The sequence below is a fragment of the Rhinolophus hipposideros genome (assembly GCF_964194185.1).
Source record: "Rhinolophus hipposideros genome assembly, chromosome: 13".
In the NCBI taxonomy this organism is placed as follows: Eukaryota; Metazoa; Chordata; class Mammalia; order Chiroptera; family Rhinolophidae; genus Rhinolophus; species Rhinolophus hipposideros.
In genome coordinates, this window is record NC_138059.1 from 67173890 (window position 1) to 67318068 (window position 144179).

At 42.8% G+C, this 144179-nt stretch overlaps 2 protein-coding genes across 6 annotated transcripts; one reads left to right on the plus strand and one right to left on the minus strand.

The window, feature by feature from the left end:
- Positions 1-7758: 7758 nt before the first annotated feature.
- On the minus strand, positions 7759-89251 carry JPH1 (junctophilin 1). Of its 4 annotated transcripts, none has more exons than XM_081070838.1 (6): positions 88581-89251; positions 82287-83046; positions 30327-30445; positions 21474-22114; positions 14793-14888; positions 7759-14206 (listed from the first exon to the last, which is right to left on the minus strand). In XM_081070838.1, the coding sequence occupies exons 1-5, from the start codon at positions 88957-88959 to the stop codon at positions 14808-14810; spliced, it is 1980 nt and encodes a 659-aa protein (XP_080926964.1). In that variant the 5' UTR covers positions 88960-89251; the 3' UTR covers positions 7759-14206; positions 14793-14807. The 4 variants fall into 4 exon arrangements, with proteins under 4 accessions (XP_080926964.1, XP_080926966.1, XP_080926965.1 ...); XM_081070840.1 differs by having other exon boundaries at positions 7759-14348; positions 88581-89243; XM_081070839.1 differs by having other exon boundaries at positions 7759-14626; positions 88581-89243.
- A 27158-nt stretch (positions 89252-116409) lies between these two features.
- On the plus strand, positions 116410-133467 carry GDAP1 (ganglioside induced differentiation associated protein 1). Of its 2 annotated transcripts, none has more exons than XM_081071131.1 (6): positions 116410-116654; positions 117897-118089; positions 126781-126954; positions 128200-128294; positions 129144-129258; positions 130271-133467. In XM_081071131.1, the coding sequence occupies exons 1-6, from the start codon at positions 116496-116498 to the stop codon at positions 130651-130653; spliced, it is 1119 nt and encodes a 372-aa protein (XP_080927257.1). In that variant the 5' UTR covers positions 116410-116495; the 3' UTR covers positions 130654-133467. The 2 variants fall into 2 exon arrangements, with proteins under 2 accessions (XP_080927257.1, XP_080927258.1); XM_081071132.1 differs by having other exon boundaries at positions 116447-116654; positions 117897-117944.
- The last annotated feature ends 10712 nt before the right edge of the window (positions 133468-144179 follow it).

Genomic DNA, 144179 nt, shown 5'->3' on the forward strand with positions numbered 1-144179 from the left:
AATGTGTGAGGTTGGGTTGGGGCCATAGATCGGCCTGCAGAGGAGAGTGACCGGTTCTGGTGGAGCTGCTCAGGGGAGGCCCGTGGACAAGTCATGACTTTGTGCTGGGGTCTCTTCAGGTCTTTGATGTTTTAGAAGTCCAACTCGCCCAAGCACAGAAATGAATTGATTTATAAAACAGTCTTTTTCAGGGTAGCTATGAATGACAAGCATGAGTACTGTTGATCATTTTTCTCATACTTAGATAATGTGGAAATTCTTTTCTTTTAATAACAGATGAATATTTTTTAAAAAGGGGTATTAAACCACAATGACATGTACTGTTTGTTTAACAAGAGAAGTTCAACGATGTTATGAAGGCTCCTAGCGTTTTCTAACTTTCTGCGTCCCCCTTCCTGTTGGGTTTTCTTATGCTTGCTGTCTCATGGTTGCAAGGTGGCTGCCATAGCACAGGGCATCACATCTACATTCAAGCCAGGAAAAAAAGAGGAAGGTGCAGCACCACTGAGTTTTTATCAGGAAAGCCAAAAGTTTCCCAGAAGACTCAGTACTTTCATTGGCCTGAATCAGGTCACATGGTTATCCCCAAGGATTAAAAAAAGGCCAAGAAAGTAAATATCTGGCAAAGAGAAAGGGGATTGCCTGACAGTGGGACCCTGCCTGAAGGGGAGATTTTTAAGCAGCTGAGATTTTTGGCATACAATTTTGGCAATTGAGAGTTCTGGTTTATCTGGTGACTTATCACGTAACCGCAGGTCAGTGGACATTTTCAAGTCTGAATGGGCAGCTTGTTTTCTAGGGGTAAGAGAACTAAAAGTCCATTTTTAGAAGAAGAGATAGTTTTGCCTTTTTGGTTTTCCAGGGCAAACACTTTAATTGCTTTTTCCTTTTCCAGAAGCTTTAATTCCCCCTTTCTTTTAATTTCAATAAATAAATAGTGGGTCTCTCCAACTAGATCATTAATGAAAAACATTGGTGGATTTAAGATTCAACTTGATGGTTGCTTTTAAAATTAATCTATGAGTTCGGCAGTAGGCTCAAATTTCCACAGGAAACTAAACAATAGGAAAAGAGGACTAGGAAGCCCATTCCACCTCGAGCATGAGGGGGCTTGTGCACCGCGATTAGCAGCTGCTCATATTCAGCACTCAGGCCTGGCCTCTTTCTTATAAAGAAGAAGTTCCTGACCCTTCACCATTAAGCTGAAGATAGATATTTACAGTCACTTAATCATCAAATCCTGGTTCTAACATGAATCAGAAAAATTGTATATTGGATGTGCCATTCAGTGACCTGAGAGATGGTGATAAAGCAAGTTATTGCAATAACTTCAAACACCTTTGCAAAAAAAAAAAAAAAAAAAAAAAAAAAAAAGCCTCAGTTACTGAAATGACGAAATACCAGTAGTTATTTTTTTGAAAAAGGGCAATTTTTAAGATGGATAGTGCTGATGGTTGCACAGTAATGGGACTGAACATAATATCACTGAACTGCACACTTACAAATGGTTAGAATGGGATGGTTGTGTCATGGGTATTTCACCACAACGAAAAGAAATCTCCTGAATGGAGTCCGTTGGAGGGACCCCCTCTCATAAATGGAGAGACTAATTTGTAAAGAGAAGAGCAAACAATTGCATATAAGTGGGTGTGTTTTACCTTCCCTCTGCACTGGGTCCCTATCCTGAGCACATGGAGTGTTCTCTTCCGCGTTGGACCTGTACACCCAATGGCATCCTGTCCACTTGGCCATCTCACCAACACCTCTGGTCCACGACGCCTCATACTACCTACATCCAGTGTCTTCAGCTCACCTGTGCACGCCTCTGCCCACCATCCCCTCTTAGTGAAGGACCCTAGCTGGCACCCAACTGCTCATGCCTGAAACCTGGACGTCATTCTTGAATCCCATTTCCCCCTCTTCTCTACACCCAATCATTCACCTCCTTGGGTTAATTCCATCTCCTCCTCGCTCCAAGGTATGTTCCTTTCACCCCCACAGTTGCCACTCTAAAATAAGGAATCTCCGCATGAGATCCTAGCATCCATTCTGCCATCCACTCCTCTTAAATGCCTGAACAAATTTCAAGGTGCTAAGAAATAATTCAAAATAAAAATGTATTTTGTGATAAGAACACTTAACGTGTGATTTTTCCCTCTTGGCATTATTTTTAAGTGCTTACTGCAGTATTGCTATCTACAGACACAATTTTGTACAGTGGCTCTCTAGAACTTACCTTGCTAAGCTAAAATGTTAGATACCTGTTAATTAGAAAGTATTTTCTTGATCACCATTGATGATCTGCTGGCCTTCTTGGATATATTACCAAATTATTTAGCACACCAGTTTTACAAAGGAGCTCAGCCATAATTTTTGCCAAATATGTAGGATTTCTACATAGGCTTAAAACTTCTCCTACAAAGTATTAGTCCCCCCCTCCCCCACACTCCATTTAGCATAGGAATATTAACACTGTAAGACAAAAGAATTTGGTGGTGGTGGGGGGTCATGTCCTCAGGGCGTGAAAGATGGCTGTCTTACTCTAGTGTGTGAGCTGTCCAAGGGCAAGGTTATTTCCGTTTTATTGATCCACACATTGGTCTTCTTGGACATATGTATTATTGGGGTAGAGAGATGGGACATCATCCCCACTTGCAAGGAACACACAGCCTAGTGGTGGAGACAGACTTGAAAGATGTGATTTACGTAGAAAAGTGCTAATAATCAAGCAAGGTGGTCTGGGGTCACTGAGCAGGGACATTGTCAAACTAAATTCCCAGAGCTGGAGAGTGACGACAGTCTGGAGTTGAGATCGGGGGCTGATTCCGAATCAAGCCCCTTCTCCATTACAGCTAAGAATGTAATCAGTGTGCCAGGTGCTAGATTTTGAAAATCGCATTTTAATTTGCGTTTCCCTCGCCACCAGTCAGGTTGAGCGTCTTTTCCTGTTTATTTTTCTGCGTGTATCTTCAGTTGTGTATTGTCTGTTCTTCTCTGCCATTTGTGGAAAAATCTCAAGGTTGAAAATAGACTCTCTGAGGCAGATAGGGAACTTGTCTGATGTTCGTGGAAGGCATTGTTTTCCTAAATCCTACACACAGCTCCTGAGAAACAGAAGGGTCAGGATGTTTTCCTAGAAGCCCCCGTGCTTCCTGCCAATCACTCTCTGGCTTCTCTCTGATTATCAGGCTTCCTCTTCCAGCCTGCAGGTCACTGAAGAGCAGAGGGGACGTGATGGAATCTGTATGTACGGACACTGTCGTCACCTTTGACTGCTTAGTTGTTTTTTTCCTGTCAAAACTAGGACAGAAATCTACATAGATGGACAGAGGGAGTTGTGTGTGGACTTGCAAATGTGAGCACCGGCTGATAAGAAGGAAGTATTTGAGTGTACACATCTTAAACAATGCAGTCCAGTTTCCTATCTGATTGGAGAGAAACGTGTAGATAAACTGCTGGATGGTTGTGGGAATGACTCTTGTTCATGCAATAGGCAGCGCATTGCCTTCAACCTCAGGTATCAATGTTTTGTCCCCATTCCCTCTGAGGACACAAAGCTTCGTGCTATCTGGCCTGATGGTAGCCAGAAGGACTCTCCACCTATGCCCTATGCTCTAAGCTCTCGGTGGTCAGAGGACACAGTCCGAGCTGCTGAGACATAGGGAAGGCACACCCAGGTCTTGGAGCCAGAGACCCTGGGTGGAAGTCATGGCTCTGCTACCTATCGGCTGTGTTCTGTGAGACAGTCACCTCCCCCTCTCTGGGCCTTGGTTTTCTCACATGCAAAATGGGAGACATGCTTCCTAGCGCTCACTGAGTTATGAGAAGGACCAAATAACGTGATTGCTGGACAGACGTGAGGAACGAGGCTATGTATTCTTTTTCACCCTTCTTTCTTCTTTACCGGACCAGGCACGCAGCCAAGCAAAGGGCCTTCCTGGAATGTAGTTGGTGCTTGATACTTGTGTGTTGCTTGATTACACAGAGCAGCGGTTCTCAAAGTGGGGTTCCCCGGCCAGCAGGGGCAGCATCACCTGGGAACATGTTAGAAATGCAAATTCCCAGACCTACTCAACCGGAAATGCCCCCGGTGGGGCTGATTCTAGTGCTTGTTACAGTGTGGAGACCTCTGCAATGGTCTCTTTCCTGTGTGGCCGATATAGAATGAGACTTGTGAGGAGGGGAAAACAAAAAAAAGAAGTGTGTATGTTTTAATGACGTAAAAACTAGTTAATGTCCCAGGAGGTGATTTTCATCTCAGGTTGGGTTTTCCTTCACATGGTGACATATGTCTCAAGCAGGAGAATTGTTTCCTGTTACCCACTGCGGAAAAGCACCTGAGTTTGACTTCGTGTGGGATTTGAGCTAAGCAGTCCGGATGTCTACGGTGCACTGGAACAATTAACTTCTTCTTTTCTGTTCTTTCTCTGTAAACTATGGGTGCCACACTGATTCCTCAGCTCTGGAAGAGCTGACATTAGGACGTTTGGCCATTATTTCTGATTAAATACACTTTAATTTTATGCAAAGCCAGAGCCATTTGCCACAGTGATGAAACATAATAGCTGGGCCCTTGAACACATTTCTGCATATTGATGAATACGTCAGGAGGTTTGTTCCTACAACACAGAGCAGGGTCACTGCACCAAGCCTTTGTCAGGCTGGTTTCTCATGCACCTCACTTGTGTCTTTTCCTTATGCGGGTTTTGTGACTAACAGACATTAGTGAATAGCTGTACGCAGTGTACATAATGAGTGTTCTGTGTTATTAAATATTCCTAAGCCTCTTATGAGAATGCCTCAGTGCTTGCCAGTGTGCCTTCTGATGGCCATTAGAAGCTCCGAATTTTAATCATCTGCCTTTTGCTTTTGAGAAGGAACCGATTTAATTGTATAAAGTACAGTGGATTCTACGTGCAGACTACATTTCTTAGGGCAGGACGTGAGGCTTAATGACCAAAGGCTGATAGAATTTCCTTTCAGTGAATTTCAAGAACCATCTATTTTGCGTAATGAATGTTTGATGAAGGAGTAAGAATTGCTAATAAGGTGAGACCATTAAGTGTAATACTACTACCTACTGTAGGTTGAGAGTTTACCACACGCCAGAGAGTTGACTGAAGTTACCTGCTTTGATTCTTATAAAAACACCACGAGGCAGATATTATTGTCCCTATTTCACAGACATCAAAACTACCTTTAATATGTACCAAAATGGACATGTGACGTTCGATGCAGGCATATCCAGTGGATACGGGGACAACTCCAAAGGAAGTGTGTGGCTGGTTCCATAAAAATGGCATCTGAGAAAGTGGCATGCCTGAATTTAGGCCACCTTCTGCTTCTCTAGTTGAATTAACATCCACAACTAAGCTGGGATGCTTGTCAAGCGGCAAGGGTGAATTGTGTGTGTCCGAGCATGTAGCTGGTGTGGGGAGGCTGACACGGAGCTATGATTAGAGGCCATGCGGAGCTGAGGCTTTGCAGGACACTGAGGCAGTACGTGTATTCTGAACACACAAGCAGTGAAATTCCTGCAAGCTTGGAGCTGGGTAGCAAATAGGTTTTGAGGGCTTCCTTTGTAATTTTCTCAGGTAGTCTTTAGAATGTCAACACAAATACAGATAAATTGTTAATACTTTGAATGAAGCAATGGAAACCCCCAAACCCAGTCTGTCAGGATCTTTAAATGTCCACAGTCTGTTAGATCTTTGAGATTTTTCTTTTTGTGAAGAAAAAAAAAAGGACGTGATTATTAGAAAAAAATGGAGAGATGTTGCTACACAGAAATTCTAATGGAAGAAAACCAAATTGTAAAGTAAGGAACTACAGGGAAATAACAAAGTGGATACTGAAAAATGACAAATCATGCTGCATTTCTCACATTACTTGTATTATGGCAAACAAATCAGGTGGCTAACAACAAACCTTATTTTGAGCACAAATATGTTTCATCCTTTGGCGCTTTCTGGTGTTGAGATTACTTCCCAAATTTTTGCTTGGTTTCAAAGGAGTGATGAGTACCAACAGACAAGTGACTGCCTTACGGATTTGCGTGTTTCTGACTGCTGCTAACTTTTTATTTGGTCCAAGTATCTGATATAAAACTGCTTTCAGAATGCCATCTCCAGTTCTTAGGTGAGGGATGCCATCACTGGTTAGCTCTACAACAACACTATGTGTGCACATATTTTTGGGCTTTACCTATTTCAGAAGTAGCGAGCTATCTGACATCTAGGTACCTGCCCAACAGTTGTGAAAACATGCCCAGAACATGAGAAAATCAGACGGCCTGGGCTTCTCACTTTTGCTTCTGCTTTTACTGCACAGTGGGTGTGTATTTATCAACCAGATTCTTTTCTTCCAAATATGGGCCCTAAACGGCAGGAATGTGACATATACAGCGTTGAAACCAAAGACCTGTATTGCTTTCCCTTAAGCAAATATCATCTTGAATTCCACTGAATGTTCGATATTCTTGATATTTCACAACTGAGTTTGCATGAAGGAAACACTGCAACATTATAATCACCTTTATCGAATTTATTCTGCCTGCAAATCCTCCTAAATTCTTTTCAAAGATTGACATACTGTACTCTTTTTAAAAACCTTAAAAATTTTTCAATTACAGTTGGCATACAATATTATACTAGTTTCAGGTGTACAACAAAGTGATTAGACATTTATATACCTTATGATCCGTCTGGTACCCATCTGATCCCATACACAGTTATTACAATATTATTGACTGAACTCCTTATGCTGCACCTTACATCCCTGTAGCTGTTTTTATATCTGGTAATTTGTATATCTTAATCCCTTCCCCTCTTTTACCCAGCCTCCTAACACCCCTCCCAGCTGACAACCATCATCCATCATTTTTTCCCTCCATATCTATGAGTTTCTGTTTTGTTTGCTCACTTGTTTGTTTGTTTTTTTCCAGAATCTGTACATAAGTGAAATCATTTAGTATTTGTCTTTCTCTGACTTATTTCACTTAGCATAATACCCTCTAGGTCTATCTGTGTTGTTGCCAAAGGCAAAAATTTCATTCTTTTTATATTATGGATGAGTAACATTCCATTGTCTACATGTACCACATCTTTATTCATTCATCTATTGATAAAACACCTAGGTTGCTTCCATATCTTGGCTATTGTAAATAATGCTGCAGTGAACATAGGGGTGCATGTGTCTTTTCAACTTACTGTTTTGGATTTCTTCAGATTTCACCCAGATGTAGAATTGCTAGGTCATATAATAGTTGTTTTTAATTTTTTGAGGAACCTCCGTACTGTTTTCCATAGCGGCTGTACCAATCTGCAATTCCACTAACAGTGCACGAGGGTTCCCTTTTCCCCACATCCTCACCAACACTTGTAGTAGCTTGTTGATTTATTTCTGATAGCCATTCTGACAGGTGTGAGGTAATCGCTCATTGTGGTTTTAATTTGCATTTCCCTGATGATTAGTGATGTTGAGAATCTTTTCATACGTCTACTGCCATATGTATGTCCTTTATGGAGAAATGTCTATTCAGGTCCTCTGTCCATTTTTAAAATTGGAATGCTTGTTTTTTTGGTGTTAAATGATATGAGTTCTTTATGTAGTTTGGATATTAACCCATCAGATATATCCTTGGCGAATATCTTCTGTTCAGTAGGTTGTCTTTTCATTTTGTTGATGGTTGGTTTCCTTTACTGTGCAAAACTCTTTTGTTTGATATAGTCCCGTTTATTTTTTCTTTTGTTTCACTTGCCTGAGGAGACATATCCAAAAAAAGATTCCTAAGAGTGACGTCCAAGAGTTTATTGCCTATGTTTTCTCCTAGGAGTTTTATGGTTTCAGGTCTTACATTTCAGTCTTTAATCCATTTTGAACTTATTCTTGTATGTGGTGTAGGACAGTGATCCATTTTTATTCTTTTGCATATGTCCAGTTTTCCTAACACCATTTACAGAAGAAACTATCTTTACTCCATTGTATACTCTTGCTTCTTTTGCCATAGATTAATTGACCATATAGGCGTGAGTTTATTTCTGGGCTCTCTATTCTGTTCCATTGATCTATGTGTCGGATTACGATAGCCTTGTAGTATAGTTTGACATCAGGTCAAACCATATCCAACTTTGTTCTTTTTTCTCAAGATTGCTCTGGCTATTTGGGATCTTTTGTGGTTCCATACAAATTTTAGGATTCTTTGTTCTAGTTCTGTGAAAAATGCCATTGGTATTTTGATAGGGATTGCATTGAATCTGTTATATTGTTTTGGGTAGTAAGGACATTTTAACGATATTAATTCTTCCTATCCATGAGCATGATATATCCTGCCATTTGTTTGTATCTTCAATTTCTTATAGTTTTCCAAGTACAGGTCTTTTACTTCCTTAAATTTATTCCTAGGTATTTTATTCTTTTTTGATACAATTGTAGAAGATGCAATTGTAAATGGGATCATTTTCTTAATTTATCTTTCTGATAGTTTGTTATTAGTGTGTAAAAATACAACCAAATTCTGAACGTTAATTTTGTATCCTGCTAGGTTACTGAATTTATTTATTAGTTTTGGTGGACTTTTTAGGATTTTTAACATATAATATCATGTCATCCACAAACAATGACAGTTTTACTTCTTTCTTTCCAATTTGTATGCTTTTTATTTGTTTCTTGTCTGATTACTGTGGCTAGAACTTCCAATATTATGTTGAATAAAAGTGCTAATAATGGACATCCTTGTCTTTTTCCTGATTTTAAAGAAAACACTTTCAGCTTTTCACCACTGAGTATGATGTCAGCTGTGCATTTGTCATATGTGATCTTTTTTATTTTGAGGCATGTTCCCTCTATTCCCATTTTGCTGAGAGGTTTAGCATAGATGGATATTGGATTTTGTCAAATACCTTTTTCTGCATCTGTTGATACGACCATATGATTTTTGGCCTTCATTTTATGTGATGTATGACGTTAATAGATTTGTGGATATTGAACCAAACTTGCTTCTCGGGAATAAATCCCACTTGATCATGGTGTATGATCTTTTAAATGTATTGCTGGATTTAGTTTGGTAATAGTATGTTGAGGATTTTTGTATTACATGTTTGACAGGGATAATGGCCTCTAATTTTTTTGGTAGCGTCTTTGTCTGGTTTTGGTATCCCAGTAATGCTGGCCTTGAAAAATGAGTTTGGCAGCCTTCCGTCCTCCATAATAGCTTGAGAAGGATAGGTATGAATTCTTCTTTGAATGTTTGCTAAGCACTTTGAAGATTATTTTGCTGGTTTTCATAGCCAGATTTCTAGGGACCCCTCTTCCCGGTACTGGAGATTTGGGCTGAGGAGACTGGTATGGGGTTGGGACACCTTGCTCCTTCCTCCTCCTGGGGTGACCTCTCCAGCTGAGATATCCCTCCTGAATTTTTTTTCCATAAATCAAGGTGTTTTTTTCTTTAAAATATAATTAATTAATTTTTTTAAGGAGGGCACACCTCACAATGGCCCATGTTGGGATCGAACCGGCAACCTTAGTGTTACCAGCCTCACGCTCTAACCAACTGAGCTAACTGGCGGCCCCTCCCTCCTGATTCTTCATTGCCACACATGCCCGTTCTACGTCTCTACCCCTCCTACCAGTCTCCACATGGCTTCTTTATATCAGTTATAGGAATTCTGTTCAGCTAGTCAAGTAGTTAATAACGACTGTCTGATAACGTAGTTGTAATTTTGATGTGGTCATGGGAAAGCTTTACCTACTCTGCCTTCTTGACCAGAAGTCGATATACTGTATTATTGACCACAGGAACTGAACAGCTCTATCAATCACTAGCTGAACAGTGATTTTTTCAGGCCCGAACTTTTGCGTTAGTTCTAATAGTTTCTATCAGACTTGGGATTCAAGAGAATACCAAAGAAATTTTGTTGAACACTAAGATAAACTGTCAAAAGACCACCACGATATTTGTCTAAATCTTTTAGGCCTTCTAGGCACTACGTCTAATTTCTGGGTTAATCCTAGAGATCAAGTTCAAACCCACACATGCACGCATGCACACACACACACACCACAAATTCATTTATAACGTACCTCTTAGTTCAAAATACCAAGCTATCATTTAAATGTTAAACTATTGTTAATATTTAGTATTTCGTAAGGTTCAAAAATAAATATCATAAATACCCCACTAAAAGTTATAAAACAGTAGGATACTAAATACATTATTCAGAACTTTTAATAGACTTCACTATTGTTACATCAAGTGAGTGGCATAAAGGAACTTATGACAATGGGCTCATTCAACCCACACTGTTACCTTGAATTTCATATTTTCTACCTTTTCATGGCCAATGAGTGTGACAGTGTGAAATAATGCTAGCCAACGCATGCGAATGAAAAAGCACAACCTTTAGAGTCAGATCTGGGACTCCAATACAAACTTTTATAACGTTTTGGCTACATGTTCTTGGGTAAGTCATTTAACGGCAGGCAACCTTTCATAGGAATCTTGTAAGAATTTCATGAGACACTGACCTGAAAGTTCTTTGTAAGGCAAATGTCTCATCTTCTACTATCATGAAAAGCACATTCTGAGCAGAGAAGGAACTCTAAGTGTGGTTTTTCATTTTCACAATGAGAAAGACTCACTGATCACCCCTGAAGAAAGAACATCGTATGACCTGTGGCATAATTAACGTTTCAAAAGAGGCCTTTAGTGGATCTCACTGTAGTTTTTAATGCGTTTAAAAGTTTTTTCCTAGTTACAACAATTAGTAAAAGCTAACAAAGCAGTTACTATGTGCCAGGCTCTGTACTAAACACTTAACATAAATGTGCTCATTTCATCCTTAGAACCATCATGAGACCAGTGCCATAGTTACACCCCCTTTACCAAGCAGAAACCAAGGGCACAGATTAGAGAAGGAACCATAGTCCATCATGACTACAGCTAGAATTTCATCCATTCACAGCATTCATCAGTATTCATTATGTTCTCTATATTTTGTTATTTTCTCCTACTCCCATAAATCAGAACTCTACAGAGGGTGTTATAGAATACTAAAGTACTTTTCAGTACTTTCGGGGTGAGAATGAGATGTCAGACATAGTTCACAAAGCTGGGATAACCAAACACAGCCTGATAAATTGTTCTCCTGCACTGGCAGAATGTGCCACGTCTACAGCGACACAGGAAGTTGGAAAGACGAGGCTACATAACTTTCCAAAGCATGAAAGGAAAGCTGCAAGTAGCACAGTGTATGGCTGGGAAGCCTGCTCACCACGAGTCTTGAAATAGTTATTGCATTAAAAGGATATGCGGAATATTTTCCAGATTCCCCAACCACACAGTCTTCACGGTAGCTTTGGCTGCAACCATTAATACGTGTGGTTTGGACATGAATCTGGAATTAATAATCTTCCTAGCACCCTGCGCTTTTCCTGCCGGCTCCAGGATAGTCTGTTCTGTGTTACGTTCCTTTGGGATTTGCTAGGAGATTAATTGTGTAAGTTGGTAAACGTGACAGTACCTGGAAGTGATAACTTTGTGCATTATTGATATGGGGGGCTACAATATGTTTGCCCTCCTCAACAGAAGTGACGAATCTGGGAATCTAAAAGCACCCTGGCAGCTCCCTGGGAAGCTGTTTTGGAGAAGGTCCTTTTATTATACCTCAGAGATACCTTGCCTAGGCCAGCACCAAGGATGGCTTCAAGGGGAGCCCAGTGGCTGGAAGTTCTAGTGGCAGCAGGAAGCCTAAGTTTCCAGAAGTGTGCTTATATAGTATGTGCCGTAGCAAAATACTTATTTATTTGGGGCACGATGGTCAAGAAACTTTAACTGACAAGTACTGGGCCAGCCCCGTGGCACAGGTGGTTGGAGCACCGTGCTCCTAACACTGAGGTCGCTGGTTCGATTCCCCAAGGCTCATAACACCAGCATGGGCCAGAGGGCTGTGTCCTACACAACTAGACTGAGAACCAACGGCTTGAAACGGAGTGTGGGGAAAGAGGTGGGAGAAAGCGGGGGGAAAAAGTACCCACGTAGGAGGGAGACGTACTACAACTTCAAATTTTCCTTAGAAACAGGAGCAGATTTAAAACCCTGGATAAGGCACGAATCCAATTAATGAAAACAAGAACCAGAGCAATGAATCTTATTTTACAAAATTATTTGGAAGGCCCAGGATGAAACCTAAGAAGGAAAGAATGGTGCAGTGTCACCGCCTTGTGCCACCTGGCCCCTTTGAGCCCCCCCACGCCCCGCCGTTTCTATTGTTTATTTCTCAGCAGCTCTTTCTTTCAACACCACCACCACCAAAAATTCCACATAACTCATGACAGTAATTTACTCACAAAGAAAACACACCTGCAACTTTTTAAATAACCAACTTTTTATTATTAGAGCAGATACAGTTGTGGAAACTGTACATTATACATTTTGGTTTCAAGGATTATAAATAAAGGAACTCATGGGTAGGGAGTTCTTTTTCACAGCAAGAAACTTTAAATAAAGTCATGTTTTATTAAGGACATCGGCAGACCTCATGTGCTGTCCAAAATGTAGAGTACAGTATAACAACCCATTAGAAAGAGCCTTTCATGTAAAATACAGCTGTGCACATTTTAGAAAAATACCAACAATTTGAGCTTTGTTTTAAAAAAGCTTATAAATCATACATATATTTATAAATGGAACCAACATGCTCACTGTATAAACATATCCTTTAGTTATCTGTTACCCATTATTCCAAAGCATTACACATTTTAAATAAACACTTAAGATTAAATATTTAAAAAAAAAATCAGCTTTCCAGCATCAAGAGCTATGGGGTCAGGAAGGAGAAATGAGTATTGAGACTGACACAGGAACTTCAACGTTTCTTGGGTAAAAACGTACTTCCTAAATTTAAAAGTCAAAGCAAAATGTAAAAAATAAATAAATATACAAGTTGTAATTTTCATGTGCTCTCTTTCTGCTTTCTTCTTTATTCCACATTGGTCACACCCAGGAGTCTTAACGTAATGTACTTCTGCAGAAAATGCCACCGGGCTCCGACATTCAGCCCACACCTGTGCTAACACCTGACCATCTCTTCTGCAGTGAAAAGGTAGCAAGTAAGGTAAAAAGAATCTGATTAAATCGTGTAGGTCATGAAAGTATTTAGGAATAGCTCCCTCTCCGCAATGTAATGTTTCATAGAGATTTAACTGAAACCTTTCCTCCCCTGATTTCTTTTTAAATAATTACTTTTAGAAAGACCATGTAGTTTCTCGAAGTAAGCATGCTTCTGACTAATAAAGGATACATTAGAAAACAGGGGAAAAAAAAATCAGAGTATGTCAGAATAACAAAGGACTGCCAAAGACAAGTATTTAAACAAAAATGTCTAAGCCTTTAAAACGTGAAATAAAATTACAAAAGGACTTTGAAAAAACACAAAGCAGTCATTTCACAAAGCTCTACCTGAATGTATTCAACGAAAATTTTAAGTTGGGAAAAAAAAGAAAGAGAAGAGCAGTTATTAATAGCATCTTGCTTAACTTTCAGGGGAATTAACATAGCACTGACAAGATTTTATTTGGTTGTAAAGTACGTCAGCAATGAAACTGAATCCGTTGGACACCGATTACTGCAATCCATGCAACATTTTGACTCTACTTCATAGAATTCGGTTGTCTTTCAGCTTTTCAAATTTAGCACCTCCTAAGTGCATAAATAATTCATCTCAGTAATGTTAAAAATATTTAAAATGAAATGATTTCTTAGGACGGTATAATGCTTTCAAATTGCTCAATTTTAAAGATAAATAGCCGGTTACAAAATGTTTCGGAAGACTAAACGACATGAAAAATGATGTATTGCTCTCAAAATCAACACATTTTTTTTCTCTAGAATTTTGTTGTTTCTTTTCCTTGAGATGCGACACGTGTGTCTCCTCCGGGCCCGGAACGCACAGTCGAACGAAGGTGACTATACATCGCATTTCAATAAACGGCAAAAAAGGAACACAGTCGTGCACAAGCAAACAAAAGGTTCTCTCCCAGAACATTCCGGGAGACGTTAAAGCAGCAGGTCATGGCATAAGACTGGTGAGTGAGTGATGCTGAACCTATTTCTTCTAATGAGACAGAAGTGAATGCTGGAAGCACGGCCGCAGCAACGCATTCCTCCGGCTGCATTCCTCAGGCCGTCGTTTGTTTCCCCAGCTCCCTACTAAAAACGTCAGATGGTAAAATAGTAAGGCAGCTGTTGACTTCCATCAAAAAAAAAAAATGCAGCTCCATACATTTCCAGTTTAGTCACACTCTGCTAGGACAGATGGAGTAACCAATACCAAGGACTTCGGCGGATGGGGCTGCTTCAGCAGATTTTAAAAGAGAATGATTATTAAGTTTTGCGCTCCATCATGGCTGCTTGCTTCAGCTCCCAGAGGACCCCAATGCCACCACGCACTCCCAGGGGAACCGAACAGGTCCTCTGGCTGTATTTTCCAAGTTTCATCTCTCTTGCGATCCCATCCTAATTCCAAGCCTCCTTCCCTGTGTCTGAGTCTGACTGGGGTGTGCCATTTAAAGGGCTGATGACACCACTGCAGAGAACTGTGGGCTAACACCAGTAGTTGTCATGACTTCACTGAAGGGTCAAAACAGTTATATCATTAAGTAACTATGTTGAACCACATTCAGGCACAGCCAACATTAAAAAATGAAGGACAATATGTAGTTGTTAAAAAAATTAAATCTGAATATGGGAAATGTTATATTTTGGGATTTTATACAGAAACGAAGGCTATTCTTACCTTGCCTAATTCCAATCAAGTTAGAAAGTGAACAAAAAGGATGGCCAACCCGATATTCAACAGCATGACAAGGACAATCATGACTGAATTAGGGCCCTGGAAATGAAACAACAGAATAACCATAACTTTTCCATGTTAATATCAGTATATAAACTAGCTCACAAAGCCAATTACCAAAAATATTAAAAAACCCAACAGTTGCAGTAAATAAAGCATGATTAATAACAGCAGTTACAAAAGGCAGAAACTAAAAATAGCAATGCCGTATTTAGATGGAGCCATCTCGAAACTTTCCCTTAAAAATGAACATAGTCTTGATTAAATCTAAAAATGCCTTAAAAACAATCTGTTTTATTCACCTCAAAACATTGGGCAGCAGTCTGGGGGAGACACAGTTCACCATCACGGGGTTAGGGACTGATGGGAATGAATTACGCATTTTTTTTGTAATCCGGACGAGGAAGAATTATTTCCTCATAAAGATGGTCAGAATGTGGGAGTAAAATCTGTAGGACAGTGAGGCCTCCTAGGAGAAATTTAGGGAAAACACACAATGAGGTTCTCTGCCTCTTGCTTTTTTTCCTGGTCGTCTTTTTGGATTCTGCCCCTTCCTTAAAATAAAACTTGCAAGTGGGAAGCTGAACACTTTCAGAAATTATTTTATAGGTCTAGCTTTCTGCTTCTTGCTCATAACCACATTTCAGAAATTGTTATCTTTAGTCGCAGAATCCTATTTCGATTAATACCGCTGTAAGAAAAACCCCACAGTCTGAGGTATCCAAACTTTACTTGTTTAAAAACACAAAGCAGCCTGAGATGACCCATCTTTTTAGATCTGCCCAAGTTTGGCTATCTTCATGACGAAGACACAATCTTCGCGTTTATTACTAAAATGGTGTCTGATTCTTAAATAGCATTGAAAGTGTTCTAAGGCTGGTGTCATGACGTCGATGGGGAGGTAGCATGGTTTTATTTCAAAGATGAGGAAACAGTTGTACTGTGTTTGACTATCCAGGGAGACTGCACTGGATATCTGTTATCATCCTCAGGAGTTGGGTTGATGTTATTTTGGGGAAGGGTGGGGTTGAGGAAGGGAGGCTGGAACTGTCACGGGTCCAATGCTCATCTCCCAGGGTCTACGGCGTGGGTTCCAGAACCTTCCAACGAGGCCAAAGCCTCCACGGTAGAGGTCAGAGTGTGTGCGCCGTTATTTCTCTATCCTAACACTTCACGCTTTATTGTCATTTCTTGTTAATTGCTATTGTCCTCCTTAAACTGAGTTCCACAGTGGCAGAGGCCCTGCCCTGTTCACCACTGGGCACCCATACAAGGGGTTCCCCAATTCAGTCAGACAACCAATGTTTAATGGAACAGTGGGCTGTGACTCCTGTGTAGATTATTTTTGAAAATTCTTTACAAATGATCATTAATTCTGTTTTACAGAGCTCTGAGAGGGGGTGTTGCCCAAGGTTACTCAGCCAGTTTGCATGAATTAGAACTAGAATTAAACTTCTGTGTTCTTTTCTCTACATCCCTATTAAAACCACAGGCTTTAGTCTAAAAATAATAATTTCCCATCAACTTCTTTAAAATGGCACGTTCATCTGTACCCTAGGATTCCACAGTACCAGAAAAACATCAAATTTTTGATAGCGACTGGTGTTTTTTTTTTTAAAAATAGGTGTGTTCTAAAGGAATTGGGGAGTACTAGCCGAGGCAAGGTCTCAATGATGATTACCTCTGAACAGATGAATAATGGAGGAAACTCTTATAACTCAGAAAATAATTGTGATGATCTTTCAACATCAAAACTCGGCGTAAAGATTAAGGAAATGCTACAAACAATACCAACTTGGACTAATCCAATTTTGCTCATGAATGTGTTAACAATTTTGGGATTGTTTCCAGTCTTTCGGGGCAGTGGATTGAATTCGTAATTCCCAAAGGCAGCGAGCGATATGAAAGATGAGGAAGAGCATCCAGGGATGGACCACTGCGATGAGGGGTTCAGAGTGTTACAGTGGACCCAGGGAGAGGAGAATCAGAAGCAGTGCCCTCAGGAAACCCCAGTTCAAAAGCTGAAGGTGTGCCTGGACCTTTGCTTCCTATTTCGTATGTCCTCACAAGGCTCCATGAGTTGGTGTAACCTTTTTGAATTGGTTCGTATTTGGGGCTTGAGTCCTCTTTTCTGTTGAACACATACCTAGAGTTATCCTGTATGTACTCTACCAAGCACGCCCATTTACCCTATCAGTAGAGCTCCATTTTATCAAGTGATCTTTAAAGATGACTCAGTGAAGGTGAGAGTCAACCAGCGATAAAGGGTTCAGATGGCAACCAGGTGCAAAGTAAGTTCTGGGACGCTGTGTTTCATGGGCAGATACCGAGACGCAACCTCTGTGTACTTCAGATGCCTCGGCTGGGTACAGGGTGGAAGGCTTTAAGGTGAAGTTTCACAAATGTGACTGGTGGCCAGTTGTAGCTTAAAATAGCAAAATGAAAAAAAAAATCAGTCTTGCTTTTCAAGACTGACTGGGACAGGTGTAATGAAAGAAGCTGTGGCATGACCAAGTGCAAGTCCTGATGGGACGAAAACCTCAGGCGGTTAAAGTGCAGGAAGTCAGAATATGGAAAGGAGTTGTGACTCATGATATCTTTTTTTGTTTCCCGCCAAGAGACCATCTACTCATTTGAAATTATCAGGACTCTTCTGCTAAAGAGTGTAGTTTATGTTACATCGAAAACTTCTCCCCAAACAGGAAAGAACAAAGCTTAACTTAGTATTCATGGCAACATTTAATATGTATTGACTGTTGCAGTGTGTGTACGTGTGTGGTGCAAACCTGACCTGACAGAAAGGCCTTAAGTGTCACAAGGGTTCAAACGAAGTAACAGGTACATCTCAAAATAAACTTGGAAGCTGATCAGAGTGATTGCTAAGAAAGCGCAGGCAGTTTTCAGAAGGGGCTGAGATTCCTGAGTAGAAGACCCCTCACCAGTCCAGGTGACAAGGCAGACGCCTGTCCTGGCTCCTACCCAAGTCGGCAGGTTGCAAAATCCCCTCCAAACTGTGTACTCACATAGGATGTGCTGTCCTGAGTCATGGGACCCCTGGCAACCCACCCATAGGAGTCACAGAGTTTTGGAGGAGGGCTGTGGAGTCGTCCTGCCCTAGCTTCCTTCTCCTCCCTCTCAGAGTTACGTAATTACTCTGCTCTAAGTGTCAGTCTGTGTCCCAGATCTTTTGTATTTCTAAGAGAGGAAGAGCCAGCAGGTCCTCGAATAATGTTATTGTTTCAACATGGTTTTGTGATAACATTGAGGAGAGGGGGGTAAAAAAAAAGTAATTTCCAGCTGGGGCCACTGTGTGTGTGTTTTCCTGTTCTCCCCACATCTGTGGGTTTTCTCTGGGACTTGGGGTTCCTCCCACACCCCAAACATGCGCACGTGAGGCGAATGGACTTGTCTCCATTGTCCCTGACTGTGGGTGTGGGTGGCCCTGTGATGGAAGTGTGTCCTGTCCAGGGTGGGTCCCACGTTGTGCCCTGAGTTGGGGTAAGTGGGGGTGGAAAACAGTTATCGTACTTGCTTTATTCTTCTTCCTTAAACATACACAGCTCACGTTTATGTCAAAATTTAGATTAGAATTGTTTGGGTGTTTATTTAGAAGTTGGGTGATGTTTCTGTGACTAGAAATGTGCTGTAGGAACTTAACTCGTTTTCGTCCATTAGCCTGTGGTCAAATTGGTCTCGTTACCATCGTTTCACGTAAAGTCACAGTTTCCAAGAACTTGTCTCAAACTTACTGCGTTTATGAACTTTTTATGCTTCAGCTGGTACAGTGTTGAAGCAAAGCTGATAATAGCCAATGTTTTCTGAGTACTTACTATGTGCTGGGCACCATGCTAAGAACTTGGGAAGTATACACTCATTTAATCTTTACAACAATTCTGTGACATAGTCACTCACGAGGAAACCAAAGGAAACCAACTCGCGGTGCAGTTAGGAAACTCGCCGCAGGTCACACAGCAGGGAAGCCACACAGCTGGGGCTGGGACCCAGGCAGTTTGGTACCACCGTTCACACCCTCAGACATGAGCTTATTCTGCCTCAATCGGCGGGCTGACTGGAATTCCAGACTCAGTTCGGGGAGCCACCCTACAAATGGTGATTCTGCCTCCAAGAGCACCGACTGGTTCAGTCTGGTTTTCCCTCAAATGTCTGCTTTACTGTGCCGGTTTCTATGAATTTTCAAGTTGTTACTGATAAACCTCTAACTCATATAGCCTCTTAATCTCAGAATTGTTTGTAGTACTCCTTTGTTTGAAAGGCTGTCCGACTACCTTCATGATGACTTTGTGACTTCTTAACTCTGGGAAGAAAACATTATTAGGGCGTGCAAGGCAGCTCTCTGTTATTCTTAGGAAGAGAAGGTTCATTGTTAAAATCTTCCCTCCAAGGTGCCACGTCAGTCTTGACTTCCAGTTCCATCCTGTGCAGGTGGGAGCTGCCCAGCCTCCTCTCCCCGTGGGGTGTGGAAGGGAACCCGAGAGACCAACGGATTCGGCTGGAGGGAGCCTGACAACTTCCAAGAATCCCACAACTCTGCACATACGTAAAACAGAGGCTTTTTCTATACAAGGAGACTGTGAAGTTTATAGAAAGACTGGGACAGGTAAGAGCTAGGCAACTCACCTAATGTGTAGGACCCGGGGGCAGAGGCTGCCCCTTGGAAGTCAACTGAACCCCACTATGGAACCCAAAGGTAGAAACTACAGGCCCTGCGTTGTTTGAACTTCCCCCTTGGAAGTCAGGCAGACTCACGCTGACACATATGTGAGGCTTATGAATCTGTGGCTATAAATGCTGAAAGCCCAATGAGAAGTGAACTGTTACATTTAACAAATTTAATAGTGACGTTATTATGTATATTAGGTTGGTGCAAAAGTAATTGCGGTTTAAAAGTTTAAAAATAATTGCAAAAACCACAATTACTTTTGCACCAACCTAATAGTGATAATATCAGGATACTGAAATGTCAAAGCTAAAAGTGAAAAACAAAAAAAGTGCTTTCTGAATAGTCCCAGTCTGTTTTGAAAACCATGTATTACCGGGGAGGTTGACTTTCAGAAAGTTAACCCAGTTAATCTGATTAATTTATACTTACATAATTACAAAGATGAGAATTTGAAAAAAGGGTGGGGACCAGTGTTTACAGATATTAGCAAAATAAACAAATGCAAGAAATGTCAAACATAAGTGAATTAAAAAGATGAATTTCAATTGTTTAACCCTAAGAGTAGACTAAACAGACAAGAGAAAGAAACCAATGATTGTATTATATTTTTCCTGGCCAAGATATTACACACCTTTATGCAAACGTGTCTGTGAAATTACCTGTAAATATTGGGTTGGCTGTGGCTTCTTCCCTAAGCTACGATTAAGCTACGATTCGCAACACCGCTATTCCAAAGGCATATGAACAGGTCAGTCAACTGTTTATCAAAAATGACTTAGCTTCAGATTATATAAATTCTACAGAATTTGATAAAACACTAATTCCATATATCACCGGGAAATAAATCTCACTGGAATGAGGATATGACACTTATCAATAACTGAAAGCTTCCAGGTTGAATAAGAAAAACCTTGAATGCTCAACACATAAGAAAACTAGCATCTACCAGAAAACTGAATTTTTAGGAGCACTTGCAGTCTGAGGGGTTAGAAGATGAAAGCAATTTTCTTAAACAGTTGAAAAATTTCAGTTCTCATATGGGAAAGAAAAAAGTTCTAGCTGCAAAGCCTGGTTAATTAAGTAAAAGCCAAACTATGTATTTATGAGACTAATTCGCAATAGTGAGAAAAGATGGTCTTTCGTCTAAAGGTGCAGACTCTTTTGGGGGGACCAAAGGTCGGCTAAGCATCAGCAAATGGCAGAGGAGCCCTCGTCTTAGCTGGAGCTTTGGGAGTGGCCAGCCCTTGGCAGGGCCCGCGACTCCTTTGTGGCCACCAGAGAGTTAGCTATTGCTATGGGCTGCATGTCTGTGACCTTCCAGGATTCGTGTGTTGAAACCCTAATCCCCAGTGTGACGGTACCTGGAGATGGGGCCTGTGGGAGGTGACGGCGTGATGAGGGTGGGGCCCTCATGATCGGATCAGTGCCCTTACGAGAAGGAATACGAGAGTTTGCTTCCTCTCTCTCAGCTATGTGAGGACACAGAGAGATGATGGGCTATGACCCGGGAAGTGGGCTCTCAGCAGACATCACATCTGCTGGTGCCTTGATGCTGGGAACCCCCCGCCCCCCCTGGCCTCCAGAACTGTGAGAAATAAATGTGTGTCATTTAGGCTCCCCGAATTGATGGTGTTTCTGTGATAGAGGTCCAACAGCTACCGTGAAGCTTAACCAGGAAGTGCTGGTAAAGACTGGCTAAGAGGTGACACTATAACCAGCTGGCCCTTATTTAGCCCCGTTTCTAGTGGTCTGAGGCAGGTGGGTGGCTGGCTGAGTCACTACGCAGAGCTCTTTCCTGTCTCTTTCCTGTCTATGAATGTGCTCAGACCTGCTCTGACAACCCTGTGCGCTGGCCTTGTGCCACCAAGGTGCCAACCACCCCTTGCTGCTCCCCAGAGAGCCAGGGGAGGAAAGGAGGAGAAAACCCATCTTGCCCAACTTACTGAATTGGCTTCTTTTTCCAAAGAAGGGCACGAATCGTGGCTTGCTGGATTCTTTGGTATAGCAAGTTCGGACTTCTTAGCTTTTGGCTCAGCTTTGCTTTCTTTGGCAACTGGTTTTGTCCCAGATTTAGGGGCACTCCACTTGTTGGGTGACGGCTTGTGCACCAGTGCTGAGGAGGAGTGGCTGGAGCCTTCGTCTTCCTCCCTGTCTTCCGGACGGTGCTTGGAGGCATTCAGTTTCACATAGTAGCCGTGGTACTGCGAGTGCAGCTCCCCGTTACTGGGGTTGGGGACGTGGTGGCGGCCAGAGTACTTGGACTGGGGTGCTCCCATCTCCTTCGAGGGAGCTTTGGACAGCAAGGGCTTGTTGACGGTGGCTGTCACCTGCTCATCAGCCACACTCCTTTTGTCTCGGTTGAGTCTGGCCCCTGAGCTGGGGTTCTGCTTCCTCAGGGGCTTTGGGGAAGGCTCGGGAGAGTGGCTTTGTTTGGGACTTGCCTCAGGAGACCCTGGGGGTGTGGTGCCTTTGCGGTAAAAATGAGGAGATTCCTTTGGCGTAGGAGGCTTCTCTGGTACCTTTTCTTCCGGATTTTCTTTAGCATCTACACCTTCCTGAAATCTCTGTTTGATATAATCTGGGCCTGGAGAAAAATGACAACGGAAAGGAAGGTGATAAAAATAAGGCATAAAGGCTTGTGCCTTGTGATATGTATATATAGCAGGTCCTCCAACAACGTTTTGTTCAGCGTCATTTTGTGGTAACGTTGATGAGGTGCCATAGGAACTTAGCTCTTGTTTCTATCAATTAGTAGTAGTAAGGTTTTGTCATGCGTCATTCCAGTTAAAGTCACAGAACCAACCTATGGAAGGTGTTAAGTGAGGACTTAGCAAAAAGATACAGTAAGTCAGCTTAGCCTTTCCTCTTTTTCTTTCAAGTATGTTTATGAGGCTTTGACTAAGCACATGTCATTCCCCAGGGGAAAAGATGATTGCTGAAAAAAATGTTTCTACGTTAATATATACCATTTTTCATCCGATTTCGATAGCCATAGTGCAACAGTTGTGACTTCCCTAAGAATTGCGCTGCTCCTGCCGGCATATAGAAAGAACACTGAGGCAAACAAAATTCCCACTGATGAGCAAGGCTCACAGCACCAGTTAATCTGCATATTCAAATTACATGGGACGACTACAACACACCTTACACACTCATCCATAAAGCTGACTTGCGTGTTTCACACTTAATCTGAAAACAATTTTAATAAATTAACTCCACGATAGGAGGAGAACCGGCAGATACCATGTTTTTAATGATCTTCCACTAAACGATCGTTCAAATGTCCCAGTTAGCAACGACGTCTGTGGTTCCGGCTGCACTTTACCAAGTGACTTACCAGGAGCCCTTCCCAGCACACACACCGGCACCAACGGCAAGACAGGGCAGTCATCTCTGGCTCTCTAGTGTCAGCCTTTTTTATTTCCTGAATATCTTAGGATTGTTTACAACAATCACACTAATTTTTATAAATGGAAAACCTGTCATTTTTTTAAAAAGGGACCCTGCTGCACTGTTATTTTATGGGGAGATCTGAGTTCATGTACACAAGGGAGGAATCACCCCACCAACGTGCTTGCAGGACTGGACCAGATCTTGTCAACTCCACAGCTTCTGCTCACTTTTCTGCCAGCCTCGCCCCCACCCTCACCCTCACTCCCTAAAGGGCTGAAGAGCCATTATTACCCTTAATTGTTAAAAATACATACTGCCTTCTTACACTTTTAATTGCTCTTCCCGTGGGGGAGGAGGTGTGTCTGAGCAATAATTTATTGTAGGAGACTGATATTTATTATACAAGGTATTTCTCCAAATTCAAAGCCTCACCAAAATCTTAGGAAGCAGGCATTATCCTGATTTTACTGATGTGGAAACAGCTGTAGCAGCTGAAAAACCAAAAGTCACATAGTGCCTATATATCCTTAAGAGAAAACAGAATGCAACATATACGTAATGTAATATAATACTTTAAGCCCACAAATGAGAATGCCTAAGGACCCACAATTATAGGTTGTGGTCAAGGACAAAAACATTAAGAGCATTGTCCCACTTTGCTCTTCATTGTCCCACTTTGCATATCTTCTATCCTCCAGAAGATATGTCCACCCCTGAGGGCTCAGATTTCCCCAACAGGTCAACACTGCACGTCAAGAATGGAGATTTCCTTTCGAAACTCAGTATAAGCAATTTTCTTTTTAGCCCACCGTCAAGAATGGCAGTATGAATGGCAGACACAGAGAAAGACCTCTCACTTGAGTGAAGAAAAGGGGGCAACTGCAATTATTCAAAAGGTGCTGTCTTTCCCCAAATTCGTTCTCTGTGCTGTGACCGGGAAATAGGACCGAGAAAGTAGCAGCCATCAGCAGTGATGTGCTTCTCCTGCAGGCCTGGCCCTACTTTCTAGAACCCATTTAGGCCATCTGTATGGGACTTTCAGGAAGCGGACCCTTTTTATACCAGTGCACAACTGTTTTCGCAGAACCCCTCTTCTGTCAAAGCAACTCTTGAGAAAAATGACAGCTGCCAGCCAGGGTGAGACTGATGAAACACTAACAGCTACAAGAGATCGATTATTTGGGGGGAAACTCAGGTAATTTAGTAATCGTGGGTCCAAGGAAAATTATTTTTTAAAGTCAGCACTTTACGTAATATGCTTTAGCTATCTGGAAAAAGAGGACAAATCTGGAATACCTGAACATAAAGCACATTTTCAAATGCTTTCTGTAAATTGTATAAATGAAGAGTAGGCGGAGTTCTATTTATTATCAATAGTAGGCCAAGTTAGGCATAATTTGGCCATTGGAGGAATTTGTATTGATGGATTTATGAAGCGACATTTTGGATTCCATTGAATGTATTTATCATATTTATTAACTCATATACTGGTCTAATTAAACACTCCTTTAGCTATCTGACGTGTTACTTCTTTGGACACAGTTTTTCTGTCCTACGTAAATTAGGAAAGGCATTTCTTACACGATTACTTGTGTCTGTGTCTCCTACGATGCAGTTTTCAGGCATATTCATTCCGGCTTAATCTACAGGGCTTCTAATCATATTCAAAATCTGTTAGGCTGAAAGAATTTACTGGAATGGTGGAAGTACATTCTAGCACCAACTTTTCAGATTAAAAAAAAAAAATCCTAGCTTTATATTATGCATTAAAAACAGCTGATAGAGGACTAAATGTATTCCAAACCAGTGGCCCCAGATCTGCTGCCGGTAAGAGGCTCCCGCGGTATGCTTCCCAGAGACTTTGAGTTCATGAGTTATGAATTGAAGCCTAGAAATCTTGATGTTTAACAAATGCTCCAGGCGCCTCTATGGTACCCAGTGATAGGCGTTTGAAAGCACGCAAAAAAAAAAAAAAAGAAATACGTTGACTAGTGGTGACCTAATTCCAGGCTTACGTTGACTACAGCCAGTTGGAAATGGTTCTGATATGGCACAGTTGTATGGGGGCTGGGCAGCTAAATGAGGACATACAGTTACAATTTCCAAAATAAGATGAAATGCTTTTTAAACAAGACATTTAATATAATGCAAAGGACAGACGTTTTTCCTGGACTATTTTCTTGGAAGGCACACATTGTGCCTGCTACTTGCTCAGCATCGTGACATGTGGGAGCTCCGCCCATGCCAGCAGCAGCATGGAGTTGACGAGATACAGCAGTTCTTTAAAAAGGCCGGTCGGAATATTGCCAGGGAGGAAAAGGATGGCAAGTGTGAAGAGTTGCTGCAGTCAGCACTTTCTCATCTGTTTTTATAGACAGTATCTACGGGTCCTCAGGGATTTATTACCTAAGGATTCATACTGGGTTATAGGTCATATACCACTGCTGTGCCACACAGTGTGCAACGAGAACATTCGGCAAACGTCATCTACCCACACTGAAAGGTGACTTGTTATCGTCGGCGTGAAAGCTCTGAATAGATATGGCAGATGGTCACAGCAGGGTACCCAGCTCGTTCTTACAGGTGAGCCTCGGTGGGCTGCCTAGGGCAGGAGCTGCTCCGTGAAGATTTCCCAAATGTCTACAAAGGCGGTGCTGATAACCAATGCTTCATGGCAACATCAGAGTCGTTAAATGGAAATTAGATCTCTTTGATGGAGACGGCCTATACTGAAAGAGTCTAAAAAGATTATGTAAGTGGGAGGAGAATCTTTTATGTGCCGTGTGGAAAGAACACCTCACTGTCCCACCTGTGACAGCTCTGCCACTTCTGTGAGCCCAGCCGGAGTGCAGGACGTCTGTTCCTGTGCCTTGCATATGGCTGGCCCTCATGTTGTGGAACCGGATGAGTAAGTGGTGAAGAATAACCAGCAAAATCATGAACGGTTCATTTCCTGATCAAGGAGTAGATTATTCCAGTTCCCATTTTCTATGAAAAAAATTTGTTCGGAATTTTGGGTTTTGGAAAGGGAGTTGAGACGTTGTCTATTCCAGGATGTTTCCCTTGTTTTCACCAAAAAATATAGGAATGATAGCCATTTCTAAAGACTTCTAATTGACACCAGAAATGTGAGCTCAGTTAAACACAACCCATAATAACCTATGCCACACAATTCACTTTTGACTGTAATTTACAGTGTGTGAAGACAAACATGCTATTATGGACTAAATGTGAAGCCTCGCCTCAACTTGCTGGTATTTGGAGGTGAGTCCTTTGGGAGGTAAGTAGGTTTAGATTAATTAGATCAGGAGAGTGGGACCCTTAGGATGGAAAGAATGATCTTGTACCAAGAGGACGAGGCAGCAGAGTCCTGACTCTCCACTTGAGTTGCACCCAGGGAAGGCCAGGAGGGTACACGAAGAAGACAGTTCATGCGGCATCCTGACCCTGGACGTCAGAGAAGGAGCTCACACCTTCCTCTTTCCTTTCCACCCACGTACCCACCTCCCGCTCCTGGGGGAGAAGGCACCCCCACTTCCCCCCTGTCTCTTTTTAACCTACCTCTTTCTCCTGGGCTTGTTGTCTCCGAACAATGGCTCTCCGTAATACATCTGCCACATTCTGGGGCGGTGTTTCTAACCCATGCCCTGTCACTCCCCCAAAGGGTAATATAAACATTTACACTCTCCTCAATAGTAAAAACAAAATAAGTATCTTGACAAAAAGGAAACTGAAACAGTGGAACGAAGAACCGTACATATATATTTTTCCCCTCACATTCCCACCAGGTCCCACTCCCCCCAGGTTCGAGGGACCACCCAAAGTCTCACCTTACCTTGCCCAGCGTACAAGCTCGATTTCACCAGCACTCGAAGCAGAGCCACCCCTTGGGGCAGACTCACATGGCCACCAAAACTCAGAAGATTGATGTGTAACAACGCCAGAAGGCCAATTCATTCTTTTACAACCACCAACGTCAATGTCACATAGGCCAGGGTCAGGCTACCACCAATGCGTGCTCTGCTTGCTGGTAGACCTCGACCAGAAGCTCAACCCAAATGAGAAAGTTCCAGGGGAACATGGACTCCGGACAAGGAGCATCACTGAATCCAACATTTCACAGCAGAAGGTGCAGCCTTTTCCTCAGCGGGTGCTCTACGCCAATCAAGTGATACGCCATTGGCAATAGTTGCCCACCTCCTTCCTCAGAATAGAAATGTCCTTGCCAAGGCAACTGTCCAAGTCTAATGTTTTGGCCAAGGCTCCTGTGTCCTCTGCATAGTGTTTGGATGTGCACTGCCACTTTTTGCCCATGTGACTCTTTTGTCCCCCTATATTTCATTGGGTGACCAATTTTTCCCCCCCAGATGTTTTAATAGGCTCAACCAGGTTACAAGGAAATCTGGCAGTACTAAAACCCAGGCTGTCACTTTATGTACCTCTGGGCAGTCTCAGGGGCTCCCTTTAAAATTAAACTCTCAGAGGGCAACCTTATTCTCAGTTCTTGGTGGAGGACTCACCGTGTTACTCACACTCATGTCAGTTTAGGTTTCTGTGTGTGTATGCGGTTATCTACACACACATTCACAAACATCCCATTTGTATGCTTTTTCTTATTTATTAGAATTTATCCCTTCCCTCAAAGTCATCCTACAGGGCTACCTTTTTTCCTTAGTTTTTAACTGGCCTGTAGAATAATACAGTTTTGAACTAAAAACATTAAGATTTAATGGAGATGGTAGATAACCTCCCACAAAAGTGATCAAAATGTAAGCTACGCCATCCTTTTTCCCAGGGTTAACAACTTCTCTGCATGGCACCTGCACACCCAACAATGTGTAAATTCTATCCGAGATATGTAAATTAAATAAGCAGCCTGACTTAGAAAAAGGACTTGAAAGCCTAGCTGAGGCCATAACAAAGAACAAAATCTTACCATTTGTGATGACATGGCTTGACCTAGAGGGCATTATACTTAGTGAATAAGTCAGACAGAGACAGACAAATGTCATACGATCTCCCTTATATGTGGAATCTAAAGAACAAAATAAACGAACACACAAAACAGACTCAAAGATACAGAGAACATTTTGATGGTTACCAGATGGGAGGGGGGTTGGGTGAAAAAGGGGAAAGGATTAAGAGGTACAAACTGCCAGTTATAAAAACAATCACGGGGATGTAAAGTACAGCATAGGGGATATAGTCAATAACAGTGTAATAACTGTGTAGGGTGCCAGCTGGGTACTAGACTTACCGGGGTGATCATGTCGTAAGTTATATAAATGTCTAATCACTATGCTGTCCACCTGACACTAACATTGTATGTCAACTGTAATTGAAAAATAAAAGTGATGAGAAATGAAAAAAAGAAATGTCTATCTGATTTGCTCGCCCTGTGAATGCAGAGGGGAAAATGCCTGAGTTACGCTCCCTTGAGAAGATAATAATACTCAGCAGAGAGAAAACTTTCTAGAGAGCTGCCAAAGGAAGGGCTGACTGCAGCCCTCACCCCCACCCCCCTCAGCTCTTGTCTCAAACAGACCCGTTGTCATCTCCTGCTACTGGGATGTATTCATTACTGGCTGACAACTTGCTTCTATGATGCCGTTTTCACTCAGAAAGGGTGGAATTACATTTTCCCACAATATTTTTTTTCCCCTCAAATGCTTTTACACCAAGAAAGGCTTTTAAAACCATTTAGTCTGGGAAACTGAGATGACCTTCCGTATCATTTACCTCTTGGTAACACCTAATACAAATCTACAGGGACCCCATTCCCCAACAGAATTAACAACAGATTCTAGAAATTACCATCTGCAGACAACAATAGTAAGTTTGTTTGCTTTCAAAGCCGCTCAAGCCCAGTGCTGACGGTGAAGCAAAATGGTCTCCTGACAACGGCTGCATGATGGAGGAGGGGGGGATGTGACAGTCCCCCTAGGGTGGCTGAACCCCCAGCTCTCACACCCTACAACAGGTGGTCCTCCAGCGTACTTAGGTACCAGGGAAGTGAGTTCATTTCACACCAGGAAACAGCTGTCTCACCAGATGTCACCATAAAAATCAGCAAGTTTCCCTTTCCCAACAAAATATACATACCTACATATTAAACGATTTCAACTCATCCGGAGGGTTGAAAAGCAACGCGAAGGAAAACACCCATTACCACTGGCTGCGTCCGTTGAGAATGATCACAGACACCCCTCTGTGACAATTCCATCACGCAACAGGACTGGGCCTTGCCTCAGCCTCTCACTTAAAAAACAGTCTTCTTAACCAGCTTTCTACTGTCTTCATTCTTTACACACACACACACACAAAATCACCATGATATTTCCTTCTCCGTCCTCCACCCTTTATCATAGCCAAGGATCTTGCCATTTTGTTTATTTTGACTTCTCTGGTTCATGTAGCCACGGTAATGGGCAGTGGGGTCCAGTTTTCTGTCACCCTCACTGGAACCAAACGTGTACTGGAACCACGTGTACACATACACGTGTTCAGGGTGCTAGTCACCCAGCTGGATTTAACAGAAACCAACGCGGAGAAATTCTTTACCAAGAATATATAAATTTTGACATTTAGAAATTTAGAAGATTTTTGGTCTTTTCCCCTAGAAATCTGGTGATCCCTCAATCAGCAGAATGCTGCTGTTTGTAAAACGCAAAACATACATAAAAGAAACATACATAAAAATGGCTACTGCCATTTTATTAACATCAGTGTATTATAGAAAAGGATGGACACAGTCTCCTAGGAAACCACTGGGAAGCGACTGAAATAGTTAAACCTACTGCAAATATCTGTCTGCTGATTTTGTAACACTTGAGAGGCAGATAATCAGGGTTGATTTTCATTTTTTGAGGCTGTCACTTTCACGTGTCCATCGTGACACGCAGTGCCATCTTAACCTGGTTAACCATCTTAACCAGGCTGATCTCTCTTTAAGGGGATACTTCTTTACCTCCTAACCACATTCCTTTGAACTTTAGTTCAAGTACATTAAAAAAAGTCAGTTTTTACTGGCTCTTCTCTTACTGCTAATGTTACAGGTGCCTCTGATTTGGGGCTATTTGTTACAGCACCTGTAACGGTCACTGAACTGTGACACACTTTCTTAGAATCAGATACTCCTTTTAAACCCTGTGGCCTTTCCCTCCATCAGCTGTTTGTTGATGGGGGAGGGGAAGCAGGACGGGAGATGATACCCTGGGGACAATCTGAGTCTCCAGTGCTAATACTCAGGCTTCCGGAATTATTTGTAACTCTCCGCTGTCGCTTGTTCTCTAGTTATTTCTGGGGTTCATGAAGCACACAGCTTTCAGTGAAACGGAAAAGGACCCAACCAGGAAGCCGGACGCCACGCTCTTACCTGTTCCATCACAGGCCAAGGTGCTTACCTGGTTGGTAGAAGTCCGGTGACAGCTCCCTGGCCACAGCCCTCGCGATGTCGCTCTCCTGGCGGGCGGCCAGCGCGGCCTGGTCGGCAGCGTCCGCTTTGGCTCTGGAGTGCGCGGTCCTGCGGGGAGGACAACGGGCTGGTCAGCAGGGCGGCACGGGGTTCATCAAGCCCGGACAAGCTGCCCGCCATGGAAAGGAAATGCTAATTGTGATCCTGCAGCACCTGTGACCCCCACTTGTACAGTCCTGTTGCTGTGACATTTCAATGGAGACAACAGGCACAAAACCACCCATAAATTGCCTCAACCCCTTTTCAGGGCAAATGAAAGATGAGCATGTCTATACAGCCAGACGCAAACCCTGGTTTTCAGAACTCACCACATCAAATCGCCTAGTGACTTGGCTTGGTGTTCCTCTCCCAAACCGTGGAGAGTAGAATTACAGCACATAAATTAGCATAGCATCCATGGATTTCATTCCCGAGGTGGACTTTGATTAAGAAGGGTCTTTCCAGTGATATGCTGGTATAGTAGCTGGGGGGCTGGGGGCGGGCAAGTAAAGCTCTGATTTGTAGCACTGACCCATTTCCGTGGTGTAAACACTCCCCCCATGGCCGGTTTCAGGCGACCAGCGTCATGTCACTGAACGTGTAGTTGGGAAGAGGGGTGCACAATAGGCTCTCCCCAGCCTCCGGGGCAGACCTCAGGGCCTGCTCTAAGGGTGCCCTCAGCAGGGTTCCAAGGCAACCCTGTAGTTGTTCCTGAAGCACATTTATTGTGTAAAACAGAAGGAGACAGGTCTCTTTCATCTTTCTCCCCTCACCCAGGGCCACCCTCACTCAGAGACCTTCAATGTTTCTAGAGGGCTGGGACTCAGGAGAAGGCAGCAGAGACAAAAATGGGATTTGCTCTGGCAACAACAGGGGATCCGATGTCTGCCTGCCTGAGAAGAGGGCATTTGGAGGGGTCTGGCCGAGAACTTTGGGCCACCTACTTCCACAGGAGACCTTGTCCAGTTAGCATTTAGATGATGATCAGAGCACCTACTTCTTACAGTAAACATTCTACATAGTCTATTTTATTAGAACAGGCAGGGCTGCAGATAATTAGTTAAAAACTTGAAATCAAGTCTAAAAAAGGTGCTTGGACTTATGTCAGAGATGAGAACAGGAGAGAGAAGCTGGGAAATGGCACCGTGCCCTCACTGGTCTTCGGAGAGAAGACAGAGGCTAGCGGATGGTTTGTGGGACTAGACTGTAGGAAGAAAAAACAGGACGATGAGGTCTGACCTGAGACCGTGGAGCTGACTGGTAGGGGCCCCACTCTCAAATTACTTTTTCCAACTATCCCCTCTCATCCTCTGCGCTCACAGGGCCGTTTCACTCCTACTTAGGACCCAGCTGAGCCTGGGGGCTTGATGGACCAGATGTAAGCTTCGCGATGACTGGGACTTAAAGTTTTGGTCCTTTGTGGTATGCCCCGTGCATAGAGCACTGCCTGGCACACAGTGTTATTGAGGGCTCACTTTATAAAGAAAGGAATGAATGATGTTTCCTTAGAAATAGCTGAGTAGTTACTTAAAAATGAATGGACTCACAAGACTACAGAGGGAGTAAAAAGACCAGTGGTTGCCAAGGATTCAGGTGAAAGTGGGCGAGGGATGGATGGGTAGATCACGGGCTATTTAGGGCAGTGAAACTATTCTGTGTGATACTGTAACGGGGAACACACGACCTTATGCATTTGTCAAAGCCTACTGAACTGTACAAAGAGTGAACCCTAAAGTAATTCACCGACTTTAGTGACCGTGTTTCCCCGAAAATAAGATCAGTGGGACCATTAGCTCTAATGCGTCTTTTGGAGCAAATGTTACCATAAGAACCTGTCTTATGTTATATAAGACCTGGATTTATAATATATTAAAATAAGACTGGTCTTATATTAATGTTTGCTGCAAAAGATGCATTAGAGCTGATGGTCTGGCTTGATCTTATTTTCGGGGAAACATGGTAATACTACTGTATCAACATTGGGTCATCAATTGTACTGAATGTCCCCTCTAATGCAACGTGTTAATAGGGGACACTCTGGGTCTATGGAGAGGAGATGTGTGGGAACTCCCTGTACTCTGCTCAATTTTTCTGTAAAGTTAAAACTGCTCTAAAAAAGTCTATTAAAAAAGAGTGGATCAACGTCCATTCATCAAAACTGTTACCTCTGAATCCTGGAGAGTGTTTTAGATGATCTCTGTCTACAGGGTATCATGAAATGGAGAAAAAATCAGGAGTGTCCAAACGGATTCCTAAACAACCGGCTTCGTAACCCCGGCAGGGCAGCCATCACCAATGACAGGTGATGCTTCAGTCCCATGCGTCGTGCCTGATAATCAGCGGTGCCCTCTGGTATGTTCTTTCAGTTTCCCAGAATCTCAACTCCTTTCTCCCAGAATTATTTTTCCTTTTGCCTGCTATTCTTAGCCAGAACCTCATTATGTCTGGTATCATAATTAATGAAACTGTGAGAGTACAGTTGCGGTGCCTTGTAATAAAATCTCCTAGCCCTTCAATGATCAATTTACGAAACTCAAGTACAAACACCTTATTTGGATACAATCACGATCCACCACCACACAGTCAAATAAAATGGTAGGATTATTTTTGCCACCTTTCACAATGTGCCGAACTAGAGAACAGACGAGTACAGCTTAGCCTTTCTGCAAATATATTTGGGAAGCACAGCAGCAGTGAAGCCTTGACCCTTGACAGTTTTATCTGCTCTTTCATGTAAGACCAAACGGGGAGTGGAGACCTTTCTATCTAGTGCCCGTCCCTGGGTCAAGGTTCCCTGCACAGCTGGCCAGATGAGTCAAAACCATGTGCAAAGCTGAAACCAGAGGTCCGCCTGGAGCTTTTGGTAGCCCTGCATCTGATCACAAGAAGCCGAAGAGAACAGAAACTTACTCTTGAGTTTGGTGTCACCACCAGCTTTGTGTGGCCAGGCCACTGCTATGTCCAGATTTTGCCTGGGGCGGGAGGTAACTCTGGCTCATCTTAGTGAATTCATGGGTTTCAACTCCAGGCTCAGTTCCAGAGCAACACACGACCCTTTCAATCAGCCAGCCTGTAGGACGTGCCACCGTTCATGGGTTGGGGGCATGGGGGTTCAGGGTGGTCAGTCAGGGGTGATCAGTCCTGCTGCTGTAGCTGGTCACATGGAAAACATATACACGCAGAAGGGGCAAGCGTCCCCACATGCCTTTCATTCACTCAAAAGACTGCTGCCATCACGATGTCTGGACTCTCCTCAGCCTCCAAATACCATCATCACATCCACTTTCTCCAGAAAATGCAGCAAGAAGTAAGTGAAAAGCAACCTCTCTTGGGCGTTTGCCACTGACTTTCTTGCAGGGTCATATTTTTATAAGTAAACCAAAGCTTTAACATGTAGAGAGTTACTATGTATGAGTGAAGAGAGGCAGACACCTCAGCAGCTGGCTAAGCTCACACAGCAGGTAAGTGACTCCCTCCTGGACATGAGCCCTGCAAAGGTCGCCTGTGAACAGCCGAAACAGTCAATGTTGGCGTCACCTGCATTAAGAACTCGACTACAACTTATTTCTCCCATCAGTGATTTAGAGTATCTGAGTGTTTTTTCCCCCTTTAATGTTCGAAACAGTGTTTTATGAACTCTTAAGCCATCTTTCTCAGAACAAAGTAGTCTGGCTTCCCCAATATTTATTAAACATAATAATAGTTATGCCAAAAAACGCATATAAACAATACATGCCCAGCTAAGGTAACATGTGGGTCCCCACATGCCTTTCCTAACTTCTAACTTTCTACCATAGCTGATAACGATTTTCATCTACAATGTACAATTCCGCTACAGACAAAATGTATACGGTATTTACAAATTTTGCTAGTTCTACTTTTCATACATTTTCTCCCCAACAATAAACTGCTTCAAAAGATATGTTGATTTTGGTGTCTTTTGAAATTTGTTACCTATTCAATCAAAGTTTACTGGTCTGACTCTGCTGGCTGAGGCCATAATCTATTTGGTTCAGGGGTTGTACAGGTGATTTGCTCTGGCGTCCAAATAGTTAAAGAAAATTAGCACAATTTAAAAGTAAGAGTGATTGTTCGTAAGAGCCTGCGCCTCAGTTGATGTAACACTGTTCTCCGAGTGGCTCGAGCCAAAACCCCTTGAGTCACCCTGATGCCTCCCTTTCTCTCACACGCCACACATCCACGGGCAGCAAATCCAGTTGGCACTACCTCCAATATACGTCCCCAATCCAGCTATTCCTCGTCCTCGCCACTACTCCTGCCCTGCCTGCCCACATCACTGCCATCTCTTGCCAGGCTTCCTGCAAAGGCCGATCTGACCGCCCTGCTTCCTATCCTCGCAGCCGACCCTTCTGTGCCCCTTTCCGGTTCTCTCGAAAATGCCTGACAATAATCAAAATTCTTTCCTGGGTGATGGCATTACGCGAAGAAAAAAAAGTATGACCCATTAGCCTTTTTTTTTTTTGGATGGTGACATTCATGTATGAGAGACCTAGATTTGCGAAAACCAGTGATCTTGTGCACACATTTGCAGCCCTTTTAAAGAAGAAATCAGTCTGGTAAGTAAGGAATGGTCTCCATCGGAACAAGACCGGGTGGCTCCACAGAGCTCAGTTTAAAGCAGGGGCCCGATTGCTAAGTCTCTGCACCTGTAAGGAAATGGTCTTTCAATTTGGATTTGGTTCTCTGATAAAACCGACTGGGAAAGGCTCAGCACGTACTTCTCCAGCTAAGGGACATGGGGTCCCTTGGATGTCTGTCCCAACTTCTACCTTTCAGTCTTTTTATACATCTATTCACTGACATAGCTGACGATGATTTCAATCTAGAAAGGACAATGATTCTTGTCCATGAGATCAAAAATTAAAGCCACATGAGTTTTTAACTATCATAGGACTGTCTTCAGAGAATCATAATCGTATCACACCCTCGGCTTTTCATCGAGGGCAGACCAAGGTTCGTATGAAGAATGGTTCCATACCTTTTGTAAAATGCTGTCCATTGTTTGAACATGTATCATTGTCATGTTCATAAAGATCTAGGTGGTACATTCCTCATCAAGGTCACTGCCAGGAACAATTTGAACTCTGACAATAAACTGGTATGCTTCCTGGTGCCATAGACGAGAACTACGTAAGTGCTGTTTCTCTTCTTGTGAAGGCCACGGGGAAGCTTGGAGCAAACTTACCCTCAATGTACGTGTATGGTTACCTTCCCTAACCTTCCTTTAACATTCCCCAGTGCCAGGAATGCTCCTATATATGCAACTCATCATTATGCCCTTGCAAATCGTTTTTGGAAACTGGAAAGATAGTAGAAAAAGTTACTGGCTCCATAAGGTCTTGTACTGTTTTCTGGACCCAGCCCCTCATGGTATGCTGATGCTCGGTGATGTGTCGAGAAACTTGGGGACAGTACAACCTACGAGTCAACTTCCTGTATAGGATTTTCTTCTATACCCAGAATATTGTCAAGCTTGGAAAATTCGTCCTCATTCTTAAGTACTTTGCAGACTTCACGCCCTAACATTTGACCGAACTTAATAAGCTTAAGGGTTGTGCTCTCTGGATAAGTCAGGTCCAAATGCACCTTTCTAATCCTTAGTTGAAATATACCAAAGAATTATCTCTCTTCTACTTTACTGGTTTATAAAATTTATCTGGAATTTACTTTCCCGTGCAATTTATGCATTGAGGAAAACTGGATGTAAAAAAAAACCAAAACAAAAAACCCCAAAACGTAAGGGATGTTTTAGTCTTAAAATAATTTTTAGAAAAAAAAGTCCTTTTTAATGAGGGTTATTTTGAAGTTCAGAAACAATACCACTAAATAAGATTAAAACTTCACTTTGAAATAGAATCACCTGCAACCCAATGAATGGGAGAAAATATTTGCTGACCATGTATCTGATAATAGGTTAGGATCCAGAAAAATCTAATAAAAACCTCCCACATCTTAACAACAATTAAAAATTGGCAAAGGACTTGAAAAGACATTTCTGTAATGACGACATATAAGTAGCCAATAAACACATGAAAAAATGTTCAACGTCATTAATTATAATGCACATGCAAATCGAAATCACAATGAGATCCACCTCACAGTCATTAGGACGGTTACTATAAAAAACAACAAAAAACAACCCAGAAAACAACAAGTGCTGGCGAGGATGTGGAGAAATTGGAACCCTTGTACACTGCTGGTGGACGTGTAAAATGTTGCAGTTGCTGTAGAAAACAGTGTGGTGGTCCCCCCAAATTAAAAACAGAATTACCATACGATCCCTCAATTCTATTCCTGGCTATGTACCCAAGAACTGACAGCAGAGTCTCAAAGAGGTATCTGTACTCCCATGTTCACAGAAGCGTATTCACAAGTCAAAAGGGGGAAACAACCCAGTGTCCACCAGCAAATGAACGGATAAACAAAATGTGGTCGATACGGCCATGCATTGCATAACGACGTTTTGGTCGATGACAGACCCCAGAGATGGCGGTGGTCCCATAAGATTATATAATGGAGCTAAAAAATTCCCCTCCTCGTGAGCTCGTAACTGTCGTAACATTGTAGCGTGAGGCATTCCTCACACATCTGTGGTGATGCTGGTGAGAACAAACGTGAATGTGCTGCCAGGGGCATAAAAGCTTAGCACATACGATTACAGTAGGAAGCTAGACCATGGAGGTTCATGTGAGTACGTACGCTCTGATGTTCGCACAATGACACGACCACCCGACGATGCATTTCTCAGAACATACCCCCTCCGTAAGCTGTGCATGACTGTGCGTACATGGAATAATAGTCAACCTTAACAGGAAGGAAATTCTGACACCTGCTACAACGTAGCTGGACCTTGAGGACACTATGCTAAGGGAAATAAGCACGAAGATTGCACGACTCCATTCCTATGGTACCTAGAAGAGTCAAGTTCATAGAGACAGAAGAGCCAGAGGCCGGCGGGACGCAGAACGAGGAGTTAGGGCTTAAGGGGCGTAGAGGTTTAGTTCTGCAAGATGAAAAAGTTTTGCAGATCTGCTGCTTGACAAGGTGAATGCAGTTCACACTACTGAACTGTACACTTACAAATGGTTCAGAGGCTCAATTTTTGGTTCTAGTTTTAAAAATAAAGAAAACATAGCCACTGATGTACAAGTATTTCTAGAGCGTCGTATGTGTCCAGAGGAAGTGAGGTGGAAAGGCCAAAGGCTGGGCTCAGCTGAGTGGTCGGTCGCACTAACCCCAGCCAGGGCATGTGGCGGGATGAGGGCACTGGCTGTAAGACCAGGAGTAGCCGAAGGCCATTTTAAGGGAAGAACGCTCAGAACTTTGAAACATGAGGGCAGCCTCCCTGTCTGTGTTGCCCGCTCTTAACCTAAAGCCTGGCACAGAGGTGGTCCTCAGCAAATACTGGTGGAACGGAGAAATGAGGAAGGAGGAGAGAAACATAACAGATAACCCCAGGAATTCTAACTTGGTTCCCCAGGTGAATGACTTTACTACAGAAATTGTGCAGGTGGGATGGGGACACAAACGGAAAGTGATGACAAGTCCACTTTCGGACGAGCAGGATGTGACGTGACACAGGCATTCATGGCTGGAAATCCAGGGCTGCCAGGCTAAGCAAAGGCCCAGGTCAGAAACAGGAAGGTGGGCATATGATCTCAAAAGATGAGTTCACCAAAGGTGGACGAACCCATCGAGTGAGTCCAGAAAGCAAAGGTCTCAGGCCAGAGACAAGAGTGTCCAGGGCACATGGTGAAGGAAATGGGTAAAATGGGAGGCAGTGGTATACAGGTGGAAAGTGAACTTCCCATAGAACCACCCAAAGTTCTTCTTGGAGAAATCTGTGTTCCTCTTAGGAGTTAAGTGGGCCAGATGGGAATCTGTCCATCCCTGGGGCAGCAGCACTGACTGAGTTATGTGGAGTCGCTGTGACAGTTATGTGGACAGTTATGTGGCTGAGCTACGTGGAGTCGCTGTGACAGTGCGGTTAAAATCGGAGGGAGGGATAGTTTGCCAATCCTGCCATGTGCTGGAGAAAGCTGAAGGCTGTAAAGAGGCCACCAAATGCGCTAAGAACCTTTGAGAGGGCAGTTTGAACCAGAAGGCCACTGCACAAAACGAGAGCTGATCCTGCCATAAAGCGGGAAGAAAGATGCTCAGAGAACAGGACGAAGAAGCTTGGACAAGATGACAATTGTTGGAGTCAGGTCTGAGATAAAGCAAAAGAAGGGGAGAAATATAAGAACAGTGATGGGTTGATGCAGTGTTTTAAAGTGATTTGAAAGATCCTAGCTTGAAAGAGACAGGGAGAGCTGTGGGCTTTGGAACAGACCTGGGTCCAATCCCCAGTTTAAGCCTGAGGAGATGGGGAGAGCTGTGGGCTCTGGAACCAGACAGACTTGGGTGCAATCCCCAGTTTATCACATACTGGCTGTGTCACTTTAGCCTCCATTTCCTTACCTGTAAAATGGGGATGATGTTATCTTGCAGAGTTGTTCTGGATCAGAACGGATTTATATGAAGTACTTAGTGCTAACGTAGAGAGGATAGTGAGTCCATACGTGGCCATTAGTCTTCTGCTGAAATTTAGGGTTGGTGGGAAGAATGTGGGGGCTTAAAGAAGTGAAAATTTGGAATCGATACTGCATGAAAGTTCTACGGAAGGAAGGAGGATTAGAATTGCTGAATGGGATCAGAAACACCTGACTTTAGGTCTAAGCAGAAAAAGTAGAAGGTGGTCTTGATGCAGGTAGAGACCTAAGCAAGAAGGATAGGGGGCACCACCACACAGCTCTGGGTAGGCAGCAGGGCAGGGTGGAGTCTGGACCAGAGGAAACATCAAGAGTCAAGTTAGGATGAAGTGAAAAACGGGGAGGTAACTTGATAATTGTCAAGTCATATGAATGCAGCCTATTATTACAGTTGTAGGTGCTTTTAAATAGAGTGAAATAAGGCTCTATCCTCCCTTTGGCAAATTCTACAGAAACTGCCTTATTCTGACTAAATCTGGCTTACTACTAAAGGGTACATCTTTAGTTCAAATTAGCAGCTAGTAGGTTTTTGGTAACAAAAGTTAGGTCAACGTATTTTAAAACGGAGGCATATTCCGTAACGAGAAACCAGATGTAATCATGATGACGCTTTCCTTTGAGTGCCATCACAGAAACATCTGCAACTTTCAGTACCTGAGAAGACCTTCTGGGCAGCGGCGACGAGAATTATCAGGTCAGTGCTGTTTTCGTTTGCACACCAGTGTGGTTCTGCTTCTTGTTCTTTACCCCTGGTCCTTTATGGGTACAAATTAAAGTATGACTAAGAATTCGAGCAATGTAAGACTATCTACTTGGTCAACACACATCATGGCAGTGAGATGTGTTTGGCTGAGGTGGGCCCAAACTCCACTTACTACTTCAAAGGCCCATTAAATACATGCTCCGTGGTGCTCAAACCCTTCCATTTTATAAATCCTTATACATTTTTAGAACATTAAGCAAACAGCGCTCACACCTTCAAAATGACAGGTATCCTTTAGAATGGCCTCCTTCAACTCACAACTGAAACAAACACATTCTCTCAGGTAATAAAATACCCATTTTCGATCTTTATATTACCGGAAATGGCTCTCTAAATCCTGTAACTAGGTGTAGCGACGACTGTTAACTAGACTCCTTGTGGTGATTATTTCACAGTATACACAAATATTGAACCACTATTCTGTACAGCTGAAATCAATATGTGTCAATTATACCTCAATAAAAAATGAATTGTATAAATTATAAATAAAATTAAGAGAATAAAACTAATATCAGTATCACACACATAAAAAAAAGTCTGTCTAAAAACCTAGAATCCACCAGTTTACCACTTCCCTTTGTTCTGTCTAGCTATGCCTAAATAATGAACAAGAAAAGGACCTGATCCTCTATTGGGCATTTGATGCTGCATATTCTGAACAAGAATTTGCTTGGAGCTGGCTACTCAAAACCATCCAGCATTTTAAGCTCCATCGCACTCAACGTACATGGCTTGAAGTTGAGTTTATGAGAGAACTGCTTTGCGAGGAATGCCAAAATCATAAGGATTTAGTTATGTTTCTCAGCAAACTAGTTTTATTCACTTCGTGTTTCCTTGTAGGAATTGCAATTCAGCTATAATTTCCATTTACTTCATGCTTGGTCTGTGACAAGGAAATCACTCAATAGTTCAGCTAAGAAGTCCTTGACTATTTTCACTTTAAATCTTCAGTTCTTTGCTGCAACAGACATGGGGACAACAATCTAACGAGCATCAAGGATTTCCTCTGATTTATGTTAAGCTTCTAGTTACAAGGAAGTGACTCCTGAAAGTTCTGCTTTCCTAAATTGAAAAACACAATTGGAACTGGAAAGGCCTCTGAGAGCCCACATGGTCCCTCTCCTTGGGTCAATTACTCTGCTCTTCTGCAGGGGTTCGAGACTCAGAGAGGCTGAGGGACATATTCAAAGTCACACAGCAATTCAGTTGGATGAACGGGCAGAACCCAGGTCTCCCAACCTGGGTGGCCATGTTGTGAAGAGATTTCTGTGCTACTGTCTTCCAGATTTTGCTTTAGCAAACATTCTATTTAATCATTTCATCTTCTAGTTATATTTTTTCTGCTATAAAAATTCATTTATATCCATAGTTCTATCTTCCTATATTCATGCTTTCTCTTTGAGTCTGTTGCCTTCTTTATTCCTCTGTTCAATACTTTAATTTTAATAGAATTATGATTCCCATAGAAAAATGCAAATTTTGAGCTTTTTCTCTTACATAGTTTTTAAAACCAGTTTTGGCTGGCTTTCAAATGAAATAACACAGCTTAAAAACCATCTTGCTGGAAACTATAGGAAAGATTTGGTTTTCATCAAGGTTATTCTTTAGCAGGAACATTTTTAGGAGGCGTTAAAAATACTGCAGATTCATCCAACTCAGAGTTGCCTTCCCCAGATCACCAAATTAGTAATTAGTGCCTCCAAATTTAAAAGGAAATATCAAGAGATCATCCAATTCTTCCTGAAGTCTTAGAAAGTTTTCTTCTCTTTTCCTCACGAGAATCTAAAACGATTTGTTGTGATTTTTACCTGTTTTCAGCCTTTGCGTGTTAAACTGAGAACAGAAATTTTTCATCCCAATACTCAACAGATAAAATGATCATCCAAAAGACACAGAGGAAAATGGAGGCAGAAACAAATATATAAACCAGGCAACTGGTTTCCTGTTTAGCGCTTTTACGTAAAAGTAACACTTGGTACAATTTGGGGGTGGGGTAGGGCAAAGGCAGTTTTGAAGATGAATACACGTACATTGAGATCAAAATGTATACGTCTCCTTCATCAGAGATAACGGTAGACACGCAAGGCAGGACTCAAAGTAAGTAAAATAATGTTGAAATCTGGCTCAAATAATAGGAATATTTTCCTTCTGTCAGTGATCTGCTTCGATACTACGTCCTAATGGTGCTTATAATACTTGGATTTTTCTGGACCAGGAGCCTGCTGTCTGCCTAGACACATTTTGATGAACTTTTAACCTTTATTTTCCTTCATGATGGAATTAATTGACTCTCGAGCCTGGGATTCATGCCTGTCGGGAGGATGGAAAGACGCCTGCTGCAGCCACTGGGGAATGCGGGTCTCCTTCCGCCGACTCCATTCCTTAGTGACAGATGCATGAACTGGAATGGAACGACTCCTCACTAGTCCGAGATCCACACTGAGCCCCAAGAATCTCCAGAGGAATTCGAGGCAGAGAGGGAATGCTGTACACCCCCCAAACCAGGGCGGAATTCAGGCTGTGATTGGCATTTAGGTAAGAATGTCTTCTGAGGTCCAAGAATGCAAAATCTACTGCCTGCTGTCTTGGAGCTGGGGGGAAAGGCGGGTAGAACTCGGGAGGGGCAGGGAGTGACCTGCCAAACCACAAGGCGTGCCCACCCCAGTCGGGCATTTGTTGGGAGCTGTCAGCATCAAGGTCCACGGCCTTACCTGCTTCTCTCAGCTGTGCCAGAGGCCCCAGGTCCACCTCAGTGCAGCGGGCTATGCTTCCCAAGTTAGATAATAACATTTACAGCTACCGAACTAATTTCATTTTAAGCACTAATGTGCTAAATTTTAGCCAGTGTCAGGAGTATTGCAAATAGTTCTGCTTCCTTTTCAATACCATCATAGCATCTACTGAAAGGACAACAGTCTTGGTGACAAAAGTGTGGGTCCTTGCCTTATGGTTGCTCTGTGCTATCTCAAGTGGAAACGTGAAAAATCCTCTTGCATGTAAGGTAGAGAACCCTGGAGCCACGCGAGGGTCTGTAGGATTCTGGTAGAAACCTGTACAATGCATTTATACACAATTTTGGACCCAAATAACGCTGCACTGGACACAACGGAATATGATACTTCATATACTTCACTGTGTTCCGGCATGGATGAAATGGGGCACAGAAAACCGTTTTACGGCTTTATGTGGAATCCCTTTGGGTCAACCTGTTACCACACAAACGTAAGGGCCATTAAGGAAAGGCGAGGCCTGTAAGAGTGAATCATGATGTCCAGAACAAGCCCATCCTTTCCTCTTAAACTATTTCAAAAAAACTGAAGAGGAAGGAATGCTTCCAAAGTCATTCTGCAAAGCCAGTATTACTGTGATACCAAAACCAGACACAAAGGCATTCCAGAAAAAGCAAATTACAGGCCAATATCCTTGATGAACACAGATATAAACATTCTCAACAAAATATTAGCAAACTGGATTTAACAATACATTGTACACCATGACCAAGTGGGATTTACCTGTTATTCAAGGACAGTTCAATGTCTATAAATCAATATGAATAACATATCAACAAAATGAAGGTTAAGGTCAGTCGCTTTAATAGGTGGTGTTGGGAAAACTGCACAGATATATATATAAAAAAAAATGAAATTGGACTACTTTCTTATATCATATATAAAAATAAACTCAAAATGGATTAAAGACTTAAATGTAAGATCTGAAACCATAAAACTAGAAGGAAATATAGGCAGTAAACTCTGACATGGGTTTTAGCAATATATTTTTGAATGTATCTCCTCCAGCAAGGGAAACAAAGAAAAAAATAAATGGGACTACATCAAACTAAAGAGTTTTTGCACAGTGAAGGAAACCATCAGCAAAACAAAAAGACAACCTACTAAACAGAGAAGATATTCACCAAAGATGCATCTGATAAGAGGTTAATATCCAAAATATAGAAGGAACTCTTACAACTTAACACTAACCCCCCACCCCCACAAACAATCCAATTAAAAAACAGACATTTTTCCCAAGAGGATATACAGATGGCCAATAGACATACGAAAAGATGCTCAACGTCACTAATCATCAGAGAAATGCAAATTAACACCACAATGAGATATCACCTCATATCTGTCAAAATGACTATCACCAAAAAATAAACAAGTGTTGGCGAAGATGTGGAGAAAAGGGACCCCTCATGCACTGTTCGTGGGATTGCAAATTGGTGCAGCCACTATGGAAAATATTATGGAGATTTCTCAAAAAAAAATTAAAAACAGAACTAGAGCTGCCATATGAGCCAGCAATTCCACGCTGGGTATTCATTCAAAGAAAACAAAAACACTAAATTTGAAAAGATACACGCACCCCTATGTTCACTGCAGCATTACTCACAGTAGGCAGCATACGGACGCAACCTACATGTCCTTCCACAGATGGCTGGATAAAGAAGAGGTGGTACATATATACACAATGGAATATCACGCAGCAATATACAAAGAATAAAATCTTGCCATTTGCGACAACATGGATAGAGCCAGAGGGTATTATGCTAAATGAAATAAGCCAAAGACAAATTCCGTAGGATATGATTTATAGGTAGAATCTAAAAAACAAAACAAACTATCCAAAACTCCAATTCAAAAATTGTATGCACTCCTATGTTCATTGCAGCACTATACGCAATAGCCAAGACATGGAAACAACCGAAATGCCCATCGGTAGATGACTGGATTAAGAAACTGTGGTACATTTATAAAATGGAGTATTATGCAGCCATAAAGAAGAAAGACATCTTATCATTTGCAACAACATGGATGGATCTAGAGAACATTATGTTAAGTGAAATAAGTCAGAAAGAGAAAGACAAGTACCATATGATCTCACTTATATGCGGAATCTAAAGAAAAGAATATGTGAATGAACTAATCAGAAACAGTTTTGGGGACACAAAGAAAAAACTGAGAGTTGTTAGATGGGCGGGGGGGAGGATGGGGATAAGGAGGAAGGTGAAGGGATTAGGAAGCAGCTGGTAACCACGAGATGGCCTCAGGGTTTTTGAAAATTAACTTGGGGAACGTAATCAATGTTGTAAAGATTTTGTTGGGTATCCGATGGACACGTGTCCCATTTGGGAGACCACCTCAGGGATACTGTAGATGCCTGATCATGACACTGTACACCTGAAGCTAAACATTAATGAATGCCAACTATAATTTTATATACATAATGTGATGGCTCGGTGTGAGGTCGGAGGGATAGTGGATGGGGGGAGGGGGGTTCACAGTGTGAGGGATATAAATGATGAACGTCTAAGTATTACCTTGTTGTGTACACCTGAAACTAATAAATTAAAAAAAAAAAGAGACAGAACTTGATTTCCTGAAAAAAACAAAACAAACAAACAAAAAAAAACACACGAATAAACAAAACAGAAACAGATGCAGACATAGAGAACAAACGGATGGTTGCCAAAGGGGGAGGGGGTTGGGGAGATGGGTACAACCAAAACCATATAAATAAAGCTCACTTCCACATAAAAAAAGATCTCTAGGTCTCCTTTTATAAATAGATCTGGGGGTAGGGTGGGGGTGGGGGGAACAAGGCCATCTCGAAGAGGCCTCCATTCCCTGAGGAGGGTGTGTGGTCTCCACTGCCACGCAGATAGGGCTTCTTCCCGGGAGGAAGTGGAATGCCCTGGACAATGGCACCCGTTCCAGAGTAAGGAGCGTGAAGAAGCCCCTGTGCACGGCAGACAAGGAGCACGAGAGAGCACACGGGAGCTTCTGGCTGGCGAGTGGCTTGGTGCCGGCATGCATGCTGTTCGCAGCTCTTACGGATGTCCCCCATGCCCCACTCTCCCTGTCTTCCGATGGATTCTTCTCCAGGTTTCAGATCACTTTTGCAATTGGTTCCCTAAAATAATCACCGTTGGCCTGTCTCTCCTGACATCTTTTCACTGCTATCCAAATCCTTCTTTCATGATCCACTCCTGTTTTCTACCCGAAATAAAACCTCAACCTACTTCATGATTCACCAATGTCTAGACATGCTTTTAAATTAGTTGCTACTCTGGACATACACAATTCCACTTAATTCTAGATACCATGCTCATTTTTCTTTCCCTACTTATAATTTATATTATACATATCGCCACCTGTTCTGAGCCCTCTGCAATTCTGGTGGTGAAATGAAAGCTTGTTTTCTCTTAAAGTTCTTCCTGGCAGATGGGCACTGCTGGCAAGAGTCAATTGTCAGTATGAAACTGCTCTGCAATGCTTTTCTGAGCTCTCCCAGCACCCACAGCTCAAAGAGTGACCATGCGTGGTCAAGTGAAATGCAGAAGGTTCCAATGCTGCTCTGAGAGAGAGGCCTGTCATGCCCCGGGTTCTGAGACACTGCAATAAGTCACCACAAGTGTCACATTTTAGCGTGACGCATTACTTCTTGCAATTTACTTGTTACAATTTCTTTTCCATGGTGCCAGCTGAACTGCAGAAAACAGCTTATCTACCTTGGTTCTAAAAGTCTGAAACTAATTTTTGAAGCAGACCTTTTTCACTTTAAATATAATGAAAAGACCTAGGATTATGATTTTTAAAATCTGCTCTGTCATCGTAGAAGCAACTATCAATTGTGACTATCAATTTAAATGCTATGAGAAGGTGAAAATTCCTATCGTGAACATTTCTAATGCAGTACGAAATGTCTGCTTGGTAGATTCAGTATGATAGTGAATTTTGGAAGAACACATAAATATATAATATATACATTTTAATATGTATATTTGATTGAAATACATATTTGCACCACCAAATGTTAAACACTATTATATGCGTCTGAGGTTTTTGTTTGTTTGTTCTCATTTGGGGCAAATACTTAACTATACTTATTATCTAATGATTTTTTTTTTGTTTTTGGTGAATCTCAGGGACCATGAGAGTTGGAATCAAGAAAAAGTTAAAAAACGAACCAAACAAAAAATTTCAAGAATGAATAAGTGAAGTGAAATATTAGCTAAAACTCTTGTACTCACTACCACTGCCCTGGCAACTAGTTACATCAGGACTGCTCATACTTTTAAATTAGTTTCATTATGTACAGTACCAGGCTTCTTTGTCAAATAAGGCTTTGGTACAGGGTTATTACGTAATTCAATTTATGGGCTCAAAAGGTCTCTTGTGCCTGGCAAACCTAATTGCAGCGGTATTGTGCTCGAGTTTTGATGAGAAATCATTAAACTGGGATTCAGTAACCAGATATTCACTTAAAAACAAGAATACAGCACATTTGCATTCAGTTTTTGGAATAGCCTCCCAAGCTTCTGACTGCCGTACCCAGTCTTGTCTTTTGCGGGACGTAGTGAGAACTGACATGACCTGAAACGTAGGTTCTGAAGCAGGATTACGGGGGGCCTACCTGCTGTTGTTCTCTGAGCCTGCACAACCCGTCTTCCCCGTCCCTTAGCCATCTCTTGGCAAAGAGCCCCCCTCCCTGCCATTTGCCATTTGTCCTGGGCTATTTTAATTCTGGACAGACTGCGATAGTAGCTATATTTAAATCAGCCTGCTTGGTGAAGAAACACGGCAAATGCCTGTGGCACCCTTTTCCCTTTTTGACATAATCCAATCGTGCTCTGGCTTTGAGTCAAGCTGTGTGAGATTCTGTGCCGTACACACTGGCTGAGCTCCTGCTCCCTGAGCCCAGGTGTTCACCGCCTGTGAGGTGGCCTGGGCTGGTTTTCTGGGCAGGATGAGCCCAGGCAGGGACGCTGGAGAGGTCACCAAAAACTAAAGAGTAAGAGGAGAAACAGGAACTAAAACGGAAGGAAGAGGAAAGGTACCTCTAGCTCCTGGCTGAGTGCTACTGGAATATGTGCAGAGCAGTTTTTCAAAGGCCACCTCCCAGTATGAATTTTGTAAAATGTACTGTGTTTCCCCGAAAATAAGACATAGCCGGACAATCAGCTCTACTGCGTCTTTTGGAGCAAAAATTAATATAAGACCAGGTATTGTATTACATTATATTATTATATTACATTATATATTACATTACATTATATTACATTATTATATTACATTAATAATAAGACCTGGTTTTATAGTAAAATAAGACTGGGTCTTACTAATTTTTGCTTCAAAAGATCCATTAGAGCTGATTGTCTGGCTAGGTCTTATTTTGGGGGAAACATGGTAATGCATCTATTGAGAGCCTTAAGAGAAACTGCGTGCACACGAAAAGTCAGCTTTCTCAAGTTCCTGAGCTTGGAGAAGAATCACCTGGTTTTTACCTGCCCTCCCCACAGATCCCACCCTGTTCCACTGCCAGCAGTTTAGACCCTTCTGTGCTGGACAGAAAGTATAGGTTCTCATCTGTTCCTCCAGAGAAGAAAAACAGGTCGGAAATACCACCCCCCTAATCATTCATTCAAAGTTAAACACAATGTAAAGAACACTTTTCTAGCGACCCGCTGCTGAGGCCTTACAAATGTTCACGGCTCCAAGCTACCTGAAAGCTAGAACATATCATGAAGAATCAGAAGACAGTCAACTTTTAAGGAAATATTTTACAAATCCAGGAGTTTTACTGCAAGACCTTAACGTACAAGTACTGGTATTGACATGCTCATTTGCTGGCAGTGGAATTAAAATGCAGACGTGTCATTTTCATCTAGCAGGTAGGTCTACAGGGGCTGAAGCATGGAAACCAGGATTTCTGCCTAAATAGGCCTTTTCAGGTATTTATTTTGACTGCTTGGCTATGAGAATTTACCTCCTGTTAGCCAAGATTCGACCTGATTTTTTTTTTGCTGACTAAACTTTACTACCCAGGCAGGTGCATTTGTTTTCTGCAATGAGCAAAAATAAAAAATAAATCTTAGAAATGTTACTACAAAAGTATTCACCCAATAGACTGGTCAATTCATAGGAAACCACTTTTCAGTGTCCCTAACAAAGGAGGGCCCATTAGTAGACTATTTGGTTACATGTAGTCAGGGCTATAGGCTTTCAAGTTTATCTACATGGTAGCAACACAGAGATGAAGAGAATGGATGGAAACAGGGATGCCGGTTTTTACGAAAAGGCAGACAAGTGGTACTGAATATCATTATTCTCTGAGTATCATGAAAACACAACTCGACATAAATTCCGTAGTATTATCTATCTATCCTTACTGCTCACAGCTTTCAGAGAGCTAAATCCCAATTTTAAGAAATAAAATGCCATCTTCTCTCCCAAATGTTTTCCCAGACTCGCTGGTATTCTTGAAGGTAAGAAAATTACCTTCCTACTATGTGTTTTCCGTTCCCATGATGTCGTCCAAGCTCATTCTCCAAGGCAGCACGACAGGGAAAAGTGTGAGGGCTGTTCCACGGCTCTGCGTTTACTCAGGGAGTAAATCATGCGTTTACAAGTGTGGGTCAAGACCCAGCCACGGAAATGCTGCCAGCAGGAGGACCACAAGACAACAGATCACAGAAGCATCACGTCCCCAAAGGCATTTCAAGTCCTTTCACGGAACTGCTGACAGCCGCCAGGATCTTCCTACAGAACAAGGGTTTGAGGTGGGCTCTTCCCCACGCCCGGCTCTGAGAACCAAGGGACAGAAAGCTCCTGTGAGTTGTCTTCTTAGGTGGGAAAGAATCAAGGCAGGAAAGGGACCAATTGTGGCCTTTGAAAAATAATTTAAAGGATGATTAGCCCTTTTAAAGACATATTTCTAATAACGTCCACATTAGTTCAACTTTCATGACACTGAGTGCTTCTCTGGTTATTACTCACTAACACACACATACCGATACCACATATGCCAAGATTGCAGTAAACAAAGGGCTGATGTGTCATGATTTCTAGGAATGACGGGGTGAAGGAGAACTTAAGGGACATTGTATCACATTTGTTAAGGAGCCCAGGACAGGGCCATTACAAAGACAAACAAAACCATAGGTGGTAGGAGCTGAGACAAAAGGGACACAGGCCAAATTTCTGGGCTTGGGGGGCAAAGAGGGGTGAATGGATGGGACAGGTCCCAGGCGATGACACCACCCACAGCCTGGGGTTCATGAAGCCTGGACAGGCTAAACCCAGGCCGGGAAGGACTGAGTGGGGAGCTGACCGATGTCTCTGCTCTCTGTGGCCTGGCGGGCCGCCCCCGCCTCTGGTCATCATGTGGCGTTGCCAGGGTAAGAGACAAGGAGGGGGACACACGCTCGTCAGTTCAGTGACTTGCAATCTACACAGTACAGTAAGTCCTCACTTAATGTCATCATAGCAAAAGGACGCAAAAGGAAACCAGTTTTTCCCATGGGCTAATTGACAGAAATAGGAATTAAGTTCCTACGCCGCCTCATCAACGTTACAGTGAAAAAGCATTATCCGAGGACCTGCTGCTGTATCCCCGCTGGGAAAATAGAAAAACCTGGCATATTTACCGTGTGAAGTCAATCAAACACCTTTGGGGATGACAATTACTGTTAACATCTATTGAGTGCTTGTTATACGCCGGGTGTAGCTTGCATTATGTTTTAAGAACTCTACCTGTCCTATCTCCTGTGATTCCCCCCTGGGTCACAAACTAGGACTAATCTGATTTGAAGGTAAGAATTGTGCATGCACCCCTCTCCGTCCCCCATCCCCCGCCCAATTCCTTCTCAAGCTATAGACTTTCCTACAGTGGTCTTTCTTTTCAGGCTGGCCATAAACACTTGCTTTTCCTTATCACCTGAATGACTAAAAGATGGACATTTTTTTTCCAGCTATGATTTTTAACATTTTTTTCTTAAATTAACATATTGCATTTCTCCTTTTTGCGTGAGTTGATTCTTGTATATGATAATACACTGTTAGGGACAAAAACTTTTACTTTAAAGCAAAGTATGATTGATGCTAGCATGTAACAAGTGACTATTTGTTGTACTAGGTTTTCAAATGATTTTTATTCTAACATAAGAGACTTTTTTTATTTTGTTTTTTTCCAGGTTGCAACATCTCTCTCCGACTTTTGTAAGAAGTTGAGGTATTCCCGTCTTTCATTGGGGTTTTCAGTGGTGACACACACCAAACCCTCCAAGTGGGCCCTTCACGCCTGTGGGGGTGGCAGTTGAAGCCTTGTGCCTGCCGGGCCACCCTAAGGCCACCCTGCCATCCATCCTGGTCCTTGCTGTCTCTGCCATCTGGACTGTTCTCTCCCCACCCACTGCCCCTGGCATATCTTTAGGCGTCTCAGCATTTATAATATTTGGCACAGAAAACCTGATACCTCAATCTACGGCATATTATTCCAGCCACAGCACAAATGTAATCCTTGGATTAGATTATCATAAAGGAAATTTCACTGTCTCCCTGGACTTGCACTGTAGATGTAGACCCACGTTATTGAGGGTTTACAGAATTCAAAACTGCCAAACTGAAAATATTTCTGACATCATACTGAAACACACTCAAAGTTGACGTTCTTGGTGTTTGTTTAATTCCTTCCTATAGTGGTTATGAGCATGAGTCCGAGAAGCAGACTGGATGCCGAATTCTCTCTTAGCCTGCACTAGCCTGCAGCCCAGGGAAATTACCTAGCCTCGCCGTGCCTTTGTTTCTTCATCTGCAAGTAGAGAACAGTGGTAGAACACACCTTGTGGGGTTATTATGAGAATTACAGATAATACATGTAGAGTCCTAAGAATGGATAAGGCACATAAAGCCGGGCACAGAATACTCAACATCATAACAGATAATATTTATCCATTTAATGAATTCAATAACTTAAAATACATTGTTTCTAAGTAACATATGCAAATGATTCAATAAAAAATAGAAAATTATCAGAAAAGTTTCCCTCTTACCTTGTCCCTAACTTACCCTGGTACGAACCCAGACATAGCTAACCAGCGTTGCTGTTCTTTTTAATTAAAAAGATTTTTCCAGAGTTCCTTTAAATATATAGGAGAGAGGACTGTAAGTTCCTCATATATACAATGTTTCTGTACCTTTGTGAAATGTAACCAGAAAGCAGGGACTAAATAGAGCATAAGGCTAATCAGAGCATTATATTCCAGCAAACTATCGTATCCCTTTGTCAGATAGGACCAGGGTCTCCAGGTCTGGGGAGCTTTTACTAACCGCTATTCTTGCTAAACGTTAAAATGTAGTACAGTACTTTGCAGACACAATGTTGCACAGTATTTTGCAGACATGCGACAGAAACTCAAGTGCACAGGTAGAGCCAACTGCGAAGAAGAAATCAACGTGAAATTAACCAAATACTGTAGCTAGGCAATGGCTATGCCACCCTTCTCCCTGCGGGAAGCCAGAGCTCTGGATGTGAATCCCCTATCGCCATTACTTGCTGCAAGCAAAAAAAACTAACGACAACCAAGTCTTGTTCTCGAATAGAACACCCTCAGCAGCGACAACCTTGCTCTTCGTGAGGGGGAACAGTGACTGTAACCGCCCAGGTGAAGCTGGGGCAGCAGAGGTGGGGGTGGAGGGCTAGTCAGAAGACCTCCATTTAGGTCCCGGGCAGGCCCGACATTTGTAAGATGAGCAACCCCGGGCAGATTAAAAGTCTTGAGGTGCAGAATTGGTCATCAACGTGGTTGTTGTGGGGATATAATGCGGTTTGCGTGCAAGCGTTTTGTAAATGTGAAGACATACACATTGAGAGTTCATACCAGTTAGAAGCTACCACAACCCGTAAGGCCACCCTTTCTACTCTGCAAACACCAGTATGGGGACGGTGAGAACAAAAGTATGTATTTCTGACCTGCTGTGTGGCCGGCCAGGTGACAGTCCCTGTAGGGTCACAAGAGCTGCTGTGGGGTGTGCTCTAGGCATCACATCTCATAGGCATCACATCTCTAGGCCTCATTCAACGTTTCCAACATGGACCCAGCTCTCTGAGAGCGGACCTACCATTGTGTCCACACGATTTTTACCTGACACTAGGCTTAAGGTCTGAAAATAAACGAGAGGTAAATTGGGAAAGAGTAGAAGATGACACAGATGACTCTAGTGGTTTCACTGTCACAAGCAGCCCAACGTGTTCGGTCCTCCAAAAGCATGGCTGACAGGCCTGAACTGTTTGCTGTGGGCCTGTCGCTCCTTCAGGGGTCTGGGCACTGGCCGAGGAGAAGCTCTGTGTGAGTGTAAGAGATTTGGGTTCTTTTCCTGATTCCTTACTATTTACAACCAGAGGTGTCTCACCTCCCAGTGATATATTAGCTTCCTCATCTAGAATACGAGGGGTTCGAACGAGAACTCTAATTCATTCTTATAACAAAATTTAAAATACTTTCCCCCACCCCATGTAAAATCACGTGTCTGGCTTGCAGGGACCCGTCTCCATCCTCCCAACTTTTCCCACCCTCCTCCCAACAGCCCTTCCATAAAACCTGAGAACGTCAAGGTTTGAAATGACAGTTTGAAGATTCCTGGAAAAGTAAAGAGTTCTAAAGTTCTCTTCAACTTGAATATTCCTTAACTCTGGCTACTACACTTTTTATTTCTAGGGAAATTTGCTTATTATGTATAAATAAAAACTAGACCTCTATTATTTGTTTAAAGTGGTAATAGTCTGTTTACTAAAGATGAATTATTGTGCGTTAGTAAATACAGTTTACAGGTGTCAGGTTCCAGGAAGAGAGGTGGTTATATCATCTCGCTAAAACTTTCCTAAAACTTGAATGATAAGGAACCCTAAATAATGGCCTGTACACAGCAATCATATCATCGGTGGAAAGTAAAACGTGAAGTTGTATGTTTGATACATTTTAATAACATGTTGTATGTTTGATTTGATAACAACGCAGATCTAAAAGTCTAGCAAAAGATGTTTACACATATGCGCACAGAGCCCAAGCCTCCATCCTTAAGGATTCATGGCGGATTATTTGTGTAAGTGGATCTCTACTGCTAACCTCAGTCTTTACACATCCTGTAAACTGCTAATGAAATGTGGAGTTCTTAATCATTGTAGCTATGTGTTTCACAAAACCTGGAAACTGAGGAAGACCTCTGAGATCACGGAGTTCCGACTCACTCACGTGGATGAGGAAGTGCAGGCCAGGAGTGCTTACGGTTACGTGACACACACACGCACAGGAATGTCTCCATCACAGGACCCTGCCCTGTCCGGAGCCAGCGCCCGCGGTGCCAGCATGGTGGAGGCACCACAGCAGAACCACACAGGATACAAAGTACTAACAGTCCTACAGGTCGGGCAAGAGGCATGCTTCACCAGCCACGAGGTGATGAAATGTGGGGGACCCGCCACCCTCGTGTTGTTCATGTGCAGGAATGGCTGTTTTAAACTTGACTGCCGTTCACTGGGCTACTCTTCAGCAAAACAGACGTTTTCCAAATATTTGTGTTTCAATTGATTGTGCTACTAATGTATTCACCTTTCTTATCGGTGGGGAAACTTATGGGAGAAAGGTGGGGGGGAGAGGGAAGACCCAGAGAAAGGTGGGTGTGGGGAAAACGAGAGGAGGTGGAAAGACAGGGACGCACGTGCTAGCACTGTGGGTTCACCACAGCCAAGGGTAACTGACCAGTAAATATGCCAGCGTTAACACTGAGAAGCTAAGTCCCTGAGGGAAACGTGAAAATTAAAATGTTAATATTTAGACACTCCCATAACACGTGTATAGATACACACAAACGCACACTCTGGAGATACACAGTTCACACAGCACTGCCCTGCCATTACTGAGCAGCCGTGTTCCAGAAGCTCTGCTGAACACGTATGAGCAAGGTCGTTAGGCTGGACGCCCCCAGCACTCCTTGGAGGTCACCGCTCTCCGTTATGAGGAAGGACGCACGCGCTGATGGCGGTTTGTGCAGAGCCCCCAGCAGAATCAGGACTGACCCCGGGGCCCATCCTCTTTCCTCCACATTTTGCTGCCCATCAGCTGGAAAAAATTAAAATGTTATGGGGGGGGGCAGGATGGGAATCTGCCAAGTTGGGATAATTGTTTGCTTGCTATACTGGTTTTTGTATTTAAGTCAAACATAATCCTGATAAAACTTTTACAGAAGTTGATCATTCAGATAAAGTCTTATCACTCCTGTGAGCTACGGATAAAACTAATGATCGGCTGGAAAGGAGGTGGCATCGCTGCCCAGCTCCGCTTACCCCTGTGCTGCCCGCTCCGCACGTTGTCCCCAGGGGCCCCGCGGGCCTGCAAAGCTGGCCTGCAGGTGGGCGGAGCGAAAGCCCGACGGATCCCACAGCCAGCCAATCGGCTGACGGGAGGGAGCCCCCCACACTAAATGGACAGATGTGTTTACCCAATTATTTCAGGCGAACAGGCTCAGCCCGCCCTGGAGTCCCACACACTGAAATGACCCCAGGCTTCGTTGGAAGCAAGTGTCTCGGGACAAGTTTCGACCTGAAGTTTGATGAGAACGTTCTGGATTCACGTGCGTGTGTGAGAAATGCTCAGTGTGGTTCCGGCTGCCAACGCCACGTGGGGTCCCACGCGGGGCGCACCGCGAGCGCTGCAGATGCGCTCAGCTGTCCTCTCAGGGCAGAGGGGGCTACCCCAACCCGCAGCCCACAGCTATCCCCCCTCACATTCATACGTCACGGGCTTCGCTCAGGGGATACAACCCTGGGGGGACCCCCTCCTACGCCCTGCCCTCTTCTCATAACCACTGCTGCCCACCGCCCTCCTCGCCCCTCCCAGGGGAGCCGAGCAGCCACGGCCTCTGACCTGGTAACAGGCCGGAAGATGGTGAGACACTCCACAGACAGGCCCAATGGCTCTCAGAAACCCTCGGACACACGTGTGCAAAGATGTCGCATCAAACCTGAGCTGAGGAGACTTTCTCACTCATGTCCCACCGTTAACCCTTCAAGGGGAAGGCTCACTAGGCGTCAGGCATCGGGCAAGACCCACCTGACAGGTGACCTTTCAGTGTCGCTATGGGGCAGCTCTATCCTCATCCTAATTCTATTGGTGAAGAAACCAAGGCTGACAGAGGTTCAATAACTTGCCTAAGGAGGAGTCAAGACTTTGCCTCCTTCCTGAGCGTGTGTGTTTCCCTCGCTCATGACCTTATGGTGCAGACTGTGAGGTAAGACAATCCCCCCCTTACTAGTCTAGAATCTTCCTCCAAGTTTCCCCCGTCAAAGACCTGAACGATTATTGGGAAGATGTGTGACTGTTTTATTCTACGCCGGAAGGCTCAGAGGCTGTTCACCCAACCACAGAAGGCCTCCCGGACCTGCTCAGTAAGTTTTAATTTTGTCCTGTGCCACAGGACAGGGATGCCGAGAAACTCATGCTGTGGTGGGTGAGAACAAGTATTCTAAGCTGGAAACCATTTTAAGCTAAGAACTTCAGAATGCACACATTGGATTGTAAGCAGGGACTACAAGATTTTATGGGAGGGACTTGAATGAACTCATCTTGGTTTTTAAAATCTAGCTGAACACAATGTTTATTATAGCACCGTTTGTGACAGTCGGGTGTTAGGGCCACCTAAGTGTCCATCACTATGGGACGTCAATTAATGGGGTGTGTGCATAGTCTGGAACACTATATGGCAGCGTGCATAAATCTTCTTTTTTTTTTTTTTGGATAAATCTTAAAACACAGTCTCGAGTGGCCCAAAACCCTCAAATTGAAAACAAACAATATAAAAACTGTAAAATGTCATCAACATATTAAATATGATTGTAAATAAAATGAGGTGTGTGACATAGTGCCAATCATGTAAAGTAAAAAACATACAGACAATAAGACTACGTGTTTCCATTTATATAGAATAAATGACATAGAATCAATGTTTGTTGCTGAATCCTTATGGAGGGGAAGGGAATGGGCCTGGGACAATGGAGGAAGGGGAAAGAGAAAAGAAGAGAGGGGCCTTCCGTTGATGGCTGCACACAGAAGGATCGGACCTGAGGAATGTGAGGGGTTAAGAAAAAGGAAGGAAGGAGACAGGGAGGGAGGGAACACAGAGGAGTAGGTAGAGGATGGACTCAAGCCATGAATCCAGCTCAGAACTCAGTCTCCACACACTCATTGTTCTCTTTTTGTTCTATTTCATAGTATCATAATACAATCGTCACTTTTGGGAACTTCCGTGACGTATGCATGTGTGCACAGTCACCTGGCACCCCCAAATCCTGCATGACCAGCCTGGATTAGAAACCCAGTTTGCAGGCGTGAAGACTAACATAAACCGACAATGGTACTTGTGGGCATTAGAATCGAACCCTTGGTTCTCCGTTTTCTTTTCATAAATCCAGACACTGCCAGAATAAACCACCACAAAATACGGTGACCAGGGAAATGAAAAGATGAGAGGTGAGCCAATGAGTGGATGTAATGGAAAGTTCAACTTTTCCTCCTTCTCCCCCTCCACCTGTTGCATCGGAGGGGTGGCCGGTGTCCGTGATGGCACTTCTTCCTTGGACCCAGCCTCCGAGAGGCCTGTCTCTGAGCCTCAGGCCAGCAGGGGAGGCACTGGGCTGGTTCGAGAAAAAACTGTCGGGAGCCAGGGGTGGTGAATGGATTCCGAAACCAACTCTCCACTGACACATTACTAAAAATAAGTGTGCTTACAGGCACAACACATTTTTGGAACGGTAAACTGAACGCTCTCCTTTATCCTCTCTAGAGACTTAGCGTTCTCTCTACTCAGCTTTAGTGAACGTAAAATGCAGGTGCAACAGCTCCGAGCAGGGTGGGCAGTAGCTGTGGATGTGTGTGTTCACTGCACATCTGCCCGAGGGTCAGGACTTGCAGAGAGTGCACTGCCCGGCTGTCAGCCCAGCTGTAGTCCAGCAAAAGCTGATAAGGCTCAGTGGGGCATTGCCTTATTTAGTCAGGCTTCTCTGCCCGAACGCTGGTGCAGGGTGACAACTGCGGTGACAACTGCGCACGCTACAACCCGTCTTTCTCCTTCGGCCACTGGTGCTGACACACCAATTACAAAAAGTCTCCCTGGTATTTAGAGAGCCTCTTGCCTTTCCGAGTAGCAACTTTTCTACAAAGAATAATATTACAAATGAACCCGCATATGTTGACTTGCCAAAGAATTCTCATAAGGAATACTGAAAATTAAATTCTAGTTCTTAAGGCTTCCCTCCCCGCAACCCCCAATACTGAACAAATTATAATGTTGTATATGGTGGCTCTATTGGTTTGGCTAAACAGCATGTTTTTTTTGCCCATAAACTAGTATTACTACTATTCCTAACTATATTATTTTTAAAAAACAGGCATTACAGTATTGGAGACAGCCTTATACGTCAATAATTGACCTAGATCAGAAAGTGCTTTCAACTGCACAAATATATAAGCACCGGTATTTCTACCTCCACATATACATACATATACGTGCATATCTATGTGTACAGAAACCGCTCTATGTATTTAAATTATTTTTTACAAGAAGGCTGGCAGATGAGTCAGTTTTAATTGCTTATAGAATGAGGAAGTTCTTAATGTACTGAAATGGAATGAATTCTAATATATTTTGTTAATTTTTTTTGAAATAGGGGTACAGAAACAGTGTATCTTCCAGGCTCCAATTCTTTACCTGCAATTTCAACATCTAAAAAACTTTAAGAACCAAAATTTTCTTTTTATGAGCTTAGTGACAAAACTTATCTGACAGTAACACCTGAAGGTAACCGACATGAGGCTATTTATATGGTTCTTATTTACCCCACTTGGTGTGAATATTCAGTTTCCCTGGAGAATTAAATGATTCTTTGGCGCTGCTCAGACCCCTGGGGGTATTGTGCAATCTATGCTATGTGCACTGTACTACTGGTTTAAAATCCAACGAATTCTGAATTGTGAAATATATCTGGACCCAAAAGGTTTTGGAAAGCAATTACGGACTTGTGGTATGTAACCATCTTCATTAAAGGGGACGAAATGGGTATGTATAGGTATAAATAGCAGAAAAAATGTATGAAGATACTCATAACATGGCCTGTCTTCAGGGAAAGGAACTGATTGGCTGGAGCCAGGAGTGGGAGGGAGATGTATCACTCACTCAGTCCATGCCACTTTGTAATACACCATTTAAAAATTGTGAGCCATCAACATGTATCGTCTATTAAGGAAATGAAGAAAATAAAAAATCACCAATTGCACGTACACGACAAGAGCCTAAGCCATTTATTAGACTGGTGCAAAAGTAACTGAGGTTTAAAAGGTTAAAAGTAATTGCAAAAACCATAATTACTTTTGCACCAACCTAAGAACACGCATCCTGCTAAAAAGTCTTCAGCAGGCAACGCTTCCTGCCCTGTTAGTGGAGCCGATCCCTTTGACCAACCGTCCTTAGTGAGTCAGCTAACTCCACGTTTCTCTTGACTCTCATTTTAAGCAAGTCCAGGTCTGTCCAGGGCTGCTATCTTTTTCTTCAAAATGCAGTCAGTACTCGCTTAACATTGTCCACAGGTGCTGTGGCTTTCAGTAAAATGGTATACAAAGAAACTGATTTTTACCGTAGGTTAGTTCCTACCGCATCAGATCAAGGTAATAATGAAACGACGCTGGTTGAACCCAACCATGTTATTCGAGGATCTGCTGTACTGTTCACAGTTCGTTTCTTAAATAAAGCTTTGTCTCCCTAACCCACCTGTGGTTACTGCAATCATGTCTGTCATTCTATACAACTCTTGTAATTGGCTGGACACATGCTCACTTATCTGTCCTATCTTTTCGATTACACTGGAATTTCAGGAAAGTACAGATAAAATAATCTGGCTTTACAATTTTACTTGGTACAGTTTTTTTTTTTGTTTGTTTGTCTTTTTTTTTTTACATTGATAGTCAATTAAACTGCGTGAGTATTTGGTCTTCCTACGGGGCTCCCAGGGCCTGCCCAAAGAGTAAGTGACAAATATAAGCTAAATTGAATTAAGCCTACAAAACAAAAATCATTTCCCAAGAAGGCTTTATAATGAAAAGGAAATGGAAAATGAGTCAAGGTAGGTTTTTCAAGACTCAAATACCACCTGTAATGGCAACGAGGAGTAGAACCCTGGGCTGACGGGAGCTATTCTGAATTTACCGTCTCCAAGCATTGATACATGCTTGACGGTAGGAAAAGCCCGAATACATTCTGGTGCTATTGCATTCATAAGAAATGGCCCACTAAGAATTCCTGTGAGTTAAAATTGCATTTGTTCCCTGTAATATTAAAGAAACAAGTTATCTACTGACTGCGATGGGTCCCGAGGACCTAAACTAAGAGTCAAAATCTTTAAAAATCATGGGTTACTAAATTTCGAAAGAACCTAATCCTCATCTTTCTTAGAATCCTTGAAACCACTTCGACATGATTTTTGAAAAGGTCACACATTCGATTTACCAATAGTCCAATTTCTCTTTTTTTAAGACAGAAAGCAGAGACTTTTGAAGAAGAGCGAAATTCCATTCAGTGAAGTACAAATTCTCTCTGACTATATTCACTTCCACTCTCCTGGCAGTGGTGACAAATCTTTGCATTCAAAACCATAAAAACAAAACAAAAAACAACAAACACCAAAAATAAAAACGACAGTTTCTCTGCTTTATACCCTTGGAAATTAATCCTACTAAGGAAATTTACTTATAAACCATGTCTGTATAATCACGGAATGTCAGCACAGAATTCTTGCCAAGATTTTTGTGGCTTAAAAAAACTCCCTGTGATTATCAGCTGAAACAAGTACATATTTGTATTGAAAATGTAGTCACTCTTCTCACTTAGCAGATGAAAAGAGAAAACCAAGTCCAGGGAAGTCAGCTTATTGGATGTATTCTATCCACTATGCACTGGGGGTGTGCAATTATTTGTAAAAACCGGCAGGACTTACTTAAAGGAAGAAGGGCATCTATGCAGCATAACACGTATGGAAACTGGTCTGTACCCAATGCCATGGGAGCAGAGAGGAAGATGGAGGAGGCAGCCCGGAGAGGGGTTTTGGCAGGGATGGGTTTCAAGTTCCGGCTTCCTCCCTCACAGGTCCCTAAGCCTCCCGAACTTGCTCCAGCAGAATTTTAGCTACACCAGCACTTCTGCCTTGACATCGGCTGTTTACTTGTTTGTCTCATCCAAAGGGCGAGCGCTGCATTTGAAAACCCACTTCTTGAACATGTGTAGCGCCATGTTAATACCCATTAGATGAACTTTAGGGTACGAACGGGCCCAGCAGAGCTGGACATCCAGGAGAGTGGATGGTAAGTCTAGAAGCGGGAAGAATAGACAAGGGGGTGAAGGGAGGTAAGCAGAAAGGCAAGAAAAAGCAAGAGGCAGAGGGCAAAAGATGGTGAAGGAGCAGTGAGCATTCAAGAATATGCCTTATGAGAAAGGTGAAAAAAAAAGAAAGCTAGGCCCGTGGACAATTTCTCAAGACAGATCAGTGTGTGTCTCCTCTGTAGTCAATACAAAATAAATAGAGGTCATGAGATGACAGACTTACATAATTGTAATAACAAGTCTTAGGTTATTTGAATAATCTTTGGCCCACACATTTCCAGGAAGAGTTAGTAAATAGTTTAATTGTGCAAAGCTGACTTGGCCTTAAAAATGTCTTTCCAACTATATACTTCTTTGGGCAGAGAGTGACAGTATCAGCTAAGAGCTCGTTGCTTGGCAAACTAGGACTCACCTGTAATGTGAAGGGAGCAGATGAGCTACCGGAAAGGAGCCTGCTGTGTAAACTCTGAAAGGTGCCAACAGACCAGTCCAAAGAAATACACCTACACTACATCACAGGACCCATTAAACCAAGTTACCTTCAATGAGGAGAAAGATGTTTCTATGGAAACCTTACTGGAGAAGATGGTGCAACAGCTGAGGTAGAGCTGGTGTTCATTTCTTTACAGGATTAAACGGCAATAAATGACCACCATGGTTTAACAATGTAGGTGCATTCCCGGCAACGAGCATCTGTGTCCATGACAAATAGGCCATCAGGTACCATATGGGTCTCTTTAGAGAAAGATGACAACACCAACCTGCTTCGCAAGAACAAGATGGTCTAAGAGATGTGTAATGGTTAGCTTTTATTTTTATAAGAGGAGATAACCTCAAAGGCATTTACCTGAAAAAAAAAAAGTGCACTTATCACAAACCTCAGCAGTGCTCCTGGATGTGCGTGTGTTCCAAGATGGTGGTCTGTGTGCGATGGCAGCCCCCACAGCTGCTTTGGGCCCTTTTCTCATGCTCTGTTTAGAACACCTTTCCCTCCGCATTTTCGCCTGCTCCAATCCTTCTCGTGGTTCAAGATCCAACACTAACTCCCTCCCCATGAGACCTTTCCTGATTCAGCTCCCACAGGGATAAAACCCTTTGCTTTTTAAAACTTGATCCAGACCTAAAAAGATTCTGCAAAACACAATAGAGTCTGTCATGGCACTGGCGCTCCAGCTGTACCCCACTGACGCGCGCACGCAGCTGGGAGTGGTGCCTTCCAGTCACCTGGGAAGCCCTCGCAGTGTCCACTCACAAAGCATCGAGGATTCGTTGCGACAAAGGACAGTGGTCGAGGACTTGTGCCAATTGTCACGATACCCACGGCACGGTGGGGCTGTGAGCATTGAGGTCTGCCTGTGTGTGACTCTATTCTTCTGATACCATTTTGCAAATGGCAAGTTTACCAAACTGCGTATGGGGAAAAGGCTGGCTTCACTCATTTCCCTAAAGCCTGCACAGACACACTTAGAGAAGGATACAGTGAAGACGTATTAATCACGTCATGGTAGACACGTCACACTTTTCTTCTTTAATTACACAGGAAAGTTGGATAAGGAGACTGTCCTAACTTTAACAGTATTTTCTCAGACCTTCAAGCCTGGTGATTTGCTCTGACCACGCTGACTGAAGCCATGAGGTACTCAAAAGAGAAGTTCAATCAAATCCTGCTTGTACGGCAAGGCCCAGGACAAAAGCCCAGGTGTTCAGCTCAAAGCTGTTTCAACTTGTACAGCGGATGCCACACAGGCTGGTCTGAGAAAGGAAGCCTGCAGCACACAGGTCTGTCTGTCCAGTGTGCTCATACCCCGAGGCGGCCTCAGGCACTTCAAACAGAGGTGGGGCCGTGTAATCGCAGGTGGGACTTTGCTCCCGTCTGTGTGTGATGTGTTAGGAGAAAATCACTCGCCCTCGTACAGAATTCGGCAGAGAATCTCTACAGCTCTCTTTCTCTGAGAACTCTGAGTGACGATGAACTTAATTACACCCAATAACTGAACATGTATCTGACTTGAAAAGGGCCTCAAAGACATTATCACATCCTCTGAGATATGTCCAATGAGGCAGCGGGAGAACGACCTCACCAAAACCCTCTCTATGGTCAGAGCACCCACCTGCACAGCTTACTGGTGTCATGTGCTGTTCCAAACACTTCACTCATGTCAACTCATGGGAGCTTTCATTCCAGCCCTGTGAGGAGGCACTATGAACTGTCATGCCCATTTCACAGGTAAGGAAACTAAGGCTTGGAGAGGTCAAGTTGTCTGCTTGAGGCCACTAGGCTAAAACGTGACAGAGCCAAGACTTGAAATTGCGCTTACTGTGCTCTTAACTGTAACATTACATTATAGAACGATTCCAAAATCATTCCCTAAGCCTCTCTGGCCAAAAATCAGGCTGTCATGTTAAAGATTTATTTGAAGTTTTCCCCTCTTTTCTCCCTGAAATTCTTTGCAACGCTACCAGCTCACGCTCATTTCTTCCTTGATTGTCCTACAGTGACACTGCATGAGAGCTGACCTACAAGCCTCTTTGCCCAGGACCAGACTGACCAAAGAGATGGGGCAGCAGTCTGTCACTGAGCTCAAACTGTGGGCAGAGCCAGCACACACCACTGCCCGGGAGGTATTTCTGCCAGAAATAGGGTAGTTCAGACGTCGGACTCGACTGTTTGAAGACACTGGGGGCCCAGCAACAGCCATCTCCAGCCTGTGAGCTGGTCGCCTGGGGACGCAGAGACCTCAGCAGGGCGCAGGGTGGGCACTGCCGGGCAGGGGCCACACTCACCCTTTGCTTTCTCAGGTCCGGCTCCCAAAACACAACGTGGGCCTCCCTCTGGTCTGTACTGGGGGAGCAACAGGGGTGCGACCTGCAAATCTGAGGGAGCTCCCTTGAACGTAGGGGTCGGTGAAGCTACTGGAACCAAGAGCAGCAGAATGTCTGAAGGGGAGGTATGTGAATGGGCCCCGAAGCCCAGGCCTGGGGACTTATCTGTAACCTGACATCCCTGCTCTTGCTCTTCCTGCACCTTTGTCAGGCTGATACCAGACACCTACCTTATTCACCCCTCCAGCTTCAGTTCTAAGGGGAACCTGCGAATGCTGTCCAGGTAGATGCGAGAGGAGCCAAGACCAAGTCAGCCACAGAGAATGAAACAGCCAACGGTGGCCTGGATGGACCTGCCCGATTCACACACGAGGGAGCCAACGTAATCCACGAGCGCGGGGCCAAGCTCACCAATGCCTCCTCTCCCGGGAATTCCTCCTGGGCCCTGGAACGAACCTCTTTTCTGGGGGTGCTCCCACACACGGCCTCCACTTCTATGCAGCTCTCCTTGTTTCCGGCTGCACTGTAGTGGTTTCTGTCTCCATCTCTGTCACTCGGTGACACATTTCCTGGAGGACAGGGGACAGACTCTCTCGTCTCCCAAGGCACCAACTCCATATGCTGTACACAGAGCGGGCACTCGGGAAGTGGTGGAAATGATTAGAAAACTTACCCTACCATACAACAGCATCTACTTCCCACTTCAAATGTATTCACTCATTGAACAATCGTCCTGAATGAGCTATTCTTGTTCTTTCCCCCGTGTGCAGGCGAAGGAGCATGAGACGTGGACAGGCCATTTGCCTGCGTCACATGACCGCAGCACCAGGAGCTGGACCCAGCTGAGGGCTGCCGTGTACCGCAGTCCCCCCTTCTCCAAGGGGGATAGGCCCCAAGACCCCCAGTGCATGTCTCAAACTGTGGGGGACACCGAACCCTACATATACTGTGTGTTTCCTACCTACATACCTTGCCGGCTTCTCTCTGGCATATCTCAATGCCGGCGTCGCTGCTCTTCGCTTTGGGACCATTATGAAGTAAAATAAGGGTACTCTGAACACAAGCTCTGTGGTAACCCAGTAGCCTGCCATCCTGACTGATGGGCAGGGAGTGTCTACAGGGAGGACACGCTGGTCAACGTGATGAGTCACGACTTAAGCGGGGCTGAGTGGGACGGCGCAAGATTGCATCATGCTACTCAGAATGGCAAGGCATTTAAAACGTATGAATTATTTACTTATGGAATTTTCCATGTAATACTTTCAGACCTTGGCTGACCGCAGGTGACAGAAACCATGGAAAGCGGATAAGGAGGGAACGCTGTATGCTCTTAACCACTACTTCTCGGAGCCCCGGAACTCCACGGATATGAATGACACTGGCGTTTAGCAGCGTAGAAACAAACAAGAGCTTTTAACCCCCCATGCTTTGCCCTTCCAGTTCCTCTGCTTGGAGAGCCCTCCTTCCCTTTTCTATTCCTGGAAACAACTACTTGTCTCCTCAAGACTGCTTAAGAGTCACCCCTTGAAGTCTCCCACGGTTCTTCCAGGTGTTTGGGGACCCTCTGGGCTCTTGTACACACCATCCTTTGCTAGATGACATCATATAAGGCCTGCTGGTTTTCTCCTCAATCTCCTGGCCCAAGAGCTGTCTTTTCACAATATTCAGCACTGAAGCATTCAATAACGGGGGCCTGTGTCAGTTTATTTAGCACTTATTACGTGCTACTTCTTCTGTTAGGGGCATTCACATATTCTAATCTCATTTAATTCTGCCAACTTCCTGTGAGCTGCCAGGTGCCAAACCGTGTCTCATTTTTTGGATGAAAAATCTGAGGCTTAAACAATATTTCATTAGACAACATTTGAATAAAATTTCACAGCTCAGTCTAGTAAGTTCCCAGAGTCTTCCTAGCGTCCTTGGCCCCAAACACAGGATGATCTCCCTCAGGTCAGTGGCACATGGGTCTCTGGGGTTCTGATCTAAGCCTGTTGAGGAAACGGGGACAGTTTCCAGGTCACGAGCCACTCGGACCTCTCAAACTGCAACTCATTCGTCTGCTTGCCTTCCATCACTTAGGTTTCTTGTGTACGTTTTAGCTGAGTGCTAGGAAATCAGTGTCACGAACCATAAAGGACGTGCGGTAACGAATGATCATTTCCATTAAACTGCATAAGTCTTAGGCGGTGATCTCCGTATAGAGCTTTTTAAAACAGATGTCACATATGAAGTACTGAGCTGACATATACGTGACCTGTCAGAAACCTGACTGGATCTTAGCCTGGAATGCAGATTCTAAATCTCTAAGAAAGAACACCGACTCAAATATGACAAATCAATCAGAACCAAGTATTTAGGGTACCTATGTCTAGACACCTATGCTAGTTTCCATGGAAAGTATAAAAATGGAGTTGTTTTTATTAGCTATATATTAGTACATATTAGTAAGCACGAAGTAGGCTGCTGAAGTCTAAAAAGGACCTAATTCATGAGTTATTTTTTTCCCCCAGGTATAGTACAAGTAAACATTTTATTTTGGGTACAACCCTCAGAGTTCTGACTAAAAATGACTCCGCTAGCTTTAGATTTATGCTTAACTGTTAAGAGAAACTTTTAATAATTCTGTAGGGCTTTACAACACATTTGTTTAGTACTTATGCATTCAGAGTTTTAAACGTTATTTAGAATTTAAGTACGCAGAACCTCATACCAACCACAGAAATGCGATGGAAATGGGGGAAGGAAGAAAAACGGAGGAAAAACTTCCTGGAAATGTCATGAGAAAATCCAGGTATGCCCAGCTTACGGTAAGCTCCTAAAGATCTTTATACCTACTTGGTACATGAACTCTAAGTATATAAATTTGCCTAAAAATTTCATTTGTTTTTCCTACAAAGAAATCTCTTCTTAATCTCCATGGCTTGAGAACGTAAGCTTCTACATCTCTGGCTATTCCAGCGTCCTCGTATAGACAAAGCTATATAGCATGATGCAATGTGACCCACGATTTTGAAAGAGCAATTTATACCTGAAGAGTGTATGATAGAAATAATTTTATATTTTGACTCGTTTCAGAGGTGTGCATCATTTAGTAAAAATGGTGCTTTTCCCATTTTCCTGTTCTATGATCAAAACTGTTAATGAACTAGAACAGGACATACATGTAACCACTTTCTTCTGAACAGAAACATCAGACTGCTCAACAGAGACCCCTCCGCCTCCCCAACCTCCCCCACACGTGCCTGTTTCCTAGCAGGAGAGGTGATTTCTCAGGTGGCTGCTCAGACCCAGCTGAACAGGGGGTCCTTTCAAGCAGGGACTTGCCACTGCTAAGGATTTGCAGGAAAGCTGGACACGCCAGCTCTGGGAAGCTAGGCGGATTCTCTATTACACACCTGAGAGGAGGTCCAACCAAATCAACAAGTTAGAGCAGGGAGCAGCGAAAGAACGGACAGACCATACATGCTGTTGTGGAACGTGATAAACACAAAACAGGCCCCTGGCAGCCCCTTGGTTTTGACCCTAAGCTGATCCCAAGTCCTGGTGGAAGGCCTCCTAACTCACTGCTCTCCGGCTTACCTACTCCACGTAGGTAAATGCCCATGACCCCTGGAGCGTGAGGCATGGGGCCTGAAATCAGCCCCTGCCAAGTTGTCACTCTTTGTTTCACTAGTAAGACAGGTATCTTCGTGCAAGCCACGTGTTTATTGTCTCGATCCAGTCTGCACACACAGTAATACAAAAATGAAAAGATGCCTTTTCTAAGGCAAAGAAAGTCACAGACGTTCTTAGTCAGACACGACAGGGAACATGAAGATTGAATGGAAGCTCTGAGGACTGTATGGCTCACCAGATAGATATTGCGATAGTTATTCTCTTCATAGAGTAAAATAAAAGAGAGATATTTGTTAATTTGATTTGATTTTTAGATCATGGAATTAGGCAACTAGAGATGTCAGTTATAACTGAAATAAACCTTGCTCAGGACCTTGTCTTATCTTAGCATAAAACAATTCCCTGCTTTCTTCCACACATGGAGCACTACCTCGGACGGTTCCTTCTACATTTCCATACCCCAGCCCTCTCCACTCACTTTCCTAACAACTCTTTATTATAGATGATAATGTAAATCTTTGATTTTGATGTTTTCTTCCTTTCTTTTTTCTTTTTTTTTTTGGAAGCTCTTACATGCACAAGCGTTCGGAGCACCATTTTTACGGAAACCTCATCTTTGTTTTGTTCGTCCTTGAATGTCCAGGAATCAAGAAACATTATTCTACACCCCCACTGCCCCATGTCTCCAGCATTATTCGTCATAGTCCACTGGTGTTCTTCGTGAGCCATGCTCAGATTTTTAGCATTTTAACTCCCTCATACACAACCAGGTGTTTACCAGATGAATTCTCCTGTGTCAATTTCCAGGGTCCAGTTCTTTATGCTTGGCTTGATTTATTTGCGTCCTAGATGATTCTGTCCCAACTTCTGCTGCTAGCAATCCACCTTGCGCATGGCAGCGACGCTGTTCTGCTCACGTTGCTAACTTCCTCGGAACGCTGCAACCGTTTCCACTTGTGTGTTGCATAACACTTGATTAGTGCTTTCCAGATCCTTTCATAGTCAGCACCCCTTATCTAATTGTCCTCTTCTCCACCCATGACTCAGCTGAGCTCTCCACCACTGCGAAATGGAACGGTTTGAGTCTTAGGTGGCACAAGCGAGTGGGGCGGGTGGGGGGAGTGCAGGCCTGAGAAGGGGTTCGAGTGCATGTCTGTACATACACTTGTAAGATGAAGCTCTGGAGTCTAAATCTGACAGAAAGGCTCTATCCAGCACCTCTTGCCTCCTACTTCTCTATGATTTTCATTCCTTTTTTTTTTTTCTTTACACACCAATGGTAATAATTTTCAGGAATTTCAGGCTGACAGCACGACTGCTCTCCACAAATTTACCACCTTTCTGGGTCATCTTTCTGGGTGCTGGAATGAGGGTGAGAGGGAAGTATGTATATGAAAGATCCTTGTTTTCCGGTTTAATTGGCAGTGGGAGTCACGAGGGCACATGGACACAGAACACTAAGGGGAAGGTTAATGAGACTGTGAAGCTAAAAGTAAGGTCCACTCTAGCAAGCCAGGACAATGGCGCCCACAGATAATAAGCCCAGGTGAGCTTCCCTGCCTTTGTGTTTCATCTCCTTCAGGCTGTGAGTCACCAGATACACGATTCTTCCCCCACCTGGCAAAATCTCTGCCTCTTGACAAATCATGCCGTAGCTCCCCTTCAAAATATTGCTCACGGCTCAAATTCTTTATGAAATCATTCCAGACCAATTCCATCTGGCACCAGACACGCCAATTATACCAGGAACCCCTTTATTCATGCCATCTCTCTGGTTTTCCTCCCTTTTCTGATTATCTGGCATTTCTTGACGACGAGCATTCGGAGACACACACGTTGCATAGACCCATCTATACATGTTCACACAGACATTGTGTATGGGAGATGCTTGTTTGAGACTTTCTTTTCTTTCCTCTGTTGGCTGACACCTTCTATTTTACTTGAAATATCTTTAAAATCTCACTGGGCACCAAATACAGTGGAGGCTCTGTAACTGTTACAAATATAGCAACGCTAAAGAAAACTTTTCAACAATAAAGTTTACTAACTGAACTTTGACGTCACAAAATTAACACATCACTGAAGATTCTGGAAGAAAAAAAAGAAAACCCCTAATATGCTCTTCTTTCTCTCATTTTCACTTATGGGATTAAACATTAGTGGCTGACTGCTTGCTCTATAATCCGAGTTTCACCATTCCAACAACAGGTGGAAAGTTACTCTAATTTAGGAACAGTACGAAGAATAACAATTTTGAAAATGCATTTACTGTCAAGTTTGTACCATAACATGAAAGAAAAAAGCCCCCTTCTCCCCAAATATTATTGGGCTCTGCAGCCATGTAAAAAGGAACTGCTTCATGAACAAGCCAGCCTATTCCTTTTGAATTTCTATAAGACAACTGACCATGTAGACACTTACGGAATGAGCCAGAGCACTCATAAGCAAAGAGCTGACTGAATGAATTGGTCTGTTACTATGGAACAACTTCTTATAAGTTACCACCAACCAACTGAGGCTGTGGAGAGTCAGGCCTCTGCTTCCCCTCCCCCCCTCCCTCAGGTCTAGCACAGTCGTAGGTGTGTAAGTACTTACCAATAACTCAGTCCTAGGTGTGTAAGTACTTAGCAGTAACTCAGTCCTAGGTGTGTAAGTACTTAGCAGTAACTCAGTTCCAGTTGTATAAGTACTTAGCAGTAACTCAGTCCTAGTTGTGTAAGTACTTAGCAGTAACTCAGTCCTAGTTGTGTAAGTACTTAGCAGTATCTCGGTCGGAGACGATCAGGAGTGATTGGTGTGTGAACTGTGTTCCTTACGAGTCCTTCAAAATGGCTCTAATCTTGGTCAGATGATCCTAACTACAATCCCGTTCCTCACAGTTTACACAGTGGGACACTGTCCCTTTCAGGCCGCCATCCTCTGAGGGAGGGCAAGCCTCGGGTTGGAAAAGTAAAACGTCAGTGATGTTTCACTATGTTTACTAAGTGAGCAATTTCTGTAAGAAATGTCGCTGGAATAGTTAGGTGACATCAGGTTCAGAAGCAAGCAAAAGGAGGAGATACCAAGCGGAGGACCAGACTGGGGGTCACTGGGACAATCTGGGCCCCTTTCCCACCTTCTCACCCCCATTTTATTGACTAGAGTGAGAGACCCAGAAAGACGACCTGTTTACTACGTTTGAAAAGTATCACACATATTCAAGAATGAATGAACCTTTTCACTAACATTATTCTGGGCCATTGGAATACCAGACACTAGCATTCTAGATTTGCCTCTGTTCCTTACACACCACATCTAGTCCATCGATTCCTGCTAATTTTATCCCCTGCTTCTCTCCCACCGCTGCCCTGGACTGGGTCTTCATCCTGTGCTCCACATACCAGGCCTCTGGTCTTGCCCCCACTTAAATCCACCTCAAAGGCTGATGGCTCCCTTCAAATCCTTTTAAAGAACGATCCCCCTTTGCCTCCAAGGCCAAGAGTAGAAAATATAGCTCCCAAACTTTCACGATCTCAACTCCTATCATCACCCAACTTAAACTTACCACCCTTTAGTGTGCCTGAGAATAAGCTGGGAAGGTTCTCAGATGCAGACCTCTGGCTGTCTTCCAGAGAAAGGGGTGGGGGACCGGGACTTTTTAAGCATCCCTTGAGATCTGCTGCAGAGGGTGGATGGGTTGCACCTGGAGAAGCATGGCTCTTCCTTCTCCCAGACGTCTGCCCGCCTGTGGGAACCTACCCGGTGCCCTTTTACCCACAATCTTCCTCCAAGCCGAATCGAAACTCAGTCTCCACAGCTCAGCCTTGGCTCTATTCCCTTAAATATTCCTTCTTCCTTTGCATTTTTCAGAGTTTTCTCTTAAAAAATTTGCCATATTACACCGACATTATTTGTTCGGTGGTTTTTCTCACACACAAGATTTGTGGCTGTTGAATGAATAATGTCTGTTAAATGCCACAGTGGCACAAGGGCATATATGACTATATGTAATACTCCCAAGTAGAGCTCCTTCATGAGCTGAAGGAGAGGGTGCGGATTAAAGAAGAGAATTCTATTGGAATTCTCAAAATCGAGTGGGGATTAAAGGTTTGGGCTCTGATATTCTGCTGCCTTGGAACCAGCCTCGATATATCGATTGTTTTGTGACCTTTCCATGCCTCAGTTTCCTACCAACCGACAGGGTTGTCATGAGAATTAGGTGAAATGACAGAGTTCACAGCACAGGTCCAGGTACCAGGTAACCACTCAGATATGTTGGCTGTTTGCATGGGGCCAAAAGGTATCACCCACATTGCTATCCTCAGACCGAAAGGGGAGGGGCACCGGCACTCATGAATAAGGTACATGGGGAAATGTCTGGCAGTGTCTGCCTTGCTTCCGCATCTGGAAACATTGCCAAAAAACTATTTTTTTGCAAAATAGTTAACTTTGATGTCTCTGTATCCAAATACTGCCAATGAGACCCCACTCCCATCAAAAATGAAATCTTATAGATCTTACAGCCTCTATGCAGAAATCCTTTTAAATTAAAATGATTTAAATTAAAATTTAATTACTAAAAACTTGTTTTTTTTTTATTTTAAGAAAGCAACAGTCACCTTACCTTTAACATTATACAATTCTGATCTACTTTATGTTGACTGCTATTCTGTTGATAGCATTCCTATTGTTAGGGGTAGAATTACTTATTTGAAGAGGCATTTTCTTAATTTAGTCCGTGTCTGCTATGGACCTTGAGGGTAATCACGAAAGATTAACAGGGGCGAGGCAAAGAAAAGGGATCTGGAGGTGAGGGCGCAGGGCAGAGAGCTGCTTATGCAAAGAGCCCCAGAAAGTGTGACAAACTTGTAAGGCTGGGTGTCCCTTCAACCCGTAGCCCCCATAGAAGTGTGATGAACCTGCCAGGGTATCTGCCGTTCACGACAGGTTTGTTTCTTATTCATCTCTGTACTCCCAGGGCCTAGTGCCATGTTTGGACAGAGCTTACACTAAATCAATGTTTGCCAAATGATGTTCTTTACCATAATAATTTGTGAGAGTGATATTTTGTGCTAGTATGTTGCCAAGAAAGAAAGAGGTCAACAGATCTTGCTCACTGGGGAGGTCCCCTGAGCACAAATCTTCGAAAGCATAATTCCACAAATTGAAGAAACAGACATTCTGATATCCGAATTGCATTATGCGAAGGCAACAGAGTCCTAGTCATTTCATGCGACAACTGCTTTATTTGCTTTACTTCTTAAAAAGAGCTGTGTTTAGCATCGTGTACATCTCGGCATGCCTCATAAACGTCTTTGTTCCCCCGAATTCTGCTCTGTGCTCTTTATGCAGCGCACAAATCTCTCTGAGTTCCAGGGCCGTGTTCCCTGCTGTCTGTCTGGCCAGTTCCAGATTCAAGAAGTCCAAAATCCAATCCAAAGGCATCTCCCTCTCTAAACCTGGTCCTTCCTCTCTGGTCCCTGTCTGAATAAACAGGACCACCATCCATCCAGTTGGTCAAGCCAGAAACTTAGGAGTCACTCCGACTCTTCCTTTTCTGGATCGCCACACTTATCCCCTGACCATCTAGTCCTACTGAGTCCGCTTGGGAGGCTCTCACCCAAACATTCACTTTCCCCATCCCGCTGCCATGGCTCAGCCCTGAATTACTACTTAGCAGAAGACTCCTTAACTTGTCTCTACTTTTATTGCCCCTTACTCTTCCCAAACCCTGTGCATCATCTGTAACCAGAGCGTTTTTCCTAAATTTGATCAGGTAATTCCTCTGTTTAAAACTATCAATAGCTCTCCCCTGTCTTTGGGCTAATGTCCTAACTACCCCTTATAGGTCAGTGAACCCCTGCTGACCTCCACCTAGCACCCTGTTTTCCACCCATGCCAAACATTTTACATTCCCCCAAATACATATGGGCCACTGTCTTTAGCACCCGTCTCCATTCTTCTGGAAAACATCCACATACCCTTCGGTTCTCAAGATGGATACCACCTGCAGACTCACGCCTCCAGCCCCAGGCCGGGATGAAGCCCCTCCTATATGGGACCTACACTCAGAGCAAGCTGCCAGCCATCCGACTGGTAACTGTTTTATCTGTCCCGACCAGATGGAAAGGACTGGGTCCCAGTCATAATTGTGCATTTACCTATGTGTAATCAATGCTACAAAGAGCAATTAAAATCAGTATTTCCCTGAGACAAGAACCAAACCTGATAAAATGGGCTGGTAACCCAGTGTCTTTCCTGAGAATCAAAGCCAGAGTGTTAACGAACGTGTTAACTGCTGACAGATAAGGGCTAAAGGTGCCACCCTTCCAAGGCATTTGCATCTTTGCAAGGCAACCTATCAGTCCATAGCTCAACTGATTCTCAAATCATTGGGATGAGTAAGAAGGGGTGGGAATACATGACCAGGGCTGGTAAACCTACCATCTGGAGTTCCTCCCTTCCACTCTTGAACCCTAAACTCTAGCTTCTATGGGACAGCTCCTCAATATGTTTTGACTAATAGGCTCCCCACAAGAATCTCAAATCCGTTCCCTAATGGCTGGAAGCAAATGCATGAAATCTTGATATGCTAATTCAATAAAGCTCTGACACCAATGTGAAAAATTAAACAGACAGGGACTTCTAGACCAAGCAAGTGAAATCAAAATTCGGTTTATGTGGTACAGTAAAAATTGTCCACATTTTTACCTTATTTAAAAGCTTTTCAAAACCAAAATTGTTTGTTAATCTGTGGCATAACCGATTGTTTTAAAAATGCTAGAAAGTGAATTAATGCATTCTCCTTGGCTTGAATAAGTTTCATTTGGCACATAGGAGAATCCTAAGAAGATTTAACTTCACAGAGTTGTACTATTTTGGAGGCAGTCTTGATTCCTTACACCTTAATTAAATTTCTGATAAAGAAGCTTACTTTGAATTGAGCGTATTACACAAATAAATGGGGAACACCAACTAAGACAGAAGGGCAAAATTATTAAAAGCCTATTTGGTTAATTCTCAAGAGGCTGTTGTACTAAAGTTGAATGACTTACATAAATACCTTCGGCATTTGTTGGATCCTGTTCCCAAACACAATGTTCATATTTCATCTATAATAAGAAAAGCATCTCAAAGATTTGCAAGGCACTAGTCTTGCAAGCGTCCAGTTTGGTGTCTTGAGTAAAGTGAGATTGGCAGAGTCAGCTTAATCCACAATGGAAAGTTGAGAGCAGGGTGCCTGGGCTGTTGGCAGCTGCTGCCTGGAGGTGGCTACCAGCTCTGTCGGATACACACGGGGCTCTGCCACTCGCCCGAAAACAGAGTTTCTCCAGGTCACAGCTAAACTTCATAGGGAGCACATGGATGGAACACGAATGCCATCACGCCTTTGGCTTTCCGGAAAACACAGTAGGGTGGTTTTCATTACAAGTGCAGCGACACTAAAAAGTAAGTGCTGCTCTGTTTTAATGGTTTGTATTTATAGGATCAGGAAAATGTCATTGTTTCAGAGTGAAATGGGATAGACTGCTGAAGTCTGTCCTGTCTAAGCAAACTCAGAGTTAAAACAAGGCCAACATGTGTCCTGAAAACCTAGCTCATCATCACCCTGGATTGTTGTTTGATGTACTCCATTCATCCAGCCAGTTTTCACCAAGTAATCTCTACAGAATTGAGCACAACCTCATACCCCATTCATACAGCACCTTCCCCTACTCCCTTTCTGTTTAATCAAAGTGGGGAGCCAGGCCTACATGATTCAGGGTTTTAAAAAGTATGTTTTGAATGGCTCCAAAGCCTGGATAACTGTGTGACCCTCCCGTTATTATGGCTTAAGATTAATTTTCATTAAGTTGTATTGCTTGAACCTACCTGTTAATCATTAGAAGGCTCACCCACCTCAATATTGCAGATTCTGAATGGGCCTGGACTTGGAAGGGCTGGATGAAGAGTTTTTTTTCTTTTTTGGATAAAGAACTTTTTTTAAGAAAGATCTTTACGACACGATAGCCTCAGAATGTTTTATGGGGTTGTCATGACACTATATACATTAGTGTGTAACAAAACCTGCTAAACACTGATGGTGATAGAGATTAGAGGTGAAGAGCAGGTGCTGGCCAGGAGTTTCTCTGTGTTCCCCACTTAGGCCGCCTGGGGACCACGGTACCCCAGCTTTCTCCCTCGCCTGGGGGCAGGACAGAGCTGACGCCGGGGTTATCTTTCTGGTTTCAGCTGCCCCTCCATACACCCACACAAAATTCTCAGCCCACCGAGCAGTCCCCGACCGCCTGACGCAGAGAAGCATGCCTTTCTTTAAACAGCCTGGAGAACAATATGAGGACATTGGAACAGTCTCCTCACTTTCACCCATGGGAAATGGGCATTCTTTGGTAAAGAGGAGAAATGTGTATTTAAATTGTTTATAGGCAATGCCATAACTGTAAGACACATAAAGGATAATGGTGACCCAATACAGTATGACGATAAAATCTGTAGTACCCTCCTATACTGTCTTCAGAATGGTACCCCAGAGTAACTTGATATAAAAACAAATGCATTTCCTTCCTCATTTCCTTTTCAGTCTTGAATAGAATTGCCTGTTGACGATATACTAATTTCACCCAGATCTGAGGCTGGGTGAGTCCTGACACATGTTCACGTCCGCACACAGCAGTCAAGCCTGGGGGATTCACTCCTTTCCTCTTGTTTATCCGTCTTTCTGCTTCCCATGCCTGCCTTCCCTCCCTCCATCTTTAAATCTATCCCAGTCTTGCTTCTTGGCTTCCTATCAGCTTTCACTTGTGGGAATGTAGGACCGTGGTGCTTTCCAAAACATTAACTGTATATTGTCATGTACAGTTTACAAAGCCCTGTGACACCCACTCTCTCATGCAACTCTTCAAACAACCCTTCTGTGAAGAAAGAAGCAAGTATCAGTCCTCGTTCCTGGTAAATGTTTGGCACTCAGAGCCTGAGTGTTTGAACTAGGCCTCTGGAATTTGTCTGGAGAAGGGCTGGCGATAACAGGTGGGAAAGGGTGACGGGGACAAAGGTACGCATAACCAAAGAAAATGATACTTTCCTTAGCTGTAAGGAAATCACATGCCAGGTGACTTTCCTCCAAATGCTTTACCTCTTTAACAATCTCTTCAATTATAAGAACTTCACCTTCCTGCCAAATCACTTACGCTAATAAAATAACAAAATTAACAGGAGCCCTAGCAGGAGAAACAAAAAATTCACGGAAAAGGTAAGCTAAATCTTTTTCAGGATATGACATGCCCACTAACAGCACAGAAAAGACATCAAGATAGCATATGAACCATGATTTTAATTTGCAAAAGACAAAGAGAATCCTTTTGTCCAACAGAATTTCAGAATTTCAGATTCCTGAAATTACAACAAACTTGGCTTTTTCCGAAAATTGGTAGTAGTAAGTTTAATTTGGACCCAGAATGTGCACTCATGGCTCACTTTGGGTTTTAATTACTAATACCTCAAGTGAGAATCAAGTCAAGTAATTGAATATCACTATTTGAACTTTAAAAAAAAAAGACCCCCCAAAATGACAGGACAAGAAAAACTTGCCAGAGGCAAAACAAGCCAGCTGAACGTTCAGCAAACTTAGATGTCCCGACTTATCCCGTATGTTGGTGATGTCAAGGCTGAGTTAATGTTTGGGTAGCTATGTCAGGTGACCTCCTGGAGTTTTCATATCTGCTTACAGGAAACCCACGTGGACCCCTGGACCCGCTCATACCTATGAAGAAAGGGGATAACGGTTTGGCTTAACCTGAATCTCTTACTTCCTGGCCACGCCTTAGTTATAACACTTGAGTGATGCTGACATCATTAGAGAAGAGGAGACCTGGGACACCCACTTTTTCATTTTCTGCACTTCCTGGACTCCTGCCAGACGATAGTGTGAATTAGTATGAGAATTATGTTTCCCTCCTTAGAAGACTGTGGTTCATAGGTGTCCAGCAAAACGGAATTAGAAGCACCGGCAGTGTTCACACCCCAAGAGTGAGAATTTCATTCCCTCATTCATCAGATATTTACTAGAAGCCTTACAAAAGTGCGCTGATCTAAGCTGGCTGCTGTGTCTGGCTTTCTATTCTAGTGGGACAGAGAGAGAGAGAGATTCAACAAATACACTGCGATGACAATTTAGACTACTGGGGGGTGGATTTAGACTGAGGGGGATGCGAGGAGATGCGGTTAGGGAACCTTCGGTGAAGAGGAGACTTCATGCCTAACCTGTGGATGGAGCAGTGTGAGGGGCTGGCCCGGGATCCAGGCCAGGGTGTCAGGCAGACGGAAGCGATGAGCAAAGACGGTCCTCAGATGTGAACTCAGAAAGCTATCGGGGCCGAGTCATTCTGGTCCCGGAGGAAAGCGGGAGAGTGGTATGAAATGATAATATATCTTTTTCACAGAAAAGTATGGGAAACACATTTTTCCAGTCAAATTAAAGAAACAAAACAAAAGGACGTCCTTTTTATATCTAAGTCAACAACTGGCAAACATGGAATCCAATCTCTAGTTCTGGACACAGACGCCGCAAGCTCAGCGGCTCACCAGGTCCCTGGAGCTGGAGGCCTTGCACGTTCTATCTGTTTCCATCGCCCTGTGCAGCTAGTATATCTGTGACGAGTACCAGAGGGCAGGGCAGGGGACAAACACAGGGCTCCCTCCTGACATTCCCTGCCTAGGTGCTACTGCCACCGCCTAATGTGCCACTAATGGCTGGGGAGAGGATGGGAGCAGCACAGCCCCATACGACTGGCCGGCCTGTACCATCACTGACACATAACAGTAGTGCTAGGAACACCCAGCCAAGCGTCCTACAAGCTTCAGTGAGACTGGCCAGTCAGTGAAGAGTGGCAACTATTCCACTCCACTCTCCCCCCCACTTTTTCTTTCTTCTAATCTGTCCAAACCAACGAGTACAAGCAAAGGCCTGTGCTTCTCAGTTGCTTTACGCCAGCTCTCTTCCATTCTGTCACCACACCTCTTCCGTCCTCTAGCACGAGAAGCATTTCCTTGGAGGCTCAAATCCCACAAAGCCCTTCTTTTGTCTACACCCCTTTCTGAAGTATCTATTCATTTCTACAAAGTGCAGTTGTCTAAGGGCCACTTATCTGCTACCTCAACCTAAAGAATTAAATTCTTAAATTCTTCCTTCAAATATGCTTCTCAAGGAACAATAATTCGAACATCTCTCTGCAGGAATGATTGGACACAAGAATCAATGGGGTAAAAAAATGACCAGATGAGAAATGTAATTGAAACAACAGGGCGTTGAAACAGGAGGGGCTTGAAATGTTCGAAGTTGCTCTCCTCCCACTTGAACATTTCTTAAAAAATTGGTTGAGATACTTTTGTCAATTCCAGGTGATGATGTTTACCTTGACCAAAATAAAACATTTTGTTAAATCTTCTAAACACAGCACTTTGGGAATCAGAACAGAAACCTAAAGAAAGGTTACATATAGTGCTGGCAAATTATTCACATCCCTTACAGTTTTTACTCTTAAGTGCTAACCTCCTAGCACACTATCAGTATCTACTAATTCTGTATCTGTCGCATTATGTCTACTCTCTACTGCTTGTTATGTCATCCCCGTGTTCCCTAATCTATAAGAATTAAACAGGGGGTCATCAGAAGCCTTCAGAAACAAGCCTCCTGTGTGATTCCCAGGAAGACACATCACACCCTCGTCAAAGCAGCAAAGTCCACAGATCGACCATGTTTTCCTGAATTTTGGGGCCTAAGATGGTGGTTCTGTCTCCTGATTTCCATCAGGGGATGTTACTGGAGGATACAATTATTTTCCCCCAGAGCTAACCTGAGGCTTTGCTTCCAGATAAAATAGGGTGATGGTACGAAAGTAGATCCATTTTCCCAGGACTTCAGGAACAAACAAAAAGTTCTACAGCATAAGAAATAACAGCAATAGAAGAATGATTAACATTATGTGGGGGGCAAACGGAAATGGTCAATAACTAGTAATTGATCATCTCCCTTTGCTGCCAATGGTGATCAACTGATTTCAACAGTGGCAGCAGCAGGGGTCTCACTGTCTAGTTCTTATTCTGCCAATACCAGGGCAGGGGGAGAGGGAAAGTGTCACTTTATGGTCTTCAATTTCCCCTAGTTTTAAAAACAAAACCATTTATAACAACAGCTAACCAGAAGAGGGGCCAGAAAGGACTGAGCAGATACGCAGGCATTATAATGAGCCGGGCTTATGACATTAATCCAGCTAGAAGTCTGCCTCGCTGGTAGCAACCTCCAAAACCTCAACACAATCCTTTCTTCTCTTTACTTTTTTAAAAAAACGTTTTAAAAAGAACGTAGAACTCGGGACTCAGAGCTACTCTAAAGGGAATATGCCAGTCCTTCAGCTACCGCCTACAAAAATATGTTGCAGAACTCTGTATCAGAAGTAGTCATTAAAGCAAGGGAAGGGGGCTAAAACAGTGAAAGTAAGAAAGATACAAAAGGTTAACTGAGTGTTTTTATTTTTTGCCTATTGTGTCATCCAAAGAGCACTTTTTAAAAAAAATTTTTATTCTGGTAAGAACACTTAACATGAGAGCCACCCTACTAACAAAACTTTAGGCACACAATAGCATACTGTTAAGTACGGGCGAAATGCGGTACAGCAGATCTTAGAACTTGTTCACCTTGCTTCACTGAAACTTTACACCTGTTGAACAGCACCTTCTCATGTCCCCCTTCCCGCAGCCCCTGGCAACCACCATTTTACTCTCCCTTCCTATGAGTTTGACCATTTTCAATACCTCACTTAGGTGGAATCACGCAACGCGTATTTCAGTTACCATAATGAACTGAGCATATTTTTAAATACGTAGCTAAGTGAAGTCTTTAGGAAGTTTCCTGGCTAAAAGTATAACATCTTAAGCTAAAGATTTCTTGATTACAGACTGTGCAACACAGTATTCCCAAACTTCGTAATACCATCCCCAAAAGACTTTGAACAGAGAGAGCATGGTCGGGTTTGGGTAAGGGTTTTATGGTTCTAGGAGAATCAGCGATCACCTCTGCATATCACAAGCAGTTCCCTTCTGTTTTGTAGATTCCTTCGATTTAAACTAATCCTATAAGTCAGTAATTACAGCAAGCATAAGAATGCCATTTGCTACAGTGTCCTGCACAGGTTTATTTTCTACCTGCCAAGACTGAATTGCCTCTAGTATATCACGTGGTTGCAAGGTGGAAGTAAACCGGAAGGATGTAGGAGTGCATTTAAAATTAGAGGCCAGGGCCAAACGGCAGGTATATGACTAACTTTAAAGGTAGCTGAGGGTCACGGGAGCCAGCAAGATCAGACGTGCAAGTGTCCTACCTACAAAGCAAACTGAAAAGCAGGAAGATGTATTGCCTGGTGATGAGAGAAAACTATGACCTAAAATAAAAGATGCTTGGCAGAGAAGTCAGGAGAGACCCTTCACAGAAGTTTGTGTCGACGCACAAGAAATATTAACTTTAAAGTAGGAGTAGTTTGGAATGAAATGAAAAGATGTTGGAGACTTTTAATACAACGTATATTTACAAATAATGCAAAAATTAAAAAAAAGACCTCTTCCATTTACCAATTAGTGTTTTAGACACTCAGAAATAAATAGTAAATAAAATAGGGGCATTAAAAAAAAGAAACTTTATAAGCCTAGCAGTCCGGAGATCTGGAAGTCGAACCATACGAAACCTCCATTTTGGGGGGCAACAAAAAGTTAAAATACCAGAAATTTCATATGGGTCAATCAAAAAAGGAAGGGGGGGCTCATTAATTCAATGCTAAGAAAGCAAACCTGAGGACATGTTAATATTCTGTGGTTTCAAAAGAGGGTTACTTCCACGGGAGAATATTACTGACTCAGAAAAAGGAGTTTTAATGTATTCTAATATCTGCCTCAAGTCACACAAAACTGGGGCCAGTCAGTCAGTACCCACTTCAATAAACCTCAAAATAAAAATTTCCATTTATAACCATCCCTTTCTTTGTAGTCTAACATGACATCCATTCCTAATCAAATCCATTCCCAATAGATTTCTCCATCCTGCTGGTTGGATCCCCGAACCCAGCTCTTAACGGCAAAACCTGAAGCACACAGTGCTTTGTGCCCACACACACCCTACTTGGGTATCTATTACTCACCCGCCTTCTTCTCCTCACTCCAGTGCTTCTCTACTGCTCTACTTTCTTCCCACCTTGGCACAGCGACAGCCCCATCTGTCCAAGTTAGGTTGCCCCCACCCCTTTCCTTTTACCACACCAGTGATCTGATCTTTTCTGCACAGAATGAGGGGATCCCTGGAAGCCTCTGTCCCTCTGCCTTTCCCAGGCTGATGAGCTCTGCTGTTCTCAGGAATACATGCTAGACTCTGTCACGGGACTTTCCATTTCTGCCATGACTAGGTCTCGGTGACATTCTCAAAACCAACTTCACCTACCCGGCATCAATAAGCAGAATTTGCATTTTATAAATTAGGTTAATTTTATGGGGGGAGCTGTAAACAGTTCCAACTTAGAGGGACTCATCTCTACTAGGCATGTTCCATGAGAATGGATGGTTTTGCCCTGGCACACAAAGCAGTGTCTCTGTGGCAGTATTTCAGGGTACTTTTAAAACACATGTAACTTTCTGATCTCGGAAAATGAACACGGGATCTGTGTGAATTCCATCACGTGATGTATTTAGGGAAGTAATTCATAACAGGCAGGGGACCTCAATGTGCCTTCAACGTTTTTGGATGACGGCAACTTTCAGAACGGGGCAGGTACATTTTTGACTCTCGTTCTATTGGGCTCAACCACTTGCCACCTTTGATTCCAGCTGTGGTAGAACCTACTGGGTGGTGTCACCAACAGAACTGACGAACACGACATTTGATATTGCACCGGTTTGGCCGACCGGGCAGAACCACCCACCCTGCGTTTACATACCTCGAATTGGCTATTTCCACTTTGGTTCTCGCCATGGCAGCTGCCCTCTGTGCGCCTTCGATTGCTCTGTCCACCTTCTCCCGAGTTTTTGTGTTTCTTATTGGTATCAGTTGCTTCCTGATTCCACGGACCAGAATATTATTTTTGTATTTTCCCTCTTCCTTGGAGCCGTCGGGAAACACGGTGCAGCCGTATCCATGCCTCTTGTTGTTTGCCCACTCGCCCTCGTACTTCATGCCGTTGGAGCGCTCGCTGATGCCGAAGCCGTTGCGCTTGTCATTCTTCCACTCGCCCATGTAGGTTTCCGTGGTGGTGGCGTCCACGTGGTCCTCCACGGGGCAGAAATCACAATCGACGTCGCCGAAGCTGATGGTGGAGTTGGCGTCGCTGGAGCTAATTCTGCTCATGGCTGCGTCGCTGCGCACCGAGCTGCGCTTGCTGGAGATGGAAGACTTGGATTCGGACTTGCGAATTTTCATGCTCCCGAGCAGGGAGCCCCTGCGGAAGAGGCCGCCCTTCTTCTTGCCCGCGAGCTCGGCGTCGGCTTGGAAGTTGAGCACGAAGCCGCCACGGGTGCCGGCCGGGCTGTCGGCGGCCGCGGCCGCGTCGTGGAGCGCGCTGCCGTTGCTCTGCTCGCTGCGCAGCGAGGCCAGCGAGGTGCGCAGGGGCGAGCGGATCACCGCGGCCATGCCGTAGGGCACACTCTGGCGCACGCCGTAGCCGTGCCGCATGCCGCCGGCCCACTGGCCCTGGTAGGTACCTGGGGGAGACAAAGCACCGCGTGAGTCGCTGCAGAGGGGGCGCCCGTCGCCTGCGAGGGCCCCTAGTGCAGGCCCAAGGTCGCGCCCCATACGTTCCCCACTCAGCTCGGTCGTTTTCATGCAGCCACGTGTGAATCCCCGCCCTGGAACTTGGTGTCTTACTCCTTGTCTGGCATCCTAGAGGATTTTCCAATCGTCCGGTCATGTGTGCTTTTCATTTAAAAATGTACACCGGTTTTAGAGGAAACCACTACTTTCGCACACCAAAAGAGTGATCACTGAAAAACAACTTCTCTTCCCTGGAATGAACACGTCAGAACTACCTCTTATCTTCATTAAGTTATATAAATGTCTAACCACTATACTGTGTACCTGAAACTAATATAATTGAATGTCAACTATAATTGAAAAAAAATTAATTTAGAAAAAGTAAAAAAAAAAAAAAAACCACACCACCAAATCCCACTAAGGAAGGCAGTGCCATAGTAGAAGAAATAAATTCTATTCATGAATCTTATTCTAATTTTACTAATTTAGCTGAAAAACTCTGAAAATGACTTTTGGGTCTTTCAGGATAACATTCCAACAAGCTCTAAGACTTAAAATTTTAGTGATCTTTAATACTTAAGACATGGACATCCAATAAATTGTCTTAAATTTTGTTTCTACCATATTCACCATTTTTTTAGGGTAGGGGAAACTTTAATATTTAGGATTAGGTTTGGATGAAACTTTGAGCTAAGAGTAATTTGACAAATACAATACATATCCTGAATATAGTGAACAATCGTGAAAAAATGGGTGATTTGTTTTTACATTATGTACACTTCCAGGTGAAAAGGTTAAGATTTGTCCCTCATTGGTGACGGATGTTAACTAGACTTACTGTGGTGATTATTTTGCAAGATACACAAATATCGAATCATTATGTTATACACCTGAAACTAACATGTTACATGTCAATTATACCTAAAGTATATATTTAAAAAAAGATTTGTCAACTCTTACTGTTGCCCAAATATTACTTCCCAAACTTCTGCTTTCTCTTGGCCATGCGACTTCCCTAGCCTCTGTCACTGGATTGTCACACCATGAACTAGAGGTACTCTGAGGGCAGGAATTACTTCAAGAAAACACAGATTTCTAGATTGATGACTTGTGTGTTCTGTGGTCTCTAGGTGTTTGATAACTTTAAACAGCTATGGTGACTATTTACCCTTAGAAAAGCTGAGATAAGGCCAGAGGACATGGAATTCATCTCAGAGCAGATATGTTTGACAGTGTCCATTCAAACTTTATGATACCAGATCACTTTTTCAATGAATATTATGCCTTTTCAGGAATAAGATGACCTTGAGTCTAAAGTATTTGTGTTCAGTAAGTTTTTCTATTAAATAAATTAGCAAAGACATTTTCAAAATAACCTGGTGCAGATTTTTTAAATAACCCTCGGAAGAAATGAGTGTTAAAATCAGGGAACTTAGAATTTTCTTTTCAAAATCAAGGCCATTTCCTTTTATCAAAAGCACAATTTAAATTATAGTACCCACCCCAAAAAACTACGTGGAAATTTTAAGATGCAGTTACTTCTGAATTACTCATAACACTTCACAGTATCATAGAAAATCAATCATGATTATAGTCTATCTTGAGCTCTAAGTTTTGGATTATATAGATCTACCTTGCAGTCAATTTTCATTTTATATCTTACCACGCACAGGTTTCCCTTGTGTGGCATGTATTTCATTTTAACATTCTGAGCAAAAATGCTAGCGGTTTTCTATTATTGTGTTAACAAGGGTTGCACTTAAAAGTTTAAACCAGAATGGCTCCAAAATCAAAAGTTTTGACTCATTTCAAGACGACCTTCTCTTTCTGTTCATTCTGATGTATTTATGTCATATAAACAGACAGTAATAGCAAGGCGACATTGAAATACAAAGTGGGTCTGGTACTGTGAATGTCATATTCTGGGTAGATGTGAAAATCTTCACCTGACAGCTACTAGGAACTTCTGAGGAGGTGGGCAGGCCACAGCTTTCTCAAAATGATAAACCCCAAAGGGTAAGACAGTCAAACAACATTTCAGGGTAAGAAGCTTCCTACTGAATATTAGCCATCTCTGAATACCACCACTGTAACGGGGAAGGAAACTTGAATTATTAGGGAATTTCAACTTTGACTTTCCTTTTGCTTACATGGATAAAATTTAAATTCTAGGATAAAAATTATACAACCTGACTTACACATACTAAAATAAACCACCTTACTTAAAAAAAAAATATTTTGTGTTAAATAAGCGGGGAATGCTAAAATCATATCCTTCTAACTTTTCTACATAATGACAAGTTAATTTTGCTAGAAGAATTTCCAAAGGTGCTGTTTGGATCAATAAGTATTTACACTTTTAAACTGCAACCATAGTATCTTAGTAAATATTTAACATGGAGGGAAAACTAACAGCTAGTTTCCTTCGATTGAAATCTCCGAAAATAAGACTAATATTTGCAATTTCCAAAGAAGTGGTGCTTGAAAATCTAAGTGGTTTAAGGCAACAGCAATAATTAATTAGAAAGTTTAGGTCTCTGTTTAATTGTCAAGTGGGGAAGTCGGGACCAGCAGCCCTGGCCACATTCCCATCCTGTTCTGTTAAATCACGGTGTATGGAACAGTTCCTTCACAGACTTGCTAGAAACCAATTTCCAGTCAAACTGTTAGGAGTTCATCTGAAATTTAAAATAGGTTTAGTTTAGTCAATGAACCTAGAAAAAAGGGCCTGTATTTCTTTATGAAGCAGGTGGGTTCCGACTTCTCCCTGCTGCTCCTAGTTCTAATTAGGTCTTTTCTCTCGACTCCTTAAATATAGATGCATATTTCACAAGTGTAAAAATGATTATTATGGGCTTTGTTTGAAATTCTGTTCTATGACTTCTCCTCCGGGAGCTGGTTTTCTAGATATAGCCATTTTAACCACATAATCTTATAGTGGAAGGCGTCCAGTTTAAAATGGGTTCCAGTCAAATTTAGACTGCTCTATGCCAAACTTGTTTATATGCTACAGATGGGTATGTGCAAGTATGCATATACTTAACACAACAATGTGTCTTTCTAGACATTTCCAGTAGTTTTATGATAGGTGAAAAAAATGAAGTACAGCAGATCAGAATTTGCCCCCAAAATGCTGGGCACCCAAACTTGGATTTCATGAGTATGGTACCAATTTATTCAGGGGGTTTCTATTTTAGCAACACTTAACCCACAAGTCGCTAATGAAATAAATCACGTGATTCTTCTCACATGGAATTACTACTTCCTTCCTCTAATTTAATGTCACCACAAAATACATGGAATCAGATTTCCCTACATCTGACAGGGTACATTGGGGTGGACATGTGGTGCAGAGGCAAAAAAACAAAACCAAAAACAAAACACATTCACTCTTAAATAAGAATAGGGAAGGTGGTTATTTCCTATTTGGGCCAAACATCTTTGTACAAAATAAATTATAGAAACATACTTCCACTTAAGACTCCCATTTTATGATTAAGGAATTTCTAATTAAATGGAGTTACAAGTGAAAGAAAGCAGGAAATTAACACACAGTAAACATTCAATAGTGATTTTTAAGAGTTTTTTTCCCCTTCCCAATTGGTAACATATTTTTTTTGTACTAAAAGAAAACCACAGTGTTACCATGATGCCAAATTCTAATGTTTTAAAAAAATATTAGTTGAACAGAAGGCAGATTATCCATGAAGTCTTCCTGGGCAGTTATTTGAGCTTCTACAAAACATACAGAGACGACCTTCTGTGCTGTATGTATTTTTTGATAATGAATACTCTAAACCAAGAGATTTTCTTTAATGAGTAGTAACTTTAAAAGGGTATTTTTAACCATCCCAAGTTGAAGAGAACTATCCACGACCTTCTTAAAAGGTTATAGTATAATGCACACATTTAAAAAACAAACATCGCACTCCACTTTTGAGCATGGAATTTAGTTACATGGTAGAGCTGGGGCCTCTAATTAAGTCCAATCACAAATTAACATATTGATGGGGGGTTCACCCAGGCACCCTATGCCCTTCCAGAACCTACCAGGGCCCTAATTAACTACTGCAGAATTTGGAACTCAAGCAGCACATATAAAAAGTATTTAAGAAAAGTTTTTTTTTCCCTTCCTTTTAATCCATGAGAACCATATCCTTTATTTATGCTGTAGGTAGACGAGATGTCTTTTTACCAAGTCCTACCACTCGGCTGTTTTGCATCTGACACACCGCTGTGTACAAATTGTATGAGCTTTTATATAAGCAATTGCACCACTGGGGTCATACTGGGCTGGAGAAACTTTTAATTGGATTCCTTTAACCTCCTCCAACTCTGAGCTGCATAAGTCCAAAAGGTGACATGGCCTCCTACCATCCTTTCCAATGAACTATGATTATGTTTATTATCAGAAAATGTATTTTGCGGAAGCATAAGCCATCCATCCTTTCAGCTTATTACACAAGGAAATTCATCACGTTGTGACACCTGTTTCAGTAACGTATACTTTTCCTAACTGAAAAGAGAGGAAGTCTGCTGTACTATATACACAATTCCTTTTGCAAATATTGTTAAACATTAAAATAGGGTGTTTTGTTCACAGCCAGCGTTCCGTGTCAGTCATACACCTCAGTGCAAACCAGTGATTCAGTACTGCCATTCTCAGGAGTAAAGCGGCTGGCTGAACAACAACCATCGGGACTCTACCTTTCCATTGTACTCTTTGTTGAACGTAGACTTCCTTGTTCGTTTCTAAAATGTTTTCCTAGTAATCTGTGTAAAGATCTCCAAGTCCACAAAGACTACCATTCTTTCGATCAAACACCCATACTTCACGGAAGCGAATGAAAACTGGGAAGACAAACCCACACCCTGGGGACCCCGCCTGCATCAGGTGGCCTTTCAGGTCCCATAACTAGGATGTTTCCAAACGCACCCCCAACAAGGTACAATTGCCCCACATCCTAGTTATGGGGTTCTGGCTTCTATCTTTAGGCTACTGGAGGACCAGCAGCGAAACACGACTCCACGTGAAACCAATCCGGAGAGCGGTCAGCACCGACCGCCAGCCTCACAAGCCCAGGGCGCTCGCTCTAACTCCACGGGAGTGGCGATTTCAAACGCGTCCGGGAGAGGGAGGGATCAGGAACGTAATGTGACGGGCTCAAGTGACAGCGTCCTCTCACCAGCCCTCCCCTCCCGGGCGGCGCTCCCTCCCGGGGGCAGCGCAGCGCTGGCGCCGGCCAGGTACCTTCACGCCTGGCCCCCCCGGCTGTGGACACGCCGTCCGCTCCCCAAACCCGGTCAGGTCAACCCCCGCGCACCAGTCGCGCGCCAACGCGCCCCGCGGGGGAGGGCGGCCGGCGGAGGTGCGCGGGGGGCGGCCCCAGGTGTTTTGGCGGGTTTCCGGACACGTGCGCCGCACGTCCTCCCCGCCTCCCGCAGCCCCGGCCGAGCCCCCCGCGCCCGCTACCCCGCCGCTCACCTCCGTCCCCGTAGGTCTCCACGCCGTACCCGTCCTGCAGCCCGTTACTCCAGGTGCCCTCGTAGCGGGCAGGGGTGCACAGGCTCTGCCGGACCCCGTAGCGCCCCTTGAAACCATGTGACCACTCCCCTCGGTACATCCACTTGCCCTTCGTCTCCACCCCCAGCCCGTGCCGCTTGCCCTGCGCCCAGTAGCCCTGGTAGGTGTTGCCGCTGGGCCAGGTGTAGCCTCCGACCACCTCGAAGCCGTGCGACCAGGAGCCCGAGTACTCGCCCTGGCCCTTGGGCCCCGTGCAGATGCCATGCCCGTGCGCCTTGCCCTCCTCCCAGCCGCCGCAGTAGGTGCCGCCATCGTCGAAGTCGAACCTTCCGCCCGTCATTCGGGGGGCAGCCCCGGCGCGCTCCCCGCGGGGGCACGGATGCGGGCAGAGCTGGGCACCGCAGGGTGTAGCTCGGGGGTGGGGGCCCGGCGGGCGAGCGCACGACAGCGCCCCGGGCAGTTAGCGCCGCCGATCGGCTCCAGTCCGACGCCGCCCCCGTCCTCCCCTCTGCTTTCGCCGCCGCCACCGCCGCCTTCCTCCTCCTTCGCCGCCGCCGCCCCGGCCAGCGCCGCGCGCGAGAGGACAGCCCCGGCTCCGGAGCGGACCTTCAGCTGCTCCCGCCCGCCCACGTGAGCCGGGCGCCGCCCCGCGCCCGCCCCTTGTCCCCTCCCCAGGCTCCGAGGCCCGGCCCCGCGGCGCTCCCGCCCCACCGGGCCGTGCTCCCAGCCCCCGGGCCGCCGCTTTCCCGGAGGGCGGGCGGGCGCGGGGCGCGCGTGTGCCCGCGCAGTGGGAGGCCGGCGGGTGGGCGAGTGTCCCTGGGGACGCGCGACAGTCCCCACCTGGAGACGAGGGCGCGGCTGCATGTGTGGGGGCAGCTCGCGGGCGGCGCAGCCCCCCGGGTTTGTGTGTGGGGTTTATCGAGGTGGTTAAGAGTCTCTAAGTGCGGCCGTGTGTGTGCGCGCGTGTGCGCGCGTGGTGCCTGCATGGGTTTGTGATTGCATTTTTTCGGCATTCCAACTTGTGTACTGTTGCATTTGTCATGCTCAGCTGTCATCGTAAATTCATAGATATCCCCCCAATAGAAGTCTGCCTGCATATAAATCGGTGGCAGCCGAGGGAGACATAATTGTGCAGGGTGTTCTTTTACACCTACCCATTTCAAAGCACATGTGTTTGCGTTTGTTTAATGAGGACACAGGGGGACAGGGAGAGCAGTGCAGTTTGAAAAAGCACGGGGATCAACTGCTTAGGTTTTTTATTTATAATAATGAGGAGGAGGTTTTTAATCTGTCTTTGTAGGGGTGTAGGCTATTTCCTTGTACATCGGAACCCACTCCCCTTAATGCCTCATTTGTTCTTCTCATAACCTTAGAAATTCTTCAGCCTGGAGCTGTGTACCCACCAGGCAGACGGCTCAGTCTGTGTATATTGTGTAAGTGTCTGGAATGTACACCTGGTACCTCTCCACTGGTATCCACAGTTTCAGAAAGTAAACAGAAGCTTTCAAGGAGGAATATGGTAAGTAAAACACTGCTCTAAACTTACAAAGAGTCTGTGACCTACAAAACCGGGACAGGTGTCAGCTGATCTCCTTTCCAGCCACAACACTGCTTTGTTGAATTCACTTTACACAACTCTTTTAAACTTTTAAAACCTTGATTTCACCAAGAGTTGCCTTTTCCTTTCTCTGTTAGATAATAACTGAGTAAATTGTGTGTGCAGGGCAAAGCCGGGAATTAGAGACTTGGTAATAGGCAAGTTGAATCAGTCAGTGTTGTCTCTGGTGAAAGCAGGCCTTGGTCTCAACTTCACCCTGGAAGTGCCCACAGAGTCACTGCTCTGTGGTTCGTAGCCAGGGGTCTTCGGTTGCCCTCCCAAGGACACGCTTTGCAGAGTATACATGGTATTCCTTAGGCTAGGAGGCTTTTGGATGGCTGAGCAAGCATCACAGGCTGCCAAAGTTTCTCTCACTAGATATTTGATAATCAGATAAAAATATAAGGACAGGTGTCAGGAAAGGCAGCAGCAGGCAAAAGCAGACTAAACTGCACAGAAAAGGAACTGAAATTGACCTTGACTGCCTCCATCTCAGGACCGGAGCGGGCCTTTCCTGCTTATGTGGCTGAAAGGCTGAAAGAAAAATCTCAGTTTACATAGAAGCAAATCACCAAAGAGAATTAGAAACCTTCATCCATGGCACTGCCTACAGAGCTGCCAGGAATAGTGCTTACCCTGGTGGCCTGAAATAATTACCATCTTGCTCAGCATCTCATCCTGGACCAGGGATTGATTTAGGCCACTGGGAAAACGAGGGCCTCGGACTTTGCAGCTGAACCATTAAGTGCATGTCTCTGTTGTGGGATATACCAGGGTCAGCAGCTAGCGTAGGCAGACACACTTCCATTTATTTGGGGGTTCTGTTTCATAGGAGGAGCTGTGGTTGTCCAAGCCAACATTTCTATTTTTTCTCTTTTAAAACTGGCTTTCTTTACAGAGTATCTTTTGTCCCTATATCTTTTTTTTTTCTTTTTGGGCCCACCGCTATGTGTTGGATCTATATAGGAACATTGAAGGACAAAGTTTTTATTTGTAAGCATGGTAGAAATATGTAATGATTTATTTTTATTTTTTTTTACTTTTCCTGATTAGCTCTCATGCAAATGCTGAATTTTCTGGGATATACAGCAGCACAAAGCAAGTTTCTGGCTTCTGTGAAAGATGTCCAGTCTATAATGTATGGACACAGAATTATAGTGCATACACATCTGGGTTAGACAATCAAGATTTGGGGAGGATAAAAGATGTGGCCGTTTATCTCTTACTCTTTTCCTCTTGCTGTCTGTCCCTAATCATGTCTTCCTTGGAAAGAGCCTTCATTAAAAGAGAGCACCCAGCAGCTATGTGCTATTAAATTTTGAGTACTCTTAGTCATAACCCGACTCTGCCACTGACTCTATTCATGGAAGAAAATTAATATGGACTATTGGGTACCTCACTGAACAATTTTTGGCAAAATAACAATACAGGCCATGCTCCCATTTACCATCACAATGGAGTGTTTCCCCAGTCGCCTTGATGTGTTCATTGATGTCAGTGCTGAGGTTCCATGGTAATGGTTGGAGAAGACTGGGAAAGAGAACCAGGAAGAGGTGTTGAGAATGATGGCATGGCAGAGAGTAGGCAGTAGAACGATGTTACATTTACTAGTCAGGGTTAGTAATGTCCTTATTTTCCCTCTCACTCTGAACCTTTGCCCTGGATAAGGGGGAGTTGAATTTAGCTTTAAGAAGGGATTAGTAAGAAGAGAATGTTGAATGTTGGTTTGACAGGTGGGGTGGGGGAGTCCTTTAAAACCCGGGTCCAACAACCAACCGCTCTGTTTCCTTCCATTCAAACTCAGCTATTAGAGACTGCCAATCTAGAAAACTTTGTAACAGGTAAGCTGTTTTGCGTGTGAATGTCTAGTAACAACATATTGGGGAGGATGTTTTACTGAAAACTTAATCTTTTTTTTTAAATGAAGGTGTGTTTAAAATTTCATTAATGACACTGCTTTATTTACATAACTACTGAGAATTTCTGATAAAAACTTTACAAATAACAAAAAGCTAATCTGCAAGTGTTTATTGTCTAAAGGTTGTGATTCAAGTGTGTAAAATAAAGCACAAAAAATTAAAATGACTTACTGCAAGTCAAAATGAGCATTACGGGCAACTTTGTAATAAAGCATTCAACAAATTTAAGAAATATGTCTACAACACATGCAGAAATTAAGAATTATGGTCATGAGCTTTTCAGAGAACAAGAAGTCAGAAGAAAAAGAAAATGCCAAAATGAATGGTTTTCAAAACTTTGAAGGCAATCGCTGTGTGCCAGATTCTGTGCTAAGTTCTCTACGTGCATTAATCCATTTAAATCTCATAATAAACCATGTGTTTAGTGCTGGTATTATAACCATTTTACTGGAGAAGAAAAATAAGGTGTAGGACATTTATGTGCCCAAGATCATTCAAGGCAGAAATGATTGAGCAGGGATTCAAACTCAGGTCTGTCTGACTCTACGGGTGGTTCTCTTTATTACTACCCTGTATTGGAGCAGGAGTGAGAGCTTTCAAATGGGGAAGGAAGCAGTCTCGATGGAGAGCAAGAGGAGTGGGGGTGAAGATGACTTTTATTTCTTATTTGTTAGAATAGCTGCCCAGATGAATGGTAATGCTACTGTCTAGAATGAAAGAAATGGAGGAAACAGTAAACAACAGAGCTCAGGAAGACAAGTTCAATTAGGAGAAGATGATCCAGAAATACATCCCAGAGGATGTGTTCAGCAGGCAGTTGGGTAATGCAGGTCAAGAACTAAATATTAGTTAGTGATAAGTATAGGTACATGTCGGCAATATTGTGGTTGGGTTCCAGAACACTGCAATACAGCAGGCATCACAGTAAAGTATCTTGTAATCTTTGTGCTGGTGGAGGGTCTTGCCTTCAGTATGTAAGATATGCACCATCTATGAAGTGCAATAAAACAAGGTATGCCTGTAAATCATCCTCGATTTCCTTTTCTGATGGCTGTTGTTCAGTAGCATCTGCTTTTGAGACTTGCACTATTCAGGCAAGCCATGGGCCCAATCTTGTCACCATCTTCTCTAAGTCACTGCCCTGTGTTCATCCAGGACGAATGGTTACCTACCGTCCCCCTACATGCTGTCCCCTGCCATCGTCCCAGGCAGCTTCATCCTGGCCTCACAGCCTTTCTCAGCGCCATGACCTTTATCTTAAAGTCTTCAGACACAGCCTGGACCTTACTTTGACCCGGATATAAACCAACTCTGTAACCTGGACCTTTACAACCCCATGCTTTGACAACACTCTCGCATCTTTCCCATTCACTGAACAAAAGCATCGACTTGTATCAAAGTCTCCACTCCTGTGATGGCCTCCCTGTCCTCCTGGCCTTTCCTTACCCTGCCTAAAGGCCCTACGAGTCGTTTATACCACACTCTCCTTTCCATAGTGACCGCCTGGTGCATTTACTCACCCAGTCCCCAATCCCAAGCCACCATTTCTCGTCGCACGCTCCTAGAAAGTCCCACTTACCAGTTGCCATTGCAAGTCATGGTGACAAGCCACTGGCCCATCCCTCCGCACCACACCTCGCCCCGCACCGCGCCCCGCCCCACACCGCGCCCACACCACACCACATACCTCTTCCCAGGTAACTTCTGATTGCCTCTGACTGTCCCCAAGCTCCTTTCAGCCCAGTTCTTTCCTACTGAGTGGAGGCCTTGTCTTCTTCCTCAGAGAGGAGAAGAGCTAACATGTGAGAACACCTGCCCTCTGTTTCCTCTCTTCAAACCTTAATATCGCTTCTCATTTTATTTCTCTCCCCACCCACCCCAACCCAGAGGAAAAGATGTCCTCTTCCCTTGCCAAGTTCTGGGTGAATTTCTTCTCTCTTCTGAATATGCTGTAATATCTTTTCTTCCAGCCATCAAACGTGCTCATGTGTCCTCAAGGTCAAAACAACCCTGATTTCCTGGTGTTGCTTTCATCTCAAGTTCTCTGTGTCTGTTCTTGAAACTGCACACCTCCTTGAAAGGATATATTACATTTCAGTCTTTACCGCCCACCACTCATTCTTAGGCCACTCGATTTGGGTTCCGTCCTCACCAGTGCAGTGGAGCAAGACTAGCCATCGGGGGCCTCCTAATAGACAGATACAATGGCCTCACTTCAGTTCTTGTCCTCCTGGTGGCAGCTGTGGATTTGATACTTGTGGGCACTTAACACCCTCGGCTTCTGTAAGACCCATATGTTTGGCCTCTCCTCTCCCTGCTGCTTCACCCACCACCGCTGCGTTTTTCTTCTCGTCCCTTTCCAGTCTCCTTGATTTTAGGCTATCCTTTTGTGTTCTAGACATTAGCTTCATGGTATCAGAATTTTGTATAATTGCTGGATGCCTGTTGGCTTATCTTGTGCCACTAGGCAATCCTGCCCCAGGGGCTGAGAGTGTCATTTAGATAGTCTAATTCCAGTATGAAAACACCCAGTTGGGCCTTATCGAAGTCTCAGGGGCAGTGCTTTGGTCTCCTCCCATGACTTGTCCCTGTGGCTCTCTGCCTGTCCTTCCTCATGGGCAGAGCCCCATGTGTGTCCGATGAGGAGGTTCACAAAGGATTTCAGGAAAGTTCTAACAATGAAAAAGTAACGGCAGATTAAAGGCAGACATAGGAGACGTAGAAAGCTTGAAGACAGAGTGGGCTGCAGTCTATACTGAAGACCTAACACCTGAAGGAAACCGTAAAATGGGCATGTATGTGTATGTGTACATATATGCACAGGTAAGTACAATTACTGTGAGGTTTGGAGACACAGAAGTAAGGCTCAGAATTTGCTCTTATGGGTATGAAACATCCCTAAAGAGGCAGGAGATAAAAAAGACGAATAATAAAAGTACCCGGGAACAAATGAGTGCCAAGAGTATTAAGAGCCCAGATGACAGAGTGATTTTGTGGGCTGCTGTGGTTGGAGCTGTTTTGGGGGGATCACAGGCTTAGCTTTGTGGAGAAAGCAGAAGGGGCATCCTTCCAGAAATCTCTCAAGGGATGATTTTCTTTAGTTAAGAGACACCTATAGAAGGAAGGAATGAGGGGACTCCATGTCTATGACTGAGACGGAGGAGACTTGCGGGAAAACGGGTCCCTGGAACCTGGGGAGACAAGAGGATGAGCTCATTTCTTTCATGCTACATTGAACATCAGAATGCTTCACTCTGAAGATATAAAGACATCAAGGCAACTCAAGATTTGAAACAGCACTACTTGAGGGTGGCAAGGGAATAGAAAAGCAGATTTGGGAGCGTTGGTATTAAGATGTTAACAGTTGTGAAAATTGGTGAGATCATCTTTTTCTAAAGAGTTGAATAAAGAAGGGGGGCACACAATCTTGCTGAAAGCACCGCTGAGGAGTAAATATCTGCTATATGATGATAGCTGGAGGAGAGAAAGAAAGAAAACAATTAGCAGTCAGTGAAAGAAATGTACATTCTAATTGAGGAAGGAGTGGTTCCAAGAGCTCTGGACCAGGATTTGAAACAAAAGCCAGTCAGTGATAGAAAAGGCTTTGTTCTAACTGAATGACATAGGGAATGTTTTATCCTTGCCAAGTGTTACAGTCCTCGTCTCCATGTCACCTCAACACACACACCTCAAAGCCCTCATTGGGTTCTTCAGCTACTGAGACATTCCAGAGAAAGCTCAAATTCCTCTTGCTTTCCTTAGACACGCTTCAGCATTTTTGTCATCGCTTGCATTTCACTTAGTACTTTCACATAGCAAGCACTTTCTAATGCTTACTGAGAAGTAGGGACACCCCATGCGATGGTCTGCTGGGGGCAGTGAGGAGGGTACTCAATAGACAGCCTCCCATTGTTAAGTTCAGCTCAGCTGTGGTGTTTACATCAAGGCCACGCTCATCCATGGCATCCCCCCCAAAGTAAGAGATAAATTGCTGCATCTTGTGGCCTCGAATCCAAAAAAGGAACCAGAGCACCTGGTAGGTCTCTTGGATTCCAGAAGCAACACATACCACACCTAGAAACTGCTCCAGCCTCTATGCTGAGTGACACGGGAGGAAGGCTGCCAGCTCTGAGAGGGTTCAGAGCCTGAAGGAGTTTTGCAGGAGATGCAAGCTCTGTGCAAGCAGCCCTGCTGCATGGGCCACATGATCAGGCCGATTCTTTGATGTCTGTGTTTGGTGTCAGGGGTGAGAAAAGATACAATGGGAAAATTACGGTAAGCCCCAGTGGAAGAATCACAACATAGAAAAATCATAAAGCAAGGCCGTATTATTGAGAACTCTATAGCTTTGGAGAACCACTTCCTGGTAAGTTACTCGACCTTGATAGGAAAGAAATCCTTGACCACAGGACACCAAGTGACCATTCATCTAGAATTTCCCATTATGAGCTGGGTCTTCTTGAACCTGCCAAGAGAAAGTCAGACCCAGAAGCAGTCTATTGTGAGACGGCACAGTATGTCCAGGCTCAAGCTGAGCAGGGCCAAGGGGCACGAGTAAGCTGCAAGAACAGGCTGCCCAGACCCCCTCCTGTTGCACTAGCACCCTTTTCCCAGCTCCTACCCGTGAGGAGACTGGGGTTCCACACAACCAGCTGAATGAAGAAGAAAAGCCTGTACTAGGTTGATAGGTGGACAGGCTCAGTATGTGGGTGAAGCTGAAAATGAATGGAGGCTGCATGACAGCCACCCTCAGGAGTGGGGTTGAAAGTCTGTAGAGGGGGGGAATCTCTCCAAGGGACAGAACTGTGACTGGTGAACAGGCCATTTATTTTGTGTGAAAGGAAGTGGCCTGAGGTGGGAATACACTCGTAGCTTTTTGGGCATTGTCCAACATTCTGTCCGTCTGGTCAGAGGCCTGGGAGGGAATGGACAGGAAGATTGAGACGTCGAAGGTGGAGACGTGTGGATGAACGTATGGGAATGAGAACTACATGTGAAGAGTTTTGTGCTGCGTGTCAATGGCCTCTGTGGAAGACACACTGAAAACACAAGTAGACAACAGGACTCAGCCAGTTGATGGCCATCCTTCCTCATCGGCCATCTCAGACCTGGAACAGGGGGCATGTGAACCAAGTGGCCTCGGTGGCAGCGATGGAACTTGTGTGCGGGCCCAACAGGAAGGACTCCACCATCAAGGCCATTTCAGCTACTGCTGCCTCTATCCCACCTGCCAGCCACAGACTACCCTTGAGAACACCAGTTATCCACTTGGTGGCAAGATGACTGTGTTGGCCCCTTCCAGCCTGGAATGGCCGATGTCCTCTCCAGGAATGGGTTCTCTCCTCTTTTCGGGATGGGTTTGCCTTCTCTGCTCGCAGAGCTTCAGCCTGTTTCACCACTACCCAGAAACTTACGGAATGACGGATTGACAGAGAGAGAACTTCACATGACAAAGCGTCTAACCAGGGAACCCACTTCACAGTGCAGGAGGAGCCACAGTGAGCCCTGACCGTGGGATCCACTGGGCTCACTACCTACTGCATGACCACATCCTTCCGGCATCGATGAGCTCTGCGCTCTGCAGGGTCCCCAGTGGGCGGCACTCTTGTAAGAGGGCAAAGTGAGAGTCGTGCTGAAACGTACATTCTGGCTGCTGCTTGGCCACCCCCCGTCCCCCCGCCCCCCAGACTCCTGGTGCCCAGGGATCAGCAGATGAGAAGAGGAAGCACCATACTGCAAGGATAACTGACCCCCGGTGAGCAGGAAGGGGCTTTTATATGGCAGTGCAGCGACAGAAAGGAGGCCCAGATGGTCTTCAGGTATCCCCTGGCTCTCCACCATCGCTATGAATACATGCATGCAGCAACCCCACTATGAGAAGGGCAAGACATACCAAGGACCAAGACCCTCCAGGAAAGAAGGTTTGGGTCTCACTACCAGGTAAACTACCAGAACCTGCTGTTATGATAGCTAAGGGTGAGGGGAACTTAGCATGGGTCGGGGGGAGGGGGCGATAACAATTTGCAGCCCTAAGGCCAACTACACAGATGGGGGTTCCTATTTGTCCCATTAACTTTCCTACTCTAAGATTTCCCTCAAGAAGAGAGGCCTGTGGGAGCTGTTCCCCACATACACGCATGTGGAGAAGATGGTCTTTGGAATATAAGGGGAGATGGTGCCAGCCCTAGCTGTGCACTGCTCAGATCTTCCTTTAAGAGAACTTGATGCCAGGAGGGAGACTGGCAATTGGTGCACCTTTGGGTCCTGGCAGGGTGTGTGCTGCGGCTCAGCCTAGAGGGTCTCTAGCCAATAGCTGAGCTCCTGGGTTGCTAGAGCTGGGCCATTCCTTCTCAACACAGGCCTCCTTTGACAGGCTGGCGTGTTCTGTGCCCCCCCCACCCATTGACCCGGCTAAAACTCTCAGGCCTACACACTGCAGTGTGACACTCCAACAACCAACCCTTATTCCTTCCCTCCTCTTTTCATGCCTTTCAGACTTACGTCGTGACCTAAAGTCGTTCCGTACCTACTCCTGTTTCCTCTGGCCTTTACCCTTCACCTGTGTCCCCCCAGTAACTCCTTGTATGTCTAATTCTTTCCATGCATCTGCTTCTTGGATGCCCTGGATGGACACACCTAGTCATCTTTTTATCTCTCTCTCTCTCTCTCTCTCTCTCTCTCTCTCTCTCTCTCTCTCACACACACACACACACACACACACACACACACTTACATTTACAGGTGGGCCTTGCTCTAAGGGAGATGAAAGTCTGGTTGAGATCTTAATAACATTGAATTGAAATTCAGATTTCATGGTTCCTGAAAAAGAATGAGGAAGTTCTCTATGGACTGATATGGAAACATCCTCAAGAGCTAATAGCAGGAAAAAAAGCAAGGCCCAGAATAGTGTATGTAACATGCTGTATTTGTATGTATGGAAAAATCTATACAGTTACCCAAAAAAGGGGGAGGGATAGGGTGGCAATGTTCACTGAAGAGCATTTCATTTGTTTTTATTTTAAACCTTGAAATTATATATAATACCTATTAATTATCTTGAAATGTCAATCTTCAGCATCTCAGCATGTTATGATTTTGAAAATCAATACTTTGTATGTGATTGAGTAGAACGGCCAGTTGGTATATGATTCAGTAACATGGGTATAGCAGTGAGTGGACCTAATGTATCTTAGGACCCTCAATAACTTTGTGTCTCCAAAGGAAAAGGATTGTCTGGGTAATCCAGATGGCATGAGTGATTTCTGACTCACTAACTGATTGAATAATTCATCGACTGTCTGCCTAACTGTGACAGAGCAGACATGTAGAAACCTCAGCTGTATACTGGTGTGTCGGTCCTGCCGTGCTTGCTGGTCTGAAAAGTTTTACAACTTCTAGAAAGAAGTGTACTACCATTTTCTTCTTCAGCGTCTAGAAAGAAGTGCACCACCATTTCCTTCTTCAGCGTTGTACTGTATGCTCCATTGTGCCTCATTTCCACACGTCAGACCCATAGAGAATATCCTTTAGGACTGCCGCTTCATCCGAACGCATCTGAGAAACGCTTGTCCGAAAGGTGCTTATGCAAGCGCCACCCTCCGTTAGCAACATCTGTGAGAGGCTCATCTCTGATGGGTCACATGCATTCTGGGAGCTTCCCCAGCGATTCTAAGGTATTTATTTCTCTGAGGAAGAACCATTTCGGTAGGGCAATTTGCAAAACTCCCCTGACGACAAGCACTGGGACACTTGTCAAATATACACAAGTCCAGGTCACTCCCTTGGTGAGTTCTGATTCACGGGGTTTGAGTTGGGGCTCAGGAATCCAAGTGTTCTTCAGGGGACTAGTTTTGTAGGGTAAACTGCTCATGTGAACTACCTTGGAGTCCATAAATGGGTAAAATAAATTCAAAGTTGCCCGATGCCAGCGATCCTATTATTAATTCATTTTTCTTGCATGAAATCTCTCTTAACATGCTTTGATAATTTTAAGATCCTCAGCAACATTTTAAAAGCAAAATTCAAAAGTACTGTGTAAGAGTTTCCTAAGGGTGAGTGTACAATAGACAGTGAATACTTATGAAATGAAACAAGCCACGAATGGGGTGGCCTTGAACTCTAGACCTTAACAAAAAGCTGATCACTCTAGACCAGTTGGTGGACAAGTACAGTCTCTGTTCCTGGCCCAACGTCTCTGGAGCGTGGACTCAAGGAGGGGAGCTGTCTTTAGGGGTCACTGGCTTTGAGAGGTCTCTTTTCACCCTTCTTGGACAAGCAGCAGGCATAGAGCCTGCGCTGAGCAGGGAAGAACTTAGGGTTACCACACACAAAGCATCCCGGCCCCAGCTCCTGGGGTTTCCAGCTAGTTTAGAATTGAGGTCTTGATCCTGCTGGCAAGTTTTGCATGACCCGGGACTAGCTGGGCACGGTGGCAGCCAGGCACGCTCACCTCTCCTGTTCCTGACTACTGCCCCTGGATTGGCTGGTTTTTCTGTCTGTTACTCCTGGGGGTTTACAGCAGTGTTGAGACAGAAGGAGCTTGGGGTTGAACACACAGGAAGAGAATGTGTCCAAATGATCCTGGGACCACCTCGTCCAGATTAAAAAAAAATTACGTCCGATAGATGAAAAAAATGTTTCCTTTCTATTATTTTGAGAAAATGGTTTGTTGACCATGTATATATGGCCATATCATATATATCTTAAAAGCTATTCTGTCCAAGTAGTAACTGAATTTTGCTAAAAAAAAAAAAAAAAAAAAAAAAAAGTCTGTAGCCTTTGTAGGCACTTTCAGCTGATTGTAATGGATAGTTTGTCTCTGATTAGTGTCTTTGGAGGCTGTATACAAGGAGTGTTTTAGTTTGTGATTCTCCATCTCAAAGGCCACATGTTACTCTTCCTCAGAATTTATCATTCTTTTGGATTGTCCCATGTTAATTAATCCATTAATGAAAAGACTTTAAAATGTTAGACAAAGACTTACACCTTCTTTAAAACTATTTTAGTTATATGAATGTAATTTTAAGGTTTTCCTTTTGTTCATTTACTCAATGTAGATAGAGTGAATGCCTTCTAAAGGGATTCCCTCTATTGGGTATGAAGTCATCAATGATCTACCCTCATGGAATGTACAGTCCACAGGGTCGGGGGTGACAGATAATCAATATATCACTGAAAGCTGCTGAGCTACAGAAGAAAAAGGGGTGCTATAAAAATAATATCAAGGGATACTCTCATTTAGATTGCAAGGTCAGGAAAGGCCTCTCTATTTGTCCATCCATCCATCCATCCATCCATCCATCCATCCATCCATCCATCCTTCCATCCTTCCATGTATCCATTCATCCATGTATCCGTGTATCCATCCATCCATCCATCCATCCACCCACCCATCCATACATCTATCTGTCTATCCATAATCTATCCAACAGATAATGCTTAAATGCATCTCTAACAAGTAACATTTAAGCTAATCTCTGAAGGATGAGTAGGAGAGAGCATGGAAAATAAGTAGGAGATCAGCTGCAGAAGAGGAAACAACTCTGAGGTAGAAAAGAGCTTTGCACATAGAAGGAATGGAAACAGGCCAGTGTGCTCAGGCTCATTGAGCAAGGGAGAGGATTGGTGAGAGATGATGGTGGGGAGGGAGGGAAGCAGGGACCAGGGGCTGTTTGTGCTCTTATTCTAAGAGCTCAGTAAGGAATGGTGACTGTTTAGTCACTTCCCCCATAGAAGGGCAGAAAATACGAAAAGGGTGCTGAATGCCAGCCTCTCCCTGCTGATTTGAGATATACCCTGAAGCAAGATCTGACCCCTACTCCGCTACAGAACAGTATTTTCCAAACTTAAGAAATGCACCAAAAGCTTTGGAAGCAAAACCCACATTTATCCAGACCCATCTCCCATGGTGGTTTCAATAGTTTTGATTTAATTTGAGTATATAATTATTGTGTATGTGGTGTTAAATATGTAAACTATAAAATAAGGCATGCCTCTCTATACTTATAGATATTTACAACATAAAACCAACATAGATTAAAAACAAGTAATATTGAAATTAACCTGAATTTAATGTGACAGATGACGTTTTGATGAAATGGAGTCATTGCTTGCATTTTAAAAAGTTACAGCACTGCCCACGGAGACACAGCCTCCCGGATTCAGCGTGTGATAATGCCTTGAGGACTCCTTTCTGTGTACCGTAAGCCGGCACCCCTTGGATATTGCCTGGTGGAGATATATCATCTAAATACTAGGTCTAAAAATTAAAGTAGAAAGACTCAGTGCCAAAGTCAGACTGAAACGAAATCACAGTCCATGGAGGTGGGAAATCTAGAGAGACTCGCCGAACCCCTTATGATACGTGGGTGAACCCCCAAAGGTGCGGAGACTTGTATTTGGAAAACAATCCTAAATGGGACAGTGAATTATTCCCAGAGACCTCCTAGGGGAAAAAAGGGCAACGATGCCTTCTCACATAGCGCCATGGAGACAGGATAAATTGTTTCTTCTCACATTCTAAAAGGGGACTCTTGGAATCGAAGGGTCAAGAGGGATCATTAAGATTTGAGTGTAAGGAGTGACCGACTTGGGTGTGGTCACAAGTCCCTGTGGGTCCTGCTTATGGGACTTAGGACAGACAGGATTAGAAAGAGGCCACGGAGCGGTCCAATGATTGGTGCATCATGGGGGATTTAAAGGTCTAGCTCCCTTGCCTCAATTGGAACAACTCCGAAAGGTCTTCTAGCTACAGAGCAAGCTGTACCATCAGCTCCTTGGCAATTGCACGGCAGTTCTGACTTCTGCTTAACCCAGCTCTCCTCACTTCCCTACAGGTGCTGTTCCGGAGAACATTTGCCAATAAATTTTTTATAGGCAAATCTCAAAGTCTGTTTCCTGGGGGAACATTAGCTACAACAGGCCTCCTAGATCTCCCTAGCTCTGGGGTTGAGGGTTGAAGTATGGAGGAAACCTGAGATAAGTTCTGACCTGATAGAGATTAGAATTACGAGCTGGCAGGCTGCCTGTGGGTTGCTGCCTGCCTGTACGTGGCATGGTGAGAGGTAAGGCTTTGGGTGCATGTCACAAAGCAAGGATGGAAGATGGGGCTAAATTTCAGAGGATCAGTTGGAGCCAAGACTGAGTCAGCAATGGTGGGGAGGGATGGGTGGGCACACGCTGACCGTGCTCAACCATGCTGGAAGGACCGGCCACAAGCGACTTCAGAAATCAACCTTTCAGCATATGCAGAAGGGCCAGAGGTCAAGTCCCAAAGATCCAGCTGGACAGGACACCTCGGGGAGGCCAGTGAGGACCAGAGGCTGGTTGTGAAACCAGATGGCCCTCTCCTGACCTCGGGTGAATACTAAGCCCACCAGAAAATTCGATTCATTTTCTGCCCTTCCTCCCACCACCAGAGGGAGGGAGAAGGGAAACTGGATATTTACCCCAAAGCGCTCTGTATTATAGCGGAGCTGGCTGAGTTACCATGAAAGGAAGAAAATTCAGAGTTTTCCACCATCAGTGGAAAGGGGTCCAGAAATATGCAACTGAAACAAGCGAGGAAGGACAAACACAAATCAGGGCAAAAAAAGCCACGTATGTGATACATGTTGTTTATCGCTTTCTTAACACACACCAAGAACCAGGCCTTGCTCTAAGTGCTTATATTTAGTAGTTTTGTAGCTGATGGACTTTTCTGGGGAAAACTAGCCAAGCTGCCCTCTGATAGTGCACTTTAAATACGACCTTGGTTCCTGAAAAGGTGTTTCCCCAGCAGGCAGCCCAAAACACCTGAACCTGGAACACAGCCTTGTCATTTTAAGAGCAGACAGGCAGGTTGGAGATGAACCACAGCCAATCCAAAGGAAAGGTGCTGGAGAGAGGTTAACGCTGTGTCCTGACACGGAAACAAGTCTCCCATTCTCAGCCTGTTAACCTTGCTGTGCCTCACTTAATTCTCACAACACCCCTCTGAGGGGGTCACCGTCAGCACCCTAATTTTAGAGAGGAGACAGAGGCTTTAAAAAGTCCGAGGCTGAGCAGGGATCGAAACCTCCAGAGCCCCGTAACCTCTGTGCAAACCCACAGCCTCCCCGACACTTTCTGCTTCCGTGTACGTTACAAATTGGATGCGTGTCAGGGCCCGTGAAATCTGAAGAGTCACTTTAGCCAAGTTAGAGACGTCAAGTATTGCCAAGTGCAGATGACCGGGCGGTGAGTACAAACATGGAGGGATCTAGGGCCACGGTGGAAGATCGGTGATGAGCAGGGGTTAGTGGGAAAGTCAGAACCACTCTCATTTGGTGTATCATGTAATGCATGTGGCAATTAGTTATTTACGCGCCTAAGGTCTTCATTTGGAAAATCTGTATATAGTTACTTTCCGGGAGCTGGTCACCTGTGCCCTGTATCTTTGTATCCTTAATAGGACTTTCTGTGGCTTGTCACTGTGTCCCTTTCACGTCACAAAAGAGGAGTGTCTTAGTAAGGAAGAGTGAAGGGACTGAGGCAGGTGAAAAATCCTCAAGTGTGCTACCGTGTTCTCCCGAAAATAAGACCTAACTGGAAAATAAGCCCTAGCATGATTTTTCAGGATGACATCCCCTGAACATAAGCCCCAATGTGTCTTGTGGAGCAAAAATTCACATAAGACCCGGTCTTATTTTCGGGGAAACACGGTAGTAATATTTGGGCACGCCTAACACTCAGCAGTGGGAGACTCAACATTTGCCCAAGTTTCAGGTGGTTTCCTCCCTCTTTATCCACGTTTTCTTAGCAAAGTCACCACCAATAGCAGTGTATGGTAATAGTGGGAGGCTGAGAGCACATATTTAAAATACCGGACTATAGAACTGACAGCTTTTAATGCCACACAGCAACTAGATTGGAGAATACTTACGAACTTCTCATTTTAACTTTTCCCCCTGACAGACTCTATTTGTATCCCTGGTTGCAGCCTTGCAGACTTGGAGGGGGTGGTGAAAGATGAACGGGCAGTGCTCAGCCACAAGGGGAGAAAAACGTCATCCAGCCCCCAGAATAGCAACAGCAATAAATATGGTCACGGATCTCTTCTGCTGAGGCCGAAACGACAGACAGGATCACATGTGTGGCACCCAACAAGCCTCCTGGCTCCCGGGCTGGCTCAGGGGTTTGGAGGAAACACGCACAAAAGTTGATGCTGACGGAGAAGACACACTTGATTTCGGAGCTGTGACTTAGCACGCAAAGAGGGGGGCCCAGGACCCACCGTAGAGCCAGGAGGGCTCTGCACCCTTCTGGCCGCCGGGGAGCATGTCCTAAATCCGCTTTCGGGACAGCTGGCTCAGGGCTCGTGAGAGCTGAGCTGAGAACTACCCTGCACGTCTGCCTGAGAACTTGCTGTTATCTGCAGCTGCTGCAGCCGTCAAGGCACATGGCGAACGAGGAAGGTGAAAAAGAGGGCTCCCTGCGGTCATCAGTTGTTTAAACAGAGCCCAGTGGATTTCAGCCACTTCACGGAACAGAATCAGCCCCTTGTTCCGGGAGTCCTGGAGGAAGGGGCATCTCCCTCACTGCAAAACTCCGCAAGTCTCCTTTGCAGACTAAGCCACTAGACACTAACCATGTTGGGATTCCTGCTGTTTCATCTCCATCTGTCCCTTTTCCTATAGATATCAATGTCATCTCATATGTGGCCAAGTGTCTGGGTGGTTGTGGTTTTACCACTTTACATTCTGACAATGGGAATTGGCAGCTCTGGGCTTTTACATGTGTATATCTTGCATACAGCATTAGTGTTTCAGCTGAAGAGTTTTTAAGCTAGTGATACGAATATATGTCCCTGATTTTCCCCCTGTGTTTTGGAAACCCAAGCATCACCTGAATTGGACCAGTTTACCTTTTTTTTGTTAAACATTCCTACTCGAAAAAAAACCCCACAGAATTTCTTATAAAGCCAAGCTCCTTCTCTCTATGATCTGTGTGGATCACTGGTCTCTCCAACCAGTCCCCAGTGTGACGCAGGACATCACTATAAAGAGATTCATGGTGGCCCCACGTCACCTATTGCTCTCGTGTAGCTTTAACAGGCACCGATTCAATTCCACCCTTTCGTAAGTGGCTTAGGACTGAAATTCATTTTTTTTTTTTTTATGAACCGCAATATTTGAAAAAAAATGGAGTATGTAGAATACTAAAGCAAAGGTTGCTTTAGACTTTGGTAGCTCAATGTAAAATTCAGCACTGTCTTCTATTGTCACGATGACCCTAACTTCTTTAAGAGCTCACTAAGACCAACAAGATAAAGGAAGTAGGTTTTACTAGCTGTCATGTTTCTTCTCTCAGTGTCTGCTGTGACGATGGGCAGTTAAGAAAAAAGCCGTGCTAGTATGTAGAAGTCAATGCCAAAGGAACATAGATGCCTACTGGTGCCCAGAATCTTATCTTGTCCTATTTATATATCCACAAAGCGAAATCTTACTTAGAGTGACCCTTGGCAACATGGACATTTTCTTTCTTTAAAGCTCATGTCTCTGAGTTTTTATACCATTTTTTCTCATGTGGCCAGAGACAATCCAGGCGTAAATTAACTTTTCCACTTATTATTTATGACTAGAAGAACACAAAAGCAAGGGCATTGGAAAAATAAATTCCAATGTATAATTAAATATTCTATTTTGAATTGCAAAGATAAGCACCACATGATCTTAATTCCATGGAAAGATTCCTTTAAAGATAAAAAGAGAGTGATGAAATAAGGCATCCGAGAAAACTCCCTGAATCATTTATTGGAAAATAGGAAGAAAAAGTCAGCTTCCACTGAGAAAATGGCATTCTGCAGTTATCATGAAAGGATGAACTACACACAAGCACATTTAAGTTAGGAAGAAAGCACTTAACTTTAGGAAATTTGTAACTGATAAAAAAACTACAATTTCAGACTCAAGCCTTAAGTTTACTGTATGGAACATGCTTTTTCCAAGATTGTGTCTAAATATTCTAGAGGCTTTCATAGCTGCAAATATTTATAAATAGACTTTTTTTAAAATAATGGTTACATTAATGAAAGAAATCTTAGTGATATTCAAATATCAGTAGAGACACTGGGAAGGGACTCCTCTTTCTCCTCTTCCTTTTATAGTATAAGTGGTAGTTGCATGATATTAACACAATCACCCAAAATTCTTTCAGTGATCTACTCCAGTGGGTATAATATGAAGATCAGAAATGAACCTGTACGGATATATGATTAGTAGCTAAATATTTTAGCATTTGTTGTTCTTTAACTGAGAAATATTTAATTACCACCTAAGACTGATTATTTCATATGTATTTTGAAGTAGAAATGGCTAAAAGTCACATGAAATCATCAGCACTGTCATACTAAAGTTCCAAAGTACAGTTCACCCAGCAACCAATATCACATGAATAGTTAACATTTACCCAGCAAAAATACTAGTTATTTTTACTGTTCTATCATTATTGTCTATTATAATTTTTATATACCCTGTGCTAAACATTGTGTTAGATACTTTGTATTTTAAAAATCACAATTAATCCTCAATAGAGTTGACCCATGAACAACACCGGTGAACTCCATAGGTCCACTTATACTCAGTTTTTTTTTCTAATAGAGTTGGCCCTCCACGTCCACGGGTTTTGCATCTGCAGATTCAACCAATGGAGGGTGGAAAACAGTGTTTTTGATCTGCAGCTGAAAATTTGCAGCTGTGAGGGAGGAATGTATGTGCTGTTCTGTGCCATGTTAGATAGGGTACTTAAGCATTTGTGAATTTTGGTATTTGGTGGGGGGTGTCCTGGAACCAATCCCACCAAGGGACAAAAAGTTATATGTGGATTTTTGATTGTGTATGGGGGAGTCAGCGCCCCTAACCCTCATGTTGACCAAAGGTCAACTGTATATCCCAGGGAAAGTGGTATGATTCTTTTAACCAGTTTATAGGTGAGAAAGCTATGTTAACAGCTGGGCACAGTGCAGCCAGGCTCTGAAACCAGTTCTGACTTTTTTTTTTTCCTTTGAATATTTGGTAGACAGTTGTAAGCGCAGTTTTAGGTCCACAGCCAAAGTTAGTGGAAGGTAGAGAGACTTTTCATCTCTCTCCACCCCACTCATGCACAGTCTTTGCTTTCATCAGAGTAGGACATTTGTTACAACTGATGAACCTACACCGACACACCATAGTCACCCCAAAGCCTGTGGTTTAAAATAGAGCCCACTCTTGTGCATTCTGTGAGTTTTGACAAATGCACATGACATGTACCCACCGTTATAGTATCGTACAAAGTAGCTTCACGCCCCTAAAAATAGTCTGCACTCCCACTACTCATCACGCCCTCCCCGAAACCCCTGGCGAGCACTGATCTTTTCACGGTCTCCATAGCTTCGCCTTGTCTAGAATGCCCTACAGTTGGAGCCATGCAGTACTCAGCCCCTTCAGACCGGCTTCTTTCACTAAGTGACACGAATGCACTTCTGACTTGAGAGTCTGAGCACTTGAGGGCTCCACGTGCTGGAGTGGAGGGTGATGCTAAGTTAGAGTGGGGAAGTTACACAGTGAAGTCTAACCCCAGGCATCACACGCTTACATGAGAGGACCCCACGTCCTGAGTCATTGTGTCCAAATCCTTAACGGTAAAGTCAAGAAACAGAACAGGAGTCAGGCTGTGATGGAACCAATACATAACAGAAGGCTTTTGACTGGGAGCCGGGCTGCAGCTAGTGGGGGGCCGCGTGGGAGCTGTGGGATGCAGCAGGATGAGCACATCTGGAGCCGGAAGCCTGGTGTTTTGGGTCCCTCTCCCCCAATTATTAGCAGGGTCGTTAACTTCCTATCTCAGGGCTGACTCCTTATCTCCAAGAGGTGCTTAGTAGGAAAATCCAATGAGTACTGTTTTTAAGGCACTTTGCAAACTCTTAGTAGGAAATTAGATGTTATCAGGAGAATATGGGTACAGATGTGTAGTAAGTGTTGGTTTCGTTTTAGGAGGATATGCTCTCCATTCTGTTTCTCCCCATTTCTTCTAGGAACGCTAAACAACCTTGGGCAAAGAAATCCCTGAAGCAAAACAATTAGTGACTTCAGGAATAGGTAACATTTGCATCTGATGAGCGAAATCCCAGCTGTTGGCTCCGTGGTTTTCCCTCACATACTGAGGCTGGACCTTTTGCTGGGAGGAGCAAAATCTCAAACCCTGTCTTCTAGAGTCAAGTCCCAGTTTTGACACTAACAGTGTGAGTTTGGGAAATTTCCTGACCTCTCTGTGCCTCCATGCCCTCATCTATAAAATGGGGATGATATTTCTTCCTGCCTTAAGGGATCGGGCAAGTGTTAAATACAGCATATGACGTGCATATAAAGTCCTCAAAATATTTTCTGCCACCCAGTAAACACTCCAAACACTCTTAGCAACTGTGTAGTGCAGGTGCATTTTTTTTGACCTGTTTATTGGTCCATATTCAAGTATTTACTGAAAGGTACACCATTCCTCACAGTAGACATGGATGAGAGAGGGTGGACAATATGTCAAGTCCTCTCCCAGAAATGCAGCTCGATGTGAATTCTCTACTAAACAATAAAGAATTGAGTGCATTATTAACATTAGTAGTCATTATTCAAGAAACTAGAAAATTAATCAGATTATTATTAGTCTGCAGGAACCTCGTAGCAAGCGCTTCCAGAATTTATTAATAAGTTGTACTTGGTATTAAATATTATTTGCTCTGGGATGCAAGAAAGGCAACAGGAAACATTTTAGAGTTTCAAAAGCAAGCCCGGGCTATTCTAAGCTTACTGAGGCTTTTGCTTAGAAACCCACTGGTGGAAATCTATATTTTTTTGAGGGAAAAGTGGAAGAGTCTTAGCATCTTGAGCCTGTAAACTCAAACTGGTAGTTAGGCACGATGGGGTTTTACCAGGCTGTTTTATGGAAGTGATTTTAAATTATTTAACCTTTTCTTCCAGGTACTATAGGTCTGCCGTTGAAAATCATACACTATTCTTCTCTACAAATTTGACCAGTGGGGCCACCTAGGGACTGAGAATTGGGATGGTTCATCAATTATACACTAAATTGGTAGTTCTCCAGCTTAATATGTATCAAAAAACAAACAAACAAACAAAAAAACCCAAAAAAAACTGGTGCATGGGTTTCCATCAGTTAAGAAAGCTGGAGGGCTTTTAAAAACACCAATTGCTCAGCTTCACCTTCAGAGTCTTTGATTCACTAACGTGCATTTCTGACCAGATTCCAGTTGATATTGGTCTGTTTGTCAGGGGACCACACTTTGAAAACCACTGTGACAAATCAAATACAGGGCTCAAGTTGATTGGTGCTCTGGTGAACTCACCAGAACCGTCACAATTCTTTTACCAAATCAATGGACTTGCAGGTGCCATCTTTTATCTCATTCAATTAGATCATACTTAGAGTTTTTTAGACGCTTGAGAATATCGGAGAGCAGGAACTATTCACATTTGAGATAAAAATTCTAAAAAATAATTTCTAAATAGCCCATTCTTTTTTTCCTCATGTGTACGTATACCAATGACAAATCCTACACACAGTTCACATGGGTCATGGGTTGGGTCAGGGCAGGCAAAGTAGCTTCTGTGTGCTTAGTGCTAACGTGGCTGCCTGCAGGAAAAACTGGGAAGTCTATTTTTTTATTATACATGTATACATTATTTTTTCTAATTTTGGAAAATTTGATTTTGCACCAGATAGCTTAATTAGTTAAGTATATTCTCTAGAGAATACCGCCATTTCTGTTTTCTAATTTGCCAAGGGAAAAAAAAATAGCAGTGGATTGATTATTCTTTAAAAAATAGAGACCTCTTGTGGTCATTCATAAAAGTACTTCAAGAAACAAAGAGTATTCTGATTTGTCAAAAGTTTTCAAGATCTCTGGTTTAGTTGACATACACACAAAAAGGTATATATATTATATGTATATAAATATACTTGCAAGAAAAAGAAAGGAAAACTGTATTAAAATTGTAATACTCAATATATACCGATAACAAAAGATGAATACAAGTCCCGTTTGACTTCAGCAATTACAAGAGGTGCTCAAAGTGGTCCATCAGTGTCCAGACACTTCTGATTATGGCAAACTACTGCTTGAGCAACGTTGACAAAAGTGTCCTCTTGTACACATTTTTTTGGCACCCTCGCTATATATCTCCTAATACCTATCAAAGTAGATAAGATCCGTAATTGGACTTTTGGACTTTATATAATGGTAATTTTATAAACATATGTATCACTCAACCATAACAATTCTATACGACAAATTAAAATTTGAGTGAAGTATAAGAGATAAAAAGTAGTGCACAAATCAGAATTGTCTAGCTCAGGGCATTTCCCCAAACTGGTTACATCTGTGTAACTAGCACGTCTGGTAGATTTTTATCATAATTTTAAAGGTAGGGTGACAGAGGGTCAGACAGGTTATGTGATCTGTTATTTCATAACATCAATCAAACCTTTTTTAACTTCATTCACTCAGAAATATTTAAATGAAGAAAGAATTTAAATAACTATTAATATGAAAGAGGGTCAATTTACAGAGCTGTAATCATAGGCCCGGATTTATAAATATCAAACGTTGTCAAATGCAATTACCTTTACACATAGAATTTCTAGGGTGGTAGACTAAATAAGCTATAATTTATTATCATTAGTTGTTGTTTGTCATTATTTGCTGTTGCTGTTGTTGTTGGTGGTGGTGGTGGTATTCTACTCTTTTTCTCTATTAATTAATAAGTAGTTTTGGAGAATCTTTGTGTACCAAGCACTATTTGGGATTCCTGGGGATACTATAATAAAATGAATCCCATTGGCCTTGACCTTAATAAGCTCTGAGTCTAATGCACAAGAAAGACATATAAACAGTAGTTTATAGTACAGTTTGTGCTCTAATAAAAATACATATCAATGAGGACTAGTTTCTAAGAAAGTGGCTATGTTTTCCCCAAAGTCTACCCCAAGCTGTGTAAAACTTCAACGTCCACAAATTTCTCTCTTTGGTGTAAAGCTAGCATAGTGTAGTAGAAAATAATACTTGACTAGTTGTCAGAAAACTCATGTTTGAGTTATTATAGCTCTTCCACTTATTAGCTCTAGGATTTTGGACCAGTCTCTCAGTTGCTAAACCTTATTTTCCTCAACTATAAATTAGGGATGGTAGCTACCTCGCAGGCTATCAAAAGGGTCAAATGAGATTGTAAGAAAGTGACCTGTGGTATTCACATGCAGAATTTCTACATTACACATTTGATTATAGGGTATTATTAATATTGCACAGCAATGCAATAATCATTTCTTCAGTGTTTACTGGTTTATGACTTTGTTGCTGGAAAGACATGCTAGTGGACAGACAGAAGTGGTGCATATCCACTTTCTTCTATGTAAAGAGAACGAAAATGCAACAAGGGAAGTGGGTATCTGAGAATGGAGGAGGAAGGAGGACGAAAGCTGGTTGGGACAGGAAAAGGTACCAAAAGCAGAGGAATATACAAACTCACTCATTCACAAATTTACCGAAGGGTCTCCTGATCATCATCATTAAAATAACTTACTAAACACCAAAAAAAATTCATACATTCAATAGTGTGCTGGTAAATATTTACCAACCAACTCTCTGGAAAAAAACCCCACCACACGATAGATAGTGCTGGCTGATTTCCATGGTGTAAATACTCCCACCATGGCCAATTCCAAGCTACTAACACAATATCACTGAACAGGGAGCTAGGAAGAGATACACAGTAGCATATCCTTACATCTGATTTCCATCAAATGAACATAATAGAAGTAATTTCAAGAGTGTGGATAATAACAAACATAGCAAAATGATTAGGAAGTGACGAGTTTGGAGTATTTGCAAGCTCTATTTAAAAAAATATTTAATGCAAATCTCTTTTATTTATTTTTTAATGTTGGCTGTGGTCAACATCCAGCTTGCAAAATTCCTGAAAATGTACCGGTCAGCTCTCACGAGCCAGTGGTATGTTGGTAAGTGCACCAGTATGGTACTAGCGACGGTAAAGGCATCACCTCTTCTGGGAAGACACTGTTGTTTCTCTATAGCTCTCTCTCTTTCTATTATAAGCTCCTAGATATCAAAGCAATTACCACACTGTGTTGTAATCTCATCTCGCTCCTTCCACACTTGAATTCCCTGAGGCCAGTGATGTACTTTTAACTCTTTCTCTTCTGTCTCTAGCACTGTTCCTGGAACAGGGAAAGTTCATCATGTGCACACTGAAGAAATAAAGGGACCTGGATCTAGTTCCTTTTCTCCAGGAGCCCTCCATCTAACGTGAGCCTGCACAAAGACACACAGCAGCAGAACGAACACACACACACACACACACACACACACACACACACACTTCAGTAGATGCTCTGAATAACATGTGAATGGAAAATAAGGTTTTCTTCTGTTACCTACACATGACTTTTAGTGTGATGGAAAATAACAGGGATTACAAATCAATGGTAACAGATGTGCCAGTTGGTTTCTTAAAACACCACTATGTTTCCTTACCTCATCTGTTCACTGATATTTTTTTGATGTTCAAATCTTTGAGGAGTAAAAGCAGCACATAGTCACTATAGAAAAAAATCCAATATGCAGATACATAAATAAAAGCCATCTATGTTTACAAGGTTGAAGTATTAGTGAAGATAGGTTAAGATGATAGCACTTGGCAAGCACCAAATGACGGGCTTAAACAAGGTGCTTTGTTTCTTCTCTAAGTTAAAATTTGGAGGTGTGCAGACTCAGGGGGGTGTGTTGGTCCTGCTTCCCAGTGTCCTTGTGTGTGTTGCATGCCACTTAGTCAGCTCTGACTCCTGGTGACTCCTGTGAGTGAGTGAGGTCCCCAGTGTCCTGTCCTTAGGGGCTCAATTTCTCTTCAGCTCAGGGCTTGCCCATCCCCAGGGTGTGGCCCCATTCCTCATGGTCAAGTTAGCGCCCATCCTCCTGGAAGCGGGATGGAAGGTGGGATGAAGAAGAAGTACAGGGCCAGCTGTCTCTGTAAGGAAGCTTCATATAACTTGCCCTGTGAAACATCCATTACATCCCATTTGTGAGAACACCGCCACATGGCCACCTTTACCTGCAATGGAACCTGGGAAATGTAGTCTTGATTTTCAGCAGCCACGTGCGTAGCTAAAATTTCTATTACCATTGAAGAAGGGGAAAGTGGATTTTTAGGGCCAAGTGACAGAATTCGCTGCAGTTATTTCTCAGTGAAATTGCAAATAGAAGAAATGATAGATTTAGAAGTTATGCCTATTTTCAAAGTTTCTGATGCCATTGATAAGTTTCCCTTCAGAAGCTCTGTCCACATTTTCACTCCAGAGGACAGACTCGTATATGAATACTTAATGTTAAACACGAAGACAGGAATCTACCAATTCATTCAATATGTCCTGTCTGGCTTTGCTGCTGGGAAGATGTGATACACTTCTCAGTGTTTGAAAGACCTGAACTCTATTGTTAGAACTCTTCCAGTGGCCAGTGACAGATGGCCTCCCAAGAGGGTTGAGTTTCTTCAAATACTGAGGGGATTGAGTAAGTTAAGGAAAGGGAACTGCATAGTACATGTTGGAACCTGCAGCTGGAGAGTTAAAGATGTTCTTCTGAAGAGGAATGGAGAGGGGGATTATGTAGGTAGTTGTAAAAATTGTGAGGCCTCAAGAGAGAAGAGCAATAAATTGTCCTCTTGACATGACTAAGGGCTTATCCATGCATGCTTTCATCAACAGGTGTACTGCAGGCAACGTCCCAAGTGCTCTCGGCACAGTCTCTTACTGAATTCCCAAGGCTGTCATATCTTTTTATATATCCGTATTTTATGCATGATGAAATGAAGGCTCAAGAGAGGTCGTAAGGGGTGGAACGAGTATTTAAGCCCCACTCGGTCTGATTTCAAAGTTTTGCTTTTCCCCTTCTATTCTGAAGCATGAACTGATAAAAAACACATTTGGTAAGGATCGCTTTTGCTGTAGCATTTGAAATAACTTAAGGGTATAAAAAGATATTATGAAGTATTTTTTTAAAATTAAAGTTTATTGGGGTGACAATGGTAGATATTATAAAATCTTTAAAAGTTATAAAAGAAGTATAGAGAAAAACAAATGAAGCATTGTAAGGGGGAAGATGGACCTTATGAGAGTTTGTCTTTTGGAGGGCCTTTTTAACTTGAGTTTGATACCAACTTTCTTTTTTCATGGGACGTTGTGTTCACTCTAAGACAGATAGGTCTTATCTTCATTTGGTTGTCTGTATATTTTGTTGTCTCTACCACCAGACTTACATCTTGGGTACCAGGTATCACGTCTTACACATCTTTGTATTCCCAGGGCTCAGCATAAACTTGGAATATAGTAGGTGCTCAATAAATATTTGCTGAATGCCTTATCCAAGAATTCATTTCATGGTGATATTAATACATATTTACCGAAAGGGAATTTTATTATTTTACTACGAAGCCAAATTTTAAGAGGTGTACAATAATAACTAGACTAGTGTAAAATTATCATTCTGACCATGGCTATAAAGAGAATGTTTACAAGGCAACTGAACCTGTGAGCATTACTGAGTGCCTACAACTATTTTAAGTGTTTAACATTGTATTTAGTTACTTCATTCTCACAAAAAAAAACCTTATTTGGGAAATAAATGATCTCCACTATAAAAATGGGGAAAATTGAAAACTAGGACACGAATCCAGGTAGATTTGTTTTAAAATTTCTTTAACAACCAGACTATTTTTTACCTCACCACTGTATATCAGTTGCCTATGAGATGTTATTGATAATAAATAATAATAACAATTTTTCATGACTCTATAGTAGCATCTTCTAATGACAACACCTAGATCCAATTCGTGTGCTTTGTCTGTTAACTGGAACTCCCCTTCTGTCAAAGGCACAGACTCTAAAAGGAACCCGAAGCTTGTTGGAGAATCGCTCCTTTTATACCCGAGCAACCCCTACGCCATCGCCAAAACCAACGAGTAATTTGCAATCGACATTATGCATTGCTCATTTTCATAATCAGGGACCCATAGTTTAGATTGCTTCCAGTCGCACCTCCCAGGTGACTTCCGTACTCCGGAGGCTTTGTGGCGCAGGCAGCACCCCTCCCCCCTCGCTCTCCCCTCCCCCCTCGCTCTCCCCCTCCCCCCTCGCTCTCCCCCTCCCCCCTCCGTCTCTCGCCGGCAAAACTACACTTCCCAGGAGTCTGTTCGCCCACGCGAACTCAGGGTCCTTCCCGGCTGCAGGGAGGCGTCACGGAAAAACCACGAACGCTTGGCGGGGCGGTGTGGGTGGGAGAAGCACATGGAGGGCAGTCTCGGCCCTGGCCTGCCGGCGCACCCCGAAATGGCTCGGGTGCAGGAGGAGCAGAGAGGGGGCGCGCCCTTGCCGGCGGAGGGCGAGTCGCAGGCCGAGGCGAAGCTCCTTCTGTACCACTGGACGCATTCCTTCAGCTCGCAAAAGGTAAAGGCGTGGGCGGGTGGGCCGCGCGGGTCGGGTTTCAGCACCGGGACAGCGCCCTCCGGCCGCGCTCGGGGCCACCCGCCCACCTAGGAACGGGCCTCCGCGCGCCCTCCGCCACAGGGGTGCGCCCTGGGGCGGGGAAGGGGGCCTCCGTCTGAGATGCAAATGCTGTGACCCAGCCACTGGCACTCAGGAAATGCGACAAAAAGCCTCACGGCTGCAGGCTTTGTCCCCTGGGCCTTGCAGGATCCTGCAGGAGGGAAGCGCCTTCAAGCAACGGAACACTCTGCAGTTCCTTCTCTTACTCCTTTTTGTTCCCATTCGCTGTCCCTCCCACAAGGCCTAGCATATCCGAATTTCAGGTTGGGGTCTGGAGCGGACCTGTAATTAGGTTTCCGGCGCAAAGACAGCAGAGGTGATGGGGAGGGTGGCTGTGACATGCATATAGCCAGAAGCGCTTTTCTTCTTTATCTAATTCTAATTTATAAGCACCAGACACCAGGCTAGGTCTGACTTGCTCATTCTAGAATAGGAACGCAGTCACAGGAGGTGTAACAACAGGGGACGTTCTGAGAAACGCGTCGGGAGGAGATCTCGTGGTTCTGCGAACATCGCAGGGCCCACTCACACAGACCTAGACGGTCCAGCCCCCTGCACACCTGGGCTGTGTGCTGCAGCCACTGCTCCTGGGCCACAAGCCTGCACAGCACGTCGCTGTACCGAAAACCACAAGATGAAATTAAGCACAAAGGGAAAATGACGCAATCAGGAGAGAAGTAAACAGGAGCTGAGGCGGCTGCCAGCGTGTAACATGGCAGGCTGTCTTACAGCAAATACACTCTAAAATAACAAGTATGGTACAGACGGAAACCAGTAACACCTGCATTTATTATCATTATCAAACCTTATGCACTGTCTGTCATTGCACATGCTATACTTGTCTGTGACTGGCAGGACACTAGGTTTGTTTACACCAGTGTCACCACCACACGGGGACGGTTGCACTAGGATGTCACCAGGCCACAGGCACTTTTCAGCTGCATTATAATCCTACGGGACCTCTGTCACCTACGTAGTCTATCCTTGACCTCAGGTAGTTATACTGCACCTGACTGTGGTTAAAAAGCATGTTGAAAATCCTGAAACTCAGGGGAGCGCGCTGAAAAGCTGCTTAGTGGTGGCCAGGAGGTCATTTAATTGCAAGCCTGCATGTGCTGTGGTAACCAGTGTGAACTCTTCCAGGTTCGCTTGGTAATTGCTGAAAAGGCATTGAAGTGCGAGGAACAGGATGTAAGTCTGCCCCTGAGTGAGCACAATGAGCCTTGGTTTATGCGTTTGAACTCAACGGGAGAAGTGCCTGTCCTTATCCACGGGGAAAACATTATTTGTGAGGCCACTCAGATCACTGATTATCTTGAACAGACTTTCCTGGATGGTAATGTTAAGGCTATTTGTGATTTCTTGGATTTACTTTTACCACAAACCTATGTGTTTCCTTCCTCCCTCCCTCCCTCCCTCCTACCCATCCTCCCTTCTTTTTTCCCTCCCTTCCTATTTCTTTCTTTTTGGTTTCATGATGGTGGTTTAGTGATAAAAACCTTTTCCATTTCCATAAGCACACAAATATACGATAGGTCAATAACAAAATTTTTGTATAAGTCAGTATAACTCCATTTTAAAAAGTTTTGTGTAAACCAAACATTTTAATGTTGGACCTTTCCTTTTAAATGCACTTGCAAAAGACCCTGCAGGGGTGTGATTTGTAGATTTACTAGCCTTGAAATCAAATTGATAATATTGATTCTAAATGTGTACTATGAAAATCAGTTTCATCTGTTCTACCAAATGGTTCCACCTTAAAAACTGTAAGCCGGGGAAAAAGAGGAATACATTTTAGGCAAGGGAGAATGTTGCTACATACTTTGATTTCTTGGTCCCTGTTACACCTGCATAGTTTGAATTTCATATCTTTTGTTAGGAATTATAGGGCTTAAATTTAGATCATGCTTTCAAGAAATAATCGCCCTACGGATAGCCTGTTTTATATCAAGCATTTTGTAATTTGTCTTCTAGTCAGTTTTCAAAGAAACCATCTGAGACAGTCATGGCAGGCCAGTTATTCCCACGTTGTACATGAGGAAAAAGAAAGGGGTTGCCTAAAGTGGCAGGGGAGGGCTGGAATGCAAGTCTGTCAAACCCAGACCTTCATATTATACTGGCCATCTCCCGTAGTCATTGTCACTTATCCCTTGTCTCGCTTGTTCCTAATGACAACCTTTGAGGTGAACTGTCACTTCACCGCTGATGACACAGCTGATCACTGGCAGGACTCAGAGAAGAGCCCAGGACTCCCAGCTTTCAGTTGAGTACTCTTCTGAAAGACTACATGAAATCCAGTTACTCTTCATCTGCCCCCAGTTATGTGGATATTAGTTGGGCAGATTAAAACCAGAATATAACCCCAAATTACTGGAAGCTGAGAAGGGCAACTGGCCGGAAAAAAAAAAAAGGCTGAGGAATTACTTCAAAGGAAAGTAGATATGGGACCTGCAGGGGACCCCAGAATTACATGAGCAATGGGCTACCTCTGCTCTTAATGCGAGTGTGTACTTCCCTGGGATTCTGATTGGAGGTTTTATTAGAGGTGGCCATTGATCTAAACCAGAGAATTTAATGTAACTGCTTTCTCCTTCACCATCACTTGCTCTCTCTTCTATGGGCTGGGAACTGTACTGAAAATGGCGGCTAATTGATTTAAGACAATTTTTCTTAACGTTGAGCTTTTTGGAAATGGACAAGTCTGTTAAATATTAATTTGCATTTCATGGGAGAAGTGATTATAGTAATGTGAGTAAAACAAACTAATTGTGTAAGAATTCTATTTTAAATAATAAAAAGCTTTAAAAAGATACAGTAAATTGAAAACCGTATTGAAATCTTTCGTTTGTTGGCATCCTTTCAATGACTACTACCATTCTCTTCCTCCTCCTATTTTTCTCCTTACATTGTTTCTCCTAAGATATTCAATAATATGATATATGTTACTTTATAACATAGTAATGTTAATGATTGTCAAGCTTTCTTAAAATTTTCCTGAGGCGTTTCCTTTAATAACAAAACTGAAGTATATTCTGAGTCCAGCTCAAACAAGGGAAATACTAAGTTCTCCTTACTACTATTTATTGAACCATAAGAGAAGGCATCGTGGGGCTAAATGTTAAGATGAAAATATGGAAGCTAAGGACTTTAATTATGGTTGTACCAATAGAAGTAAGCAATCAAGAACCCTAGCTTTTAGTCTGAAGCTGTCCCTAACTTGCTACGTATTGTTGGTGACTTGACTTCTCTGTTTTTCCTCTTGGATTAGGTGGTATAGTTTTCTCAACTGCAGAGATAAAGCAAGTCCCATCGGTTCTTATTTCACTCATTCCTCTTTCCTAGGAGAGTAGTCATTCGATTGGAGAGGGTTGACAAAAGATTAAGGGACCTAAAACCCACGGGAAGATATAAAGACAGCAAGAGAACAATTAGTTACCTAAGTGAAGGCTAGCGTAGTCTACAGATGAAGTGTATCCCAAAGTATTAAATAAAAACAAACATGTAAGTGTCATCACAATTATCATTAAGATACTTCATAGGAACTCATTGAGATTAGGAAAAGAGCCAGAAAAGAGATGGACAAATGTTATCCCAGTTGTCAAGGAGGGGGAGAGGGGAATTCTACCAGTCCTGGCTGCTTAAAGTGTGTTCCATTGATGAGCAGCACTGGTACCACTGGAATCTCGTTAGAAATGTGGAATCCTAGACTCTACAGTAGATATCCTGAATGAGAATCTGCATTTTAACAAGATCCCAAAGTGACTCATACATACATTAAAGTATGAGATACACTACTACGAAACTAATGTGTATTTAGTAATTGTTCCAGCTTTTCACAGTGTTATAAATTACTGTCTTTAATTGTGGCAGGATTCTAGAATAGATTGTCAAAAATTAATATATATATGTATACATATATATATATATATATATAAAATTTTTTAGTATCTCAGTTAAAAGGAACCAGTTTAATCTTTACATTAATAAAGAATATCATTAACTGACACTTAAAAAAATGTGTCTATTATGCGCCAGGCATGATTCCAGATATAGAATATCTTGATTTAAGTATAGCATTTACGATTACTTCACACAATGCCCTTGTAAGTAATGCACATTTTCAGATGAATGAGCCACCATATTGAAGAATATTCATTTTAGATTTCTAATAGCAGGCTGCCCTTTTAGCTACAGACTCTTATTTTACTTATCCTATCATAATTTTATTACACTTTATTTTAATTATTTCAATTGCTTGTAGACCACGGTAAGCACCAGGAGGTCACATATACTGTCTGGCTCATTAACAGCTGTATTCCCAGTGCCTCATAGGAGCTTAATAAATACATTGGAATGATTAAAATAAATGAATTATTGAAAACAGAGGTCAAGCTGGACTGGGCTCTTTACTGGTGTCCTTACAGGCTTCTATTCTTTGACGTGAGCCTTTGAATGATTCTCTAAATGACTTGAATAAAGACACAGAAACACTATTACATTTGTAGATGGCAGAAAGACTGGGATAGTTAAAATGATGACCAGTTTATGAAATGTTTCTAATGGAAGAATAAAATGGAAAAATATCTAAGATAAAGTTTCACAAGGCTAACTATAGTATGCGAATTTTGTTTTTAAAAATCAGCTGCATTAATGAAGGGTGGGAGACCTGGCTTGCTAATAAGTTACCAATACCAGTCAATAATACAACAAAAGGCTAGTGTGATCTCAGATTGTTTCAAAAGTACAGGTTCTATCCAGAGCATGGTGAATTGTAACCCACTCTGTTCTCAACTGGTCAGAACATGTAGCATTTTGTTTAATTATGGGTGGAATTTTGGGGAATCTTGACAAATCAGAATGAAATAAGTGAATGGGTTTCATGAGGTGGATAGTTGCCCATGGTTACAGGTTGACTTTCATTAAGTGTATCCATTCATCTAAAGAACAGAGTGTAGTGAACCGGTTATCTCTTTTGCTGTCACTATTTGTTATAGCTTCAGGCTATAATTTAATTGTTCAGTTACTTGGTGTTTATTATCTTATACACTAATGCCACCACTAAGTGATCTAAGTAAAATGAAAAATCAGCAAAGGGAGAGAGTTAGAAATGAAGTCTAATCTGTTTTCATTGAGCTAACAAGGAAGACCTGAAAGTTATTCAAATAGACCTCCGGGGAGTCTTTCTTGAAAACAAGGCATAATAATACCTCCTTTATCCCCCATCACTGGGGAATGCAGAAAATCAAAGTAGTGAATTTAGCAAAAGAATGGAAGCTTATGCCTTTAAGCCCTTCAATTCTTTTTGTTTTTTGCTGCTGGGGAAACTGATTGTAATTTTTAAAAAATGGCTCAGGGCCATTGTTATTCTAACCAGCAGTACAGGACTAGACAATGTATGGAGCTATTTGTCCCCATTAAATGGCTGCAGAATGCTTTTGTGGTTTCCTTCTGATTTTGTTTAAAAAAAATTCTTTGGTTTTCTTTTCTTGTTGTTTATCACATCTTTCTGCTTTTTGTGTATCTGCCTGTTTCTAATTTGCTGCCTAAACTTAGGTGCAATACAAGACCTACCTTGTCCCTTACTCAGTTCTTCTAAGAAGTCAGTTTAAGCCAACTTATTTTTTCATTCTTGTTTATTCTTCCAGTTTAGTCACTAATCCTGGCTTCCACTACTGCAACCTATTCCCCGATGCTGGGAACTGTTCTCATTGCCTACTTCTTAAAGTCCCCTGATTCTCTGCCCTTTGCAAGCTCTTCTTTGCTTTCCCACTCCTGATTGAGGAACAATTCTAAGAAAATATTTTCTTATTTTAGTATTATTGACCTTTAACAAATAGTCAGCTATTTCTCCAGCAGAGTGGGCTTATTCAGGAACAACAAAGAATGACAATGTGGGACATGTGGTCCAATGGTGAACCATCTGCAGATCCAGAGAAACAAAGGATAGGAAGGCTCTTATATGAACTTGGGAGGGACTGTTGTACAGGAAGAATCGATTGGAGGAAACTGAAAGTTCGAAGTATAGTGACTTCTCATTGGCTGAGTTATGGCAGCCTCTCATTGGCTGAGCTGCTACTGGACAAAGGAGGAACCTTCTCTTCCTCCTGCTGAGGTGGTGAAGCAGTGTCCCCTCCTGTTGGAGATGCGAGGAGTCTGTTGGGGCCAGTAATGAGCCCTGAGTGATGAGTGCATGAGAGCTCTCTCTTCTAGCCTCCTGACTCCGTTTAAATGAGGTTTCACAGTATTATAACAAAAATGGAAGGACTGGAAAATAAAATAGAATGAGAGGGAGAGGGAGTTTTTCCTGTATAGCTCAAAGGAAAGTCCCAGTTGTCTTTGAAAAACTGTTTCGAGAGGCAGTGGACACTGTTGTGTTCTGGTGAGAGGAGGAGGATGGCAGCACATTGCATGTGTGAAACTGGACAGGGCTTCTGGAGAGAAAGAGACTGGAAGAGAACTTGGGTTCTGTGCAGGTCTTATGCTCTGACAAAGTGTTTCAGGAGACAGTTGTATACTGTGTTTCTCTGAAAATAAGACCTAGCTGGACCATCCTTATATAACATAATGTAACGTAACATAACATAACATAACAACATAACATAACAACATAACATAACATAACATAACATAACATAACATAACACAACATAACGTAACATAACATAACAATATAACATAACAAACATAATATGATACCCAGTCTTATATTAAAACAAGACCTGGTATTATATTATACTATGTTATAGTATATTATGTTATATTATACCCAGTCTTACATTAAAATAAGACCAGGCCTTATATTAATTTTTGCTCCAAAAGACGCATTGGAGCTGATGGTCTGGCTAGGTCTTATTTTCGGGGAAACACGGTAGCAATGGTGCACTCCTTAGAAGAACATCGTTTTAATGGATTTAAACATTCGTCTTCCTTTGAAGAATTCAGGTTTGGCCAGATGGAACATACCCCCAAACCAGTCAGACGTTGTTTTTGCTGCTCTCATTCACTGTCCCGGGAAGGCAGTGGAATGCTCTCCTGAGCACAGACATCAGGCCGGGCAGTCGAAGGCAGCAGAGCGAGTAACCATAAATGTATCCATTTGGGAAGCATTTGAAGATGCTGAACCATTTATAGTATTAACTTGAGGTTCCTAGACTCCTAACGCAGTGGTCTTAAACTTTTTGGCTTCAGAGCCCCTTTGTCTTAAAAATGATTGAGGATACCTGAGAACTTTTGTTTATGTGGGCCATATCTAACAATATTTCCCATATAGAAATTAAAGTGGAGAAAAACTTAAAATACAAGAACACACAAGCACACGTCCCATAACTGCCATAGTGTCATGTAGCTTCTGGACAACTCAGCTGTACGCTTGAGAGAGAAGAGTGAAAAAGCAATTAACATCTTAGCTTGACTATGAAAATAGCTTTGATTTTGTGGAGCTCCTGAGAGTATCTTAAGGAAGCTCAGGGATTCTCAGACCACACTTCTGAGAACTGTTGCTCTTAGTGGTCTATGAATAGAATTCAGGAGATTAGAGATCGTGGGTGGGAAAAAGATTGTCTCTTACTTTCACTAATTTCCAACAGACATTTCCTTTAATTTCTAACGGATGCGTCATTGACAGCAGTATCAGGAGTACCTACGACTTTGTTACCAATAGAAATCACAGATGTGTTTAGTGTTTGTAGCATATCAGGTTATTGCAGGCATTTTAAACTATCATTTGTGCTCATCTCTACTTTGAAATTACGGTAGAACTGCTGCTAGATCCTGTAAATGTATTTATAAATAGGCACCCGTGTTAGTATTGTGTCATTTAAAATTACTGTGATAACTCTATTTTAATACAATGCCCTATGCAATCCTGTCTTGTATTTTATGCATTTAAGAACAATATTTTGAGAACAGGTCAGTGGCACACAAAAGATAAAGAACGCTTTAGAATTTCAAGGACCTTAGAGGGCGACCAGCGTGTTGTCCTCATGGAAATGTCTACCATACATGAGTTGGGATCCTGGTGATATACTGAGGTCGTGAAAGGTCAGCGAGGATGTGAGCTGTATTTGGGAGAATCCACGTTGACACGCAGTATGTAGCTGACAGGTCATTCTCGATTATTCTAGTACAGTCTTCAGAACTGGACTCCTAGTAGGGAGTTAGACATTTGCCGACTGGTTTGAAGAGTAATCCATCTTCTGTTTCCTTAGAGAGTCAGAAATAGCCTGTTGGCTTAAAAAGCTTGTTCTACTTGGTCTGGCATTATGCAATCTTGCCTGAAATGCTCTGCAAGCAACTCTGAATTGTCAATATTTAGGAATGAGTGTGTGGTGCTCAGAAGGATTCTAAATTAAACAAATAACCCAAACTAAGAAATAAATCAATCAAGTTAAGGCTGTTATTTTCACTCGTTGGAATAAGCTAGTTGGCATTTTTCAGGGGCAGTCTGAGAGTCAGAAGTGCGAAGTGATTCTGAAGGGACAGAGCCCTGATGTCACATGATTTATCTTGGATTGTCTCTGAACAGTAAACCCTCCAGATGCTATGCTGACGTAATAAAACAGAGCACTGCATTCGGAGTGAGATGACTTTAGTTCTTGTTCTTCCCCTAATTGGTGGTGGGATCTTGGGAGAACTTCTTAGCTTTTATTGTCCTCAGAGCTTCTGCAGCTTAAATACAGTAGACCCCCTCAGTCTCAAGAGATACATTCCAAGACCACCAGTGGATGCCTGAAACCGTGGATAGTACCAAACCCTATATATGTATAAATGTTATGCTTTATCCTATACCTGTGATGAAGTTTTAAATTTATAATGTATAACTGAGTTGATTTATAAATTAGGCACAGTAAGAGCTTAACAACAATAACTAAGAGTAAAATAGAACAGTTATAACAATACACTGTAATAAAAGTTCTGTAAATGGCTGTGGGGCTGTTATGAAATAGAATAAGGGTCACTTGAACATAAGCACTGTGATACCGTAACAGGTGATCTGATAACCGAGACCGCTACTATATGACTAACGGGTGGGGACAGCTCGATATTTCATCACACTACTCAGAACAGAGTGCAGTTTAAAACTTATGAATTGTTTATTTCTGGAACTTTTCATTTAATATTTTCGGACCGCGGTTGAATGTGGGTAACTGAAACCACGGACCGCAAAATCGCAGATACGAGGTCTGCTGTATTCTATAACTAGAAATTTGGCAATAGATTCATTCATTCATTCATTCATTCATTCATTCATTCATTCATTCATTCATTCAAACTTATTGCACACCGACTATGAGCCAAACATTATATTAGGTACTGGGGATGTAACAGAGAACACCGTCCTTGCCCTCATGGAGTCTATAGTCTAGACTTTAACCAGCAAATGAGGATTCATGTCGAATCCACTTTCCAGAGAGAAAATATTTGAAATTCCATGAAGATTGTCATTTCGCATTCACATAGCATCTACAGGTCACTCTTGCTATTAACTGGACCCTAGAAGAGTAGTCCCTGATCCTCTTCCTATCATTCACTTAACCAACGTTTACCAAGGGCCTAATATGTATGAGGCACTACGCTAGACCTGGGATCACAGGTCCCTTGCCCTGAAGGGGTTCATGGGGCAAAAAGATACCAATATCTAAGGTGAGAAGGGCTCCATCAGAGTGTGTACAGGTACTTTGCGTGTACAGAGGAAGGCACGCCTGAGCCAGTCACATGCTGGTCTTTTAGGAGGCCAGGAAATGCTCTCCGGAACTGGCATCAATCACTAGACCTTGAGGGTTGAGTCGCAGTTTGTAAGGTGGAGAAGTGAGAGAATGCCCATGGGATCATGCTTCGGGATCTGGTCTGGTACATCAGGCTGTTTCTGGTTTTCAGTGTCCGGGCTGGGGAGGCATCTTTTCAATGTCTTAGTATAATATTGATGTTGAGGTGGTTGGGGTTTTTGGTTTTGCTTTTGGATGTAACGTTTCACTTGTAACTTTCCCTTCAATGTTTGTGTATGTCTCTGTGTGTGTGTACACTTTAGAAAAAACGCCCAGGTTAATGCCTGATAAAGGAAGCATGTATTACCCACGGGTGCAGCACTACCGAGAGCTGCTCGACTCCCTACCAATGGACGCCTACACGCATGGCTGCATTTTACATCCGGAGCTAACGGTGGACTCCATGATCCCAGCTTATGCAACAACAAGGATTCGCAGTACGTAAACATCTTAAGGATCTGGAATTCTGTCGTGAGTGCCTTTCAGTTCATGTTGAGACCCAGCTCATCTCATGGTCCCTGAGAGAAGATGGGGGACAGAGTTGTTGCGTGTGTTTCACGGGCTTGCAGGTTATAGGTTGATCTGTGCACTGGTCAGATTAATCTGTGCTTCAGCTGTTCAGATGGACACTTAGTGTCTGCAGGGCTTGATTTTCCAGCTCTTGGCTTTGAAGGGCCAAGTGTGGATAAAACTCAGGAGAGGGGCCTCTGGAAAAAGTAAAGACCATCACATGTTCTCACAGACAGATGGCCTGGGGGTCAGGAACGCTGGGATCCGCTGGGGATTATAGGCAACCGAGTTCACATTTCTGTCCTTTTCTGTCCAGTATGGGAAGGAGCTGAACTACAGGCGGTCTAACCATTCCTCTACCTCTAAATTCAGTGACTGGGGGTTTACAGAGATTGAGTTGTGATATCCAGCATTCACTTTCCTCCCCGCTGAGGACAGAGCAGGGTCAGTGCATGAGATGTGGGGCCGTAGGAGCCGTGCTCTATGGCCTGGGCCCGAGAACTGGGGACAGGAAGGTCAAGGAGGACGGCTGTGGTCAGGCTCGGCAGGGAGGCAGGGTTGTGACGAGCAACACGCAAACCTAGGCCTTCTAAATATAGAAACTACATTCTTTCCAACATGTCCCGCCTCACCTTTATCATTCCCTTATGTCACTTTTCTTTTTGGTGCCTCTCCTCTTCCCTTCTTCCTTCCTTTCTCTCCTCTTCTCCCATTTTTCTCCTCTCTCTTTCTGCTTCTCACCTTCCTCTTGTTCTTCCTCCTTCTCTTCCTACATATTCGTGGATGATTTGAAACAAGTGTACTGATAGATACAATTCTGTCACCTAGAGTTAATATATAGTTTTTAAATAAGGCCTTTTCCTTCCCTTCATACAGAAGTTCATTACAGAAAGTCTGAAAGAGACAGAAAGGTAGATCGCCTCCCCTGCACTTAGCAAGTGCTGGGCCTTTCCCTAAGTGCTTTCCATTTAATCCTCACCCTGTGTGCAGGTACTCTGACAGGTCCATTTTACAGGTGAGAAAACTGAGGCACAGAGAGGGGGAGGTGGAGGCAGAGGCAGGGCGTAAATCCTAGACCTCAGTCTTTTACTATTGAGTTTCCCCGCTTCTCCTTCTTTCTTGCATAGAAGGGAGGAAATAATTTTCTATTTCAAAAATGATTTCATTATCAGGCCAAATTGGTAACACAGAGTCTGAACTGAAGAAACTTGCGGAAGAAAATCCAGATTTACAAGAGGCATACATTGCGAAACAGAAGCGACTTAAAGTAAGTACATTGGGCTATCCTCAGTTGACATCCACTGTTTCTATTAAATGTTCCACCTTTTGCAAAGTATCACTATTTCTAGAACATCTTCTATTAAGTATCGCAAGTCACCAGTGCACAGGCTACCTTTGGCTTCTACAGTGCTTTCAGAAAGAATTTTTCTTGATTAGGTTTGATAGTCAAACCTACCGACCATTGCTTAAAAAGCAGACATTGCACATGCTGGTTGCCAGGGAAAGTTATCAAACGTAAAACCCAGTTAATAAAATACTCTAGGAATCTGTCATTTCCTGCGCTCTGCCACGTCAAGCCTGACCTCTCTCTATGGCTTGTCTACCTCCTAAGGGGCTGGACTTTGCTTCATCGGGTATGCCCGGCCCTCCTCTTTCTGTTGATTCTTTCCCCTCGGCCCAGCATTGCACGCAAGCTTCTCCCACATTAAAAACATAGCAAACACCAACACTCCCAGCTCCCCTCAACTTCCCATCTATCTTAGCCAAACGAAACGCCGGCACACACAGCACTCCTTACTGCCCACTCACTCTCTCCCTCACAGCTTTCATCCCTGAGTTGGGCACGAGAGGAGTCTCTATGTAGCCCTCAGAGTCTTTGACCTTGCTAGTCATCTGGTCCCCCAGGAGTGGCCAGTGAGCAGTGGGTCTGGCCCTCGGGTATTCTCACAGCTGGGGCATCTCCCTCCAACTCTGCTTTTGCTTTAAGGAAGTTAGTCCCCTTCTTCTCATTTCCTAAAATAGGAAGGCTCCCACTCTGTGAGTTTATACCTGCTCTGCTCTACATCGCTTGTTTTTACAGACACAAATAATCTAGCGAGTTGTTTTTGTTAATTAGTCAAAGCTGCATGACCACGACAATGTCAAATATTTGAAGAAAATTCTTGATGAGTTGGAGAAAGTCTTGGATCAGGTTGAAACTGAGTTGCAAAGGAGAAACGAAGAAACCCCAGGTAGGTTTTCATGGGTGTTCTTTTCTCTTTTCCTGGACAGCAGCAGGATATGGGAATAGTCTCAGATCTCATCAGAAACGTTCTGCGATGTTTTTTTTATTATTGTTTTCATGGACAGTTTACCTTAAGATAGCGACAATAATACTGAATTCAGCAAAACCCGGGTGTGTCTAATTGTAACTCGGCCGGCATCTACGCAAAACATGGTGAAGCATTTTTCTGCATGATTTAAATTAGAGGTGAGAAATTCCACCCTGGCCTGTTTTGCAAAGTTGTAATTACAGCAGTTTGGTTGAGAAACCTGAGTAATTGCAAGAGTGTGCCCTCTAATTTCTTCCATAGGTGGGAAAGAGTCAAATAGGGGCCAGCTCGTGTGCGTGTGTGCCTGTGTGTGTGTGTGTGTGTGTGTGTGTGCGCAGGCTGGGTGCTGAGCATGCATGCGCTGTACTTGCAAGCCGAACTCCACAAGGAAGCCACGGCCCGGGTGCCAGCACACTGACCACCTGTGCTGTTCTAATTGACAACAAAGTTGAAGACCCTGTTACCTGAAACTTGCTTCACAATAGGGACTCCTGCCTGCCTTAAATAGGAACGGGGAGCAGCACCCACTGGGTGACGTTTCAGGCCCAACTCGATGGATTGTGCTAAAGCTCATCTTCTTGTTTCCCTTAACCACCAGGAAGTATGTATTGACTCCTCTGGCTTGGAGATTCTCAGCCCCTCCCAGTTCTTTGCAAAATGGTAGGCAGGCTTTGAGCTCAAGCGGTGGTAGTGTCACCTGGAGACCGGGATGGTTGAGAGATGGCAAGCATGCCCCCCCTTAGCTTGGGATCCATTTGCAGGGACTTTGTTTTTGGCACAAATTTCTCGCCGAGTGTGAGTAAAAGAAAACGTGCCATGGTCTCCGGCTTCTGCTTCACTCACACTTGCTTTCAACACAGATGAAAGGTAACAGCTGGAGTGTGTGTGTGTGGCGATGCCCCTAATTCTCCATGTCCCTTTCTCTGAGCAGAAGAGGGCCGCCAGCCCTGGCTCTGCGGAGAGTCCTTCACCCTGGCAGACGTCTCGCTCGCTGTCACCTTGCATCGACTCAAGTTCCTGGGCTTTGCGAGGAGAAACTGGGGAAATGGAAAGCGACCGAACCTGGAAACCTATTACAATCGTGTCTTGAAGAGAAAAACATTCCACAAGGTTTTAGGACATGTCAACAATATACTAATCTCTGCAGTGCTGCCAACAGCCTTCCGGGTGGCCAAGAAAAGGGCCCCCAAAGTTCTTGGCACCACCCTTGTGCTGGGTTTGCTTGCAGGGATGGGGTATTTTGCTTTTACGCTTTTCAGAAAGAGATTTGGAAGCATGATATTAGCACTCAGACCCAGACCGCATTATTTCTAGGCTTGTAGGGACCCAGTGGTGGCAACTCACCCTTCCATTTAGCTGAACATTGTCCACTCTACTGGGCCCAGTGAAGTTCCTGGGCAACTAGTCAAAGGCATAATTTACTTTCCTCTTTGGGTACTTCATGTGAGGAGAGGAGAACCTGACAAGGCCGTGTGGGCTGGTAACTTGAGATTCCCGATGCGCAAACCTGAACTAAACCATCGTTAAAACTCGTACAAGGTCAGGATGTATTGGTGCTGACAGGTGGAGAACAGACTTTGATCTCAAACTGCCAGTTCAACTTCAGCTGTGTTGCCATTTTTTTGCGGGGCAGGTTATTATTATGAGAGGACAGTAGTAATACCCTGCCATTGCCGATAGCTCTTCATCTGAGACTGTCTAGATAAGCGGAGGGTGGAACAGTTGGCAGTATTATCCCCTGGAATTCAGAGGTCATCTTTGTTACACAGCAGAGGGGTTCTGACAGCAGCAGGACACAAGGCTTCTCAGCAGCACTGCCGGCTTCAGGCAGAAATGAGGGAGAAAATGGGAAGCGGGAGAGGGGAAAGGGGAGAACGCAGTCTACACTGTACCCAGCAGCAGAAAGCCCTTCCGGGAACCCGCTCATGCCACTCACGGCTGCCTGGCCCCTTAGCGGACATCACCAGGACTACCTGTACCCACTGCCCACACATCTCCTGTAGTTGAGAACCTTGGGAAAAGAAGACGAAGGAATTCCTGGGGGGAGTGGGCGGAGAAAACCCCGGGCTTAACACTTAGGGCCCCTCATTTGATCTTCATCATTTTCAATGCGTATGAATCACACTCATCGATCTGTGAAGATGAACTGTTTATAGATGCCCACTGGACCATGTCTGCCCGGCATTGACATGAAAATCTGAAGTGAGGTCCAAAGGGTTCCTTTCTTTTCACGGTTGCCTGTTTCGGTGGTGCCTGTGAGCTGTCGCTTCTCCGGGCTGTGGTGTGCAGTCCCTGGGGGTGGCTCTGCAGCCCCGTTTATGCACGCGAATGGCATCAGGCAAATGTCCCAGCTAATCAGTAGCATGGCGAGAGGCTGCGTTGGGGGTTGATGGTCTGGGAGATCTAAATATGCCCCTTCTGCATTTGGGAGGCTGGTGTCTTAACCCCAAACTGCTGTTCAGGCCTTCCATCTGTTTGTGAGCACAACAAAGCTTCAGAAGGTTACAGAGGAAGACGAAGGTCTGGTGTTAGCCCTTGGGACTTAATTCAGGGGCAGAAGAAATGAGAGGCTAGATAGCGATGCCCACCAATATTGACTCATAGATGTCTAGGCATTTTGGGGGGGGGGGTACCTTGGTCCCTCTGGATGGGACAGTCTCAGTGTCCCCGTGAACCACCATGGGGCTGTATCGAATAGGCTGTGTGCAGGAACAATGCTTCATGGTGACAAGGAGGTAGGCTTGCTCTAGAGCTGGGCAGAAAGGGAGCAGTTTCAGGTCTCTGGCGGGACGTACGTCAGAGGATGAGGAGCCGAGGGTCCAGCCAACAGCATGACCTCCTGGGTCTGCCTCAGACTGGCTGTGCAAGCGTCAAAGGCTGTCCTGACGTTTCATTAACAGGAAGCAGTCATACCTCGAAAGCCATGGTTTTCTGATGGTAAAATGATTCTATAAATCCATTCCGTGATCCAATTACTTTAGAAAATCTTGATGAACTGGATGTTCCCTGTTTACAAAAATTAATAATATTTCCAGCGTAAACTCAACCCAACAATCACTAACAGACTGGCAGCTTTTATAATGTCTTCGTTGTGCACTTCAGTGCATTGTCATATAGTGTCTGAATTTGTGGCTGGAACATTCCAACCCGTGTATTCATAGAAGAGCCACAAACCTGATTATTCAGTGGTTAATAGTGTTCTTTACGTTGCTCTGTTAGAAGCAAGAACTCAGACATGAAGAAATGAAAACTGGATTTTTATAAAAATCGACACAGGATCTTTAAGTATTAAGTAAGTGTTGTTAAGAATAAAGATTAGGAACCCAGTGCTGGCTTTTCCTCTAATTTATATCATTATTGAATCAGAGAAAATCTGCTAGGGAGTGTTTATAGATTTCTGATACAGGTTCTCTGGTCTATGCTTGTGTCAATATTAAATATGAGGCATCCTGGCGATTTCCCTTGTTTTATGGGTACCTTTGAGTTTCTGTTTTACAAATGTTTGTTCAGGGATACCATGGCCACTAGATGTCGCTGTTGATCCAGTAGTCTGAGAAGGGGCGTTCTTTGGGTTCAGCAAGCCTTCTGAAATGTTTCAAGTGAAGATAAACATGAATGACCTCAGTTTCTGAAATGAGGGTATCTTTATCAGATCATTCATCTGTAAAAAAGCTTGAGGCACATGTAATATGGATTTCTAATGCTTCAGAAGGGATTACAGTACCACATAATGCAAAGCTAAAGAGCTGCACATGTATTATTAGCAAAATGGGCACTTGTCTGTGTTTTGGTTTTCAAATCATTGGTGACTGGCCGCTGTGCTCTTCAGTTTCCAAAATCTGTATAAATATCACAATTAGAAAAACGCCTGAGGCACTACATTTATGTTGGCTATTTGCACATTAATGGATAAATGCTGGTTTTTTTATTGCAATTATATGCCTTTTCAATCCATTTTCCTTAACTGCAGATAGTTGTAAATTGCTTGCTTGATTTTTCGTAGTTATTGATATTGACACCAGAGTTACAGATATTTTGGAATTGTTGAATGTAATAGAGAGATCAAGATACTATTCTGCCTGTAAGATCAATAAAAGTAATTGGAAAATAAATATGAACCTTGCAAGTACTAGTTTTGTCATCTTTTTGAGAAAACAGATGCATTTGTTTCATTCAAAATCAAAGCCTAAACAAAAATAAAAAGAAATCAAAGCCTCATGTGGTAATTAGTAAAATAAACAGAAGTTAGGTATTCAAGATATGTAGCTGTTTTTTCCTTTAAACATACAAATTACCAACTCAAAATTTATTTAAATACACACAATTTTATGGTTGAAATGAATGACTTCTTAAAGGATGACATATTGATACTGATCATTAAAGGAGTTTAGCCAGCCTCCTAACAGGATAGCGTGAAAATGATAAACACCAAGAGAGTTTTTTAAAAAAATAGTGTTTATTGGATTTCAAATATTACTTATGATATTTATGTATATTTTGATATATCTAAGTCTCTTCCTTCTACTGAGTTATGAATTATGGATATTCAAATTACCATCCATATTTCTAGCCTTGGTAAAGTTAGCCATTATTCTAATCATCAAATAAAAACTGAGTACTACTTTGGTTTACACTGAGCAAAGCAAATTAAATAAAAATGAAATTCAACTTATTTTCCCTAAAGTAAACAAAATGAAAAGCAACAATTTTGAATACTCATGGAAAATCAAGCTCATATACACTTCTGTAATCTGCTCAGAAAAATCATAAAAACACCATGGTAAAGACACAAAAGTCAAATTAATGTAATGCAATGAATAAGTTAGTATTTAGACCTCACCTTCATACTGTTTATGCCAAATATTTGGCCCATTTATATTATCTCCACTTATTCAAATCAGAATGTCTTCATTTTCTAATTCCCCGGAATGCTTGTGTTTTACTAGGTAAGGTATTAGAGAGTCCAAGGCAAGAGAGGAAATGTAATTTCTAGAGTGAGGATAATAGTTTTAATTGTGTATTACATTATGAAAATGAAGAGAAAGGAGAGAAAGAGAACTTGCTTTGAGGATTAGAAAGGCAGTGCATTGATAAAAGCAATACTCTGCTTTCCTTGCTTCTGAGTTGAGCCCTGGATTTTGTGGTAAGAGGGAGGAAGGACTGACTTATGGACCAGAAGATGCGGGAAAGAGCAGGTGCTGAGGTCTAAGACAAGGTCATGTGGAGCTTGGACAAAACATGCTTATGATTGACCTTGATATATTCTGATTCACAGAAGGTGCTGTATCTCATCCGTAGGACCCTGTCATAAACTTTGGGAAGCTTAGGAGTTCTTTGTCTTTATTCATTTATACATTGGCTCCTTGATTACAATGTTCTGTCATTGAACTCACTTATCGGGAGAAACCAGTAGGATGGGTGAAAATATAAAGATGATAATGAATTAGAGTGTAAAGGGTCAGGTTTCCATGCCAACAGCAATATTCACATCCACATGTATAAGTTAATTCCTAATAGATAGGTATATGGCCAGTATGTGTAACTTTTGTATCATCAGGTTAAACTATCATTTGAATTTCAGAATCTGATATTCAATAGTAACACATAAAAATCATCAAATACACATCATAATAAAAATATAATGATGATATGCTTTTAGAGATTCCACATTTATTAAGCTCAATGCTCAAAAGAAAGTAAAGATTTACACTGAGAAAATGCAATGAACTGAAAATCCTCCCATCAAAACCAGCCTCCTCAGATCATGACTACTTTAGGCTCATCAGAGGGAACACAGCAGGTGGGAGATGGTCAAGATAAAAGAAGAGAATCTCAGGGACACATGGATAATACAATGCCTCTAACATATATGTTAGAGGAATCCTCAAAAAAGAGGAAAGTGAGAAAGGGCAGGAAAAGTTACATAATTAAATAACTCCAAATTTCTCCAAGTTTCACGAAAAACATTGACTTACAAATACAAGAAAAGCATTGAACTCAGTGAAAGATAAATACCAAGAAAGCTGCATCTAGGTACCTCATAGACTGCTGAAAACTAAAAATAAGAGGAAAACCTTGAAAGCAGCCGGGGGGGCGGGGAGACACGTAACCTATAAGTGAACAAGAAGAAGAATGTTTCCCGAGTTCTCATCAGAAACAGTGGATGTCAGAAGACCATAGAAATGTCTTTAAAGTGCTGATGGGGGAAAAAATCCTCAGAATTCTGTACCCAGAGAAAATATCCCTTAAAAATTGAGTGAAATAAAAACATTTTCAGATAAATGGAAGGTGACAGAATTGGATCCAGTAGGTCTGCAAAACAAAAAACAATAAAGGCATTCTTTAGACTGATGGAGGAATGATACCAGATAGAAACACAGATCTACAGAAAAGAAAAAGGAAAAAAAAAGAGTGCCAGGAATGGCAAATCGGTGGTATAAAACACTATTTTCATCAATTCATAATTTCCTTAAAAGGCAACTGACTCTTTAAAACAAAATCAATAGCATTATAAGGTGGTCTGTATAATATATGTAGAAGTACATATATGACCAAAAAAGCATAAAAGTTGGGGGCGATGGATAAATGGAATTATACCATTAGATCTGTGGAGCGTAAAGTATGAAGTGTGAAAAGAAATGTGTCAAGTGTAAAGTAACAAGTGTAAAGTAAAGTGTGAAGTAGTACAATTTTCATTCTGAATAGACTCTAAGTTAAGAATGCATTGTTAGCCCTGGAAAAACAGTAAACATTAATTAAAAAAAAAATCTCAGGAACCAATAGGAGGGATAGAAACAAAATACCATTGAAAGGAGCAACAGAATGAAAAACAAGAGACAAATGGAAAATAATCAACAAGGTGATAGACTTAAACAAATCATAGTAATAAGCATATTAAATGTAAATATAATATAAATGACATTAAATGTAAGATGTTCCAATTGAAGGTCACAGTTTGTCAGATTAGATAAAAATGCAAGATATAAGTACATGCATCAATTAGATATGCACCTTAAATTTAAAGGTACGCATAAATTGAACAAACAAGAATGGAAAGTGATATGCCAGGGAAATGGCATAAGAAAGTTAGAGTAGCTATATTAATTGCAGAAAAAGTAGGCTTTAAGCATTTTATGAGATAAAGAGAGACATTTCGTAAATCACAAAAGAACCAATTCATCAGGAAGACACAATCATAAATACATATGCATCTAATAGCAAAGCTTCAAAATTCATGAAGCAAAAACTGACAGAACAAATGGAAAAAATAATTTGAGAGTTTAACAGCATTCTCTCGGTAACTAATAGAACAAACAGACAAAAATTAGTTTGGTTATAGAAGATCTGAGCACACTATCAACCAACTTGAGCTAATTGACATTTATAAAACATTGCACCTAACAGCTGTGGAAGAAGCATGCTTTTCAAGTGCATATGGAATACTTATCAAAGTAGACATACACTAGGTCAAAAAGAAATCTCAGTAAATTTCCAAAGATTTGTGTATTATAGAGTGTATTCTATGAGCATGGTGTTAAATCAGAAACCACGCACTAAAATATTCAGAAATTTTCTAAACATTTGGAAATTAAATAACACTTATCTAATTAACCCATGGCTTGAAGATGAAATCATAAGAGAATAAGAAAATCTTTTGAGTTGAATGATAATAAAAATACAACATATCAAAATTTGTGGGAGTACTTAGAGGAACATTTATAGCTTTAAATGCCTGTAACAGAAGAGAAGGAAGGTCTAAAATTTTGATGTAAGTTTTCACTTTAAGAGCTATGGAAAGAGAGTAAAATAAACCCAGAATAAGTAGAAGGACAAAATAATAGAGTCAGTGCAGAAGTTCATGATTTGGAAATAGAAAAATTTAACAAAGCTCAAAATTCATTCTTTGAAAGATTAATAAAATCAATAAGCCTAACAGGACAAATCAAGAAATAGAAAGATACATATAAATTACCAATATTAGAAATAAAAGAAGCAATACCATTACATATCTTACCGATTTTAATAGGAATATAAAATATTAGAAACAAACTGTCAATCAATTTGGCAACTAGATGAAATGGATATGTTTCTTGAAAAACACAACTTAGCAAAAACGACTCAAGAAGAAGATTGGAATAGCCATATAACTATTGAAGAATTTGAACTTATAATAATAATGATTAAAAGAAACCTTCCTGCAAAGAGAACTCAAGGCCCAGACATTTTCATTGGTAAATTCTATTGAGCACAAAGTAATCATGCATGAACTGTTTTTCAGAAAACAGAGAAGGGAATGGCTTGTCAAGTTATTTTATGTGGTCAGCGTAACACTGATACCAAAATATGACTAAGACTGATAAGAGATCAGAGATTATTATGGACTAAATATCTGTGTCCCTCCCAAATTTATATGTTGGGGAATTAGGAGGTGGGGCCTTTGGGAGGTAATTAGGACTAGGCGAGGTCTTGGGGAGGGGATGGTACCCTTCTGAAAGGGATGAGTTTGCTTAATCTCTGCACTCTGCCCTGTGAGATACTACGAGAAATGGGCAGTCTGCATTCTGGAAGAGGGCTTTCACTAGAACTCGACCATCTGGTACCTTGATCTTGGACTTTCAGCCTCCAGAACTGTAAGAAATAAATTTCGGTTGTTAATAATAATCTATGATACTCTGTTATAGTGGCCTGAATTGACTATAAGACCGGTATCCCTCATATATGTATATAGATTCAAAACTCCCCAGCAAAGTACTGGGCAAATGGAATCCATTAATATGTACAGAGGATACATCCTACATTATGGCCCAGGAGAGCTTACAAAGGTATGCAAGCTTATTTAATGTTTGAAAATGACACAACATAATTAACCACATTAACTGAATAAAGATGAAATATTATTTGATCATCTCAGCAAATGCAGAAAAACTTTTTGGTAAAATTCAGCACACATTCAAGAAAAGAAAAATTTCTGCATAGTAGGAATAGATGGAAACTTCCTTAATCTGATAAAGACATCCACAAAAAAAATCCAAAGTTAATATTATTTAATGGTGAAAGACTGATGCTTTCCCTCTTAAATCCGGAATAAGGTCCACTGACAGCCCTTTTATTTATTATCCTACGGGAATAACAGTGCAATATAGCAACTAAAAGAAATAAGAGGCATAAAATTGGAAAGGAAGAAGAAAAACTGTCTCTAATGGCAACTGATGTAATTGTCTATATAGAAATCTTAAGGCATCTTCTTTTTTTAAATTAAACTTTATTGGGGTGACATTTATTAGTAAAGTCACATAGGTTTCAGGTGTACAATTCTGTATCACATCATCTATAAATCCCATTGTGTGTTCACCACCCAGAGTCAGTTCTCCTTCCATCACCATGTATTTGATCCCCCTTACCCTCATCTCCCACCCCCACCCCCTTACCTTCTGGTAACCACTAAACTATTGTCTGTGTCTATGAGTTTTTGTTTCTCATTTGTTTGTCTTGTTCTTTTGTTGTTTTTGGTTTACATACCACATATCAGTGAAATCATATGGTTCTCTGCTTTTTCTGTCTGACTTATTTTGCTTAGCATTATATTCTCAAGATCCATCCATGTGGTCACAAATGGTTAAGGCATCTTCTAAAAAAAACACTTAGAAATATTGTTATCAAGATCAGTTCTGGTGAGGGCCCAGAAAGAAAAGGAAGCCTGTCTTCTTAGAGAAAACTTCCAGAAGGAAACATAGGAGAAAATCTTTGTCACATTGTATTTGGCAAGGATTTCTTAGTAACAATACTAAAGGCACACTCCCTAAAAGAAAAAAATGGATACCCTGGACATCATCCAAATTAAGAAACTTCTGCTTTTCAAAAGATAACTTATCAGAATGAAAAGACAAGCCACGATTGGGAAAATATTTGCAATTCTCAGTCCTGAGAAAGGTTTCCTATGCTAAATAAATCAAAATCATACGTGAGAAAACAAGTAACCCAATAAAAATATAGGTAAAAGATGTGAACTGACATTTTATCAAAGAAAATACATGGATGACCAGTAAGCCCATGAAAAGATGCTCATCCCCGGTCTTTGAGGAAACAAAAATTCAAGCCACAGAGGTACTATTCCACATCTGTTGGAGCATCTACAATGAGAAACATGGGTCATAACACTTGGTAGCGAGGATGGGGAGCAACTGGAACTCCCCTCTACTGCTGGTGGAACAGTAGAAGAAAACCAATTTAGTAGTTTCTTCAACCATATGGTAGGTGCATGCCAACTATTCGGTTCCCAGGAGAAATGAAAGTACAATGTCCTGCAAAGACTTGCACGTGAATGTGCAAAACCCCAAACTGGAGACGCCCAAGTGTTCATCAACAGGTAAATGGATACACAAATGACGGTGCATGAATACGCTACAATACTACTCAGCAATAAAAAGAAATAATCGATTCATGCAGCTGCATTGACAAATATAAAATATTGACGCTGAGTAAAAAAAGCCTAACAAAAAGTTTACTTCCTTTATGATTCTACTTGCATGAAATTCTAGAAAATGCAAACTAATCTATCATGCGCCCAAGATGGTCTGAATGTCCCCTCCATGCAACGAAACTTTAGGCAGCTTTCTTCCTAATGAGCCCCTAACTATTACCTCCACGAAGCTGTTGAAACTGCATGTATTTGACCCAATAATTTGACTCTTAAGACTACTTTATTAACATAATTGCATGTGTATACAGAGACATATGAATCAGGATGGGCATGGTAACAGAGTTGGGAATGAGATAACTGGAAACAACCTTGTTTATCAATAAGAGAATTAATAAATTATGATATATCCACAATACTATGCAGCTATTAACAGAGTAAGTGGAGAAATCTTCAAGAACTGAAGATTAACATATGTATATTATTATGTGTGATTCCGTTATGCAAAGAAATATGTAAGCACATACAAAAACGGTTACACTGAAACTCTTAATAGAGGTTGGCTCTGGAGAGGGAATTGGAATTGTGAAGGGATATGGGAGGGAGAGCACCTGAACTCTTTAGTTATCTTCCATGTTTTATGTCAATAGCCTGCGAATCTCTGAGCGCTCGATTTTCTGCTTTCTCCTTCATGTCCTCTAAAAATTGGCCACCATGATAGGGTGTAAAAGCTTGCTATTGCTTTCCAGTTTTCACAACAGTGAATTGGTTTCCTAGCATCCTCCATGGATGACCGATGAAGGTTTTCTGGGTAATATTAGGAACTCTGGGATTTAAACATCTTTCATGTGTTTCAATCCATTGTGTTTATTATCATTCTGATGCTCAAATTGTCTTATCTTTGGCCACTATAAGCCTACTCAAGTTGGCTCCTGAGTTCTTATGCTCATAATATAATTTGATAGCTCCGCTGATTTCTGGTATGATAAAGTGCTTCAAGAGCATGTTTTCCATTTCCTGCCCCACACTTGGAATCAACTGTTTTTCCAAAGAGCGCTGGTCCCTGTTGATAGGAAATTAATGGGAGGGTTGGTCCCTGCTGTTGGGTTGATTATTTTCTTCTGGTTCTTTTCAGTGGACAGAGCTTGGTATGTTCTAAAAGCGTCTTTAAAAGCATGAACTTGCAGTGGGACCTCCTTTCTAGCTAACACATTGTCAGGTAACTTGGGTAATAGATAAAGAAAAGACTGACACTGATCTTCAGTAAATTTACAGTTTAATTGGAGTTTAGTGATTTTGCCTAAGAATAAAAAAAAGTTGAGTCATGGGTTTTGAATTAAACCATGAGTTTATCATCCTTTTTTCCATAGGTGAATACCACTTCTGAGTTCTCTTTATCACTGCTGGATTCAGATGATTATCCTAAGTAAATGACTGGGACATTAAAATAATCTGTTTTAGAAAAATAACTAATGAAGAGAGAATGGCAGGCTGGATTTTTGGTTGTCATACGTCTTCTAGATAAAATTAAAACAAAGGTTCTCTGTTTAGGAGTTTGAATTATTTAGGTAGAGAATTTTTAGATTATTAACTCTATCTACCTTTTATTTCAGTTACTCCCTATTTAGAATCTTTTCTTTCTAGCATTTCTAAGCTTTTTACCCCTCAGTTGTGGAACTAAAAACTTAGAATTCATGAAATCTGAATTACATTAGACTAAAAAAACCCCAAACCCAAAAAACAAAAAAGCAAACTTCTTCCTCAATTTGCTTATAAGTCAATCAGCTTCCAAAATGTAAAACTTTCCAATGCTTTTATAAACCTGGGTTAAGTCTGGGTCTTTTCGGGATATAGCTTTCAAATTAAGCAACGTTTCACAAAACATGACATTTTGTTTCCCTGGGTGTTTGCATACAAACTTATTTAAACGAATCCAAGTCCGGAACAGCCATTCAGTATTTCAGCTGGCCCATTCAAAGCTGGGTTGGGGGAAATCTTAAAAATCAATTCAAATTAGCTTGCTTTGTTGAATTTCACCTGTTTGCAGGTTTCTGATGGCTTTCGTCCCAACCTTGAACCCAGTCCAGGTTTATCTGAAAAACAGACTGCATTGGCTGTAGAATTGATCTGGGCTGGTTTTAGATGTATCCCACTCAAACTGCAGCCCACGTTAGTCCAAAACTCATCTCTAGAACTCTATTTTTCTCTTGGGAGAGAAGAATCTGGCTGCATTTTCAGAAATAGAACTGATTTCAAAAGTTTTAGATTTAATAGTCTGTTTGAATTTTTTACAAATATTTCCATCCTTAATTTAAAAATGTGTTTTTCTAGCGAAAGAGAATCCAACGCTGTCTATAAGCCATGGCAGAAATCTTCTCATTTCCAAATCTCTCTCTTCATCTTCCCGGGTCTGGGGCCTAATCACCCTTTTAATGACATCCTCTGACATTCTTGATCCATACTTGTTCACACTCTCTTGATATAATTGGAAGAAGTTATTTTCTTCTCTTCGTTTGCCAGTTTATCGGTGTTTTAGCCGTACCTCTTGAAGATTCACTTCTTCCATGAAGCCTTCCAATCAAAATCTATGCAACGCCAAAAAGGAAAAGCGTAAGCTTACAAATATATAACAGAGTTTTCCTCATTTTGTGAATCAAACCAGGTCTTGGTTGTAGTTGGTGTCTGAGCAGCAAGGTTGTAAGGCTTTCGTTATCACACAGCATACATGGATTCAACTCTTAACACCAAGTTCAAGTTTCCTGCCACCAAAATGATGAGAAGAACAATTTCATTCATTTACCTCCCAGGAACTTACTACTTGGAATACAATCAGCTGAATTACAACAAGGCACTAACCGTTGGCTTTTTAAAACATGCTGTTGTTTATTTCAAAAACAACTTGTTGAATTGTGTCCTTTAATATATGACCTATGCTAACATTTTCTTGCCCAAAAAGTTTGTGTGTGTGTCAACACCTCTTATAGTTTCTGGCAATTCACTTCAGTAGTGAGAACAACCAGCAGCAACAAACTGTATTACACAATTTCTTTAAATTCCTCTAAGGCGACCTCTTTTCAACCACTACGTTTTGTTCCAGAGCCCACGCAGGAACAATTTTTATGTTTTTCCAAAGTAAAAGTTGTTTTCTTCAGGTCTTTTCTTTCCACCAGGAAGTCATGTTTTCCCTGTGAATGGAACTTAAACCCCAATTGTTCAATTCTAAATGCAAAACCCACAGAGTTTGGTCTAAAGTAAACAAAACACATTCATTCCCTTGTTCCTAATTGCTTGAAAGTCTATCCAGGTTTTCTAAAAGTTGATTGAGTCTTACCATCATTTTCTATGAACCACACATGGATTTGGAGTTTATAGACAAACCCCAAACCTCCAGAAAGAAACCCTACATCAAGAAAGTTTCATTTGGGTTTCGGGTTTCAATATAAAAATTCAATATAACTTTATTAAAAAAAAGAAAAAAGAAAAAGCACTAAGCAACCCTGGGTGGGGATGATCTTTGCTGCCAGGGAAATGTAATGCTTAGTATCACTGCATACCAGTACTAATTTATGTCTTTCAGTCATGAATAAAGTCCACTCTATGTTTTGCAGTCAACACAACTATGTACGTCTTATTTGTAGCTAAAATTCCAATAATGACTTCACATCTTGAAATTACACCAGAGCGTATTAGAGAACAATGTTATTATGGGTGTGGACCTATTTTAAACCATAGTTGAATGATGCTAAAGCTTGCAACACATTATATGGATAATTAATTGAACATTAATCTATTAACTTCTAAAAGACCTAGAATCACAGAAGTGAAAAGGGGATTTTTTTTTTTCTAACATGGTACTTCTTTTGTAGGTAGGGAGTACATATTACCAGACCCAGGTGCCGCATGCCGTAAAGAGAGACCTGGTCCATACAAATCATCCCTGACCCTTCTCACATAATCTGGAGGAAATGTGCTGTTGGTCAGGAATACCCGTATTAATCTTATCAAGAAAAATCTGTAGGGTTAAGATACAGACATTTAGGAGTTTATTTGCTAGCATTATTCTTACGAATACAAAATGTATTTTATACTCATCTTCTCTCTGTGTTATTTTTATCAGTACCAAAAATAGTAAGGTACTAAAAAGAACTTTAGATTTATAAGGAGAACGTTTAATATATTTGGCAATGTTTTTGCATTGGCATTATGTGGAGTAGCATTCTTTTATATTATAGCATATATTATGTGAGAATTATATTATAGCATATAAACAAACCATCTTTAGGTTTCCTGGTTGAGGCTATGTAATTTAAATGATTTAAATAATTCTTCCTTTCTAGTGAAGAGATTGGCAAAAACATAAAAGAGAACATGAAAACTTCTGGCTTGGACAAAAAAAGTGAGAAAAAACTATTTTTCAATTCCC

Coding starts and splice junctions, on each gene's coding strand:
- GDAP1 (XM_081071131.1), top strand. CDS start 116,496: ATGGAGGGCAGTCTCGGCCCTGGCCTGCCGGCGCACCCCGAAATGGCT. Junction 116,655..117,896: donor ATTCCTTCAGCTCGCAAAAG/GTAAAGGCGTGG, acceptor GAACTCTTCCAG/GTTCGCTTGGTAATTGCTGA. Junction 128,295..129,143: donor CGAAACAGAAGCGACTTAAA/GTAAGTACATTG, acceptor TTTGTTAATTAG/TCAAAGCTGCATGACCACGA.
- JPH1 (XM_081070838.1), bottom strand. CDS start 88,959: ATGACGGGCGGAAGGTTCGACTTCGACGATGGCGGCACCTACTGCGGC. Junction 22,115..30,326: donor ACCGGACTTCTACCAACCAG/GTAAGCACCTTG, acceptor ATTTTTCTCCAG/GCCCAGATTATATCAAACAG. Junction 14,889..21,473: donor TGGAAAAAGAAGCCAATTCA/GTAAGTTGGGCA, acceptor TTTCATTTCCAG/GGCCCTAATTCAGTCATGAT.